At 42.6% G+C, this 127,309-nt stretch overlaps 4 protein-coding genes, 3 long non-coding RNA genes and 3 other non-coding genes across 14 annotated transcripts; 6 read left to right on the forward strand and 4 right to left on the reverse strand.

The window, feature by feature from the left end:
- The first annotated feature begins 393 nt into the window (after nucleotides 1-393).
- Nucleotides 394-13,333, forward strand: ndufb10 (NADH:ubiquinone oxidoreductase subunit B10). The gene is made up of 4 exons (XM_073060727.1): nucleotides 394-595; nucleotides 2,870-3,008; nucleotides 4,044-4,183; nucleotides 13,071-13,333. Exons 1-4 carry the CDS (start codon nucleotides 448-450, stop codon nucleotides 13,166-13,168), a joined length of 525 nt encoding a protein of 174 aa, XP_072916828.1. The 5' UTR covers nucleotides 394-447; the 3' UTR covers nucleotides 13,169-13,333.
- A 12,565-nt stretch (nucleotides 13,334-25,898) lies between these two features.
- Nucleotides 25,899-34,567, reverse strand: rps2 (ribosomal protein S2). Its single transcript, XM_073060728.1, has 8 exons — nucleotides 34,456-34,567; nucleotides 33,210-33,347; nucleotides 33,019-33,108; nucleotides 32,818-32,925; nucleotides 32,547-32,720; nucleotides 26,708-26,867; nucleotides 26,239-26,330; nucleotides 25,899-26,023 (listed from the first exon to the last, which is right to left on the reverse strand). Exons 2-8 carry the CDS (start codon nucleotides 33,342-33,344, stop codon nucleotides 25,943-25,945), a joined length of 840 nt encoding a protein of 279 aa, XP_072916829.1. The 5' UTR covers nucleotides 33,345-33,347; nucleotides 34,456-34,567; the 3' UTR covers nucleotides 25,899-25,942.
- Nucleotides 34,568-34,628: 61 nt separating this feature from the next.
- LOC140735542 (uncharacterized) lies at nucleotides 34,629-38,729 on the forward strand. Its single transcript, XR_012100770.1, has 2 exons — nucleotides 34,629-34,718; nucleotides 37,725-38,729. It is a non-coding gene; the product is annotated as an uncharacterized lncRNA (long non-coding RNA).
- On the forward strand, nucleotides 35,505-35,634 carry LOC140736418 (small nucleolar RNA ACA64). The gene has a single exon (XR_012100951.1). It is a non-coding gene; the product is annotated as a small nucleolar RNA ACA64 (small nucleolar RNA).
- A 1,598-nt stretch (nucleotides 38,730-40,327) lies between the features above and the next one.
- LOC140735548 (uncharacterized) lies at nucleotides 40,328-113,191 on the reverse strand. 5 transcript variants are annotated; one of them, XR_012100774.1, is made up of 6 exons: nucleotides 113,082-113,191; nucleotides 103,680-103,806; nucleotides 93,778-93,889; nucleotides 92,929-93,097; nucleotides 89,213-92,544; nucleotides 40,328-40,452 (listed from the first exon to the last, which is right to left on the reverse strand). It is a non-coding gene; the product is annotated as an uncharacterized lncRNA (long non-coding RNA). The 5 variants fall into 5 exon arrangements; XR_012100775.1 differs by lacking the exon at nucleotides 92,929-93,097 and having other exon boundaries at nucleotides 93,792-93,889; XR_012100773.1 differs by lacking the exon at nucleotides 92,929-93,097.
- On the reverse strand, nucleotides 61,519-65,508 carry LOC140736318 (uncharacterized). Its single transcript, XM_073062324.1, has 6 exons — nucleotides 65,300-65,508; nucleotides 63,013-63,130; nucleotides 62,799-62,888; nucleotides 62,596-62,703; nucleotides 62,325-62,498; nucleotides 61,519-61,758 (listed from the first exon to the last, which is right to left on the reverse strand). Exons 1-6 carry the CDS (start codon nucleotides 65,506-65,508, stop codon nucleotides 61,534-61,536), a joined length of 924 nt encoding a protein of 307 aa, XP_072918425.1. The 3' UTR covers nucleotides 61,519-61,533.
- On the forward strand, nucleotides 70,779-73,865 carry LOC140735544 (uncharacterized). Its single transcript, XR_012100772.1, has 2 exons — nucleotides 70,779-70,913; nucleotides 73,245-73,865. It is a non-coding gene; the product is annotated as an uncharacterized lncRNA (long non-coding RNA).
- On the forward strand, nucleotides 71,464-71,593 carry LOC140736419 (small nucleolar RNA ACA64). Its single transcript, XR_012100952.1, has one exon. It is a non-coding gene; the product is annotated as a small nucleolar RNA ACA64 (small nucleolar RNA).
- LOC140735543 (endogenous retrovirus group 3 member 1 Env polyprotein-like) lies at nucleotides 79,216-87,368 on the reverse strand. Its single transcript, XM_073060729.1, has 2 exons — nucleotides 86,621-87,368; nucleotides 79,216-81,735 (listed from the first exon to the last, which is right to left on the reverse strand). Exon 2 carries the CDS (start codon nucleotides 80,684-80,686, stop codon nucleotides 79,772-79,774), a length of 915 nt encoding a protein of 304 aa, XP_072916830.1. The 5' UTR covers nucleotides 80,687-81,735; nucleotides 86,621-87,368; the 3' UTR covers nucleotides 79,216-79,771.
- A 1,002-nt stretch (nucleotides 113,192-114,193) lies between the features above and the next one.
- On the forward strand, nucleotides 114,194-114,323 carry LOC140736416 (small nucleolar RNA ACA64). The gene has a single exon (XR_012100949.1). It is a non-coding gene; the product is annotated as a small nucleolar RNA ACA64 (small nucleolar RNA).
- The last annotated feature ends 12,986 nt before the right edge of the window (nucleotides 114,324-127,309 follow it).

The raw sequence follows: 127,309 nt of genomic DNA on the forward strand, positions 1-127,309 counted from the left end.
CAGATTAAGATTTTTTAATATGGGGCTATAATTATTTCAGGAAATCTGATGATGGCTTCAATGTTGGCCTGTGTATTAAAACAGAAGGAATCGAGTTATATTTACTAGAGATGTAATGAAGATATAAATTGTGGAAACACTCAACAATTCAGACTACATCTGTGAAGAAAGATACATAAAATCCTTTAAAAGGGCGTAACATATACAGTAATCATCGCGTGGAATATGCACAGAAAAGTTGGCTTTACCTTCACCTTGTGCGTGTCTTTGGGCACAAGTGGCGCCATGTTGTGTGTGTCTTTGGGGTACAAGTGGCGCCATGTTGTGTGTGTCTCCGGGGCGTGAACGGCATTACGTAGTGCGTCATTTCGCATGAGCGGCGCTCCTTACGCGTGTGTAAGTGCGCCTGCGCGGTCTGGTCCTGGTTCCTTTACCAAGGTAGCAGCAATGCCTGAAGATTGGGACAAGGACGTTTACGAACAGCCTCCCAGCCGGACTCCGGTGGTGGACAAGCAGACCGCCCTGCCCAATCCTGCATTTATTGCTAGCAAGCTTTTTTACTATACGGTGGATTTACCGGTTACAACCTTCAGGGGTGAGTGAGGGTTGAATGTGGATGAGGCCGACTTCTCCTGCCCTGGGCCGGGGATGCCCTTCACTGAGCAGAAGTGTTTGCAATGGCACAACGAGTGTTAGCACCTGAAGCACACGCACCTTCAGTTCTAAAGCAGATGCTGGATGTCTCTTCAAGCAGAAAACGTTGGAAAGACTCAAACAGCGTCTGGGAGAGAGGAAGAAAAAACAGTTAACTTTTCAGTTTTACGGTTGTTCATTAGAATTCCAGCAATTTAATTTATAATGAAAGGGGGTTAATCCGTACTTTCTTGTCACATTGTAAATACCTTGTGCAACAGATGCTGGTGATTTCAGTTTCTATTGTAAATTTCAAAAATTTAATGTAAGCTTATTTTGTCCCGTGAGAATCAGAACAATGTTACATTTTTAAAAAGTCAACATCTGATTCCTTTCAGGTTTGACACTTGGGCTTTCTGGATGTGGACTGCAGTTTACTTTCTATTCACTTGTCAGTTTGTGTTCCGCCCCCTACCTTTTTATTATGTCTTCTGCCCTCTTTTTTTAAACCAGTGTTGAGGAGACATCCGCTCTTCATTTTCCACCATATATGCTGTCTGATCTGCTCTGTTCTTCCAGTATTTTGTATGTGTCGGTTGTGTTTTTTTTTATATGTCTCATTTCCACCTCCACCCCCCCCCCCCCCAGGTCTGATGATGGGCGCAACGGAGGGGGCCCCAGAACCAAGGAAATGTGTTGAACTGTTTTCCAAGAATGCTTCTTTGGAATGCTGCCATTGCCTGATGCTAATTACCTGTGAAAAGGTGGTGATGAGTTATCTTCTCAAACCACTTGGTAGGGCTAGGCTAGGCTTACCCTAACCCTAATGCAAGTAGTTGTGCAGTGATTTGAGCAATTAGACCTATTGACAGTAATTCCAAGTCTGGGAGGAATGGTGTGCAACTTATGGTGGGATGCTGCTCTTTTCCTTTGCAGTAGAAGTTTGGATTGGGAGAGATTTGGAAGTGTCGTGGTGAGTGACTGCAGTGCATTTTGAAATTGGTTCACAATGAACTGTCGGAGGGGTAAAGTGCACAATCATGGTAGTGGTCCTGATAATATGGGGCATCTTGACATTTTGGAACTGTATTCATCCAGGCACATGAAGAGCATCCCATTAAGCTTCTGACGTGTGCATTGAAGATGGTGAAAAGGCTGAGGGTGGTTGAGGAAATGATGGAAGCAAGCTCCAACTAAAGTTTTAACTTGCTTTTGTAGTTACAGTATTTGTGGAACTGGCCCAGTGGAGCTTCTGGGCAAGAGTGACCTCCATGATGTTGCTAATAGTGGAGTTAACAATAGTAATCCCTTAGATTGTAAAGGTTATGTGAATATAAGAATATAGATGCTGGAGAGGACTCTTCATCCCCTTGTTCCTGCTGTGCCACTTAAGATCATAAGTGACCTTTTAACTGCAGTGTCACTTTACCTTGTTGGAAATAGTTCTGGTCTGGCACTTCTGGGCTTTTGCTACTTCTCAGTCCATGCCTACAACTTTTGTCTTAAGTTTTGCTGCATGCAGGGAGACTGCAAGTTTGTCTATAATCCATAAAATAGATAGTCTTTTGGTTTATTATTTTGCTGCATTTCTGATGACCTTTGAGCCACTTAGAACTGAGAAAACAAACTCCTTTAATTGGTGGTTTTGACTATTTGATTTAAATATTGAATGAGGTAGAATTGATTGATAAAGCAGTCTCAGGAGCCATATCACTTGCTCCTGTAATTCTTTATGCCATTTCTCTCAACTGTGTGCTTAGGAAATATTATTATCCATCCCACTTTGATAATGGACTGAACAACTGTATCTCACCTGGCTTGAATCAAATACATTCCTTGTTTGTATCAAATATTCCAGCATTTGAAATCCTTTCTACAAAGGAGGCGGTTGCTGTCCTTCCATTATTAATGGTAAGCATTGTGTAGTTGCAGGTTGAACATTTCTGCATTCAGGTTATATCTTTCTTTTCAACATGAGCAGTACTGCTTAGAGTTTGTGACACCAAACTTGACTCATCTAAACAGCTTGTCTGACACTTCATAGTAATGGTTGAAGTTCAACCAAAGATTCATATGGAAACAGTCACCTAAACTGTTAACTGTTTTGTCCCCATGTATTCTGGTAAATACCAAAATCAACTGCAAATCCATTGATTAAGAAAAAAAATGTTTCCTTGAGAAATTTTGAATATGGACTTGCTTTAAAAAACTGAATGTGGTGTTTTTATTTTTGCAGAATGGGTGGAACGGCAACAACAAAAGAATAAATTTTACTACTACCATCAGAATTTCAGACGAGTGCCGGATTTGACAGACTGTCAGCTGGGTGATTACCTGTGCTATTATGAGGCAGAGATGCAGTGGAGAAGGGATTAGTACGTTCCTACTTTTTAATTTTAATTTTTAGTTTTGAAAGTACTGTTTTGCTGGTGAGACAAACATGGTTGTTCTTGTAGAAAGGAGACAAATGATGATTTCAGTAAAGTTATTCAGGTTGGTTTCCTACTCGCATATCAAAGTACACCAGGAACTAGAAAGTGTTTCCCTGAACTATTTCCTTCATTCTTCTGGCATGGGGTAGCCAATCTTTTGAAGCCCAGCAGAGAGGAAAGGAAACTGGACACTAGCAAAATTACAAGCATTTTATCTAGGTAGATACTCATAATCTCTGTAATTAATGTAGTGCCAGTAATTTTCAAGAAAGCCACTTCAAAAGGAATATTAGTGACTTTTTTTTCCCAACAGTTTACATGAGATCTGATTCTCCTGTGCATTCCTCCCTTGGTTTTGTCTTTGTTTCATTTTATTAATAACTTGTACCCTCTGTCTTTCTTGACTTGGTTAAGGTACCGATTGGAGCAAAGTAGTAAAATGACACCAGGATACAGTTACACAAATCCTGAAAATGAGCAGTACTGTTTAATGTAGAAAAAGGAGAGTTGAAAAATAGAAAAAGCTTATTAAATTTGTATTAAACTTCAACAGTTTTGTTGTGTTTTTTTTTAGTCCTTTTCTCAGCCCTCATTATTTTGGACCAAATCTGTGCTCTCCCTGAGCAGCATCTATTCAGCTAGAGGATTTGGGTTTCAGAGAATATACATGTTCTCCAACAAAGGGGGAAATCTATCATGCCTTATAAAGGTCAGGCCTATTGCTGGTTTCAGTTCTTCTTCATTGCTGTCTTTTATAGGTTGGGTTATGTGTGATTTTTGTTCTATATTTAATGTACTTAGTTCATTGAAAGTCAAAGCAAACAAGTAACTGAGTCTAGGGTTAAGCCATGGATCGACTTCTTGGAAATCAAATATTGAGTGATGGCTAAACCATGTAGAACATACCAAACCAGTAAATCTTCTAAAATCAAGTAAAACTGTTCCTTGTTTTAAATAAACCTGCACCTTTTACTTCAGCAAAGTCGATCAAGAAATTATTAAAATTCTCCAGGAGCGTCTGAGGGCCTGCCAGCAACGGGAAGGTAACAGCTACGTACAGAACTGCGCCAAAGAACTGGAGCAGTTCAAGGAAGCAGCTAAAGGCTACGAGTCAAGATGTAAGTAACTCTTACAGCGTAGTTATTTGAATGAAAATTCCAGTTTCATCTTTGGCTCAGCTCATTTGCTGAAATTTCCATTTCAGCCCTTTCTTCCAAAATAATGTTTGTCAGATGCATAATATTTATGCACAAGTGCAATGAAAATCCTACTTGCAGTGGCATCAGGTAGCATGAGGTACAGAACATCCTCAAGACACAAATTATTCACCTGTCCTCCCATATTCCAGTCAAGGTTCATAAACTTGCTCATTGAAGCCTAATGTCCAACTCCTTACCCATGCAGTTCTGTTCAGCTGTTAGGGTTGGCTATCAAGATTGTCTCTGAAAATATTTTTAAAAATTAAATAAGAAAAGAAAATACTGGGAAAACTGAGCAAGCCAGGCAGTATCTGTGAAATGAAGAAAAAGGCGATGTTTCAACTTTGTCACGCTTCATCTGAATGTTTGCTCTGATCTGGCAAGAAGACTATAAGACATAGCAACAGAGTTAAGGCATTTGTCCCATTAAGTCTCTTCTGCTGTTCCATCATGGCTGACTTATTATCCCTCTCAACCCCATTCTCCTACTTCTCCCTGTAATCTTTGACACCCTTACTAATGAACCTATTAGTCCACTTTAAATATACCCTGTCACTTGGCCTCCACATCTGTCTGTGCCAATGAATTCTACAGATTCACCACCCTCTGGCTAAAGAAATTCCTCCTCATATTAGTTCTAAAAGGATGACTTTCTATTCAGAGGCTGTGCCCTCTGGTTGTAGACTTCCCACTATGGGAAACATCCTCTCCATGTCCCCTCTTACTAGGTCTTTCAATATTTGATTGGTTTCAGTTAGATTCTCCCCCCCCCCCCCCCCCATTCTTCTAAACTGCAGTGAGTTCAGGTTTAGAGCCATAAAACACTCCTCATACAATAACCATTTAATTCCTGGGATCTTTCTCGTGACCCTCCTCTGGACGCTCTCCAATGCCGACATATCATTCCTTAGGTAAGGAACCCAAAATTGCTTATCAAGTTCAATCTGACCAATGCCTTTGTATAATAATTCTTGGTGTAAGAATTCTCTTTCCATATATAAATTATGATGAAATGTCCTCAACTAATCTTGGAAGTAATTTGAGAGTATTTCTGGTAGAATAAATTAACTCAAAGCTGAGAATGTTGTATTCATATTTTCAAAAGACTTTTGATAGAGTACCACTTAGTCTGATTAATGCATTGAATTGGGGCATGGATTATAAACCGGTTACTAGACAGAAGCAAAGATTGGGAATAAACAGGTTTTTCCAGAATGGCAAGTAGTTGAGATACTGCAGAATTAGTGCTTGTAACAGTGATTTGCAGGAGAGACTCGTGTGTCATATGCCCAATTTCCTGATGGTAACAAATTTGGCGGGATTGTTAACAATGAGGAGAATGTAAAAAGGCTTAAAGAGGAGGAAGACGAGCTGAGTGAATGAGAACATAATGTGGAAAAATATGAAGATTCATTTTTGGTGCAGAGAACAAAGCATAATATTTTAAAATCGCAGTATGCTACGAATTGTTCATTTTCAAAGGGATGTCCTTGTAAATAATTGAAAGCTAACTTACAGGTGCAACAATTAGTTAAGAGGGTCAACAGTATGTTAGCTTTTATTGCAAGAGATTTTGAGTAGGAATAAAAAGGAATTCTATAATTATATAGGCCATTGGTGAGAATGTACCTGGAGTATTGTGTATAGATTTGGTCTCTTTACATTTAAAAAAAAGATATATCTGCTTTAGAGTGATTACAGCAAAGAGCCTGGGAACCAGTTTAGCATCTAAAGGGTTTGCTGCATGAGGAGTCAGTGTGTATAGAGCCTGTATTCTCTAATTTAGACTGGGAGAAGAGCTTTTTGAAGCTTACAAAAATCAGACAGGGTTTGGCATGGCTGATGCAGAGAGGATGTTTCTCTTGGTATGAGGAGTTTAGAATTGGGTTGTAGTGATGTGCTACACACAGCGCTGAAATAACGACACGCAGTCGGTAAGTCGTTTCGAGACTAGTTTATTCAAGCTTGGCGGCGCTGGCATTTAATCCCTAGCGCCCGCCCCCTCCGGGCGGAAATGATGTCGGAGGTGCATCAGCAAAGTCTCTCCCTGCGCGCTGGCTATTTGTGAGCCGGTTCGCCTGTGCAGGAAGTGGGTCGCCACATAACCCCCCCCAGAACCGGTGATACACCCCCCAATGTCCACAGTCTGGATCAGCCTCTGTTTGGGAGGTCTGCCTCTGCACCGCGGTGCCTAAACCGCGACCGGCTGCACCAAGTCCACATGGGCTGGTTTGAGTTGGTCCACCGTGAAAACCTCCTCTTTCCCCCCAATGTCCAGAACGTACGTGGACCCATTGTTGTTGATCACCTTGAACGGCCCCTCGTATGGCCGCTGTAGTGTACAGTGTGCCGTACACCAACTTGGCCAATGAGGCGTGCAGATCCTCTTTGGGCGCTGTGCGAATTCCAAGCTGGACCCAGGGAAGCTCCCCAGTTAGGTCCTCTCAGGTGGGCCATGAGAGCCGACTTCAAGTGACGGTGGAAGCGTTCCACTAGTCCATTTGACTGTGGGTGGTAGGCAGTTGTATGATGTAGCTGCGTTCCCAGCAGGCTGGCCACAGCTGACCACAGGCTGGAGGTGAACTGGGCGCCTCTGTCGGAGATAATGTGGGCCAGTACCCCGAAGCGTGCTACCCAGGTTGCAATCAGTGCTCGGGCGCAGGAATCGGCAGATGTGTTGGTGAGCGGGACCGGCTCTGGCCACCTGGTGAACTGGTTTACGATAGTTAGGAGGTACCGTGCTCCTTGGGACGCTGGTAGGGGGCCCACGATATCCACATGAATGTGGTCGAACCTCCGGTGGGTGGGTTCGAACTGCTGCGGCGGGGCTTTAGTGTGCCGCTGCACCTTGGCTGTTTGGCACTGCGCGCACATTTTGGCCCATTCACTGACCTGTTTGCAAAGTCCGTGCCACGCAAACTTGCTGGAGACCACCCGAACGGTTTCCCTGATAGATGGGTGCGCCAAACCGTGCATGGAGTCGAAAACTCGCTGCCTCCAGACTGCCGGGACGATGGGGCGAGGTTGACCGGTAGCCACGTCACACAAGAGGGTCCTCTCACCTGGGCCTACAAGAAAGTCTTGCAGCTGCAAACCCGAGATTGCGGTCCTGTAGCTGGGCATCTCGTCGTCTGCCTGCTGCGCCTCTGCTAGTGCTGCATAGTCCACAAGGCCTGGACAGCTGGTCTGGAGAGTGCATCCACCATGATGTTGTCCTTTCCCGAGACATGCTGGATGTCCGTCGTGTACTCGGAGATGTAGGACAGATGTCACTGCTGGCGAGCCGACCAGGGATCGGACACCTTCGTGAACGCGAAGGTCAACCGTTTGTGGTCCGTGAACGTGGTGAACGGCCTGCCTTCTAAGAAGTACCTGAAATGCCGGATTGCCAGATACAGTGCCAACAGCTCCCGGTCGAAAGCACTGTACTTGAGTTTGGGTGGTCGTAGGTGCTTGCTGAAGAATGCCAGGGGTTGCCAGCGCCCCTCGATGAACTGCTCCAGCACCACATCGACTGCTGTGTCAGATGCGTCCACCATGAGGGCGGTCGGAACGTCCGTTCTGGGGTGCACCAGCATTGCGGCATCTGCCAAGGCTTCCTTGGCTTTAACGAAAGCAGCCGTGGCCTCCTCATCCCAAGTAATGTCCTTGCCTTTACCCGACATCAGGGTGTACAAAGGGCGCATGATATGGGCTGCTGAGGGGAGGAAACGGTGGTAGAAGTTCACCATACCAACGAACTCCTGCAGGCCTTTGACTGTGTTGGGCCGGGCAAAGTGGCGGATCGCATCTACCTTGCAGAGGTGTTGGCCCGTCTTTAGTAATCCTGTGGCCCAGGAAGTCGATGGCATCGAGACCGAACTGGCATTTGGCTGGGTTGATCGTGAGGACGAAATCACTCAGGCGGGAGTAGAGCTGGCGGAGGTGGGACAGATGCTCCTGACAACTACTGCTGGCTATAAGGATGTCGTCCAAATAGATGAACGCAAAGTCCAGGTTGCGTCCCACCGCATCCATTAGCCACTGGAACGTCTGTGTGGCATTCTTCAGGCTGAACGAGGTGATGAATGCTGTTTTGGGGATGTCTTCAGGGTGCACCAGAATTTGATGGTATCCCCGGACGAGGTCTACTTTGGAAAAGATTCTTGCCCCGTGCAGGTTTGCTGCAAAGTCCTGTATGTGCAGCACGGGATAGCAGTCTGGAGTTGTAGCCTAGTTCAGTCTGCGGTAGTTGCCGCATGGTCTCCAAACCCCGGCTGCTTTGGGCACCATGTGCAGGGAGGAGGCCCATGGGCTATCGGACCTCCGTACGATCCCCAATTCCTCCATCCTCTTGAACTCCTCCTTCGCCAGGCGGAGCTTTTCCGGGGGGAGTCTTTGTGCGCGGGTGTGGAGGGGTGGTCCCTGGGTCGGGGTGTGGTGCTGCACCCCGTCTCTGGGCATGGCTGCCGTGAACTGCGGTGCCAGAATCGATGGAAAGTCCGCCAGGATTCTGGTGAATTTGTTGTCCGACAGCGTGATGGAGTCCAGGTGTAGGGCCGGCAACTTGGCTTCACCCAGGGAGAACGTCTGGAAAGTCTTGGCATGTACCAGTCTTTTCCCTTGCAAGTCGACCAGCAGGCTGTGAGCTCACAAGAAGTCCACCCCCAGGAGTGGTTGGGCCACCGCAGCCAGTGTGAAGTCCCACGTGAACCGGCTAGCGCCGAACTGCAGCTGCACTGTGCGGGTGCCGTAGGTCCGTATCGTGCTGCCGTTTGCGGCCTCAGGGTGGGTCCTGGTTTCCCGTTGCGGGTGTCGTACCCCCTCGGGCAGGATGCTGATATCCACTCCGGTGTCAACCAAGAAGCAGCGTCCCGACTGTTTGTCCCAGACGTACAAGAGGCTGTCCTGGTGGCCAGCCACCATAGTCATTAGTGGCAGCTGGCCCTGGCCCTTGCAGGGCGTGCGACAACGGCGGGCTTCTGTGCCCCACCGCTGGTGGTAGAAACACCACTGTTCACTGGCCTCCTCACTCCTGCCTCTGTGTTGTGTGCGCCCCCCTGCCAGGCCTGGTCTGGTCTGCTGCTGGGAGCGTGGCCTGGTAATCTGACCGACGGACGCCACACTCTCCCTCTTGGCTTGCCACAGCATGTCTGCCCGGGCCGCCACCTTCTGGGGGTCGCTGAAATCTGCGTCAGCCAGCAGCAGATGTATGTCCTCGGGCAGTTGCTCTAGGAACACTTGCTCGAACATGAGGCAGGGCTTGTGTCCATCAGCCAGGGCCAGCATCTCGTTCATCAATGCTGACAGCAGCCTGTCTCCCAAACCGTCCAGGTGAAGCAGGCGGGCACCCCGCTCACACCATGAGAGGCCAAAGGTCTCAATGAGCAGCACTTTGAATGCTTCATATTTGCCTTCTTCCGGGGGTGACTGTATGAAATCTGCAACCTGGGCAGCCGTCTCCTGGTCAAGGGCACTCACCACGTGGTAGTAACACGTGGAATCAGATGATATCTGCCGAATCTGGAACTGGGCTTCTGCTTGGCTAAACCACACGCGTGGTCACAGCGTCCAGAAAGTCGGCAGTTTTAGTGAAACTGTGTGAACAGATGAAGAGTCGGTCATCTTTGGTCCAAATCCCGTCTGGACCGTCGGGGTCACCAATGTAGCGATGTGCTACACACAGCACTGAAATAACGACGCGCAGTCGATAAGTCGTTTCGAGACTAGTTTATTCAAACTTCACGGCGCTGGCTTTTAATCCCTAGCGCCTGCCCTCTCCGGGCGGAAATGACGTCAGAGGTGCATTACCAAAGTCTCCCCCCGCGCGCTGGCTATTTGTGAGCCGGTTCGCCTGCGCAGAAAGTGGGTCGCCACAGGGTCATGGTTTCAGACCAGTTTGAGCAGTGTAAATGGAGATGAGAAATACCTTCAACCAAAGGATAATGAATCTGTGGAATTCCCTATGGTGGTGGGGGGGGGGGGGTGGGTGTGGTGTTGCAGAGACTTTATCATTGTGTTTATAGATTTCTGAATATTATGGGAGTCGAGGTGTATAGCGATAGTGCAGGAGAGTGGTATTGAGGTAGAGGATTGGTCATTATGTCGATGGAGGTAAAGAAATTCAAAGGACCAAATTACTTATTTCTTCCCCTAACTCTGATATCCTTATTTGAAGTTTGATTTCTCACTTTCTTTCCATTGATGCTGCTCAACCTGCTTTGTAGTATTTTAATTTTTTTAACTGTTACTCTTGTGACTTCGCTTCACATTTTTCTAGCCTCCTTTGTCTGAATTAGTTTAGTCCTTGACACTTGATACATCGAACATCTCTGTAAAGTAATTGTTTGAGATTTGGCTTTGCTAATTCTGACCTCCTGCTTGCTCCTCTGATTTTCTTTAAAAATCCTTCCTATGTTGATGATTATGACTTTAATTGCATACTCCTGGTGTGGTGTCACCACTGGCCTGTACAATTACAGTATGTTAATTCCCCTTCTCAAATTTTCTTAAAAGCTAGTGTACTATTTGCTATTCTAGCTGATTATCATTGCACCTGGATATTGGCTTGCAACACAAATTCTTTCCATTAGCTCTAGGTCATTTATCTTAATGCCCTTTTATAGATCTATATTAATATTTTTGAGAAAGCTCCAATTAAACATCATATCTTTTGTTGGAACTGAGAGTGTTAGACCAGTTGTATAAAATAGTATTGAATCTTGTGTAGCAAAGTCTTTCTGAGCATCCAAATTGGTATACCCTGCTGAAATATGTACTTGAACTTGCTCACATGGAGTAATTTTTTTCAATATATTGTAACTAGGTTTGCAGTGGTGTAGTGGACAGTACAGGAGGTTTCAATATTACAAAAGGATTTAAATGAACTAGAGAAATAGGGTAAGGAATAACAGATGGAGTTTAACTTGGACAAATTGAAATGTTGCATTTTGGAAGTCCCACTAGAGTGGGACTTGCACAGTAAATGCTAGTCCCCCAGAGAGTGTTGTAGAATAGGTAGACCTAGGGTATAGATACATAGTTTCCTGAAAGTGGTGCCACAAGAAGATTAGTGAAGAAGGCAAACACACAAAATGCTGGAGGAACTCAATAGGTCAGGGTCATCTATGAAAATGATTAAATAGTCAATGCTTCTGGCCAAGACCCATCATAAGGACTGGAAAGGAAGTGAAAAAAGGCCTTTATTGGTCATTATATTGAGCACAGGATTGCAATGACTAGACATTTTTCTTTGGAGCAATAAAATCAGAGAGATAAATACCTTAGAGATAAGTAAAATCTTGAGAGGCACAGTAGGGGCATCTAAAACTAGAAGAGAGAAGGAAAACATTTAAAATGGATGTGAAGGACAACTTTTTGTGCACATTGGGTGGTGGGTGTATGGAATGAGCTACCGGAGGAAGCTGTAGACAAGTATGATTAGAGCTATTTAGAGATTTGGACAGGTGCATGGATTTTAGAAATAAAGGTTTAGAGCAGGGGTTCCTAACCTGGGATCTATGGACCCCTCAGTCAATGGTAGGAGTCCATGGCATAAAATTGATTGGAGTGCCCTGGTCTAGAGGGATATATAGACTAAATTCAGGCAAATAGGACTAGCTTAGATTGACATCCTGCATGGTATGGATGAGTTAGGCTTGGAGGGTCTGTTTCCATGGTGTATGACACTATATAGCAGCCTTTTCTAGTTTGAAATCATACATACACTTTACTAAAAGATATCGAAGTTGAAAATGAAAAGTATACCGTAGATTTCGCACTACGGAGCGCACCTGATTAAAAGCCGCTGGCTCTAATTTTAGAAAGAAAATCAATTTTGTACTTGTACAAGCCGCACCGGATTTTAGGCCGCACCGGATTTTCGGCCGCAGGTGTCCCACGTTGTAATATGAGATATTTACACAGAAAGATATTACACGTGAGGATTTTTTAACTTTTAATTAAATCCATATGGTAACATAAACAAATACATATTGCAAATGCTTTTTTTCGAACCGTGCCAGTAACGCGGCTACTTTTAAATATACATACGTATCGGTAACACACAAATTACGTTGCGTATACTTTTTTACTGAACAACATTCCAATATCCTAACGACTGGTAAAAAATATATATACTGCAGCCTACCGGGAAAAATTATTGATCGCCTTTAACTTAAAAGCAGCGTTTTCGCTCGGGTAATGTGCTCCCCCCCACCTTCCCGTTTATCGCAAACCGGTATTTCCCACAAGACGCGGCGAAACCGGATGTGATGTCATAGTATCCCGGGATGTACAGAAAACAAATAGATAGATAGATACTTTATTCAACTAGAAAATACTAACAAATGAATTACTAAGCGAAAATATTATAAACTAAATAACTGCCATAAAGGCAGCACAATGCTTTTCTTTGAGTGTTTTCCATGTTGATGAGGGTGAGTACAAATGACTGATTTACAATAATTTAATTGTGAAAGTGCGCTTGATTTATCGTACAATTTCATTGGACCTCTGTGAACTACTCATCAATTTTATTGGTCTACTTTTACGAGGCAAAATGTTTTTGGCGGCATGAAAAAAAACCATGCATTAGCCGCACCGTAGTAAAGGCCGCAGTGTTCAAAGCTGTTCAAAATGTGGGAAAAAAGTAGCGGCTTATAATCCGACATCTACGGTAATTTATTGGAAGAATTTCTTGCAGTAGATAACTAGATGTGCCATGTTTCTTTTCCACTTTTTCCCCTTGAGGTGCATATAAATAGTTGAGTAGATGGAATTTTTTAAATTACATTTCTTTGCTGATGGGTTTCCCTTCTTCTTTTAGATGGTGATCTTGGGGCTTATGCTAGTTCCAAAAAATGTCTAATGAAGCAGAAACATCGAATGATCGAGGAAAGAAAACAGGCAAAAGCTGATGCATAAGAGCACTTGCCAAGCATGTCTGTAGTCATTTTTAAATGAAATTTGTGTTAACCATCACTTATGTATAGTCTGAATATGTTCAAATTGTGCAGAATGATTAAATTCCACATGAATGTGATTAAGATACATGGACCTTCTAGATAATAAATGATGTCTAAACTGTAACCTATGTTTGTCAATACTTTGGATGTTTTGGTCCTAATGACCCTCAGAAAATGCAGGTATTACGAGGGGTGATTGATAAGTTCATGGCCTAAGGTAGAAGGAGTCAATTTTAGAACACCAAGCACATTTCTTTTTCAACATATTTTTCATCTTCTATATTTACACACAGTCCAGCGGTCGTGGAGCATATGGATCTTGGACCTCCAGAAAGTGTCCACTGCAGGGGTGATTGATAAGTTTGTGGCCTAAGGTAGAAGGAGATGAGTTTTCCAGCTCTCGTTACATGCAGGTGCAGTTCAACTCTGATTATGCAGAAAGTTTGAAGTTAATAACTCATCAGGGGGTGAGTTCATGGCCTAAGGTGGAATGAGATAAGTAATTGGTTTAGAGTAACCTGATCAGCAAAGTAAATTATTACAATGTTAACTATTGGTAGAAAGCTGCTATATTCTATATTTAGAGTTTGGGTGGCCATATGCTATTTTTCTTGAGGTTTTTATCTTTATTCTATAAAAACTCGTCAGATGTTGAAACTTAAATTTCTTCAGCTACTGTCCACCTTGCATATTACTTTGTCCAGCTTCCTTCTAGATACCAATGAGCGTGATTTTAAATTTGGTTTTGGAGAGAAAGGTATGGCTCTACAACTGGTATTTTAAACTTTAGATGAACAATTATTGGGCTGGAATCCATAATTAACTGAAGTAAACAAGAAGTTGGCATCCATCATTAAGGATCCACATGCCATCCTGAAAACAAACACTCATTGTTTTAGAAACTGTTACTTCCCCTCTACCATTTCTGAAAAGTCCATGAATTGATGAACACTACCTCTCCTTTCTGCACTACTTTAATACTTTTGTAATTTAATAGTATTTTAATGTACTGCACTGCTGCTGCAAAGCAACAGATTTTACAATGTATTCCAATGATAATAAATCTGATTCTGAGACGGATTAGCAAATTGTGAGAACACAGCAAACAGCCAGCAAAGAAGTGTGTAGGGAAAATTAGGTCATCAACATTGGTAGAAAAATTAAAAAGGAGCAAATTATTAAAACAAGGATTATCCCTTTCTACAGCTTTCAGTGGTAGAAAGGGATGAAACAACAAAGATTGGCATGAAGTTATTGAAGTAAATAGGATGTCGAGGGATGTTAGCATGTCTTGCAAAGGGAAGTTTTTATACAATTCTAAACAATGCTGGTGAGACCACAGCTCAAGTCCGTTTTTGTTATCTTTAATGAAGGATAAATTTGCATTGGAGGTAATGGAGAGAAGGTTCACTTGACTAATTCCTGGGCTGAAGGGGTTGAGAATTGGGGGTTCAACATATTGGATTCATTAGAGTTCAGAAAAATTATGAGTGATTTTATTGAAACATTCAAGATCTTGGTTATGGACAGAACAGAGGCCCTAGTCAAGCTATCTAGAATTTGTGGCCTAGCTTCAGAACTAGGCATCACACAATTCAGATGAAGGGGAGGCATTTCTCAAAAAATCATAACTATGGGTTTCTCTACCTCAGAGGCTGGTCTGCCATTCCATCATGGCTGAATCTAGATCCCACTGCAAGACTATAAAACATAGGAACAGAATTAGGCTAGGTAGACTAACATTCAAGGTAGACTGACGTTTATTCTGTATGGAAATCAAGGGCCAAGGGGATAGAGTAGAAAACTGATAGTAGTTGGATGCATCCTTTTCACATACCACCTTCCAAACACTGCAGTAACATTTCCAGATGCCATTTTAAAAATTGTTAAAATCCTACCATTTCTTCTGGACTTGCATTCCAGTTGCCAGCATCCTACACATTCACAATATTCTTTGGCACCTGCCTCACAGCTACCTTCCAACCCTGCTCTGTAGTTTCTCAGGTTTGATCAATTGCATCCCCCATACAAGTCACTATTTGACTGACCTGCCAAGCTTTACCTCAGTATACTAATATACTTATTGCCAACTCAAGATTCTGCAGATACTAAAAATCCAGAGCAACACTCACACAAAATACTGGAGCAATTCAGCAGGTCAGCTAGCATCTATGGAAATGTTGACTGTTTATTCATTTCCATAGGTGCTGCCTGACCTGAGTTCCTCCAGCATTTTGTAGGTGATAGTTTTAATTATTTTGTAAATTAAAATCATCACATAAAGGGACCAATGGACCTCTTGTTAACAAAATCAGATTTTCATGTATTTTATACCCAAATCATGGGATCAAACATCATGCAGCAGAGATGAAAGAAAATATTTTCTTTTAAAATTTCCCTAGTCTTAGAATAGATTTTCAAAGTTATGATACTCTCCTGGAGATGTTATCTCAACTTAAATGATCCAGATTTAATGTGGCCTGTATGGAGTGTGCAAATCATAAGCATTGGAGATTCTGCAGATGCTGAAAATTGTATGTGGCATGTATTTCCACCTCTACAACTCAAATGTGAATGGATAGGGTAATTGGCCACTGTAAATTGCCTCAAATGTATAGTCCATTATGGAATTTGGGGAGAATTTAGAGCAATTAAAGAATGTAAGAGGAGGAAGTAATGTAGGACTAATGTAAACTGAATGGTCAACAGAGTCTCAAAGGGCCCCTTTATATCCTGTATCCACTCCATGACATTTATAAAGTCCTTGAATGAAATCCATAAGAGCTGAAGATTAATAAGTCTACATCTCAACAAAGTCATTTTTTTGGTAGTTGTAATTTTCCTCAGTCACACCCTCCCACTATCAATTCCAAATTTATGCAGCCATTCTTGGATTTTAATTGTATCCTCTATATTGAAAGGCTTAACTATCTGCTTAATTCATCTGCCTGCTCCTTTGTTTCCATCATTAATTCCCAGCCTTATTTTGTTTAGTATGTGCTTTTTTTTAAAAATATATAAACTTTTTCTGATACAACTGATATCTCTTTAGTTTTTCCTCCTTTATACCCTTGTAGTCATTTGGTGCTTTTCTAAATTTCTGCCCAATCATATGACCTGCTATCCATCATTGTATAATCACATAATCATATTAGGTCACTCCCTCAGTCTTGTTCACTGCAAGAAGCCCAGCCTATCCGCTTTCTTCTTTCTTAAAATTCTCTAATCCAGACATATAAATCAATATTCCCCTGCACCATCTCCAACACAATCACATCTGTCCCTAATTGATCCACTCATTAAATTTCTGCTACTCCATCACAACTAACTGTTTCTTTAACTGAATGCGCTGGTTTACTTAAGTTAATGTTTTCTGGCCTAATAATTGTTCATTTAGTTTAAAGTGCTGTTCGTAGACCCATACCTTTCTCCCCCGAACCAAATTTAAAATCATGCTCATTGGCTGTCTAGGAGGCTGGACAAATATGTAAGGTGGACAGTAGCTGGGGAAAGTTTCAACAACTGACTTCATGTTTATTCAGTAAAGATAAAACCTCAAAAAATGGCACTTAGCCATCCAATCTACCTCTATACAATTTTCCAGCCTTCTACCATACCTATGCCATCTTCAACTTTAAGGGAGGTTAAATAAACAAAAGGAAACTGCAGGGTTGTGATTCACCAGTAAATGTTGTAACAGAAATGAACACACAATGCACCACCTGCAATAAATGAGTAATGTAATAAGTGAGAGGCGACATGGTAGTTAGCACAACAGTTTATAGTGCAGGCAACCCGGGTTAAATTCCCCTTGACCATGTGGGTTTCTTCCATAGTCCAAAGATGTTCTGGTTGGTGGGTTGATTGGTCATTGTAAATTGTCCTGTGACTAGGTTATGATTGGGGGGGGGGGGGGGGGGGAGAGAGAAGAAAGAGTAGTGGACAGTTTGGTTTGAAGGGCCTATTGCACATTGTATGTCAATAAATAATTAAATGGAGCTTCAGCAGGTTTGCAGATCAATAGAATACATTGAATTCTACATTGCACAATAAAGATGAACATACATAAACCAAGGAACTTGTATGGATCATAAGGATGCTGATGCAGGGCACCTAGTCACGGATCTATTACAAAATACAATCTATAAAATAATTGTTTTTTATTGAAGTGTTTGCAAATTCAATAACTGCCATTCAACTAAAATAATCACATGAAAATTCAGAGCCAAAAACCATGGAGCAATGCAGATAGGCATTTTCTGGAGCAAACGAAGGCAGGGTCTAAGCGACAGCCATTAGTTAGACTCAGGAAAGGGAGAACAGATTTGTGGACTGGAAATAGTTTATTTAGCAGGTCCTTAAAGCCATGCCACCCGATTAACCCTAGCCTATTAACAGGACAATTTACAATGACCAATTAACCTACCCAGTACGTCTTTGGACTGAAGGAGGAAACTGGAGCACCCAGAATAAACCCATACATTCCACAAGGTGGACACAAACTCCATACAGAGGATGCCAGGATTGAACGCTGAGCTGTAATAGTGCTGCCCAAAAAGGAGTAAAGAAACATAACAAGAGAGAGTAGACCCCTATGCTATGTATTGTTACGTATTCAGGCAACAATAATTATAGATGAGTTAGACGAAGGGTTTTTATAACAAATAACACGTTTATTAAACACTGATAACAAACCCCCTTCAAATGTAAACAAACCCAAACAATGGTCCGAGCTCAGCTGCTGGCAGCTGGTCAGACAGTTCTTAATAGCTTTGCAGTCTCAAACAGTCTTTAAAGTAGTATTAAAAAAAACAGTTCTCCAAAGCGAATTGCCGAATGAAAACAGTTCAAAGAACGATATGCCGACAGTTCAAAAGCTCACGGTACTTTTAAAAGGAGAGACTTTTTAAAGCGATGTAAATTCTCTTCCACGTCGATGTCCTTCGATTCCCAGCATCGAACTCCCACGTCGAATTTTATTAAATATAACAACTTAAAATGACTGACCTTCCTTCCACAATATTCTCAATCTCCCGCTTTTTCCAGCGGAGACTATCGTGAGAATAGTAAACGAAATCCTTCCGAATGAGGATCACACAAGGTCGAAGTCAATCCATCGAAAATCGATTCTTCTCTTCACTCTCCATTAGCAAAGAAACCGTTGGCTCTGACCTTTTAAACTTTAGGCATTATATAAAACTTCATTTTTAACTAAACTGCGTCATCACATTAAATCACACAGTAACATGAAGTCATCTTGGCAAATCCAGCCACGAACTGCCCCACCTGACAGGGTGGGTCTTCCTTTTATACCCTGTAGAAAAAACCTGTCACATGACCTCTACTGGCGGGAAAATGACATCACTCCACCATTACCTCATGTCCAGTACAACTTCAACCCCAGTCACGTGACAAGGGTACCACTGTCACGTGTCACGGGTACGTAACACCTCCCTCCAAAAAAAAACATTTTTGGTCTGTCAAGAACAAAAATTTTAACAATTACTTACAAGAAAAAAAACAAATGTATAAATCATATAACATACACAATATACAATACAGTAGGAGTGTTACAATAAAAAAAAACCACTCCTAAAAAAAACATTGTACATTCAACATCGAGATAGACAATCAGCAACCACATTATCTTTACCTTTAATATGAGTTATCACAATATTGTACTCTTGTAACATCAAACTCCAATTTAACAATCTTCTGTTTTTGTTTTTCATCTTACTCAGAAAAACTAACGGATTATGATCAGTGTAAACAATAAGTGGTTTTTGAGTTGTACCAACATATACCTCAAAATATTCCAAAGCCAAAACAAGAGATAACAATTCTTTCTCTATTGTTGAATAGTTTCTTTGATGCTTATTAAATTTCTTAGAAAAGTAAGCTACTGGATGATCAACCTCATCACCCTCATTCCTTTGCATCAATACTGCTCCCGCAGCTTCATCACTAGCATCTACAGCTAATGAAAAAGGTTTTTCAAAGTCAGGTGCCTTAAGCACAGGTTGTTCACATATCATTGTTTTCAATTTTTCAAATGCTTCCTGACAAAACATCGTCCATACAAACTTTACATTCTTCTGCAGAAGATTAGTTAATGGAAGGGCAACATTAGCAAAATTCTTACAAAATTTTTGATAATATCCTACCATTCCCAAAAACCTTCTGAGAGTTTTTTTCCCCGTTGGAGTGGGAATTTCTAAAATTGCCTGAACTTTTGCCTGAACAGGAGCTACCTTACCTTGACCTACAACATAACCAAGGTAAGTCACAGTAGCATGTCCAAATTCACTCTTGGCTAAATTAATAGTCAAGTTAGCTTTTGAAAGCTTTTCAAACAATTTCTCCACCGCAATAATGTGTGCTTCCCAAGTATCATTTCCTGTCACTAAATCATCAATATAAGCATCAGTATCTTTCAAACCCTGAATCACAGAATTAATCATCCTCTGAAAAGTACCTGGGGCATTCTTCATCCCAAATGGAAGAACATTATACTCATATAACCCAGATGGAGTTACAAATGCAGAAATCTCTCTACCTTTGTCCGTTAATGGAACACACCAATACCCTTTCAATAAATCAATCTTTGTAAGGAACTTTGCTTTCCCAACTTTATCTACACAATCATCTACTCTAGGAATTGGATATGCATCTGTTTTCGTTACAGCATTCACCTTCCTATAGTCCGTACAAAACCTAATACTACCATCAGGTTTTGGCACCATAACACATGGCGAACTCCAATTCGAGTTAGAATGTCTAATAATATCATTCTCTAACATGTATTCAATTTCTTTCTCAGCAAGTTCACATTTTTCCATGTTCATCCTATATGGATGTTGTTTAATAGGTTTGGCATCTCCAACATCTACATCATGTGAAGCTATAGTAGTCCTTCTCGGAACATCTGGAAACAAATCCTTATACTTAAAAATCAATTCCTTCATCTGTTGTTTCTGCTCTAGCTGTAAATGTGCTAATTTCTCATCCATATTTTCCAAAATAGTCGAATTAGGTAACCTAACAGAAACAATGTTAGATTTAGAATGAAAGTCAGATGAATCATCTATCATGTTCCCAGTTAAATCCAACTCATTCTCACTAACCACAACAGTCACAGTATCAGATTGTTTCTCAAAATATGGTTTAATCATATTTATGTGGCAAAGTTGTGTTGACCTTCTACGATCTGGAGTTTTTATTACATAATCCACATCATTAACTCTAGACACAATTTCATAAGGTCCATGAAATCTAGCTTGTAAAGGATTTGTCTGCACTGGGAAAAAAACCAACACCTTATCTCCAGGCTTAAACATCCTCATCCTAGCTTCCTTATCATACCAAGTCTTCATTTTCTCCTGAGCCAACTTTAAATTTTCCTTGGCTAAGCTACAAGCTTTATGTAACCTGTCCTTAAATTTCAAAACATAGTCCAACAAATTAGTATGCACTTCCTTACTAATCCATTGTTCCTTCAATAAAGCTAAAGGTCCTCTAACTCTATGCCCAAACACAAGTTCAAATGGACTAAAACCTAAAGATTCCTGTACCGATTCCCTTACTGCAAATAAAAGTAAGTTTATACTCTCATCCCAGTCACTTTCATTCTCCACACAATATGTCCTAATCATATTCTTGAGAGTAGAATGAAACCTCTCCAAGGCACCTTGCGATTCTGGATGGTATGCAGACGAAATGATTTGCTTAGCTCCCAATTTATAAACTATCTGTTGAAACAATCCAGACATAAAATTACTACCTTGATCAGTTTGTATTTCCTTAGGCAATCCAAAATAAGTAAAGAATTTTATAAGAGCCTTCGTCACAGTTTTAGCTTTTATATTCCTAAGTGGTACTGCCTCTGGAAACCTAGACGAAGTACACATGATAGTCAACAAATACTGATAACCAGTTTTTGTCTTTGGTAATGGACCAACACAATCTACAATAACCTTAGAAAACGGTTCACCGAATGCTGGAATAGGTTGTAATGGAGCTACTGGTGTAACCTGATTTGGTTTACCCACAATTTGACAAGTATGGCACGTCTTACAAAACATCGCCACATCTTTTCTTAAACCAGGCCAGTAAAAATGTTTTAAAATCTTGTCCACAGTTTCCCTTACCCCTTGATGTCCACCTAAAGGCACACTATGAGCTAAAGTCAAAATCTCATTCCGATAAACTTTAGGAACAACTACCTGGTAAACAACATTCCATTCCTCACTTGCAGGAATTGTAGGCGACCTCCACTTCCTCATCAACACTCTTTTTTCCAAGTAATATCCTACTGACACCTTCTCCATTTCACTACCTAGTAAAGCTTGTTCCCTTAATTTTACAATCTCAGGATCTCTATTCTGCTCTGCTATCATCTCCTTCCGAGACAGAGATAAATCTTCATAGTCAGACTTACTCCCAGAACCTTGTTCAAACAACGAAGGTAAGAAAGTCTCTGACACATCCTCAAAACTCACATCCGGAGTTGAACAGTCATGAGTAACAACCTCATTCTGCACATCAATCTTTTTAGCCATAGCTCTAGTCACAACACAAGAAGAATCTGTGTTAGAATTCACCTCAGGTACCTCTGATTCCATTGTTAAATGCACTTCAGGAAAAACTTGTCCACCTGCCAAGTCATTACCTAACAATAAAGAAATACCCTTCACAGGTAAGCTATGCTGTAATCCTACCTTAACAAATCCTGTAACTAACCCTGACTTTAAATTTACTTCATGTAAACGTACAGGCATAAAATCACTTCCAACACCTCTTATGTAATTTACCTCACCAGTATCACTCTCTTCATTAAACTTCAACACACTATCTAACATCAGTGATTGAGAAGCTCCAGTATCCCTAAGAATTTTTATTGGCACCAGAGTAGATCCTTCTTTCAAGGATACAAACCCTTCAGTTATAAAATGATCATATCCCTTTCTAACTTTGTCAGACTCTAACAAATCCTCATTTGTGTTTACCAAACCCTGTAACTTTACAGGTGCTTCAGTATGTTGCACACAAGCATCCGGAACTGCTTCCTTCTCTTTCTTTTTCAATTTGAAACAGTTAGCTATTACATGGCCAGGCTTCTTACAATAGTTACAAATAAGACCAAACTGTCTTTCCTTCACAGGTTTTCCTTCCTCCTTACCTCTCTCATTAACCTCTGATTTAGTTTCTAATTTACCTGGAGTCTCCATATTATTTTTCCTCTTGAAAATTCTACCCTGAGGAAATTTATTCTTATGGATTAAAACATACTCATCAGCTAATCTAGCACAGTCCTGCAATTTATCAGTATCCCTCTCATTTAAGTAGGTCCTTACTTCAACAGGAATGCTTCTTTTAAATTCCTCCATCAAAATTAGCTCTCTCAATGTCTCATAGTCCTCATTTACATTTTTAGAAGAAACCCATCTCTCAAAACACATAGCTTTATCATAGGCAAATTCCACATAAGTCTTTTCCACAGACTTTTTCAAACTCCTGAATCTTTCCCTGTACGCTTCTGGGACCAATTCATACGATTTGAGAATATTTTCTTTCACAATATCATAATCTAATGCTTGCGCAGCAGTTAAAGCTGTATAAACGTGTCGTGCCTTTCCTTTGATTACACTCTGTAATAACACTGACCATTTATCTTTCGGCCACTCTGACATCCGAGCAATAGTTTCAAAATGTTGAAAATATCTCTCCACTTCTGTTTCACTAAATGGAGGGACCAATTTAATTTCTTGGCTAGCAACAAACGGTTTTTTAGAATCAGCAGACTGTTCTACAGACCTTAATTTCTCCATTGCATATTCAAAATCTCTCTGCTTTTGTTCAGCTTCCAATTTACACCTTTCTAACATCATTTGTTCGATTTGCAACTGCATCTCCAGATTACTTATTGGAAACGATTCTAAAATCGATTCTTCAAAATGACCCGAAGCCACAAAATGTGATGCGATCTTTCTCTGTATTACAGCTTTTGATGTAGTTGGCAAAATCCCTTTAAGATGCAACCGAATAGCAAGTTCAGAGACTTCAGTTTTTTTCGCCTTCGCTAACAAATCCGCGACTGGCGAATCCAGAAACTCATCAATATTCATCGTTGCCGAATACCACTCACAAGCCAATCAAACAAAAAAAAAACGAGCAATCCCCGTTACCAAAACACCGATTCAAAATTCAAAAAACTTTTTAAAATCAAATAATTCAATCCCGGACGAGCCCCCATAATTATCTTACGTATTCAGGCAACAATAATTATAGATGAGTTAGACGAAGGGTTTTTATAACAAATAACACGTTTATTAAACACTGATAACAAACCCCCTTCAAATGTAAACAAACCCAAACAATGGTCCGAGCTCAGCTGCTGGCAGCTGGTCAGACAGTTCTTAATAGCTTTGCAGTCTCAAACAGTCTTTAAAGTAGTATTGAAAAAAAACAGTTCTCCAAAGCGAATTGCCGAATGAAAACAGTTCAAAGAACGATATGCCGACAGTTCAAAAGCTCACGGTACTTTTAAAAGGAGAGACTTTTTAAAGCGATGTAAATTCTCTTCCACGTCGATGTCCTTCGATTCCCAGCATCGAACTCCCACGTCGAATTTTATTAAATATAACAACTTAAAATGACTGACCTTCCTTCCACAATATTCTCAATCTCCCGCTTTTTCCAGCGGAGACTATCGTGAGAATAGTAAACGAAATCCTTCCGAATGAGGATCACACAAGGTCGAAGTCAATCCATCGAAAATCGATTCTTCTCTTCACTCTCCATTAGCAAAGAAACCGTTGGCTCTGACCTTTTAAACTTTAGGCATTATATAAAACTTCATTTTTAACTAAACTGCGTCATCACATTAAATCACACAGTAACATGAAGTCATCTTGGCAAATCCAGCCACGAACTGCCCCACCTGACAGGGTGGGTCTTCCTTTTATACCCTGTAGAAAAAACCTGTCACATGACCTCTACTGGCGGGAAAATGACATCACTCCACCATTACCTCATGTCCAGTACAACTTCAACCCCAGTCACGTGACAAGGGTACCACTGTCACGTGTCACGGGTACGTAACAGTATATACACACACACACACACCAGTATGTTCATAATTATTCTGCAGATGGGTTGTGGTGAAAATACAAGAAAATCCCAGTTTTACACTTCAATTACCGTAACTAGTTTTGATTGATAAACATTTTGAATATACTCAAAATTAATACACAATTACATATGTGAATAAAACATGGTAGATGGTAGCACATCCCAGCTAGCAGAACCCCATCAAAAGACAGACACTCAAAATACACCCTTTTGTTAGTGTTGAGGGAGGCTCCATGAATATGACTAGGTTAAGTAACTAGGAGTCTTTATGGGTAGTTTCATATTCTCAAGGCAGTATACAGTGATATATACATGGATAATAAATTTAACTATGCCTTGGGTAACCAACAGCTTTATCGATGTGCTAGTAGTGGAAACATTCATCTTAGCAACACATACATAATGCTGAAAGAACTCAGCAGGCCAGGTAGCATGTACGGAAAAGGCGTTTTGGGCTGAGACCCTTCATTAGGACTGGAGAAAAAAAAAGATGACAAGTCAGAGTAAGGTGAGGGGAGGACAGCAAGTAGTAAAAGGTACTGTAGTAGGTGATGGGTAAAACCGTAAGGGAAGGGATGAAGCGCTGGGAAGTCAATTGGTGAAAGATAAAAGGGCTGGAGGAGGAATCTGATGGAGTTCAGAAGACCATTGGAAAAAAGTGGAGGAGCATGGACTGTTAATCCATGGCTTCCTCAATTGCTATGAGGCCACACTCAGGCTGGAGGAGCAACACATTCCATCTAGGTAGACTCCAACCTGATTGACATGAACATTAATTTCTCAAACTTGGTAATTCCACCCCCACCCCACCATTCCCCTCTCTCATCTGCCCATCACCTCCCAATGGTGCTCCCCCCTCCACTTCCCTTTCTTCCATGGCCTTCTGTTTTCAAGATTCACCCTTCTTCAGCCCTTTTATCTCCTTTGCCAATCGCCTTCACTCCTCCCCTTCCTCCAGTTTCACCAATCACCTACTTGGCTTTCCAACATCTGCAGATTTTCTCTTCTGATTGGAAAGTCATCTGTTGACTCTCCCTACGAGCTTTCAATAGGACAGAGAACGCCCCACACCCAATTGATTTCACAAGCCACAAAGTATCAGTTGGAAGTTAAATTGTATACAAGTCTTAACTAAAGATTGGATTATCATTTTTAATTCATTACTATTTTTTATTTTAGTGATACAGTGCAATGTAGGCCCTTGGAGCCACATCACCCCAGCAACCCCAAAGAACCCAAAATAACCCTAACTCAATCATGGGACAATTTACACAGACCAATTACCCCGTCCAAAGACAATACATCTTTGGGCTGTGGGAGGAAACCAGAGAAAACCCATGCATTCCACAGGGAGGACAGAGACTCATTTCATAACTCCTGATTGATATCCAACAGGGCCAAAGGGTATTTTATATCAAATTTGATATAAAATGCAACTACATTTGATATTAACTATACACCCATGCCATATAAAAATAATTTGGCAAGTAATTTATAACTTCCCACATGACTTTATTCATAATCTATTTCTCATCATAACAGAACACACTAACACAAGATCATGAAAAAATGATTTGATTTTATTTCATTCTTTCATAAATGCTTATGTTGCTGGAGCAACAGCAGACTGGGACCTCTGAACAGACACACGGGTGTGAGTTTTGGCCAGGTGATCAGTGAATTCCTAAAAAGGAAAAACAAACAAATGAAAATTGGCAATGCTGACTAATGAAACAGATACAGCACTAAATACAAACTAAAGTGTATTACCTAAAAGTTAATTAATTTATTATACATTTCAATTTAGTACTGGCATTGAAAAGTTAAAATGACTGAAATTAAAATAATTTGCAAATCATTTTATTTTTATAATCATGATCCACTAAATTGACTAGTTACCTGGTAAGGAGCCTTGGTAAATACAGTCTCTTTCCAAAGATCTGGAGTCAGATAGCTGTAAGTCTTAGAGATGGCATCAAAGGTTGCTTTAGCTGTAAATAAGCAAAACAAATTATGACAGTTCAGTTAGTTTCAAAAATGAAACTTAATTCAGTGTACACCTTAAAAAAACACCCATGTTTTGTTTCCCATTTACCTCTCTATTACACACCAGCAGGTTAAAATTATGCAGAACTGTGAGAACACAAAAAATATTTTATACTGAACACAACCAAGATATGAAGTCACATCATTTATAATGGCCTCCAACTATTAACTAACATTGGTGTCAGTAAACAAACAATTTCATATTGTTCTGCCTTCAAAGAAATACACAACTCCAACACCAAGTGATTCACAACTTCTCCCACAAAAGTTACACATAAAACTAACGAGAAAGGCTTCTGCCAAGATTAGGACTCTGACTTACCAAAGTTGCCCAGTGTAGCTGTGCAGCCTCTGGCTGAGGTGTAGCAATCATCAATACCAGCCATCTGGAGTAGTTTCTTGGGTACCGGTGCTGAGACTATACCAGTTCCACGTGGGGCAGGGATCAGGCGGACTAAAACTGAACCACATCTGCCTGTCACCTGTATAGAATACATTTTCAAATGTAAATGGAACACTTTAAAAAAAAATTTAATACTTAATATTACAAGATACTCAATGAAAAATGGAGTTGAATTCTCAATAACAAAAACATCATTATAATGCAAAATGCTTGTTCAAGTTAGTGGGCTCCAGAAAATTTATGCAACATTGTGTAGAATTAAGTCACAAACAAAAATGGGTAATTTGGCTGAACTGCACTGAGCAAGATTGCTCCAACTGACCCTGTTCAGTACTAGCATCTTTGGCTTTGACATCAGTGACGCTGAAGAGTTTGAGCCCTGACACACCTTACAAATAAATGCAAGATCAGAATAGGGTTCATCAAACAATCTGAAGAACTCAGCAGCATTGGTGGGCAAAAAGAATTGTCAATATTTCAGGTCAAAGTTGTACATGAGCAGAGTCAAGTTTATAACCCAAAACATTAAAAATTCCTTCCCAACCCCCATAGATGCTGCTCAACCCACTAAGTTCTTCCAGCAGATAGTTTATTGCCACAGATTCAGAATCTGCAATTCTATGTGTCCTTCAGAAATAGTTTCGTCTGATTAATGATCTAGAGCAGTGGTTCCCAAAACAGGTAATGACACACCTCTGGGGGATGTGGGAGCTTCTAAGGCGGCAATAAAAATAAAGTGTGTGCTTGGTAGCAAGGGCACAGCTAAAGGATTACAGACTTAATTTAAGTGAATGACTATTATATTTGATCTTCAGTGCCTCAATTGATTACAATGATCATGCAATTATCCAATCTCCTGCTAATCCTACCATTCTCTTTAAGACTTTGGTCAAAGCACTTTACAGTTTGAAAAAAGATGTATATGATGAATAAACTCTTATTCAGGGATAAAGATGGCAGAGCTGGTCATCGAAACATTGGTTATAATCAGTATCTGTCTCCAGCTGGAAGCCCAAGAAGAGTTTGTTCACATTATAGTTGATAAGCAATGCGACTCTTCCGTAACTGGCATATCATGAGAAATCTGGACTGAATATATCTTTTTTCCAGGCCTGGCCCATGCTTTTTTGCTGTTCACTACTGTTGTACAGTACAATATTTGAGGTTCCTTAAGGCTGTCATAGCAGTGGGGGGAGATAAAGTACTAAATGTTTCCAGTGGCGTCTTAAATAGCCTTTGATAGCCAGAAACAGTTCCCGGCTTCATGTGAGGCTTAGCTACTAAGCTTGGCAGAATCATTTCCACTGAAGGGGCAAAGGCAGGCTAGTAGTGCCTTAAAAACAGTCGCTCCAGGCAAATAGAGCTCAACAGGCATGGCTGGTAGCTCATCTAGAAGGAAAACACTGATTTCAAACCACTGCGGCCTTATGTTTATATCCACTCATAGTGAAGGTTTTAGGAATACATTCCAAAGAAAATCTGAGGCAGTCCTGCGTTGACTTCAACGCCAACTGGCAACTCCTACATCGCTGCTGGTGCCAAACTGTATGGATCTCGGCACTGCATTGGATTTATCAGCTTGCTCTCCATATCGTGCTGCCCTGGCTTGGGTTATCCAATATAGATAGCTGAGATTTCCACGGTTGACCTTGACAAGCAGAGATGCCAGAACAAATTGATTTGAATTAATGCAATTACTTGTCACTGCTTTGAATTTTCTTTCAGTGTATCAAAAGTAAAAATATTTTCTCATATTTATATAATGTCCAGAGCAAACACCGGGGATGTGGTCTGGGAGCAAGGAGCCATCAACACAAAAAGATTTGGGAACCGCTGATCCAGAAAATGAGGAAGAATCTTGGCTGAACTGTTTTAAATTGCTGGTTTATGAAATATATTGAGGCTCTCAAGAGTGAGGAAAAGGAAGCATAATATGGCAATTTGAGCTTTCATAATTACACTATCTTGTGTCAACAGAACTGGAAGTCCCATTCATTATACTTTTTAACAAGTAGACCAAAGATAGGAGCAGATGAACCCATTCAGCCCATCAATTCTACTTCACCATTCCATAAATAAGTCTGATTTATTATCCCTTGCAACACCAATCTCTGCCTAACCCTGTAACCTTTGATGCCCTGACTAACCAAGAACCTATCAATCACTACTTTAAATAACTCAGTGACTTGGCCTCCACAGCTGTCCATGGCATTGCATTCCCGATTCACCACCCTCTGACTATAGAAATCCTCTTCTGCATCCTTCTATTCTGATGCTCTGCCCACTAGTCCTAAACTCACCCACAATAGGAAGCATGCTGTCCACATCCATTATCTAGGCCTTTCAATATTCACCAGGGTTTAACAATATCCAGTCATTCTAAACTCAAGCAAGTACAGGTCCTGAGCCAAACATTCCTCATATGTTAACCCTTTCATTCACAGAATCATTCTTGTGAACCTCTTCTGCACCCTCTCCAATGCCAATACACCTACAGAGCCCAAAACTGCCCACAGTACTCCAAGTGCTGTCTGATCAATGCCTTATAAAACCTCAGCATCACCTTCCTGCTCTTATATTCTAATCCTCTGAAAGTGGATGTTAACATTGCATTTGCCTTCCTTACCACTGACTCAACCTGCAAGTGAATCCTGTATGAGAACTCTCAAGTCCTTTTGAACCTGATTTTTGAATTCTCTCCCCATTTTATGCCTTTATTCCTTCTGCCAAAGTGCATGACTATACACTCCCCTGCACTATATTCCATCTGCCACTTCTTTGCCCAAACTCCCAATCTGTTCAAGTCTTCCTGCAGACTTCCCACTTCATCAACAATCTATGCAAACTTGGCCACAAAGCCATCAATTCCATCTAAATCATTGAAATATAAGGTAAAAGGTGCTCCCAATATTGACCGCTGTGGAACACCAATCTTCTGCAGCAAACCAGAATAGGCTCTGTTGTTTTAACTCTTTGGCTCCTACCAGCCAATCTTCTATCCATGCTCATATCTTTCCTATAACACCATGTCAAAGGGTTCTGAAAACATTAAGTAAGCAACATCTACCGACTCTCCTTTGTCTACCGTGCCTGTTATTCCCTCAAAGAATTCCAACAGATTTGTCAGACAAGATTTCCCCTCAAGGAAACTATGCTGACTTTGGCATGTTATATGCCTCTGAGTACCCCAAAATCTCATCCTTAACAATGAACATTGCATTTGCCTTCCTTACCACCGACTCAACCTGCAAGTGAATCCTGCATGCAAACTCTCAAGTCCTCTTGAACCTATTTTTTGAATTTTCTTCCCATTTTATGTCTTTATTCCTATACACTACCCTGCATAATATCCCATCTGCCACTTCTTTGCCCAATCTCCCTATCTGCCCAAGTCCTTCTGCAGAGTTCCTGCTTCAACACTAGAAGCCCCTCCATCTATGTATCGACTGCAAACTTGGCCACAAAGCCTTCAATTCCATCTAAGTAACTGAAGTACAAGGTGAAAAGTGACCCCGGTGGAACACTAATCTCATGCAGCAAACCAGAATAGCCCCTTTGTTCTAACTCTTTGGCTCCTGCCAGCCAATCTTCTATCCATGCTCGCATCTTTCCTGTAACACACGTCAAAGGCCTTCTGAAAATCTAAGTAAGCAATGCCACCAACTCTCCTTTGACCTTGCCTGTTATTTCCTCAAAGAATTCCAACAGATTTGTCACACAAGAATTACTCTCAAGGAAGACATGCTGACTTTGGCATGGCATGTAATCATGCCTCAGAGTACCCAAAATCTCATCCTTAATAATTAACTCCAACATCTTCCCAACCACTGAAGTCAAGCTAACTGGCCTCTAATTTCCTTTCTTCTATGGAGAGACACTTTCCAGTCCATTGGAAGCATTCCAGAATCTAGTGCTTCTTGAAAGATCATTAATAATACCTCCAAAATCTCTTTAAGAACCCTGAGGTGTAGTCCTGACAGACCTTTCAAGCTTCCAAATACCTTCTTTTTATTAATAGCAACTACGCTCTACTGCTCTGACACTCAAAATTTCTCATGTACTGCTCGCCTTCCATAGTGAAGACTGACACAAAATACTTAAGTTCATCTGCCGCTTCTTTGTCCCATTGCTACCTCTCCAGCATCATTTTCCAGCAATTCAATATGTTCTCTTGCCTCTGCCCTTTATATTTCTGAAAAAACTTTTGGAATCCTCTTTTAATATTATTGACTAGTTTACCTTTTTCTCTCCTTGTTTGTATTTGGTTGCCTTCTAGTGGGTTTTTTTTTTAAAAAGCTTCCCAATATTCTAAATTCCCACTTATTTTTGCCATATTACATGCTCTGTTACTTTTATGCTGTCTTTGACTTGTCAGCCATGGTGCTCACCCTCCTTTTAGGATATTTCTTCATCTTTGGGATGTATCCTCTGGCTTCCAAATTGCCTCCAGAAACTCCAGCCATCATCCCTTAGTGTCCCCTTCCAAACAAATATAGCAAATTCCCCTTCTCATGCCTCTGCAATTCTCTGTACTCTATTGAAACATTAACTTTAGGGTGAACTGCAAACTGCAAGGTGAATTCTATCAAATAATCACTGATTCCTAAAGGTTCCTTTACTTTCTAATCAAATCTCACTCATTTCACAACACCCAATCTAAAATCACTTTTTCTCTAGTGGACTTGACCATAAACTGCTCTGGTGTCAGCAAATAGAATATTTTAATCCATATAGAAAGTACATTGATTGGAAAGACAGTTATTACTTTGGACGTGAGGACCTACATTTTACAGCAGGCTTGAGATTTTGCCTGTTTTTTGTTTACCACTGCCACCTGGGATAAGCAGATGAATACATTGCTGAGAAACATTGTGACATTGGCATTTATCCTGGAACAGGCAGGAAGTGCACTACAAAAACAGGTTCCGCACAAATTGGACTCAATTTGATGCAATTTGCACCAGGGCCACAGCAAGACGGATACTGTATGAAAAGATGCAACTTCTACAGACTAAAAATCCTTATCAGAAGACAGTGCTTTTTATGTTTAGGACCAATGCAGGTGAACAACCAGAAAGTGACACGCCAGAAATAAAACCACAAAATACTCCTGTCAGGCTGCATACATGGCAAGAGCAAAAAGGTTAACATTTCAGAGAAAAGTTCCTTCATCAGACAGACTGCAGAAGGCAACCACTAAGGAACTGAAAAGGGCAGAAAAAGTCCATTATAAAATGGACTTTTAAAATGCATACACATTAAAATATTGGCAGGGACTGAATCAAAAAAGCTAAACAACCTAAAGAACTAACATTAAACAGTTATGTAAAGTTCTGTTCAGACTACAATGAAAATGGTGAGCAATATACCTATAATATATAGTACAAGAGATCCAATGGCTTTGGGCATAGTGCTGCATAAAAATAATATGAACTGCTTATCGTTACATTAAGAGACGTGCAAAACCTATTAGCATCATTTTTTCATACTAGAATATCATTCCTTTTCTCTGTCATAGAGGGATAAAGTACATGCAACTCTCTTAATGGCAGATCAGTGACTTGGACCCATACTCACCCCTTAATTTACCCCTATACATACACTTATTCATCTCAATAGAGCAAAAACACTAAACAATTGTCTGAATTAATTATTTGTTGTGCCAGGTATTTGCTATATCACTGCCTTCACAGAACCACAAATATAACTGAAACCTTAATACATTAAATGAAGAATGCTTATCAGTACGTAAACTTGCCTTGCAAGGTACAGTATGTGGTTTTCCAATTTTGTTACCCCAATAACCACGTCGTACAGGAATGATCGACAGTTTTGCCAGAATGATAGCCCCTCGAATGGCAGTGGCTACTTCTTTTGAACATTTGACACCCAATCCAACATGGCCATTATAGTCTCCAATAGCAACAAAAGCCTGAAAATTTCAAAAAGGAAATTTAAAATTTACTTTTTAAACAAGTAACATAATTCACTTTGTACAATAGTAGTGATCTAGAAACAAAAACCCTTACCTTGAACCTTGTGCGCTGGCCAGCACGGGTTTGCTTCTGCACAGGCATGATCTTGAGAACTTCATCCTTCAAGGCTGAACCCAGGAAGAAGTCAATGATTTCAGACTCCTATACAAAAAAAAGCTTTAAACTCAGGACAATGTTTCACATGAGGAATTATAAAATTGTCATACTAAGAATATTAAATCGTCAGGATTTTACCTTAATAGGAAGGGAGAAAAGGTAAATTTCTTCCAGAGTCTTGATCTTCATATCTTTCACCAAGCGCCCAAGCTTTGTTACTGGCACCCACTGCGGAAATTGAACACATTTCAGAACTAACGCAACAAGAGTTTGTGCATACACACAAAAAAAGTCAAAAGCTATTTCATTTACTCAATTGTGAATCTTACTTCTTTATCTTCAGCTTTACCACCACGTGCACCCCGGCCTCGACCACGACCCCTACCACGGCCTCGACCACGCCCACGGCCGCCAGAACCGAACCCACCACGAAATCCTCCTCTACCACCGGCGTCGTCCGCCATTTGCTGTAAAGCAAAAATTAAATCACAGGATGTAGTAGAAACACATTCAGATTTCAAAGTAGAGTAATATCTACATTCTAGACAGGTCTGCATCAACAATTGTCCACAGTAATTAACCAATTAATCTGCATCATTACAGAAATAAAACTGTTCCAGTATAGCATTCCCTGATCTTATTATAAATCACACCCTGGTATTCCACTATCAAATCATCATCCACTATTACAAAACTCTGGTTGCTATTTCTTCTTTTTTGTTTCCCACTAAAGAAACAGATTCAAAACTCTGACTCTAAGGGAGTGTCTCTATGGTTGATGGGTACAGTTTAAAAAAAAATACAAGAGGTTAGAATTTTCAGTCACCAATGGATAAGTACTGGCCTATTAATGGACCTCAAAGATTTTAATGAAATCACTTTAAAATTATTTGCCTGTGTCACTATTCTATCAGAAACAGCAAATTTATTTACAGAAAATTCCCACTCATTACGATATTACAACCAAGCGGGCTGCTCCATCAATTATCACGGAGGGCTAAACATCGAGCATAACACCAATTGCACCTACAATCACTATGTACTCGAATGCGCTGTTGTATTTTTAAACATAATATTAACAACTGCAAAAACATAACGTTTCATCTCATCACAGTTCCTGAATATGTTAATAAAGGCGTGGATGTGAAGTTGATTCAAGTGAAAGCAAAGATTATACAGCTGAATTTCCTTTGATGCATCTTTCTACTGAAGCCCAGCCACACGTGAACAGCTCAGACTCTCTTCATAAATCTTAAGTGAAATATAATTCCCTTTAAGGTTAGGGCTGGGAACTGTTTTTCACGCAAGAAAACAGATATAATCCACTACTGTACAGAACTAAAGGCAGCTGCTAGTTCAGTCCGGCTCTTGGCCTAATTGGGGTATAGAAGCCCCAGGACTCGGCCAGTATTAAACTCCTTGCCATCGATTAGATTCGCATCGGGCACAAAAAAGGCCGACAAAATAAGCTTTATTAATTGGAGAAGGGTGCTTCCCGGCCGTGGATTGGAGGCCTTGAGGGCAGATGACCGGGATATGCCACCGATTACCGAGCGACCACGACAGACTACTTACGTGATAATTTTCCACAGAAGGCCGAACTCTGGCGCGCACGTCTATTAAAGCTTCTGAGATCTCGCGAGATTAACCAACCCGAGATTATCTAGGGGGACTTCAAGGCCCGGACCGAGCATGGATCAATTCATCGGCCTTAATCAAACTCGTATTTATGTGTTATTCAGAGTCGGGGCGGGGGAAGCGGTGCGGTGACGACGTGGAGGGGGTATAAATTAGTAGGTCGGTAATACTGCGGCCTTTTGTATTCCAGAGTGAGGAAGGTGAGGTGATTGTAAATGCCTGATAATTCACGGTATAAAACTACAAATTGCAGTCGTTATTCAACACAGCACTTCGTTATCGAAAACGATTGTTTGTAGTATCAGGTGCTGGGCATACAAACATATTTAAGATGTCATACTACAAAATGATATTCACGAGCGGTTCAAAATTTGATGGTGGGGGAAAAAATTTACTAATTTTTTTTAAAGGTTACAATGCAAATGTTTGCACCTGTTGAGCGTTAATTTGTTATCTGTCTCGTATGTCGTGAAAGGTTCATTTTACGGCAAAGGCGTTGTTTAAAGGTATGGAGTATTGTTATCAATAGTGCAGCACAAAACTAAGTCCATGAACTTTGGAAATCTGATAGTGTTGGGGGGGGGGGGATTGTTTCTAATTGTTGAGTGTGGGCCTCTCCCCAATGGTAGAGAGAAGAGGTCAGATGATGAGGGTCCTTAATGATCCATACCACCACCTTGAACAGCAATCTGTTGGAAGAGTGATAAAGGATCTTGACCTGAAAGGTTGTTGACTTTTTTATCCTCCCAGACATTCTGCATGAACTGCTGAGTTCTTCCAGCAAATTGTTGCTCCAGATTTCAGCATTTTGATTTAATCTGGAGTTCTATCATCTGGTACCTCCCACCTGGTGTTGATACGTTTTCACAAGCTAGTGGATATTTTAAATTTTGGATTGATATCAGCAGTGACTAACAGGACAACAAGCAGTGTTTCATGCTGCTGTCATTGTTTATAGTCGGGTGGCTTGCCTGTTCGAGTGTGGCATACTCTGAAAGTTAACAACAGCATTATCTATTGTTGTTGGTAAGATAAGTGTGCCAAAATTAACTGGTATGCTAAGCTTATTGCCCACTGTTCTTATTTGTGGCTGATAAAACCCGCATACCAATAAATGGACATCAAGGAACGGATGTTGAAAAATCAAAAAATGTAAACCCAAGTGATGTTGAGAGGATAATAGCTTTTGACAAAAAAAGTTTTGCATAATTGGCAGTACAGAAGCAGTCTTTTTGATCTATTGCTGATCAAATATCCTTCATTCCATTTAAATTTCTGAGCTTGCTGGACACTGGCCTGGTTGTGGGCCTAATTTTCTCTTGAACATCCAGCCCTGTTCATGCCCCACAGTACTGTTCTTTTGCGTTCAGCCACTTGGTTCCTGGCTTTGACAGCTGACAACTGGCTGTAAGTCGTACAATCTTAGTGTCACCTTCTGAACTGGAGTGTGGGTCAGGATATCTAAACCCTATATGTTTATTTGAATCCAATTCTATATTTTAAAAAACCTGTATTCTTTGAAAACTGCATTATATATTTAAAGCAATAATCCTGAGATCTTGTCATTGTTTATTAGAAACAATGTACTATTTAACCCGACACAAAATACTGGAGGAACTCAGCAGGTCAGGCAGCATCCATGGAAATGAACAGATAATCGACATTTGACTATTCATTTCCATAGATGCTGCCTGACCGGAGCTTCTCCAGTATTTTGTGTGTTGCTTTGGATTTCCAGCAAATGTAGACTTTCTTGTGTTTATGCACCAAACCTCAAGCTCAATATTAACCCCCCTTATATTTCTCAACCATCCCACTTCTTTTGGATATTATAAAGATATCTTCCTGTTCTCTCTTAATTCCTTTGTTTTATCCACACTTTATTTCACTTTTAATGATTTTCATTTCTACTTTACTGTAATTTAAATACAGTCGGCTCTCCTTATCTATGGGGATTCGTTCCGGGACCCCATGCGGATGTTCAAGTTGGTGGACTTTAGGACCCGGCGGAGCTCAGGACCTCCGCCGGGTCCTAAAGTCCACCAGCATGCAGTTTTTCTGTTCCGGAAAATGATCACGATTGAAAATAAAGTGGAAATAATAAAGTGATCAGAAAGTGGCGAAATGCCATCGGTCATTGAAAAAGCATTAGGCTACAGTCGGTCAACAATAGGAACATGTTTAAAGGATAAAGTGAGAATAATGAAGCATGTGAAGGCCCTGCCCTGATGAAAGCTACAATTATTACTAAGGAAAGCAGTGGTTTAGTCATTGAAATACATACGTTTCTTAAGTGTTTTACATGCATAGAAAGGTAAAATATATACGATATACTAAGACAAACATTTGACTAACTGACGCTAAATAATACCGGATATACCTGTTCTGACTTGGAGAACTTCCAGTGTTTTTTTTCAATTCCCCATCTGCGGTAACCTATGCACATCCTCCCATATACTTTAAATCATCTCTAGATTACTTATAATACCTAATACAATGTAAATGGTTGTTATACTGTGGTGTTAAGGGACAAGAAGAAAAGTCTCTACATGCTCAAGCAACAAGGGCTGGAGAGAGAACTTCCGGGATTTCCCAATCTGTGGTTGGTTGAACTCATGCATTCAGAACCCGCGGATAAGGAGTGCTGACTGTATACACTTCTCATCTAGTACCACACTTGAAAAACAATTTACAATCTTGCAACTTGTGCTTTGTTCTTGCTGCCCTTATTCATAGCTTCTGTGCGCTTTCCAACTGCACCCATTAATTTGACTGGGTGGTCTCTTGGAATTTCAAAGACCTGAGCCTTGCACTATTAGAAACAAGTGTCCTTTGTCCTTCCACCCTCTGTAACTTTATTTTCTCTTCCCAGAGTCATGTTACCTTTGTTCTGATTTTCCTTGACCTGTTGAGCACTTCTATTACACTTCTTGTTCAGTAGTTTAAATTGGTTTATTGTCACATTTGCTGTTGGATGCTATCTATACAGGTAAGTCCATGGCATAATTACACTAAATTAGTACAAAGGAAAAGCAATAACGGTGCTGATTAGTGTTGTGATTACAAAGTGCAGTGCAGGTAAATAAGGTGCAAAGTTATAAGGTCATTTGAACTCAGGATTCTATTGTATACAAGGTCTGATTAATTGTTAAATTGTAATTTAATGAGAAGTACTTAACTTATTTTTTTCATTCTTGCCTTTTCAGGTCTGAAGTTTAGTGGATTGAAGTGTGCTCATTGTTTGCACAGGAGCATCACCACACTCAGTGGCTAATTTGTTAGGTACATCTTTTAACGGTCAAGAGGTACAGTTCTGACCAAACGACAGCATGGAGAAGAAATGTGATCTAAGTGACTTTGAACGTGGAATGATTATTGGTGCCAGGCTGAGCGGTCTGAGCATCTCAAAAACTGCTGATCTCCTGGGCTTTTCACGCACAACAGTCTCTAAAGTTTATAAAGAATGGTGCGAAAAACAGAAAACCTCCTTTGAGCGGCAGTTCTGTGGGTGAAAATGCCTTGTTCATGAGGTCTGGAGATTGGCCAGACTAGTTCAAGCAGATGGAAAGGCAACAGTAACTCAAATAGCTGTTCCCACAGTGATGTGCAGAAGGGCATCTCTGAACATGCAACACATTGAATCATGAAGTGGATGGGTTACAGCAGCAGAAGACTGCACTGGGTTCCACACCTGAGTGGATATTGAAACAATATATTTACCATTCCTGAATTGTATAATGCTCTTAAAACTAAATTAGAGACTTGTACTGAGATTAGATGAAATATGTTAGCTGTTAGAAGTGAAATAAAACAGTAGTGGAAATGTTGAATAGCTTGATGTTTTAATCATTCTTTCAATTGAGCTGTATCTTTTGACCACATTGGAAAACAACCTTGAATTAACACTTGCATTGCTGCTGATTTTCTGACTAATGTGGAAAGGAACGATTACACTTTGTCTTGATCCATTTGTTCCTCTTCTGAAAAACTTTAATATATAAAGAACTGTTCATAGTCTGAGGAAAGGTGTTTCAGATCTAAATTGAGTGTTGCTTGACCATAATGTTTCTGATCATTTTCTGCTTAATTTCAAATATTAGGCACTTGAAGGTTTTTTTTTTGCTTTGTACTAATGCAATGGAATGCTTGACAATCAATGATTTTGCTATAGCTTGGGAATGAAATAAAACCTTGGTTCTTGACAGTTGAAAGCCAGGTGCCTAAATCTGTTGTTATATCATGTCGAGCTGGGGTACATGAAACCAGCTTTAAAATTGTAGTTGGCATCTACATGCTGTTCAGTAATTCAATCACAATTGACACGAGAAAATCTGTAGATCCTGAAAATCCAAGCAACACACACAAAGCTGGAGCAACTCAGCAGGTCAGGCAGCATCTATGCAAAAGTGTACTGTTGACATTTCGGGCTGAGACCCTTTAGTAGGACTGGAGGACAAAGCTGAGGAGTTAAGGGTGGGTGGGTTGTGGAGAAAAACGATGATAGGTGAAAGCTGGGGGGGCGGTGAAGTAAAAAGCTGGGAAGTTGACCTGTGACCATGCCTGCCTGTTCGTTGGCAGCATAGCTGTCCCACAATTTTCCTTTGCTACATTGATGACTGCATTGGTGCTACTTTCAACATCTATGTGGAACTCGTTGACTTCATCCACTTCACCTCCAATTTCCACCCTGCCCTCAAATTTACCTGGTCTATTTCTAACACCTCCCTCCCCTTTCTCAATCTCACTAAATCTGTAGACAGCTTATCTAATGTCTATTGTAAACCCATGGACTCACAGCTACCTGTACTATGTCGCCTCTTACCTTTCACTTGTTTAAAAACACCATCCCCTTCTCTCAATTCCTGTCCCCACTACTGCTCTCAGGATGAGGCTTTTCATTCCAGAATGAAGATGTCCTTCAAAGAAAGGGTCTTCCCTTCCTCCACTATCCACGCTGCCCTCAACCATGTCTTCTATTTCATGGACGTCTGCTCTCTCCCTATTCTCCCACCACCCTACAAGGGATAGGGTTCTTCTTGTCCTCCCCTACTGCCCCACCATCCTCCACGTCCAGCAGATAATTGTCCACAACTGCCATCTCCAATGGGATTCCACCATCTTTCCCTCCACTTTCTGATTTCCACAACTCCCTGGTCCATTCGCCCCTCCACATTGATCTCTGCTCCTGTCTAGAACAAGAGCTACACCACCTCCCTCACTACCATTCAGGGCCCCAAACAGTCCTTCCTGCTGAGCTGACCTGTGAATGCTGGGGTTATATATTGTGTCTGGTGCTAGCAGTATGGCTGGTATGTCAGTGAAAGGCAATCTAGATTGGGAAACTGCCAAGCAGTAATGCTCCATTCGCCAGAAAGAGTGGGATCTCCAAGTGGTCACCCATTTTACTTCCACTTCCCATTTCTCCAGCCCTTTTATCACCTTCACCATCAACTTCACTCCTCCCCTTCTCCCATGAGAAGTTATCAAGCTAAACCATAGATGGTCTTCAGACAATCTTGCATTTCCAACATCTGTAGTATTTTACTTTTGGGTTTTCCCCTTAACCATGTTGGCATTAGTTTGAATTGTTGATCCCAGATGATAGCCCAAACTGCCAAATATTTATAATCAATTATTCAATGAATTCTTCTTCCCAACTTACTGTTATCCATTGGTGGTACTTTTGCCTTTTCCAAATCCGATACAGAATTCCAAGAATACTGACTTTCATTTTCAGCAACAGCAGACTGGGACCTACATACTTATTCATAATCTATTTCTCATCACAACAGAACACACTAACACAAGATCATGAGAAAATGATTTTATTTTATTTCATTCTTCCATAAATGCTTATGTTGCTATAGCAACAGCAGACTGGGACCTCTGAACAGACACACGGGTGTGAGTTTTGGCCAGGTGATCAGTGAACTCCTAAAAAGGAAAAACATATTTGAAAGCTGGCAATGCTGACCAATGAAACAGATACCACCACTAAATACAAACTAAAGTGTATTACCTAGAAGTTAATTAAAAATGTAATTTATTATGCATGGTTCATCCATACATGGTAAATACAGTCTCTTTCCAAAAGTCTGGGGTCAGATCGCTGTAAATCTTAGAGAAGGCATTAAAGGTAGCTTTATCTGTAAATACGCAAAAGAAATCATGCCAGTTCAGTTAGTTTAAAAATGAATCTTGAAATTCAGTGTTCACCTTAAAAAAACACCCATATCTTTTTTTTCCATTTCCCTCTCTCACTATTACAGACCAGCAGGTTAAATTATGCAGAACTGAGACACACAAAAAGTATTTTAAACTAAGCACAACTAAGTTATAAAGTCACAAAATTTATAATGGTCTCCAACCATTAACTAACATTGGTGTCAGTAAACAAATAATTTTTTATTGTTCTACCTTCAAACAATTACAACTCCAACACCAAGAGATTCACAACTTTTTCCACAAAAGTTACACATAAAAATAAGTAGAAATGCTTTTGCCAAGATCAGGACTCTGACTTACCAAAGTTGCCCAGTGTAGCTGTGCAGCCTCTGGCTGAGGTGCAGCAAGCATCAATACCAGCCATCTGGAGTAGCTTCTTGGGTACCGATGCTGAGACTACAGGCAGTCCCCGGGTTACGAACGTCCAACTTACAGACAACTCTTACTTACGAACAGATTGCCATAAAGCCTTTTATATTGAAAATTTGAGTTAAATGCAATGGTTCATAATAACGAACGCACGCACTACTTTGTGACACTCATGAAAACAATGCACGGCTTCAGCGGTTTGTCGGCTCAAGGAAGGAGAACGCCGTCCGTCATTTTAAGTCGGATCACATTGCCGTTAACAGTGTGTTGAGTGTGTAACTTTGTATTTGGCTTAAATTTTTCTCTTATTTACCCTTGTAACCATGCCTCCAAACCGTAAATCCGATGCACGTGCTGGTGATGCATCAAAGAAAAGGAAAACGATCACTACTAGCTGTCGATGGAGTAGCAGCGTTTTTATAGTTGCTGTTACTCTACTTAATTTACTGTTTCCAACTTGTTTTGAAAACTTACTTTTAAACGCAATGTTGTTCTACGATGAGGGGTTCCAAAGCTTACTAAAAAAGAAGAGGACCCTCCTGTAACTTTGGAATCTATTATGCAGACACTTTGGAAGCATAAGAATGAACTGTCGGAGGAGTTCCAGCAGAAATTCCGGCAACTCAGCGCTGAATTTAAATGAATGGATGTAAAATTGCGTTCTATTCAATAAACTTTAAGTGAATACGACAAACAGATAAAAGAGAATGAAGACACTTTGACAATGTTGTATGCAAAGATTGATGACCTGGAAAAGATCTGTGATAAACAGTCAAAGGTTAATGAAAAATTAAGACAGAAGATTATCGACTTAGAAAATAGAAGCAGAAGAAATAATTTACGAATTCTGGGTTTTAAAGAGTTAATGGAAGGCAATCAGCCTTCGGAAGTTTTTGCAAACCTTTTGGCTAACTTATTCTGAATATTTTAAAATCTCCACCTAAAATAGACCGAGCTCATAGATCGGCAGTGCCAAGGCCTCCTCCAGGAGAACGACCCCGCTCAGTGATCATTTATCTTCACGACTTTCAAACAAAGGAACTTTTAATTTGTGAATCTCATCAGAAAGGTATGATCGATTATGAAGGCCAGAAGATCAGAATTGTAGAGGATTTTTCACCCGAGGTGTTGAATGAACGCTTCAAGTTTAAAAAGGTTATGTCGGAATTGTATAATAAAAGTTTTAAACCCTTTTATCGTTACCCCGCTTGTCTTAGAATCATTTTGAAAAATGTCTCTCAGAAATGGTTCCGTTCCACTCAAGAGGTAGAGGATTTTTAAATTTCCGAATCAGTATCAGAAGTTTAACTGTTCAATAATTCCCTACATAAATCTATGTTACGCATGCCTGATGGATCCTTTTTTTTTAGAATCAGCAGTCTAACTGTACATTACTTTCTTTTATGAAAATTGTTTTTTTTTCTTTTGGTATACCTTCATATCTAATTTTTTTGAACTTTTATTTCTTTGGTTAGAAAATTAAGGATTTAACATCAGTAAGTTTTCATTGAGTTCATACTTTCCAAGTTAATATGTTCTGAATTTTCTTAGTTCTGTTTAATATTTTATACTATATTTTTTCATGAGGTTTTTTTAATGTTTAATTTTGCTCTGTTTTATGTTGGGTCTTGTTGGAATGCAGTTAGCCTTGACAATTGTTTGGCGCTCAGCTAGTAGATTGTTTTAGAAGGTGTTACGAATGTGCCACAACTCTGAGGGGCCGAAGGGAACAAAGTCGCCCCCCTCCTTTTTGAGAATCGCAAGATCGCTATTAATTCGGGTCTGGGACCCAGGAAATGAGAGAGAGACACGCAGAATCCACAAGGTTTGGAATGTGTCCTGGCCTCAGCGAAAACAAAGCCACTGATAACGGCCATTGTCTCTTGGAGACGGAATTGTGTATTGAGTACTGTACTATTCATTGAAGCCCCTCAGGGGACGACCAGAGTGGGCTGGTTGAGGGATTGCATCATCCCAACCTGATTGACATCTAAGACCCCGTGAGTAAGGACAAACGAGGGTCTGGGGAACAAACCCTTTAGACGCACCAGGAGAAACGCTAGAAATCCCGTGACAGCGTTTAATAGCGACAGCCGGTGGGGGCTCGTGTGCGTCCTTCCCTTGCCTGGGATTGGCGGGCTCACCACGGAAGAATGGCTTTAGCTAAAGGAGAGGCCACAAGTGAAAGGCCACAACAATGAGACTCCTGACGGGGCAAGATCATAAAGGTTGGAAAACCCGTAGCGATAACTGTTCCCATTCTATTCCCATTTCTCTCTCTCTCCAACAAAGTGCAACACAGCGACAACCAAAAGACGGCAGCTTGTGGAACTGCAGTGAACTGTATATTTCCATCGGACAATTCATTATCCCTTAGACAACGATAGAGCTTATTTTGTATTTGTCAGAAACGAGCCACGCTCCCGAATAATGGCTTCAAGACAAATTCAAGGAAACAAAGTTTATTAACAGTTCTGCAGAGCTGGGTGCCTTCAGAGAAGGGAACCCTGAACCTTACAGGGCAGCAGGTTTTATCCTTCTTCCTTACCCCTCCCCTCCCTGACTCGGGAGGTACACAGTCTTAGATTCAGTGTTTTCCCATTCCATATTTGGAGTTGTTTTTTACACATTTCTGTAAAACAATAGTCCATATCTCAGGACTTCAATGATTACAACCTTCGCATATCTGCTCTGTTTTCCACAAGCAATTAATCTTGTCAGGTGCTTCTGCATTCCTGCTTATCAGACATAATTAAATCACATTTGTTTACTGACTTTAACCCAGACATAATTAAATCACATTTGTTTTCTGCACTGACTTTTAACCTCTTCCAAGCCCACGCACATCTTAATTTACTTCAACTCTCACAATTCCACCCTTTTTCTTTTTAAGATGTGCGTAGCAGCTAGCATTTCTCCTCTTTCCAGGGGGCCCACCGTCCTTCCTCTGCCCCCCGTGGAGGGTCAACTTTCTTCTTTAATAGCATAAGTTTTAGCTTGTTTGTCCCATGTTGGGGTATCGCTACTGCCTGGAGCTGGAATATACTGCGCCTGATCAGTGTTCGTATACAAGGAATCAAACACGGCAAAAGTAAGAGAATCATTAGACCCCCGCCTGCTACTAGGAGAGCGGTGCGCCACCAACTACCTCCCAGTAGCCTGTCTAGCCAACTCATGTTCCCCAGGGATCTCCAGTTTTGTACTGGCACGTGGGCCAGTTTCCAAATTTTGTCGGATATTTTTAACACGGCCTTTCCACTGTCGTCTATCTTAAGGCAACAGTTTGTAAGATTGAACTTCCCACATACCCCGCCTTCAGAGGCCAATAGGTAATCCACAGCCAGCCTGTTCTGGTATATTGCTGTTCGCATCTGACTCTGCTGTTTTGCCAACAGCTCCAATGCCAGTGCCGTGCTGAGGTATTGCTATTGCCTGAAGTTGTGACACACTTCGTCTTATTAGTGCTTGTACACAGGGAATGAGGCAGGGTAAAAGCATCAAACTCATTAATCCACCTCCCACCATCCAGAGTACTGTTCGCCACCAACCGCCTTTATTATAGACCTGATAGTACGGCTTACCATTTTCCCAACACCCTTCTGCTTTTATCATAACAACGGTCATTTACATGCGAGTGGGATACGAAGGATCCAGGGAAGACCCAACTTCTCACCCACACTGTTGTTCGACACTTATCACATCTTCCCTCCATCCTCCCAACACATAATATACACAGTATAATACAAATTGTCCATATTACTGCGCTCTTCATGCGACTCATCTCTGTTGCCTCTTTAGTTTCACCACCAATGGTTTTTCTCCTGGTTCACAGGTCCACTCGTCACCGCTCTCAGGCTTCACAGGCCCCTTTATTCTTGACGCGTGTGTCCACCCTTTTTCTTTTGTCCGAGCTGCAGCTTCAGTTGTGAGCAGGACCTGGAAGGGGCCTTCCCACTGCGGTTGGAGCTTCTCTGGCTTCCAAGTTTTCACCAGAACCCAATCCCCTGGGGTTACTTGGTGTAGAGCGAAGTCAAGAGGCAGCGTCTGGGCGAGCAGACCTTTCTTGCGTAGCTCTGCAAAGGAACGGGACAAGGCCAGTAAATGGTTCTTTACAAATAAATCACCCCCCTGTAGTGTGGGATACCCCTCTTTTTTATTCCAATATGGCAGTCCAAAGAGCATCTCATAAGGAGATACTCCTATTTCCTTTCGGGGCGCTGTACGTATTCTCAGGAGAGCGATCGGCAAACACTTGGTCCATGGTAGCTTGGTTTCCAACATCAACTTGGTTAGCTGTGCCTTCAGGATGCTGTTCATTCGTTCTACTCTTCCCGAACTCTGGGGATGCCACGGGGTATGGTACTTCCATTCGATATCAAGTGCATCGCAAATTAACTGGTGCGTCTTGGAGGTGAAGTGTGTCCCCCGGTCAGAGTCTATGGACCCCACGATTCCATATCTGGGGATTATGTTCTCAAGTAGTATCCGAGCTACTGTGGGCGCATCTGCCTTAGTAGTTGGGTATGCTTCCACCCAGCGTGTAAAGTGATCCACGATTACCAATAAGTATTTCCATCTCTGCACTTGGGGCAGCTCGGTGAAGTCGATTTGGATTCCATGGAAGGGTCTCATGGCCAGGGGTTGGCCGCCTCTTGGGATGGATCGCATCACTTTCTTGTTTATTCGCTGGCACGTTGGACATCCAGTTACCTCTTGTTGGGCCAAAGTGTAGATTCCCTTGCATGCATATTCCCTAAGTACCGTGTCACACATTGCCTGCGCTCCCCAGTGGGTCTGTTGGTGCAGTTGTTGGAGTATGTTGCGGATCACTTCCTTATTTAGCACCTGTCTTCCATTGGAGATTCTCCATTTACCATCAGTGTCTTTCCGGGCTCCTAGTTGGTTCATGTTGTCAATCTCCATTTGAGTAAACACAGGCAGTTTAGTAAGTCCTTCTCTCACTGGTATCAAAGTCAGGAGTTGCACCGGTTCTTCAACTGCTGCCCGTTTGGCCTCCTCGTCCGCCAGACGGTTCCCCACAGCATCAGGTGTCGATCCTTTTTGATGTCCGGGTACATGCACTACCGCAATTTCAGTCGGTAAGGCCAGGGCTTCCAATGTCATACTTATCATTTGTTCATGTGCCAGTCCTTTTCCCCTGGCCGTTATCAGTCCTCTTTCTTTCCATATCTTCCCAAATGTATGTACTATTCCATAGGCGTATTTGGAGTCAGTGTATACAGTTCCGACTCTCTTTTCCAATATTATCAGAGCCCTTTGGAGCGCGTATAACTCACAGGACTGAGCCGACCATGAAGGTTGTGTCGCACCCTTGGGGACCTAATTTCAAGTTTACCAGGGGTTCCTGCCGATGATTTTTCTTCCCCAAGGGTTGGAACCCCCGACCCCCCTAGTACTCTTCTTCCATCATGGCGTACGAGCGCACTTCCCGTCGGTATCTGGGGCACTCGCGCCTGAAGTGTCCCTCTTCGTTGCAGTGAAAACATCTAGGGGCCCTCCTGGGTCCCCTACTTCGATCTTGGCTGCCACTTCGTCCCGGCCATGGGTCTCTTCTTTCTCTTTTGTCTGCGGTCACCTGTTGGACCGTCTGGACCATTATCTTGGCTGCTTTCTTCTGCTTCTCTTCATCCCTTCTTACAAATACTTTCTGTGCCTCCCTAAGTAGTTCACTCAAGGGTTTAGTATTCCAGTCTTCTACTTTTTCCAGTTTTTTTCTTATATCTGGCCATGCCTTCGATACAAATTCAACACGAATCAGCTGTTGGCCAACCTCCGTTTCAGTGTCTATTCCCGCGTATTGTTGCATATTCCTCCAGATTTTATCTAGGAAGTCGGACGGAGTCTCCTTGGGATTTTGGTGGCTCCCAAATGCCTTGGTAAAGTTGTGTCCCTTCGGAACCGCCTGTCTTATTCCCTTTATTAGGAATTTTCGCATATCTCTCATATTTCTTCGGCCCCCCTCCATTTGCTTACCCCATTCGGGGTCCACAAGAGGGAATTTCTGTTGCGGCTCTGCTTGGCCTGGCTGTTCCCTTTCCTACATTACCATGGCCGCCTGTCTTATCATTTGTCTTTCTTGGGTGGAAAACAAGGTTCCCATAATTGAGTGCATTTCATCCCAGGTATATGTGTTGGGTCCTAGGAATTGATCCAACTGTTCAGCCAGGCCCATGGGGTCTTCTAATAAGCCTTTCATTTCCTTTTTAAAATTCCGTACCTCAGCGCTAGTCAGGGGAACATTAACATACCCCGTCCCTCCATTTGCTCCTCCCATAGGTACTTCTCTCAGAGGATATAGTCTGGCGGTCTGTTCGACTTCCTCTTTGTGATTTTTAGCTGTTTGTGACCTGGTTTCCATCCTCCTGGCTCCTATACTCTGCGGTTTTGCACGCTCCGTTTCCTCTTCACCCTGGTCTGCATCTTCTCCAGCTGCAGCTGCCGATTCATTTTCACTTTCGCTTGCCTCAAGGTCATCGATTTGCGGAGTGGTAGGGGGCACATATGGGGGCAGCGGGTGCTCGAGCACCTCCCATGTATTCTTTTTCTGTCCCCCTTCATTTATCGTTTTCAATTTATAACTATTTGTCGTTGGTAACCAGCATAGGGCATATCACTTTCTTCGGGTTTAACGTTAGGTTTTGAATTCACGTACAGATTAAGGGCTTGTTGTACCCAATCCTCGCTAGACCCGAACTTAGGCCACCACACAGCCGACCCTTGGATCGGCTGGCGGGACCAGAATTCACAGTACTGCATCATTTTTTTTCTTTGACTTCCCTTTTCGCCTCCCGTAATCCCAATTTTCTAACATCCGTCCCAACGGACTATCAGGGGGTACCCCGGGGTATTTTTCATCATTGGCGTCTGGATTTCCTTTACCCTTTTCTCTCTTAGACCCCTTATTTCCCATCTCGAGGACTTGCCCGGTTCCTATCCACCCGCAGGCTACCCCGTGGTTCCGCACTCCTTGCGCACCACGTCACTGCAGGAATTTAATTTGAATGTGACCCACCTAGCTCGATCACTCCTGTCCAACTCCGGAACCTTTACTCCCGCGATCGCCCAGCTATCCACACGCAGGCTACCCCGTGGTTCCACAATTCTCGTGCACTACGTCTCTGCAGGATCCACCTGCAGGGTAACCCCGTAGTTCCACAATTCTCGTGTACCACGTCACTGCAGGATCTCTTACCTGGGTCCTGTGCACAGAAATTACTCGATCGCTCACTGTCTCGACTGCCTCGACAACCCCTCTTTGTTTCCTTGAGTCCACCGGATATCACTTGCTCAAGCCGCGCGGGGCGACGAGCAAGGAATCAGGGACTGCTGAACTCGGCAGGGTGCACCTTCTCCGATGTCCTTCCTTGCCCCCTTCACGGCTGGAGTGTGGATCCCGGACGAGCCCCCAAGTTGTCAGAAACGAGCCACGCTCCCAAATAATGGCTTCAAGACAAATTCAAGGAAACAAAGTTTATTAACAGTTCTGCAGAGCTGGGTGCCTTCAGAGAAGGGAACCCTGAACCTTACAGGGCAGCAGGTTTTATCCTTCTTCCTTACCCCTCCCCTCCCTGACTCAGGAGGTACACAGTCTTAGATTCAGTGTTTTCCCATTCCATATTTGGAGTTGTTTTTTACACATTTCTGTAAAACAATAGTCCATATCTCAGGACTTCAATGATTACAACCTTCACATATCTGCTCTGTTTTCCACAAGCAGTTAATCTTGTCAGGCGCTTCTGCATTCCTGCTTATCAGACATAATTAAATCACATTTGTTTTCTGCACTGACTTTTAACCTCTTCCAAGCCCACGCACATCTTAATTTACTTCAACTCTCACAGTATTGATTATTATTATAGATAGATAGATAGATAGATAGATAGATAGATACTTTATTCATCCCCATGGGGAAATACAACTTTTTTTCCAATGTCCCATACACTTGTTGTAGCAAAACTAATTACATACAATACTTAACTCAGTAAAAAAATATGATATGCATCTAAATCACTATCTCAAAAAGCATTAATAATAGCTTTTAAAAAGTTCTTAAGTCCTGGCGGTTGAATTGTAAAGCCTAATGGCATTGGGGAGTATTGACCTCTTCATCCTGTCTGAGGAGCATTCATGTTTACCGATGTTAAACTCTCCAGTACTTTGCCCACGACAGAGCCCACCTTCCTTGCCAGCTTATTAAGACGTTATTATACCCGCACTTTTAGATTTAGTATTGATGACATATATTATTTGTATATTTGCATTGATATTATTTTTGTGTATTTTTACTAATACTGTTAACAATAGTATCATCAGACTTCAATGGACCTCTCTATCTTTGCTGGTAAGTGACCCAGTTACGGGGTTCGTAACAAAGGGTAATGTTGGTAGGTTTAGCTGTTGAATGCCCTTTGGTCAACTTTCTCTCTTTGGGTGGGTTTCTTCTTTTCTATCAGCTGTTTGGTACTCTTAGCTTCATTTGTTGCTTGGTTACTTTATCTTAAAGCTCATTGTTTGTACTTAATATATACTCCAGTGGTTTTTATTCTAACTTCTCTTTTAAGTAATGTTTAAAATGGACCATACTATTAATTTACTTAGTTTTAATGTGAAAAGATTAAACCATCCTGTGAAACATAATAAGATATTTAATTATATTAAGAAATTACATGTCTCAATTTTTTTTTACAAGAAACAAATGTTCGTAAATGTGATAATTTATGTCTTTTCAGCCGTTGGAAGGACATTGTTTCATTCCTCCTTTCAGGCTAAGGCCAGAGGAGTTTCGATTCTTATAGACAATTCAGTTTCTTTCGTTCAACATAATGTAGTGTCTGATACCAATGGGCGTTTTGTTATAGTCTCAGGGAAATAAGATAATAAATTAATGGTTTTTGTTAATTTGTATGCCCCAAATATTAATGATCCAGGTTTTTTTTTAATGCTTTTTTTTCACTTTTACCAGATTTAAGTCTGTATTCTCTGGTTTTAGGAGGAGACTGTTGTCTAGACCCTGTTTTAGATCGCTCATCTTTAAAACGATTAACTCTTAGTAGATCTGCCTCCTTTATCGAATCTTTTCTAATGAGATGTGATATTGTTGATATTTGACACTTTTATCACCCAACAGATAAACAGATAAACATTTTTTTCTCATGTCCATCATACGTATTCCAGGATTGATTTTTTTTTTGTTGATAGTCAATTGATTCCATTGGTACGATCCTGTGAATATAAAGAAATTGCTGTTTCAGATCATGCTCCTGTGTTTTTATCTTTAAATCTTCCAGATGTCTCCCAAATAAACAGATCCTGGCGTTTTAATCCAACTCTGTTATCTGATAAGGATTTTTTAAAATCTTTGGAGAGACAAATTACTCTTTTTTTTAAGAGAATACGCTAGAAAAGACTTCTAGTCTTACTTTATGGATTGCTTTTAAGGCTTACATTAGAGAACAAATTACCGTAGATGTCGGATTATAAGCCGCTACTTTTTTCCCATGCTTTGAACAGCATTGAACATAGCGGCTTATAATAAGGTGCGGCTAATAGAAAGTTTTTTCCCATGCCGCCAAAACATTTTGCCTCGTAACAGTAGACCAATAAAATTGATGAGTAGTTCACAGAGGTCCAATGAAATTGTACGATAAATCAAGCGCACTTCACAAATTATTGTAAATCAGCCATTTGTACTCACCCTCATCAACATGGAAAACACTCGAAGAAAAGCATATGATGCAGCTTTTAAGTTAAAGGCAATCAATCTGGCGGTTGAACAAGGAAATCGAGCTGCTGCGCGTAATCTTGGCATACATGAATCGATGGTGAGACGGTGGAGATTTAATTTGGGACTGCCGCTTCAGGTCAGGAATGGCTCACGTGATATTAGACAGCAGTACAAGGGAGGGAGGGAGCGAAACTGAGGATTCCGCTGCACCGAAACTGCTAGCGATTCAGTAAACAAAAAAACAGTAAAACTCGTGTGTGAATGGTATCGGGCCAATAAGGACACAAGTGTCCGATGTTACCAAATACCGGTAGGTATAACAAAGTTTAGCCTTACCAAATATGTGTAGCGAGGGTTTGGTTTGGGGGAAAAAGGAGTATAAATAAGAGCAGAATGTAAGGGGAAGGCAAAACGCGTTCTGCAATAAAGCCACGCTGCACTGTAATCCGGTGTTGGTTGTCTCTCTTCCAAAACGAACACAGGGCAGAATTTGAAGCCCAACACGTGTAATATCTTTCTGTGTAAATATCTCATATTACAAGCGGCCGAAAATTCGGTGCGCCGAAAATCCGGTCCGCCGGAAATCCAGTGCACCGAAAATCCGGTCCGCCGGAAATCCAGTGCGCCGAAAATCCGTTCCGCCTGAAATTCGGTGCGGCCTAAAATCCGATGCGGCCTGTATAATAAAAAAAATGATTTTATTTCTAAAATTAGAGCCAGCGGCTTTTAATCAGGTGCGCTCTGTAGTCCGGAATCTACGGTATTTCTTTTACCGTAAGTGTTAAGAAAAAAGCTAATAAGGAGAGAATTGAATTAGCCAATCAGTTGAAACAATTAGACCAAAAATATGCTTTGGCTCCAGATCCTGTTTTATATAAAAGACGTGTTGAAATTAAAACTAAATATGATCTGCTTTTAATTTATCCAATTGAAACTCAACTTTTAAAAGATATAAGTCAGTTTTATGCTCATGGAGATAAAATCGGTAAACTATCGGCTAACCAATTAAAGACCTTTATAAATAAACGACAAATTAAAGATATTTGTAAAGCTAACGGTGATAAAACATCTGATCATTTAGAAATAAACACTTTTAGAGAATTCTAAACTTTATAGTTCTGATCCTCCTAAAGATAATACTGTAATGAATAATCTCTTAGATTGACTAAACATTCCTACACTTTCTGATGATAATCAAAAATTGCTGGATCAACCCATTACTTATGAGGAAATTGCCGAGGTTGTTCACTCTTTGCACTCGGGGAAGGCTCTGAGTCCTGATGGATTTTCTGGAGAGTTTTATAAGTCATTTTCCTCTTTACTTATACCTCACTTATGTTCAGTCCTTTCGGGCTCTTTTAAATTAGGTAGGTTGCCACAATCTTTTTATGAAGCCTCTATTTTGCTTATTCTTAAAAAGAATAAGGATCCAGCTGAATGTTCTTCTTATAGATCAATTTTATTACTTAATGTTGATACTAAAATTTTATCTAAAATTTTGGCTCGTAGGACTGAAAATATTTTGCCATCCATTACTTCTGATGAAAGACTGGATTTATCAAAAATCGATACTCCCACTTTAATATTCATCATTTATTGAATGTTATTTATTCTCCTTCTAAAGAGATATTGGAATGTGTGATATCCTTAGATGCTAAGAAAGCCTTTGATCGGGTTGAATGGAATTATTTATTTAAAACTTTAGAAATATTTAACTTTGGGCCCGATTTTATTCAATGGATTAAATTACTTTATCTATCTCCCTCCGCTCAGATACTTACTAACTCTCAGAATTCTAAACCATTTAAACTTCAATGTGGAACTAGATTGACAAGGTTGTCCTTTGCTTTTAGATGTGGTCTTAAAACCTTTAGCTATTGCTTTCCAGGAATCACTGGTATTTTAAGGAGGAGTATTACCCATAAAGTTTTGCTTTATGCTGATGACCTTTTGCTCTACATTTCTAATATGGAGTCTTCTTTACCTTCCGTACTTTCTTTACTCTCCTGCTTTAGTCAGTTTTCAGGATATAAACTTAACTTTCATAAGAGTGAACTTTTTCCTTTGAATAATTTGGTATTTGTTAATACTAACCTTCCTTTTAAAATTGTAAGAAATTAATTTACTTATTTGGGCGTAACAATTATTAGGAGTTATAAATTCCTTTTTAAAGTAAATTTTTTTACACTTCCGAATTATGTTAAGAAGGCACTATCAAATTGGTCACCCCTCTCTGTCACGCGGTGGGGACAAGGGTGCTGGGAGAGGACCTACAAGCAGGACACAAACACATCTTTCTTATGTACAATAAAATAGCGTTTATTACTCGCTACACAGAAGATCGGGAAATCGAGGACAAAGAGGAACACGAACCTCGGACTAGGGGACTAGGGACTTGGATCGCCGTGGGCCTGGGAACTGGGATCACTGCGGCCATGACTTGGACAGCGGGAACATGGACAGCCGCGGACCTTGGACTTGGACCCTGGGGAACATGGACAGCCACGGACCTTGGACTTGGACCCTGGGGAACATGGACAGCCGCAGACCTTGGACTTGGACAGGGGGAACATGGACAGCCGCAGACCTTGGACTTGGACAGAGGGAACATGGACAGCTGCGGACCTTGGACTTGGACGGGGGAACATGGACAGCCGCAGACCTTGGACTTGGACAGGGGGAACATGGACAGCCGCAGATCTTGGACTTGGACAGGAGGAACATGGACAGCCGCAGACCTTGGACTTGGACAGGGGGAACATGGACAGCCGCAGACCTTGGACTTGGACAGGGGGAACATGGACAGCCGCGGACCTTGGACTTGGACAGGGGGAACATGGACAGCCGCAGACCTTGGACTTGGACAGGGGGAACATGGACAGCCGCAGACCTTGGACTTGGACAGGGGGAACATGGACAGCCGCAGACCTTGGACTTGGAAAGGGGGAACATGGACAGCCGCAGACCTTGGACTTGGAAAGGGGGAACATGGACAGCCGCGGACCTTGGACTTGGACAGGGGGAACATGGACAGCCGCAGACCTTGGACTTGGAAAGGGGGAACATGGACAGCCGCAGACCTTGGACTTGGAAAGGGGGAACATGGACAGCCGCAGATCTTGGACTTGGAAAGGGGGAACATGGACAGCTGCGGACCCTGGACTAGGAAACTAGGACCTTGATTCACCGCAGCCAGAAACGTGGACACCAAAACACGGGACAAGGAATCTTGAACCAGGACTCATCCTTCAGATCAGGCATCGTGCCAGGACTCTTCTTCGGGGGGTAGACACAGACACTGGGCATGACATCGAGCCAGAACTCCACCTTCAACTCAGGCACCGAGCCGGGACTCTTCTAGGGGTAGACATGGCCAAGGGGCATGAACGTCGAGTCAGGACTCCGCCTGTTTTGTATGAAACCACACCTGATGTGGTAACCGCAGGAAGGTTAAATATCTCAGTCCCAGGTTGAGCATTTGCAATGTCAGACTCCCCGCCGCCAGAGGAATTCTGTTTCTTTGACTTCACCATTGGGGAAGTATTTTCCAGTTTAGTGAAGAACGCTGGTGAATAGCTTATGTTTCCTGGTGATCTCGAGTCACTCCTTGCAGCAGAATCTGGGGCACAACCTCTTCGCGCAAGCAACGGCATCGGAAGCCATTCATTACTTGGGGGCAGCCTCTGTTCAATAGGCTCTGCTTCCCTTTGCCTTCGCTGAGGAGCCTGGACTACACTCTGGCGCAGGAAGGCGAATTGCTGGTACTCCGATGCGGGCTGGATGACTCTGGCTTGTCGTAGCGGCGGCGACTTGCGAAGGCTTCTCAACACTCTCACCCCGAATGGCTAAAGCCAAGAGCTTATAAGCTGCCGGTTCGGGTCGAGGGTAGATTACCTTGACTGCCGAGCTCAAGGGACGCGTGAAACTGAATTAGAAGGGAACAAGGAATCAATGGTCCGGATCACAACCTAACTAAATTTAAAGGGGAACCGATCCGGACCATGACACTCTCTTTATCGTTCATTGGCTAAATTAATTCTATTAAAATGAATATTTTGCCTAAATGTTTGTATTTATTTCAGGCCGTACCAATTTTTATTCCTAATTCCTTTTTTGATTCTCTGGATTCTATTATATCTTCTTATATATGGAAAAATAAAATTTCTCAATTAAATAAATTTCAAAAAGCTAAAAAGGATAGAGGTTTAGCCTTACCCAATTTTAGGTTTTATTACTGGGCAGTCAATATACAGAATCTTACGTTTTGGTTATATTTTATTAATCAAGAGGACTGTCGGGTCTGGGTTTCTTTAGAAGCTAATTCTGTTCATCAATTTTCTATCATTTCTCTTCTCGGATCCTCAATTCCTGTATCTTTAAGTAATTTAACTGATAATTTTGTAGTTAAACTCACTTTGAGGATTTGGGAACAATTTAGAAAATATTTTGGTTTACTGAGTTTTTCACGTTCATCCTGTTTTTTCTAACTGTTTTTTTAAAACCTTCTATGATATAGTTTTTAAAGAGCAGAATAGATTGAGTATTAAATGTTTTCAGGATTTGTTTGTTGAAGATAGTCTCTCTTCATTTGAACAACTGTCAGTTAAATATAGCCTACCCAAAACCCACTTTTTTCGATATTTACAAATTAGAGACTTTTTGTGTTCTCAAGTACATACATTCCCTGAAAGTCTAGATAAGAATTTACTTGATACAATTCTTAATTTGAAACCCTTCCATAATGGATCTATATCTAATATTTATGGTATGTTGTTGGGAATGAGAAATATTCCTTTAGACAAAATTAAAAATCTCTGGGAACAAGATTTACAAAAGAACATCTGCAGGCATCCTGGCCTCTGCAAGAGACTAGCAGCTGTTGGTGGACTTCGAATGGCAGCTGAAGTTCCCCAACCATATCGCAGCCACCACCCTGCAAACCAGACATTGTCCTTGTGTCTGAGTCTACCAAGCATGTGGTGCTGCTGGAGCTGACAGTCCCATGGGAAAATTGCTTGGAAGAGGCCCTTAAAAGGAAGCTCTCCAAGTATGCAGGACTGGTCAGCAACTGCCAGCAGGCTGGGTGGAGAGCGAGGTGTCTCCCAGAGGAGGCTGGATGTAGGGGATTCACAGCCTGTACCTTAGCCAGAGCCTACAGCAATTTGGGCATCGAGGGACAGAGGAAGAGGAGGCCATCCGCAATACCACCGATGTGGCAGAGAGGGCCTCAAGATGGCTGTGGCTCAAGAGAGGGGAGCCATGGAGTCATGTGTAGCTAGCCATCTGTACACAAGTTGGGGTCTAATCAGCCCAGGCTGGGTCACCTGGAGGAGGGTGTGTGATGTTGAAAGACCCGAAACACCCGATGATTCCAGGAACATCACTGAAGATGTGTCCAGAGGCATCAGTAGATGTATGTACACAGCAACAGATTCCAATTTCTGAGGATACTTGGAATGACATTTTTTAATTGGTTAATACCTCATTGTTATGTGCCTGTCATTCCCTTTTACAATTTAAAGTGGTTCACAGGGCCCACGTAACTAAAGATAAGCTATCTTGTTTTTATTCTGATATATCTCCCTATTGTGATAGATGTAACAATGGAGAAGCTTAACTAATTCATATGTTTTGGACTTTTCAGAGTCTTGAAAAATATTGGAAGGAAGTACTTCAAACTTTCTCGGTGCTTTTTAAAGGTAAATTTTAAACCTAATACTTTGACAGCCTTATTTGGTATTGTTGGAGAAAATAATATTATTTTGGAGACACATGATTTGCACAGTTTGGCTTTTATTTCTCTTATAGCCAGGAGGGCATTGTTGCTTAAGTGGAAGGATGCCACTCTGCCTACTCATTGGTTACATGATGTTATGTCATGTTTAAATTAAGAGAAGATTCGCTGTTCAATTTCTGAACCTAGACAAGAATTTTTAACATTGTGGGGACTTTTTTTTGAATTAATTCAAAATCTTTGATTTGCTATTAAGCACAGATGTTGGCTAATAATATGTTTTACTATACGATAAGGATTTTTTCCTTTTCTTTTTTTTAACCAAACAGCTGTTTTTTTCTAGTAGTGGGTTTAGATTTTTTGTATAATTAAATTATCTCTTTTCAATATTATGTTTAAGTTTAATTTTTTGTTATGGGGTAATGAGACTATAATTGTAATTCCAATATATTGTAATCAATATATATTATATATCCTACTGTACTCTGTATTCTTTTATGTAAGAAATCAATAAAATATTGAAAAAGAAAAGCTCTGCATATAAAGGTAAAATATATACTATATACTAAGACAAACATTTGACTAACTGATGCTAACTAAGAACTGTATGTACCTGTTCCAACTTACCTACAAATTCAACTTAAAGACAGACTTAGAAACAGATCTCGTTCGTAACCCAGGGACTGTCTGTATACCAGCACCACATGGGGCAGGGATCATGATGCACCATCAATAACTCTTGGAGACGGGAGGCGAATGACAGGCTTTTATTAGCAGCAAGAGACCACGACACAACATCCTGGAGACTGAGGGAGGAGCAGTGCCTCCAATCGCCTTTATACAGGGGTCTGTGGGAGGAGCCACAGGAGCAGTCAGCAGAGGGGCGTGTCCAGACAGGTATACGTACTTTACCACATTCACCCCTCCTTTGTTTTAAAAGAGAGTCCCCATGGGGCGAAGTTAATAACAAGTATATTTACAGGTTAAGTCTATCAGGTGGTCGAATCTGTCGCTGCGATCTACATAGCACCAGCTGTGATTGCACCGGTGATGGTGGTTGTGCTGGCTCTGGCCTGACTTGAGGTGCCAGCCCACTAGGCGTCAGTAATCCCTCATGTGTGTGCGAGGCACCCGGTATGGGAGTGTCGTGAGGATTCTGTGTAGGGCTTGGTGTGCGTGGTGTCTGGTGGGTATACACCTCGGTGGGTACGGGGTTCATAGTCACCATGGAGTGTTCTTGGTAGGAGTCTGGTGCTCCTGCGGGCGCCAGGTCGCGGATGGAGACCGTGTCCTCCCGTCCATCAGGTAAGACCACGTAGGCATACTGGGGGTTTGCATGAAGTAGGTGAACCATCTCGACCATCGGGGAGTATTTATTGCTCCTCGCATGTTTCCAGAGCAGCACTGGCCCTGGGGATGTCAGCCAAGCCGGTAGGGTCGTCCCAGTGGCAGATTTCCTGGGAAAAGAAAAGAGTCGCTCATGAGGGGTGGTATTGGTGGACGTGCATAACAGGGAGCAGATGGAGTGGAGCGCCTCTGGGAGGACCTTCTGCCAGCGAGAGACCAGCAATCCCTTTGACCTAAGGGCTAAGAGTGTGGCCTTCCACATAGTGGCATTCTCCCTCTCCACCTGTCCATTTCCCCAGGGATTATAGCTCATGGTCCTACTAGTAGCAATGCCCCTAGCCAGCAGGTATTGGCGCAGCTCGTCACTCATAAAGGAGGACCCTCTATCACTGTGGATATAGCAGGGATATCCAAACAGAGTGAAGAGCTGGCGCAGGGCTTTTATGACGGATGTGGCAGTGGTATCAGGGCAGGGGATGGCAAAGGGGAACCGCGAGTACTCGTCAATTATGTTGAGAAAGTAGACATTGCAGTTGGTGGAGGGAAGGGGGCCCTTAAAGTCGACACTCAGTCACTCAAAGGGGCGGGCGGCCATGATAAGTTGTGCCTTTTCAGGACGGTAGAAGTGCGGTTTGCACTCAGTGCAGACTTGGCAGTCCCTGGTCATCGTCATGATGTCCTCAAGGGAGTAAGGCAGGTTCCGGGCTTTCATGAAATGGTAAAGTCAGGAGACCCCTGGGCGGCAAAGATGTGCATGGAGGGCGTATAGCTGGTCGAGCTGTGTGCTGGCACATGCTTCCCGGGATAGGGCATCAGGGGGCTCATTGAGCCTTCCAGGCCGGTACAGGATATCATAGTTGTAGGTGGAGAGTTCCATTCTCCACCGCAAAATTTTATCATTTTTGATTTTGCCCCGCTGTTGGTTGCTAAACATGAATGCAACTGAGCGCTGGTCAGTCAGCAAGGTGAACCTTTTGCCGGGGAGATAGTGCCTCCAGTGCCTAATAGCTTCCACTATGGCCTGGGCTCCTTTCTCCACCGCGGAGTGCCGAATTTCAGGGCCTTGAAGGGTATGAGAGAAGAATGCTACCGGCCTTCCTGCCTGATTGAGGGTAGCAGCCAGCGCGAAATCGGAGGCGTCATTCTCTACTTGGAAGGGAATGGTCTCGTCCACCGCATGCATCGTTGCTTTGGCAATGTCCCCTTTAATGTGGCTGAAGGCTGCACGGACCTCGGCTGAGAGGGGAAATGTGGTAGACTTGACCAGGGGGCGGGCCTTGTCTGCGTAATGAGGGATCCATTGGGCGTAATAGGAAAGGAAGCCCAGGCACTGTTTGAGGGCTCTGAGGGTGGTGGGAAGAGGGAGTTCCAACAGGGGGTGCATACGGTCGGGGTCAGGGCCAATGACCCCGTTCTCCACGACATACCCAAGGACAGCGAGTCGGGTGGTTCCAAACACACACTTATCCCTGTTATAGGTGAGGTTAAAAGCTTTGGCCCCTTGGAAAAATCGTTGGAGGTTGGTGTTGTGATCCTGCCAGTCGTGACCGCAGATGGTGATGTTATCCAGATATGGGAACGGGACCTTCAGTTGGCACTGGTCCACCATCCGGTCCATTTCCCTCTGGAAGACAGAGACACCATTTGTGACACCAAAGGGGACGCGCAGGAAGTGATAGAGCCTGCCACCTGCCTCGAAGGCGGTGTAGGGGCGGTCCTCCGGGCGGATGGGGAGCTGATGGTAAGCGGATTTCAGGTCTATGGTCGAGTACACCTTGTACTGAGCTATCTGATTGACCATATCCGTGATGCGGGGTAGGGGGTACGTGTCAAGCTGCGTGAACCTATTGATGGTCTGACTATAGTCCACAACCATCCTATTTTTCTGCCCAGTCCGAACAACAACCACCTGGGACTGCCAAGGGCTTGTGCTTGGCTCGATGATCCCCTCCCTGAGCAGCCGCTGCACCTCCGACTTAATGAAGGCCCTGTCCCCCGCGCTGTACCTCCTGCTTTTAGTTACCAGTCGGGGGTCAGGTTGGCGAACAGCGGTGGGGGAGGGATCTTGAGGGTGGAGAGGCCGCAAGTGGTGTCAGTAGCATGGCTGTTGGCATGGTGCTGGGTGGGATGTGTGGGTCGGTGCGTGTGTGTGTGGTCAGTAGCAGGGTATATGACAAGCCCCACAAAACTGAGGATTTCTGACAGTGATTGGTGGGAGGGGTCCACATACTCCATTGTCACACTTTTCAGGTGGCTCTGGAAGTCGAGCCCCAACAGCACAGGGGCACACAGTTGAGGCATGACCAGTAGCGCAAAGTCCCGATATTCTGTGCCCTGCACCACCAATGTCACTATACAACCCCCCCGGATGTCTGTGGAATGCAATCCAGAAGGCATGGTGACCCTCTGGCTTACCGGCTGTGTCACGAGTCCGCAGCGTTGCACCGTGTCCAGGTGAATAAAACTCTCAGTGCTGCCCGTGTCAAACAGGCAGCTAGTCCTGTGCCCCTCCACCAGGATGTCCATCATTGACCTTGCAAGCTGGTGTGGAGTGCTTTGGTCGAGGGTCACGGAGGCCACAGTTGAATCGCCGTCTTGTTGCCCGGTAAGCACCCGTGGGTCGGAGGCTGGGCGAGGTGGCGCTGACAAAGATGGCCACCCCCATGCCTCGCACCAGGCGGGCAGGCAAGATGGCGGCGACCAAGATGCCAAGACCAAGACCAAGACCCCCATGCCTCGCACGCGGCGCTGCTCTACCCCGCTCGTGGTTTAGACTTACAGGCCTTGGCGAAGTGGCCCTTCTTTCCGCAGCTGGAGCAGGTAGCTTCTCGGGCCGGGCAGCGTTTTCGGGGGTGCTTTTCGAGTCCGCAGAAGTAACACTGTGCAGACTTGCGACTGGCAGCAGCCGTGGTCAATTCGCCGGCGGGTGGCGGGGAGTTCGTGGACTCGCGAGTGGCAGTAGCCGAGGTCGATTCGCCGGTGGGTTGCGGGGTCTGCAGCGTCAATGGGACCGGCAGGAGATCGCGCGGCTGGACAGCGTTAGCGTTGTGCAGAGCAGCCTCCAGCATGTCGGCCAGCTCGATCGCCGAGCGTAAGGTAAGATCGGTGTTTTCCAGCAGCCGCTGGCGCACGTACACTGACCTGATCCCCGTAACGAAGGCGTCTCGTACCAGGAGCTCCACATGCTGTTCCACCGTCAGTCCCCTGCAGTTGCAGGCCTGCATGAGTGTCTGTAGGGCTCGGACAAACTCAGCGCTCGACTCTCCAGCCCGCTGCCGCCGTGTCGCCAAGCGATGTCTTGCGTAGACGGTGTTCACCGGCCACAGGTACTGTCTTTTGAGGGCGTCCAGTGCCCCTTGGTAGGTCGGCAGGTCCCTGATCAGGGAGTATACCCACGGACTGACTCTGGAGAGGAGAATTCTGTGCATGATAGCAGGCTCAGTCACGGGAATCTCTTACAGGTACGATTGGAAGCATGCAAGCCAGAGTTCAAAGGCAATGGCTGCTTCTGGAGATTGAGGGTCAATGTCCAATTTGTCTGGTCGTAAAATGCTCTCCATGTTTTACAATTGCTGCTAATAAAATTGATGCACCATCAATCACTCTCGGAGACGGGAGGCGAACGATAGGCTTTTATTACAAGCAAGAGACCACGACACAACATCCTGGAGACTGAGGGAGGAGCAGTGCCTCCAATCGCCTTTATACAGGGGTCTGTGGGGGAGCCACAGGAGCAGTCAGCAGAGGGGCATGTCCAGACAGGTATACGTAGTTTACCACAGATCAGGCGAACCAAAACTGAACCACATTGGCCTGTCATCTGTAGAGAATATATTTAACAAGTAACATTTTAAAATGCACTCTTAAAATGCATACACATTAAAATATTGGCAGGGACTGAATCAAAAAAAGCTAGAATGGTGGCCTTTCTACATAAAGAACTGGCATTAAACCAAGTTATGCAAAGTTTTGTTCAGACTACAATGAAAATGATGAGCAATATGCCTGTAATATAGCGTACAAAAAATACAATGGCTCTGGACAGAGGGCTGCATAAAAATAATATGCAGGTAATGCTGCTTAACATTACACTATGAGACATGTCAGGTTGATAATTATCTTTCCATAACAGATTATCATTCCTTTGCTCTGTCCTAAAGAAGAAAGTATATGCAACTCTCTTAATGGTAGAACAGCCACTTGGATCCATACGTACCCCTTAATTTACCCCTATACATACATTTAACGCAGCCAAAATACCAATTGTCTGAATTAATTATTTATGTTGTGCCAGATATTTGCTAAATCACTGTCTTCACAGAACCACAAATATAACTGAAACCTTACTACGTTAAATGAAGAATGCTTATCAGTACATGAACTTGCCTTGCAAGGTACAGTATGCGGTTTTTCAATTTTGTTACCCCAGTAACCACGTCGTACAGGAATGATTGACAGTTTTGCCAGAATGATAGCCCCTCGAATGGCAGTAGCTACTTCTTTTGAACATTTGACTCCCAATCCAACATGGCCATTATAGTCTCCAATAGCAACAAAAGCCTGAAAATTTCAAAAAGGAAATTTAAAATTTACTTTTCAAACAAGTAACATAATTCACTTTGTACAATAGTAGTGATCTAGAAACAAAAACCCTTACCTTGAACCTTGTGCGCTGGCCAGCACGGGTTTGCTTCTGCACAGGCATGATCTTGAGAACTTCATCCTTCAAGGCTGAACCCAGGAAGAAGTCAATGATTTCAGACTCCTATACAAAAAAAAGCTTTAAACTCAGGACAATGTTTCACATGAGGAATTATAAAAACATATCATAGTAAGAATATTAAATCGTCAGTACTTTACCTTAATAGGAAGGGAGAAAAGGTAAATTTCTTCCAGAGTCTTGATCTTCATATCTTTCACCAAGCACCCAAGCTTTGTTACTGGCACCCACTGTGGAGATTTAAGGAACATATTACAACACTAACGCCACAACAAGAGTTTGCGTATATACACAAAAAAAGTCAAGAATTATTTCATTTACTCAATTGTGAATCTTACTTCTTTTTAGCTTTACCACCACATGCATGCCAGCCTCAACCACGACCCCTACCACGGCCTCGACCACGCCCACGGCCGCCAGTACCAAACCCACCACGAAATCCTCCTCTACCACCGGCGTCTTCCGCCATTTGCTGTAAAGCAAAAATTAAATCACAGGATGTAGTAGAAACACATTCAGATTTCAAAAGCAGAGTAAAATCTACATTCTAGGCAGATCTACATCAATAATTGCCCACAATAATAAACCAATTAATATCCATCATTACATAAATAAAGTTGTTTTAGTACAGCATTCCCTGATCTTATTATAAATCACATCCTGGTATGTCACTATCAAATCATCTTCCATTATTACAAAATTCTAGTTACTATTCCTTCATTTTTATGTTTCTCACTAAAGAAATAGATTCAAAGCTCCAAGTCTCTAAAGGAGTGTCTCTATGGTTGATGTGTACAGTAAAAAAAAGGTTAGAATTTTCAGTCACCAATGGATGAAGTACTGGCCTACTACTAATGGACCTCAAAGATTTTAATGAAATCACTTTAAAAACTATTTGCCTGTGTCACTATTCTATCATTGACAACAGCAGTCAATTTGCTCACTGAAAATTCCCACTCGTTACAATATAAATACACAACCAAGCTGGTTGTTTCATCAATTATTTTTTTAACAAGATATACCGGTACTTTATTCAGAACTAAAATTATTTACAATAAACCATTTGATGACTCTGAATCCTTTACAGACATTTACCATTACATTCTATACATTTCCACACTTTCAGCCACTCAGGTGGCACTCTGTTGGTTCATCTTTACACATCATTGTTGAGGGGTATACTCCCTGCCACCCAACACCTCCCACTCCCGCAAGAGAAGAACCCTAAACTGTGGTCCTTCCCCACCAGGCCCTTGCGGTGGCTGCACCAATTTCCAGTGCGTTCCTCAGTATGTACTCCTGCAGCCGAGAATGTGCCAGTCAGCAGCATTCTCCCACGGTCATCTCCATGTGCTGGTAGACCATCAAGTTTTGGGCCAACCAAAGAGCGTCTTTGACCGAGTTGATGATCTGCCAGCAGCACCGGATGTTGGTCTCCGTGTGCGTCCCCGGGAACAGCCCGTAGATCAGAGAGTCCTCTGTTACGCAGCTGCTGGGGATGAATCTCGACACTGTCCCTTCCATCCTTCCCCACACCTTCTCCATGAATCCACAGTGTGCAGAGGTGGGTCACTGACTCCTCCTCACTGCAGTCCTCCTGTGGGCAGCAGGATGTGGAGACAATGTCCGGGGCATACAGGAGGGATCTGACAGGGAGGGCCCCTCTCACTGCCAGCCAGGCAAGGTCTTGGTGTGTCATGGTCCGGTCCGTGAAATCCACATTCCAGTTCATGGTCCAGTCCAAGTTCCTTATTCCAGGTTTTCTGGTTTTCCCCAGTTTCTGTTGAGGCAGCTGATTCTCGTTTGGGCTGGCTTCATAAATAGCTTCAGGATTCAGCCTCTGGCTACTGGATTGTTCCTGTCCGTATCCCTTCTCTTCACCTTCCTCCTCCTGCTGGAGCCTCGCCTCGCTTCGCCTGGAGACTTGCCTTCACTGTTGTCAAGTTCTACCACCAGAGCAAGATAAGGAACTGTCTTTCGTTGTTTTGAACTGCCTCTGTGTCCATGCCTTTGCTAGGTAGGTCTGGCTGTCTGCTGCTACCTTGTGTTGGGAACTGTCTTGTCATATTCTGCATAATGAGACCCAGCCCTACATCCTGTACCCAAGGAGGGGTCCCGGCTTTGTGTTCTGTGCATGAGTCCCAGCCCTATGTCCTGTTTCCAAGGAGGAGTCCTGGCTCCGTGTTCCATGTTCCTGTCTCTCCCTTGACCAAATCAAGGCTTTGGGGTCTCATCCAGTCCTAGCCACGTCCAAGAACCTTGTCCTGTCCTAGCCACGGCTTTGTGTTCTCGTCTTGTCCTTGCCTAGTTCTGGAGTCCGAGCCCGAGTCAAGATCCAGGTTCTGGGTCCTTGTCCAGTCTCTGGCTTGGACAGACTCCTAGGCCCAGGCTCCTAGTTCCCAGTTCCATGTCCTGGTTCTGCTATCCTAGTCAACTCCTAGCCCAGGCCCGAAATCCTTGTCTTGTCCAGGGCCTGTGTCATGTCCAGTCTCCTTTCTTCCCCACTTTCCTTGCTTCCTTCTCACACCTAGTCCTGTCCTGGTAGTTCAGTGTCTGTGTCTTGCATTTGGGTCCGCTCCCAACGCCCCCCCCCCTTATGACACGGTGCCTGTTGGTGAGGTCTGGTGATGAGGCATTTTGCCAGATGAACTGGACGGTCTGCTCAGAGAACCACCCCACCGTGTCCATCACATCCTTCTCCTGCAGTGCCTGCAGGACATTACGTGCCAACCACTGCCTGATGGTCCTGTGGTCAAAGGCGTTGTTCTTGAAGAACTTCTCCATGAATGACAGGTAGTGCAGCAAGGACCAGCTGACTGGGGTGTTGCGTGGGAATGGAGCCAGACCCATCCTTCGTAGCCTGGGTGACATGTAGAATCTGGGCACATAGTGGTACTCGGTGCCCACATATTTGGGTTCCACACACAACCTGATGCAGCCTCACACGAAGCTGGCAATCAGGACGAGGGCGACATTAGGAATGTTTTTGCCCCCAACATCCAGGGACTTGTGCACAGTGGCCCGTCTGACCCTCTCCATCTTGGATCCCCAGACGAATCTGAAGATGGCTCGGGTGATTTCCGAGCTGGAGGAGTGGGAGACTGGCCACACCTGTGCCAAGTACAGCAGTCCTGAGAGCACCTCACACCTGATGACCAGGTTCTTGCCCGTTATCGATAGGGAGCACCCTCCCCACCATCCCAATTTCTGCTTTACTTTGCCACCTGCTCCAACCAATTCTTATTGCACGCTATGCTCCCCCCGCCCTTCCCCAAACCAGATCCCCAACATCTTCACGTGATCAGACCTGATGGTGAAGGGGACACTGGATCGGTCGGGCCAGTTGCCGAAGAGCATGGCTTCACTCTTCGTGCGGTTGACCCTGGCCCTCGACACCTGTTCGAACTGTTCGCAGATGCCGATCAGCCTGCGAACTGACTTCGGATCAGAGCAGAAGATGGTGATGTCGTCCATGTACAGGGAGGTTTTCACTTGGGTCCCTCCATTGCCGGGCAGCGTCACCCCTCTTATACCCTCATCCCTGCTGATGGCTTTGGCAAAGGGTTCTATGCAGCACACAAACAAGACTGGAGAGAGGGCAGCCCTGCCTGACTGCAGACCTGATGGGGAAGCTCTCTGTTTCCCACCCGTTGACCTGGACTATGCTGCAGATGTCTGTGTAGAACAGTTTGATCCAATTCCTGATTCCCTCCCCAAATCCCATTTTGGAGAGTACATCCGCCATGTACGTGTGCAATATCCTGTCGAAGGCATTCTCCTGGTCCAAGCTGACCAGGCAGGCGTACACCCCCCTGTCCTGCACGTAGGCGATGGCGTCCCTCAGCAGCGCAAGGCTGTCCAAGATCTTCCTGCCCAGTACAGCACAGGTTTGGTCCAGGTGGATCACTTGTCCCAGAGAAGACTTAACCCGGTTGGCGATAGCCTTGGACAGGATATTGTAGTCCACATTCAGGAGTGATATGGGTCTCCAATTCCTGAAGTCCTCCCTTTCCCCCTTCTGCTTGTAGATGAGGGTGATGGTGCCCTTCCGCATGGATTCTGACATGCTGCCTGCCAGGAGCGTAGCGTTGTACACTTCCAGCAGGTCGGGGCCCATCCGGTTCCACAGAGCCGAATACAACTCGACCGGTAAGCCGTCGCTTCCGGGAGTCCTACCCGACTCAAAGGAACGGACGGAGCCAGTCAGCTCGTCCAGGGTCAGTGGCTGCTCCAGACTCTCCCGCTTGCCGTCGTCTAAGACCTGCGTGATAGACGACAGGAAGCTGCGGGAGGCTGTGGAGCCTGTGGCCTTTTCTCCGTACAGACCGGCATAGAAGGACCTGCAGATCCTCAGTATGTCTGTCTGCGAGGACGCGACTGAGCCGTCCTCTTCCTTAAGGTTGTGGATCTCAGAGCTCCCCCGTGCACCTTCTGGAAGAAGAAGCATGAGCAATGTTTGGACCCTTGATCGGAAGATGATCTTGGAGGATTCGGCAGTGAAGTGCTAGGCTTGCCAGCCCTTCACCTCCCGCAGTTCCTCCCTGACATCCACCCCCGACTGCAGAAGGAGGAGTTGCTGCAACTCTGTTTGGAGTTTACGCAGTTCCCTCTGCCCCTGCCTTGCTCTCTGGATGCCCTTGCGGATGAAGAACCTCTTGATGTTCTCTTTGGTGGCTTCCCACCAGAGAACCAGGGAATCAAAGAAGGATTTCAAGGTTCTCCAACCTGTGTATTCCTTCTCTAGTTCCTCGATGTTCTCTGGGGTCAGCAGCTTGACGTTCAGCTTCCACGTCCCCCTGCCTGCCTTCCGGTCCTTCCATAAGTGACAGGTGGCTCACAGAAAGCAGTGGTCAGTGAAGAACACCGGCATGACGTCGGTGGATCTGACCGTGAGGAAGTCGATCTGGGAGCGGGCCCAGCCGTCCGGTCATGTCCAGGTGGCTTGCGGCTGCACTCCACCTGTGTGGGTGCCAAAGGCGATGTGTAGCTTTCCTGTCTTAACCATTTCCATCAGGAGTCTGGAGGTACTGTCCAGCCTGCCGTCAGATCGTCCAGCCGCATCAATGGTGCAGTTGAAGTTTCCGGATGGAACGTCACCAGCAGTGGTGGGAGTTGCTCGAGGACGGCCAGCCGCTTGCTCCGCACGGGGGAGGCGTACACGTTGATCAGCCAGAGCGGAGTGCCCCAATATTTGACGTCTGCTACCAGGAGGCGCCCCGCAACCACCTCTTTGAATTGGGTGACTGAGAAGTTGCCTCCCCGCAGCAGAACCCCCAGGTCAGAAGCGCGACAATCGTTGCCCCCCGACCACAACGACAAACCCCGGGTCCACCAACGTGACCACCTCTGGTAGTTGCGGAGGTGTGGCAGTCCGCACTCCTGAAGGAAGGTCATGTTGGCCTTTACAGTGTCCCGGTACTGGAGCGTGCTGACGCATCGCCCAGTACTCTTCAAACTGCGCACAGTCAAGCATGCCAGTTCAAGGTCCACCATCATTTAAAGTTCTTTATTTCGGCTGCTCGCCATCCTTACCTTTGCAGTCCTGAGTCTTCATGCCCACCACCCTTGTGAAGTCTTTAACCTTCTGTGGGCTCAGGTACTGTGGGTAATCCTCCCCCAGATGTGGCAGTTCTGGTTCTGAGCCTGGGAGCTTGTTGTCTCCTGGGGCTGCTTCCCCTTCTGGTTGCGGGGCACCAGACGTGGCTCTGCTCCTGGATTCCTGGAGCTGGGGGTCTCTGCTGCTCTTCGCCTCCTGTACTTGTACTTGGGGGGGATGGCCAGCAGACTTTCTCTGTTACCGGAGGCTCTGTGGTCCCCTGCCCTTTTCTTTGGGTTCTCCTGTTGCCCCCCCCTGTCGTTTGGCCAGAGCCTTTGGGTGCTTTTTGCATTTGCCCACGATGCTCCAGCCTTCTTACCCCTCCTCCTTGTCCTGTGGTGGGTTCTGGAGGGTCTGCGAGGGGGTGGGGGCTCTCGGGGTGGCTGCGCCTTCTTCCCTGGTGGTGTCTTCCATTGTGTCAGGTGCCACCTCTGCAGGGGTGGCGGGTACATCCAAACCTGCCGGGGCCCTTTCAGTGCCAGCACCTCCCCTGGTCGCCTGTGCGTAGGTGCCAGCACGTCCCGGACAGGCCCTGTACAGGTGGCCAGCCTGTCTGGAGAGATTGAAGGACTTGGCCTGTGTACAGTCCTTAGTAAGGTGACCCTCTGTTTTACAGTTCTTGCACATCACAACCCTGCACTGGGCTGCGATGTGCCCCGTTGCAGCACACCCTGGGTTGCCTGGCATACACCATGAAGCCTCAGTTCCCCCCATGAAGACCAAGGGGGGTGGATGACGCAGCTGTGAGAGTTCACCCTCAGCTTCACCTTGACCTGCCACTTGCTGGTCCAGATCCTCAGGCTGTCCATCACGTCCAGACTACTTCCTACGCTCTCCACATACCGAGCGAGGAATGTAAGGACGTCCACCACTGGCACGTATGGATTAAACGTCTGAACCGTTCCCGCTGGGTAATGGCGGCAAAGAGGGACTGTGCTCTCAGCAGCAACAACGGCGCTTTGCTCCCCTTCTCCCGAAAATGCCGGTATAACTCCTGCCACCCTGCGGCATGCCGGAAGGTGACATCCAAGAAGCCGGTGAAGTCCTGCACTCAGTCTATGTCCTCGGCCGAAAATCTGCAGCACCCTATTAAGACCTTCTCTCTGGTGAAGCCGATGCCCTTGTTGTGGTCCCACACTGTCAGCCTGGCAGTGTTTCCGAATCCCAGACCTCGAACCGATGTGCTGATCTCTGCTGCCATCCTCTTCACCGCTGTCTTCGCTGGACGGGGGTGTTAGACTGGGAACCACTCAGCATTAGGATCGACCCCTGCATCAGCATGAAATCTTCCCCTCCACCTTCCGATCGCCGTGAGTTCCCGAACAGATACTACACTTTTGATCTTGGCCAAAAGGTCAATTGTCCCCCAACAACCTACTTACGTGATAATTTTCCACAGCGGCCAAACTTCTTCTTCTTGTGTTGTTTTATGGTGGTTGGCAAACCAGCTTTAAGGTGCATTACCGCCACCTACTAGACTGGAGTGTGGACCATTTGCTAAACAGGAGGAATGAAAAGGATTGCATTCCCTAAATTCTAAATAATAAACCAGTGTCTTTCAGATACTTCATGATATAGGTATGTATTTCTCTTGAAATCCCACTTAAAATGTCTTCTATACCCACAGCAGTTTTTTTTTTTGTTTATCTTATCATCTTCACTCTTTCTCTTTGGTACCGCTTACATTTTATCAATACATGTTCAACTGCTTCTGGTTGATTACAATATTCACACAACCCAGTTGGATGTTACCCTATTTTGTGTGATGTGTAACCAATTCTTAAACTACTCATGATCACTTCTATCTTTCTATGCCCGCCTGATACTCTTTGGTATCTGATTTGCCTTTGTATTTCGTACAGTTGTCTCCCTGTTTCACTCTCATCCTAGTGCTTCTGCCATGTCCCCTCAATATGTCTTTTTATAATGCTTTTGACCTACGCTTTGATTAGAGGGATCTGGACCTCTGTTATAGACAATTTGAGTGATTGTTTAGCTATGATATCCACTTTTTCATTACCCTCCACACCACAATGAGCAGGAACCCAAAGGAAGCATACTTCTACCCCATTTATGGTCAGTGTATATAACTTGCATAGAATCTCCAGTAAAATATCCTGTCTACTTTCCGATTTTCTTGATTTGATAGAGGTTGATGCAGACAAACTGTCTGAACAGATTACAGCCTTTTTGACATTATTTTCTTCTATCCAAGATAATGCACTCAATATTGACATTAATTCTGTTGTATACACTGATAAAATGGTTTGATGTTCTTTTCCTGATACTAGTTCTGCAATGAAGAACGTAGACTGCAATACCTGTGTGGCCAGAACTAGGGCCTTTTGATCCATCCGTAAATATTACAAGTTCGTTTCTAAAATGCTGGTCTATATATTCTTAAACTAACAGTTCAATTCCACAGTCAAACCGAACTGCCTATGGAAATTTACGCGATCTCGCGAGATTAACAAACCGAGATTAACCGGCCCAGATGGGACGTGAAGGCCCGGACCGAGCATGAAGCAATTGATCGGCCTTAAACAAGCTGGTATTTGTGGGTTATTCAGTGTCGGGGGCGGGGGAAGAGACGACATTGAGGCGGTATAAATCGGTAGCGCAGCGGTACTGCGGCCTTTTGTGTCCCAGAGTGAGGAAGGTGAGTGTCTGATAATTCACAGTATAAAGCTACACATTGTAGTGGTTATTTAGCAATGCACTCTGTTATCGAAAACGCTTGTTTGCAGTATCAGGTGCTGCGCAAAAAACATTAAACACGTTAAACTACAAAATAGATAATGCTGAATGATCATCACCAACGGTTCAAAATTTGATCGTGGGGGAGAATTTTTTTTTACTAAATCGTTTTTAAGGCCACAATGTAAGTGTTTGCACCTGTTGAGCTTTAATTAAAGAAATCTATTCTGTTTGTTAGCTATCTCCTATGTCGTGAAGGGTTCATTTTACGGCAAAGGCGTTGTTTAAAGGTACGGAGTATTGTTATCAATAGTGCAGCACAAAACGAAGTAGTGGCCATGAACTTTGGAAATCTGATAGTGTGGTGGTGGTGGTGGGGGGGGGGGACTGTTTATAATTGTTGAGTGTGGGCATCTCCCCAATGGTAGAGAGAAGAGGGCACATCCCTGATGATGAGGGTTATTGCTGCAGTCATTGTTTATAGTCGGGTGGCTTGCCAGTTCGAGTGTGGCATACTCTGAAAGTTAACAACAGCATTATCTATTGTTGTTGGTAAGATAAGTGTGCCAAAATTAACTGGTATGCTAAGCTTATTGCCCACTGTTCTTATTTGTGGCTGATAAAACCCGCATACCAATAAATGGACATCAAGGAACGGATGTTGAAAAATCAAAATGTTAAAACCCAAGTAATGTGTTGATAGGGAAATTGCTTAATATATTGGATTAACAACTTCTATCAGAATTGACAAAAATGTTTTGCATAATTGGCAGCACAGAAAAAGTCCTTTTGATCTATTGCTGATCAAATATCCTTCACTCCATCTGAATTTCTGAACACTATCCTGGTTGTGGGCCTAATTTTCTCTTGGACATCCAGCCCTATTCATGCCCCACAGTACTGTTCTTTTGCATACAGCCACTTGGTTCCTGGCTTTGACAGTTAACAACTGGCTTTAAGTCATACAATCTTAGTCTGAACTGGAGTGTGGGTCAGGATATCTGAATCCTATATGTTTATTTGAATCAAATTCTATATTTTAAAAAACCTGTATTCTTTAAAAACTGTACTATAATCTTGAGATCCTTTCTGCAAAATACTGTTAGTGTTCTATTCTATAGTAACTTTAAAATCAAGCATCCTCGTGATTATATTGCAAACTATCAGTACATACTCAACTGTTGATTACAGTACCTGCACTTGTCATTGATGTTTATTGGAAACAACATACTAATTAACCCAACACAAAATACTGGAGGAACTCAGCAGGTCAGGCAGCATCCATGGAAATGAACAGATAATCGACATTTGACTATTCATTTCCATAGATGCTGCCTGACCGGAGTTCTTCCAGTATTTTGTGTGTTGCTTTGGATTTCCAGCAAATACAGACTTTCTTGTGTTTTTTTTATGCACCCAAACCTCAAACTCAATATTAACCCTCTCCCATATTTCTCAACCATCCCACTTCTTTCTGGATATTATAAATATGTCTTCCTGTTCTCTCTTAATTCCTTTGTTTTATCAACACTTTTTTATTTCACTTTTAATGATTTTCAATTCTCCTTTGCTAATTTATCTGCTTGCTTCGTTTTCTCCATGCCCTGTAGGTTTACCCAGTATGTTAATGCAAGCTGTGTTCTCTGTACCAGAGGTGTGGCTCTTCACTCCACCTGTATTACTGCCACTAGTGTTGACCTTATTGCACTGTCCCACACCAGGTTAGATTATCTGCTCACCTTTAAAGTGCAATTGTTAATTCCACACTTGAAAAAAATTCACAATTTTGCAGCTTGTGCTTTGTTCTTGCTGCCCTTATTCATAGCTTCTGTGCTCTTTCCAACTGCACCCATTAATTTGACTGGGTGGTCTCTTGGAATTTCAAAGACCTGAGCCTTGCACTATTAGAAACAAGTGTCCTTTGTCCTTCCACCCTCTGTAACTTTATTTTCTCTTCCCAGAGTCATGTTACCTTTGTTCTGATTTTCCTTGAGCTGTTGAGCACTTGTATTACACTTCTTGTTCAGTAGTTTAAATTGGTTTATTGTCACATTTGCTGTTGGATGCGATCTATACAGGTAAGTCCATGGCATAATTACACTAAATTAGTACAAAGGAAAAGCAATAACGGTGCTGATTAGTGTTGTGATTACAAAGTGCAGTGCAGGTAAATAAGGTGCAAAGTTATACAGGTCATCTGAACTCTGGATTCCATTGTACACAAGGTCTGATTAATTGTTAAATTGTAATTTGAAGAGAAGTACTTAACTTATTTTTTTCATTCTTGTTACAGGTCTGAAGTTTAGTGGATTGACGTGTGCTCATTGTTTGCACAGGAGCATCACCACACTCAGTGGCTAATTTGTTAGGTACATCTTCTAATGGTCAAGAGGTACAGTTCTGACCAAACGGCAGCATGGAGAAGAAATGTGATCTAAGTGACTTTGAACGTGGAATGATTATTGGTGCCAGGCTGAGCGGTCTGAGCATCTCAAAAACTGCTGATCTCCTGGGCTTTTCACGCACAACAGTCTCTAAAGTTTATAAAGAATGGTGCGAAAAACAGAAAACCTCCTTTGAGCGGCAGTTCTGTGGGTGAAAATGCCTTGTTCATGAGGTCTGGAGATTGGCCAGACTAGTTCAAGCAGATGGAAAGGCAACAGTAACTCAAATAGCTGTTCCCACAGTGATGTGCAGAAGGGTATCTCTGAACATGCAACATGAATCTTGAAGTGGATGGATTACAGCAGCAGAAGACTGCACTGGGTTCCACACCTGAGTGGATATTGAAACAATATATTTACCATTCCTGAAATGTATAATGCTCTTAAAACTAAATTAGAGACTCGTACTGAGATTAGATGAAATATGTTAGCTGTTAGAAGTGAAATAAAACAATAGTGGAAATGTTGAATAGCTTGATGTTTTAGCCATTATTCTTTCAATTGAGCTCTATCTTTTGACCACATTGGAAAACAACCTTGAATTAACACTTTCATTGCTGCTGATTTTCTGACTAATGTGGAAAGGAACGATTACACTTTGTCTTGATGATCCATTTGTCCCTCTGTTCTGAAAAACTTTAATATATAAAGAACTGTTCATAGTCTGAGGAAAGGTGTTTCAGATCTAAATTGAGTGTTGCTTGACCATAATGTTTCTGATCATTTTGTGCTTAATTTCAAATATTAGGCACTTAAAGGTTTTTTTTTGCTTTGTACTAATGCAATGGAATGCTTGACAATCACAATGATTTTGCTATAGCTTGAGAATGAAATAAAACCTTGGTTCTTGACAGTTGAAAGCCAAGTGCCTAAATCTGTTATTAGATCTTGTAGAGCTGGGGTGATGGAATAAATGGACTTCAACCTCTGAAGTGCCTGTTGGATCCCTTTCCAAGCAGTCTAAACTTGCCAAGCCACGTTTTATCAGCAATATCTTAAGTATCAACTCTCAAGCAAAAATGTAGGGATATAGATGTTCAGAAGTAGTGCTGGAACACTAGAGTATTTTAGAGCTCATCATTATAGTACATGAAACCTGGTTTAAACATGTAGTTGGCATCTACATGCTGTTCAGAAGTAATTCATTCACAATAGACAAGAAAATCTGTAGATGCTGAAAATCCAAGCAACAGACACAAATCTGGAGCAACTCAGCAGGTCAGGCAGCATCTATGGAAGAGTACTGTTGACATTTTGGGCTGAGGCCCTTTAGTAGGACTGGAGGACAAAGCTGAGGAGTTGTTAAAGGATTGGAGGCGGTGAAGTAAAAAGCTGGGAAGTTGATTGGTGACCATCCTGCCTGTTCATTGGCAGCAGGGCTGTCCCACAATTTTCCTTTGCTACATCGATGACTGCGTTGGTGCTACTTTCAACATCTATGTGGAACTCATTGACTTCATCCACTTAGCCTCCAATTTCCACCCTGTTCTCAAATTTACCTGGTCCATTTCTAACACCCCTCTCCCCTTTCTCAATCTGACTATCTGGAGACAGCTTATCTATTGATGTCTATTGTAAACCCATGGACTCACAGCTACCTGGACTATACCTCCTCCCACCTTTCAGTTGTTTAAAAACACTGTCTGCTTCTCTCAATTCCTCTTCCCCCACAACTGCTCTCAGGATGAGGCTTTTCATTCCAAAATGAGATGTCCTTCAAAGAAAGGGTCTTCCCTTCCTCCACTATCAAAACTGCTCTCAACCATGTCTCTCCCATTTCACGCACATCTACTCTCTCCCCATCCTCCCACCACCCTACAAGGGATAGGGTTCTTGTCCTCCCCTACCACCCCGCCATCCTCTACGTCCAGCAGATAAATGTCCACAACTGCCATCTCCAATGGGATTCCACCATCTTTCCCTCTCCCACCCCTACACTTTCTGATTTCCACAACTCACTGGTCCATTCGTCCCTCTGCTCCTGGCAAGAACAAGAGCTACAAAACCTCCCTCCCTACTATTCAGTACTCCAAATGGGTCCTGGTAAGCTGACCTGTGAGAGTTCGGTTTATGTACTGTGTCTGGTGCTAGCTGTGTGGCTGGTACATCAGTGAGAGGCAATGCAGATTGGGAGACTACTTTGCCAAGCACCAATGCTCCATCCACCAGAAAAAGTGGGATCTCCAAGTGGCCCACCCATTTTACTTCAGCTTCCCATTTCAATATGTCCATCCATGGCCTCCTCCATTGTACTGATAAGGACACACTCCAGTAGTAGGAGCAACTCCTTGTATTCTGTCTGGGTAGCTTCCAACCTGATGGCATGAGCATTGATTTCAGCTTCTGGAAATGCCCTGCCCTCCTCCTTACCACTGCCCATCCCCTTTTTCCTTTATCTCCTTGCCTGCCCAATTGCTTCCCTCTGGTGCTCCTCCCCTTTCTTTCATGGCCTTCTGTCCTTCGATTCCCCCTTCTCCAACCCTGTATCTCTTTCATTGATCAACTTCCCAGCTGTTTACTTCACCCCTCCCCATCCCAGTTTCCCCTATCATCTTGTTTCTCACCACTTTTTAACTTCTCATTTTTTCTCCAGTTCTGAAGGGTCTTGATCTGAAATGTGAATTGTGCTCTCCCACAAATGTTGCCTGGCCTGCTGAGTCTCATATTTACATCTTCTGCATATGAAGATTTTCTAAGTAACTTTCATCAAACCCTTTCAGCCAGCAGTGCTGCTACTTGTGGCATTCACATTCCTGGTCTTCACTCCTTCACTGAACTTCTGTTCTCTCTACCCTTCCTCATATGAACTGGAAACGTTAGAAGTTTTGAAATTGCAGAAGATCAGCAGTTACCAAGCTAAAGCTTGGATCATCTTCAGACAACCTGTTGCATTTCCAGCATCTGTAGTGTTTTGCTTTTGGGGTTTCCCCTTAACCATTTAAATTGTTGATACCAGATGATAGCTCGAACTGCCAAACCTTTATATTCAATTAATCGATGAATTCTTCCCAACTCTCCGTCATCCATTGGTGATATTTTTGCCTTTTCCAAAGCTGATACAGAGCTTTTACATTTTCATGGTATTCCAAAACATTAAGTATGTTCCTGTTGCCTTTTTATTGGCCTTCTGTGGGGTTGCCTGATATATTTGGAAGAAATTAATCTGGTGAGCTTGTCAGTACTATAAAGGATTCCCGAAGTATGTTCCAACTTCTGTCAGGGATATCTAGAGATCATACTTCTTGTTGTGCATTTAATACTTAAGTAAAATTTGAGTAATTTTGTAAATATATTTGATTAACCATTTTGTTGTCTTGCATAATTCATTACAGGTTACATGTAAAATGTCATGCACATGTCATTACATCACCACATAACAGCGCACCTCACTAAAGTAAAAACTAAATGTAGACGAGTTATCCCTGGCTCATGTTTTTCTTTCAATTAGTTTTATATTTTGGAATTACAAAACATAACACACCTGTGCTCAAAGACAGTGCATTCTATAGAGTGAATAGTAACTTCACTAAAGTTGATGTCTTTGCATTAAAACAAACTTCAATCACGTTACTAATTTTGATCTTTGGTCTGCTTCTATCTCAGTGACTAACTCGTCTGTCTATCGATCTAAACTGTCCTGTGATTAGGCTATGATTAAGCAGGGGGGAGGGGAGGATTTAGTGGGCGGTCTGGCTCGAAGGGCCTGTTCCACATTGTATGTCAATAAATAATTAAATGGAGCTTCAGCAGGTTTGCAGATCAATAGAATACATTGAATTCTACATTGCACAATAAAGATGAACATACATAAACCAAGGAACTTGTATGGATCATAAGGATGCTGATTCAGGTCACCTAGTCATTGATCCATTACAAAATACAGTCCATAAAATAATAATTCCTTGGTTTACTAATTTGCAAATTTAATAACTGCCATTCAACTAAAGTGAATATAATCACATGAAAATTCAGAGCACAAAAACCGTGGAGCAATGTAGATAATAGGCATTTTCTGGAGCAAACAAAGACAGGGTTTGAGGGGTAGCCAATAGTTAGACTCAGGAAAGGGAGAACAGACTTGAGGACTGGAAATAGTTTATTTAGCAGGTCCTTAAAGCCATGCCACCCAATTTACCCTAGTCTATTTACAGGACAATTTACAATGACCAATTAACCTACACGGTATGTCTTTGGACTGTGGGAGGAAACTGGAGCACCTGGGATAAACCCATACATTCCACATGGTAGACACACAAACTCCTTACAGAGGATGCCAGGGTTGAACGCTGAGCTGTAATAGTGCTGCCCAAAAAGGAGTAAAGAAACATAATACAAGAATGAATAGACCCCAATGCCACTGCACTTTACAGTATGTTAATTTCTTGTCACAATGTACCCGCCATACATATATATATAGTATGTTCATAATTATTCTGCAGACAGGTTGTTGTGACTGACTACAACTGAGCCACAAAGAAGCTGTAACTGGGAAATGAAAGTCTTTATATCATGCAGCAAACCTTCCATTTCCAAGATGGCGGTGCGACGCAGCTTGCAGTGGCCACTCCGGAGCTGATTATCTGTTATTTGTGAAGTGGGGTGCCGTGCGCAATCATAATCGATTGAAAACGGACGTGGGAGCACGGAGGAACATCGGGAAATCTCTAGGAAGACCTTCGTTGCTGCTGTGAGGTGCGGGACTCTGCTGGGAAGAACAGGCCCCCAGTCCTCGGGGTCGCATTGCCGATGGCTGTTGGCGGGTCCGTCTTAATACGCTCAGCAGAGGATGGTGTTCGGAGAAGCTGTGCCAGAGGGGTTAGTCGGAGGTTCGATGGACTCAGAAACCGCTGCGGTCAGGTCGCTTTCGGTGTGTGCTGTGTCTGCGAGGCTGAGTCGGGCAGCGCCGTGGAATTCCATAGCGGGAGTATTCCCTTCTGCCGCCAGCGTGGAATGGCGAGTCTGTCAGGACCCTGGGGACTTGTGGAAACTGTGTGGTGATTTCTTTTCAACTTATAGTCCTTTAACATCTTTGGACTATTTTTACTGTGCCCATGGTCTTTTTTTTTAATCAATTATGCTATTGTTTGCACTGTTGTAACTATATGTTGTAACTATGTGGTTTTGTGCAGGTCTTGTAGCTTTAGTTTGTGGTCTTGTTTGGTGGATTTGGAGCACCTTTCCGGGGAACGCGCTAAGACAGTAGCGCGATATTAATATGCAGCAGCCTCTCTGGACTCTGGATTGGGGATTGCCAAACATTATGTGGATTTCTGGTGTAGTCTGTTTTGTCATATGCTTTTGTGACATCATTCTAGAGGAACGTTGTCTCATTTTTTAACTGCATTGCATTTGTGGTTTCTAAATGACAATAAACTGAATCTGAAACCTCAAGAAGAGCAAAACATCAGAAGAATCCAAGAAAACCCCTGCCTCAATGTTTTACACTTCAATTAACTAGTTTGAATTGTTACAATCACCTAAATATTTCAAATGTACTCAAACAAATTTACATAAATACATATTTACAATGGTAGTACATCTCATCTGGCAGAACCCCTTCAAAGGACAAACACCCAAAATACACCCTTTTGTTAGTGTTGCAGGAGGTCCATGAATATACAGCTAGGTTAAGTAACTTAAGAGGATTTGTGTAGTTTCACATTGATTCTATTGTATCTGTTCTACTGTGAATGCCTGCACGAAAATGAAACTCACACTAGTATACAGTGACATATACATACTTGGATAACAAATTTAACTATGCCTTGGGTAACAAACAGCTTTAACAATGTCAGAAATAACTCACACCATGAGTCTCAGCAAACTGCAAAGCGGCAAAGCTTTATTTTTCACGAGTCTGCAGAGTCGGACCCAAAACTGCTCCAGCAGTATTGAGCCCAGAGCATTACATTTCATTTCCTTTTATACAGTTTCAAGTAGGTTATCACGTGTCCCTCAGTTGCTGTATCATTCCTACAATTATTCATAGTCAGCTCCACTCTCCCCCTCCCCACAGGCTTGTACATTTCGGGGGTCACATACACATTTTCTCATATCCTCTGTCCTTGGAGTTAGCCATCCGCAGAGCCATGTCTGCCAAGTTTTCAAACACTCATCGGCCTTGGAGTTAGCCACAAGAGTACAGCTTATCTCCATCTGTTTCATCCACCTCCGCTCTCAGCTCCTAGCTTAATGACTCCCTTTTAGTTCTTCATGATTACCACAAGGTACAGATTGTACCTATACAGTTTTGCAAGAATCTTATATCCTTATTTAGCAATGTGTCAGCATATGTTTTGTAAGCTTAGATCTTAGCACAGTCTAACCTTAACCCTTTCACTTCTTACAATTCCACCCTTTTTCTTTTTAGAGTGTGCTAAGGATTTGTCCAGGGATTCCACTCTTCCAGTTCTCTGCCTCGTTGCAACAGCATTTTAGCCGGGTCAGCTGGGTTCCCTGGCTGCATTACCTGTACTACTACTCGCGTTATTAATGCTCTCAAGCAGGGTATTAAGCATGGTAATATGATTATCATTATGAGTATTCCGCCAAATATTAACAGGGCTATTCGCCACCAGCTTCCTCCCAGCAGACTATCCAGCCAACTCAGGTTCCCTAAGGATCTCCAAGTTTGTACTGGCACATGGGCCAACTTCCGAATTTTGTCGGATATTTTCAACACTGCCTTTCCATTATCATTTATCTTTAGGCAACAGTTTGTCAGATTGAACTTTCCACAGACCCCTCCCTCGGAGGCCAATAGGTAATCCAATGCTAATCGATTTTGGTATATGGCTGTTCTCATCTGGCTTTGCTGCTCAGCCAGCAATTCCAGAGCCAATGCGGTTTGGTTGGTGATCACCCCTACTACAGCTTGTAGGCGTATTATTCGATTTAACATATATACCGGGGTTCGGTAACCCCATGACCCATCCTGGGCCCAAGTTGCTGGTCCGTAATATTCAATGATGCGTGCTGGAGGCCACTCGTCGCCCCATTCTCCCACCTTTATCTCCCGCTTCTCCCTTCTCAGTGAGTCAAATAACTTGATTCCCAATTCCCTATCTTCATCCTGGGGTAGGAGGAAGAACTCTGGCCTTATAAGGCCTAAGAAACAAACTCCTCCCCATCCTTTCGGCAATTTGGTGTATGCCTGATTCCCACAAATCCAGAACAGACCTTCTGGGACAAATCCTCCTTTCCTTGCTTTCCGCCAGGCTTTCCAAACACTGGGAATTCCTTCGTACGGGTTATGCCCACTGCAATTCCAGATTCCCGAATTGTTTCCCATAGCCGTACAATTGTCCTTTGCCCCTTTAGTTATGTACCAAGTCGGCTCCTCGGGCCACCAAGTGGCATTATTTTTTTGTTTTAGCCAACTTTATACTCTGACATGGGCTTTCTCCTACTTTCACCTTCCCTTTTCTTTCTACACATACTTGTCCTTCCGGATAGTTTGTTAACTTCCATTCTTGCGTCCTCCCAGTCCTTTTCTTATCCCAATCATGAGCCAATAGCTCCCACACACTCAAACTCTCACCTATCCATGGCCATTGCTCGCTCATGTGGGGTCCCCCACAAACCCAACAGTCACTTACATTTAAACTTGTAGCTATTCGAGTTGCTAAGTCTATAAACAGGTTTTCCTTCATTTCCGGTCTTGTTTTTCCATAGGTTCCCCATTCTTCTCTGACTCCACCAAACTCTGCCCTTCCTTTTTCTTTCCTTTCACATATCCATTCTGTCTCAGGGCATGTACTTTCTCGTACACTCCAACTTCTCCCTTCTCCTTTTTCTTCTCTCACTGATCCACCGGGGTATCCCCTGTTCTTTCTCAGGGTATATTTTATTCCTCCCTCTTCACATTCCTCTTTTTCTTTTCCATAACATTGGTCATTTACATGTGAATGTGACACAAGGGCCCCGGGTCGTTCTTTTCCTTTCTCCAAAACTCGGTTCCTACACTTGTCACATTTCCCTTCTATTTTTCCCACATACAGAATTAAATATATTACAGTCAATAATGTAACAGTCCACATTGAGTTCATTTTTGTTGCCTTTTCAGTTTCACCACCAACGGTTCTTCACTGGGAACACAGGTCCACTCCGTGTGTCCCTCAGGCTTAACTGGTCCCTTTATTCTGGATGCGTGGGTCCACCCTTTCTCTTTTGTTCGTACGGCCGCCTCGGTGGTTAACAGGACCTGGAAAGGGCCTTCCCACTGTGGTTGTAACTTCTCCGGCTTCCAGGTCCGTACCAGAACCCAATCTCCAGGCACGATCTGATGTAAAGCAAAGTCGAGCGGCGGAGTCTGGGCCAAGAGACCCTTCTTCCGCAGTTCTGCAAAGGAACGAGATAGTGCCAGTAAATAGTTCCTTATAAAAATATCACCCCCTTGTAGCGTGGGGTACCCTTCTACCTTATTCCAATACGGGAGTCCAAACAGCATTTCATAGGGGGAGATTCCTATATCCTTCCTGGGTGCTGTTCGGATTCTTAACAGGGCGATGGGGAGACACTTAGTCCAGGGTAACTTGGTTTCTAGCATTAATTTGGTCAATTGCGCCTTTAAGGTACTGTTCATCCTTTCCACCCGTCCCGAACTCTGGGGATGCCACGGGGTATGGTATTTCCATTGGATACTCAATGCATCACAAATCAACTGGTGCGTCTTGGAGGCAAAGTGTGTCCCTCTGTCCGAGTCTATGGACCCCATGATCCCATATCTGGGGATTATGTTTTCTAGTAGTATTCGGGCTACTGTAGGCGCATCGGCCTTTGTGGTCGGGTATGCTTCCACCCAGTGGGTAAAATGATCCACTATTACTAACAGGTACTTCCATCTCTGCACTGAGGGTAGTTCGGTAAAGTCGATCTGGACTCTATGGAACGGTCTCATGGCCAGTGGCTGGCCACCTCTTGGAGTGGATCGCATCACTTTCTTGTTTATCCGCTGGCACGTCGGACATCCAGTTATCTCTTGCTGGGCCAGTGTGTATATTCCTTTGCATACATAGTCCCTCAGAATTGTGTCGCACATGGCCTGTACTCCCCAGTGGGTTTGATGGTGCAACTGTTGGAGGATGTTGCGGGTTACTTCCTTATTTAGTACCTGTCTCCCATCCGGGACCGTCCATTTACCATCAGTGTCTTTTCGGGCTCCTAGTTGGTTCATGCTATCAATCTCTATTTGGGTAAACATAGGTTGTTTAGTAAGTCCTTCCTTCACTGGTATCAAGGTCAGGAGTTGGATCGGGTCTTCAACGGCTGCTCGTTTGGCCTCCCCATCGGCTAGACGGTTCCCTACTGCTTCAGGTGTTGATCCTTTTTGGTGTCCGGGTACATGTACTACCGCAATCTCAGTTGGTAGGGCCAGGGCTTCCAATGTCATACTTATCATTTGCTCGTGTGCCAGTCCCTTTCCTCTGGCCGTTATCAGTCCTCTTTCTTTCCATATCTTCCCAAAGGTATGTACTATCCCATAGGCGTACTTAGAGTCAGTGTATATTGTTCCGATCCTCTTCTCCAATATCCTCAGAGCCCTCTGGAGTGCGTATAATTCGCATGACTGGGCCGACCAGTTTCCCGGTAATCTCCCGGACTCCACTATTCTTTCAGTCTCTCCGTCAATGATGGCATATCCGCTGTGCCGTACTCCATCAATACATCGTGAGGATCCATCTATATACAATTCCTGTCCTTCTCCCAGGGGAACTTCCTGTAAGTCCTCCCGGCTCTTTGTTTGCAAGTCCAGCAATTCAATACAGTCGTGTTCTGACTCCTTTTCTTCTAGTCCTCCATAGAGGAACTGGGCTGGGTTGCAACTGGAATCCTTTGCGAAGTTTAGGTCTTCTCCGGTCATCAGTATAGTTTCGTACTTTAGAATGCGGGAGTCAGTGAGCCACCGATGTGCCTTCTGGGCTAGTAGGGTGCTGACCGAGTGGGGAGAATGTACTGTGATCTTCCCCCCAAAGGTTAGTTTCCGGGCTTCCTCTACCAATACCGCTGTCGCTGCCACTGCTTGGATACAGGTGGGCCATCCACGCGATACCGGGTCTAACATTTTTGACAGGAAAGCCACGGGTTGCCGCTTTCCTCCTCTTAGTTGGGTGAGTACCCCTTGGGCCATTCCTTCGGCATTGTTGACGTACAGCTGGAATGGTTTTTCCAGGGCTGGCAAGACTAACACCGGAGCACGGATCAATTGCCCCTTGATATAGTTGAATTTTTGCTCCTCTTCCTTTGTCCATTTTACTGTTTGCTCATCTTGCCCGAGTTTATCATACAGAAATTTCACCAGGGGAGTATAATTCTCAATCCAGATTCGACAATACCCCACTAACCCCAGGAACTGTCGTATCTCCTTCTTGGTACGAGGTAGCGACATCCCTGTTATTCCAGCTATCCTTTCTGGGGTAATGCTTCGCTGTCCCTTACTGACCCGGTGTCCCAGATACCTTACTTCCTTTTCCACGAATTGTAACTTTTTCTTGGAGACCCGTAGCCCCTTTTTCCCTAGGAAGTTCAGTAATCTGATGGTATCTTCCTGCACCCCTTTCTGTGTTGGCCCGGATAGTAATAAATCATCCACATACTGTAGCAGTTGGTTCTCTGGAGCACATTGGAATTCCGCTAGTACTTGCTCCAAGACCTGCCCGAATAGGTTAGGTGACTCAGTGAATCCTTGCGGCAGGACCGTCCATCTGAGTTGTCTTTTCCGCCCTGTTGTAGGATTTTCCCATTCAAACGCAAACATGTCCCGACTGCTTTCTTCTAGCGGGCAACTCCAGAAAGCATCTTTTAGATCTATTACACTGAACCATTCATGGTCAGGGGAGATTTTACTCATCAGGGTGTACGGGTTGGGTACTACCGGGTATCGGGTCTGGACTACTGCATTTAGACCCCGCAGGTCTTGTACCATCCGATAAGTCCCGTCCGGCTTTCGCACCGGGAGGATTGGGGGTATTATATGGCGACATACATTCTTCCAGCAGTCCATCTGCGATCAGCCCTTCAATTACCGGCTGCAGCCCTTTTCTTCCTTCCATCGCAATGGGATACTGCTTCCTCCTTACTGGGCGACCGTCCGGTAGCAAGGTGATCTGTAGAGGGCTGATGTTCAATCCTCCCCTATTTCCCTCTCTATACCACACCTCGGGCTCTATTTTCTGGTCGTCCTCTTCTTTTAATGCGAATAATTTTACTATTATTTCTCCATTGTTCGGCACTGTTCCAATGCCCAGTTGCACTTGCAGGTCCCTTCCTAATAGGTTGAATCCTGCCGAGGGCAGCAGGAGAAGGTCTTGCCTTGTTGCCCTATCTTCATATCCGACTTCCACATTGTCCACAATGGACACTTGTATCGTTTTTCCTCCGATACCGGATACCTTCATTACTCTTGTTCCTGTTCGGGCGCCGGGAGGTATCTGGATTACACTGGATCTTTCAGCACCCGAATCTACCATAAAGGTTGTATCTGACCCTTGGGGACCTAATTTCAGATTTACCAGGGGTTCCTGTCGATAGTTTCTTCTCCCCAAGGGTAGGAACCCCCGACCCCCCTAGTCTTCGTCCTCCATCATGGCATATGACCTGACCTCTCGCCGATACTTAGGACATTCCCGTTTAAAATGTCCTTCCTCGTTACAGTGGAAGCATCTTAGAGTCCTTCGCGTTTTCCTTCCTGGTTCTTGGCCATTGCCTCGGTCTGACCACGTTCCCCTCTTTTCCCTGTTTTCTGTGGTTACTTGCCGTACTGTCTGAACCATTATCCTAGCGGTATTTTTCTGTTTCTCCTCGTCTCTTCTTACAAACACCTTCTGCGCTTCTCGCAGTAATTCACTCAAGGGTTTTGAATTCCAGTCCTCTATCTTCTCTAGTTTCTTCCGAATGTCTGGCCAGGCTTTCGATACAAATTCTACCCTAATTAGCTGTTGTCCCACCTCTGTCTCCGGGTCTACCCCCGCATATTGTTGCATATTTTTCCGAATTCTATCCAGGAAGTCAGTTGGGGTCTCATCGGGGTTTTGATGACTTCCAAATGCCTTATTGAAATTATGACCCTTGGGGACCGCTTGTCTTATTCCCTTTATCAGGAATTCCCTCATGTCTCTCATGTTTCCTCGTCCTTCAGGAGTCTGTTTGTTCCAGTTTGGCTCCGTGAGGGGAAACTTAGGTGCCCCTTCGGTAGTCTTTTCTTTCTCCCACATAACTATAGCCGCTTGTCTTATCATTTGTCTCTCTTGGGTTGAGAATAACGTCCCCATGATGGAATACATTTCATCCCAGGTGTATATATTAGGCCCGAGGAACTGATCCAACTGTTCAGCCAGTCCCATCGGATCTTCCAGGAGGTTCTTCATTTCTTTTTTAAAGGTTCTTACCTCAGTGCTGGTCAGGGGAACATTCACATACCCCGTTCCCCCATCAGGTCCACTCATCGGGACCTCCCTTAAGGGGCATAACTTGGGCTCCTCTTCCTTTTTCACCCGTTGTCGTGTCCGGGAGCGCGTCATAATAAAGGGGGGTCCTGATTGTGGTGGATTCCCTTCCTCCCACTTCTTCCTTTCTTTTTCTAACCACTCATCGTATTCCTCTTTTCGTTTTTCTTCTTCTTCCGCCCATTCTTCCCGTTCTTTTTCCTTTTCAGCCTCCGCCTCCCGTGCCGGATCGTCCGGTTGGAGGGGGGCAGAGGGAGCCGCCTCCGGTTGTTCAGGCCGGGGCACGTAAGGCGGAGGTAAATGATTCAATACTTCCCAAGGAGGTTTCTCCTTGTTCTTTGTTTCCAATTTGTAACTTCTGGCTGAGTCTCCTGGCCCCGAAACCCAGCAAGAGGCGTATTCACTTTCTTCTTCTTTTACATTTGGCTTAGAGTTTACATATATGTTTAAGGCCTGTCTAACCCAATCCTCATCTGACCCAAATGGTGGCCACCATACCGAGGACCCTTTTATTGGCTGTTTGGACCATGATTTGCAATATTCTACCATTCTCTTTTTCTGCTTTCCCTTTGTTCGTCCATATCCCCATCCTGCAAACATTCTACCGAGGGGGCTATCAGGAGGTACCTTCGGGAACAAACCCGAACTCTCCGGCTCCTCTTCCTTTGAGCTTCCCCCTCCCATTATTCCCTTCCCGGCCCGGTTCTTTTTACTCTAGGTGTCGTCACACCTAGTTTACCCGGTCACACCCACCTAGATCTCAGTTAGCTAGTCTCACTTACCCGGTGTGCCGTAGAACCGTCTCCTTTCCTCCCTGCTTTGCCGCCTTGCGCTGTCCGGATCTCACTCGCTCAAGCCGTTTCAGACGACGAGCAAGGAATCAGGGACTGCCGAACTCGGCAGGGTGCACCTTCTCCGATGTCCTTCCTCTCGCCCTCCACGACCGGAGTGGGGATCCCGGACGAGACCCCCAGCTGTCAGAAATAACTCACACCATGAGTCTCAGCAAACTGCAAAGCGGCAAAGCTTTATTTTTCACGAGTCTGCAGAGTCGGACCCAAAACTGCTCCAGCAGTATTGAGCCCAGAGCATTACATTTCATTTCCTTTTATACAGTTTCAAGTAGGTTATCACGTGTCCCTCAGTTGCTGTATCATTCCTACAATTATTCATAGTCAGCTCCACTCTCCCCCTCCCCACAGGCTTGTACATTTCGGGGGTCACATACACATTTTCTCATATCCTCTGTCCTTGGAGTTAGCCATCCGCAGAGCCATGTCTGCCAAGTTTTCAAACACTCATCGGCCTTGGAGTTAGCCACAAGAGTACAGCTTATCTCCATCTGTTTCATCCACCTCCGCTCTCAGCTCCTAGCTTAATGACTCCCTTTTAGTTCTTCATGATTACCACAAGGTACAGATTGTACCTATACAGTTTTGCAAGAATCTTATATCCTTATTTAGCAATGTGTCAGCATATGTTTTGTAAGCTTAGATCTTAGCACAGTCTAACCTTAACCCTTTCACTTCTTACAAACAATGTGCTAGTAGTGGAAACATACATCTTAGCAACACATACATAATGCTGAAGGAATTCAGCAGGCCAGATAGCATTTATGGAAAAGGCATTTTGGGCTGAAACCCTTCATTAGGACAGGAGAGAAAGATGACAAGTGAGAGTAAGGAGAGGGATGATCAAGTAGTACAAGGTAGTAGGTGATTGGTGAAACCAGAAGGGGAGGGATGAAGGGCTGGGAAGTCAATTGGTGGAAGATAAAAGGGCCGGAGGAGGAATCTGATGGAGTTCAGAAGGCCATTGAAGTAAGTGGCTGTGGTGAACTACATATACCTGTCTGGCCTGCTCCTGTGGCTCCTCCCACAGACCCCTGCTGACTGCTCCTGTGGCTCCTCCCACAGACCCCTGTATAAAGGCGATTGAGGCCTGAGCCCGGCCTCATTCTCCAGGATATAGTGTTGTTCATTCTTCCAGTCAATAAAAGCCGATATCTCGCTTCTTACATCTCAGAGTGAGTTATTGATGGTGCATCAGTGGCGGAACATGGACTGTTAGCCCATGGCTTCCTCTATTGCTATGATGAGGCCACACTCAGGTTGGAGGAGCAACACATTCCATCTAGGCATGAACATCAATTTCTCAAGCTTCTGGTGATTGCACCCCCCACCACCATTCCCCTCTCTCATCTCATCATCTGCCTCTGGTTCTCTCCCCCCGCCCCCACCCCCCGACTTCCCTTTCTTCCATGGCCTTCTATTTATCAATGGATTTCCCCCTTCTCCAGCCCTTTAATCTCCTTCACCAATCAACTTCACTCTTCCCCTTCTCCCAGTTTCACCAATTGCCAACTTGGCTTTCCAACATCTGCAGATTTTTTTGTGATTGGAAACAGTCATCTGTTGTTATTCGCCATGTGTTTTCAATGGGACAGAGAACATCCCACACTCAATTGATTTCACAAGCCACAAAGTATCAGTTGGAAGTTAAATTGTGTATAAGTCTTATTTCCTAAAGATTGGTTATCATTTTTAATTCATAATTAGTATTTTTTATTTTAGTGATAGTGTAAAGTAGGCCCTTGGAGCCACACCATCCCAACGAACCCCGAGAAACCCAAATAACCCTAACCTAATCATGGGACAATTTACACAGACCAATTACCCCGTCCAAAGGCATGTCTTTGGGCTGTGGGAGGAAACCAGAGAAAACCCATGCATTCCACAGGGAGGACAGAGACTCATTTCATAACTCCTGATCGATACCCAACAGGGCCAAAGGGTATTTTATATCAAATTTGATATAAAATGCAACTACATTTGATATTACCTATACACCCATGCCATATAAAAATAATTTGACAAGTAATTTATAACTTCCCACATGACTTTATTCATAATCTATTTCTCATCATAACAGAACACACTAACACAAGATCATGAGAAAATGATTTTATTTTAATTCATTCTTTCATAAATGCTTATGTTGCTGGAGCAACAGCAGACTGGGACCTCTGAACAGACACACGGGTGTGAGTTTTGGCCAGGTGATCAGTGAGCTCCTAAGAAGGAAAAACATATTTGAAAGCTGGCAATACTGGCCAACGAAACAGATACCACCACTAAATACAAATACAGTGTATTACCTAGAAGTTAATTTAAAAATGTATTTTATTCTGCACGGTTCAATTTAGTACTGGCATTGAAAGGTTAAATGACTGAATTTTTTAAAATTTGCAAATCATTTTACTTTTATAATCATGTTCCACTAAATTCAGTTTAAGTCAATAATACTAAAACAGACTTATGACTCTACACACATAGCAGAACCTCTCTAGTGTCTTTATAGATGACTTTGGTTACCTGGTAAGGAGCCTTGGTAAATAGTCTCTTTCCAAAGATCTGGGATCAGATAGCTGTAAGTCTTAGAGATGGCATCAAAGGTAGCTTTAGCTGTTGTTATGAACCCCAGTTTCAACACCTGGGATGGTACATGATGGACTGGGAATCTGTGTGTTATGTAGCTCAGTATCAATTCTTGGAACAGTACGTGATGTACTGGAAATCTGTGACTTTGTTTCTTGTAGTGTCACGCCATGATGTACCCCAACAGTATAAAAGCAGTCGCGTAGATTGCTCCAGAGACACACTTTGGGAGAGACCCACTTTGGTGGAGAGTCATTGTGTTTGGACAGCAGAGTCATTAGTGAGAGTGAAGAGGGCAAGCTTCGATCGAGCCCAAAAGGGAGTGGGTAGTCGATAACGCTGTGCATTTTGGAGGTGACTGACATTTCGTAATCCAAACGTGGATTTTTGGCACCCACTTTGGTGCCCCCTGTAAAGTCTTGGGTGTGTGGTGACCAGTCCAAGAAAAGGGACTTCTCATGTCAGTTACATGGTAGAATTCTCACTTTTTGTGGAATCTTTGTAGACTCTTCGAAACAGACCACATTGTGAACTCGCTTCCACTGTAAAGGTACGGTGGCAGCTTTGTGAAATCAGCATCCAAGAGGTACTGTATGTTTGCCGATTCGCCTTCAGAAAGTTTCAGTGGCCATTTCAGCGTATCTCTGCGAGACTCACTTCTTCGCTGTATTTTGAATCTCTGTCTTCAAGATCGTCACTTCACTACACTTCGAAACTAAAAGTCTCTCAATTCCGCCATGAATTTCTTGAAACTTTCTGAACTGACATTCTGAGACTGTACTCCAGCAAGACTCTGGACATTGTTAAAAGATGAATTGCTTCTGTAAGGATAGTTAAACTGGACCAGAGGTAAATCGTCATACTCAAAGACGCTACAACCCCAGGCGCCCAAAGGTCAATGGTTGGAGCTGGCCACCACATCCCTATCAGTTATTATTTGGATAGCCTACTTGTACTTCCTATCGTTGTAGTTGGTATACTTATCCCTGTTCTTCCACTGAGTTGGGTACCTGCTGGTTTGGTGTTGCTTTTGCTTGGCACTTAGTTTTTCACGTGATTGCAGCCACCATCGACCCAGCTGATGATGGCATTCAGGCTAAGGGATAAAATCACCCCCGGCATTCAACTGCAAAACACAAAACTTTTACCTGGAATCATTACTGCCTGCTTTGTGAAGTTGACGTGGGTAAAAAATGCAACAAGTGTGTATTTAATTTTGATCAACATTGTAAGTGGCTCAAAAATTGTGTCGGAAGCAGAAATTACCAGTACTTCCTGGGCTGTGTTATCTCTGCTCTCCTTAATAGTGTGATAATCATCACCATTTCATGCACTGTGTTTGTTGGATTCTTTATAAATCCAAAACTGCTTCGAAGCAACCTAAAATTTGGATCGGTAAATGATGCAAATACCTGGCTTGTATTTCAGCCATATTTTTCCATTCGTACAAACGTAGCTACTATTCTTGTTCTCACTGTGGTCACTACTGGACTAAGTCTGACTGCACTGATACTTTTGTGTCAGCTTCTGTTCTTCCACTTCTACCTCATGTGGAAACGACTAAGCACTCCTGAAGCACTTTTCCGCCCGTGAATGGCGAGTGTCGAAAGTCTCACCACAAAATGATGATATAAAAGCTTTACGATTGAAATCTAATCAGAATACAGAAAACATGGCATCTCATCAAAACGGTAATCCTCACGTTCACTTTGAAAGCACCTCAACAAATATGATCAATATCAGAGTATCATCAGGATGGTTTCAGGATAGAGGATTAAATTTTGCCAACAGTTCCTTCTAATCGTAATCAAGCCAGGATAAAGAAGATTTCACAGTTGAAGAAAAAAAAAACGAAGACTTAAAATGTCTGCAGGTAGAATTAAACACGAGGCTGCAATCAGCACCACTAAAGGACCAGTCCCACCTTCTCAACCACCACCAGCTCTTGCTGCTGCTTTTCAGAATTCAGTGCTCTCTCCCCAAGCCTTCCCAGCGATGGATTATCTGACTCCTTTATCAATGGGCACTGTCCACTCCGTGCGGGCTGCAGGACCTCCAGCTGAGTATCATTCAGATTCTGCAGAGTCCATGAATGAAATCCCGGTGGTCCAGACAATAATAGGCAGTGCAGCAGTGGCCATGCAGACCAGCACAACCTACCACAGCACAGAGGACTCCTTTAGAAATTCCCTTCAGACTGCGATTTCCAAAGAGCGCCATAACAAAAGACCAGATCAGACAACTACAAGCAAAAAAATCGAAAGGCTTGGATCCAAGCATTGAACAGTTTTACAGAGATCTGCCTGTGAATGACAGACACAAGAGTGATGAAATGCCTCTTCCTGAATAAAGATAGGGCCTAAACCTGGATCTGTGAACTGAAGACCATCCAGATTCTTTCCCCATGTCAAGGATAACTTGGCTGAAAAAGCAAATACAGCATCTGAATGAGTTTCATGTTCAATGGATTTCAAGGTACGCATGTTAAAGCTGGGTCCCAGTGTTGGTTAATGATGGTGCAACTACAGGAAGTGGTTTGTAATACTACATATCCATTGTGGAATAAAGTTGGTCACGACTTCGGAATTTAAATAATTAGCATATTTTTTATATTCATATATAAATGAGTTGATACTTTCTATGAAAATATCACTCCAAAAGAGATTCTAATATGTTTCATTCTAGTATTTTTGTATGAATGCTATTTATCACTTAGCATGTATCTATATACATAAGGCCATTTCTTAAATGGAACTGCTTCTCGGGGACAGGTTCAGTGTGATGATTTTTAAGTATCACATCAGTGGTCGACGGTGCTTCTCCTTATAGATGCTGCCTGGCCTGCTGTTTTCCACCAGCATTTTGTGTGAGTTGTATTTTAACATTCTGTTTACCATCCAATTAACAAATTGTTCATTGTGACAATCTGACGGGGAAAAAAACCATCATTTAACAGCTTCTTTTCAACACTTCCCTAAAACCATAGCATTTACTTTGTGTGGCCTTGGCAATCTTTTAATTGCAATGTGACATTGCTCTTGTTTTATTGAAATTTTATTTGTATGATATTTTTTTTTAAAAGACTCTGTTGAGAATTGTTCCCAAGTTTAACCGTTTGGGAGCTATAGATGCGTAGTGCTGTTAACATCATATTAAGTTAGTCGCTTGTGTAATTTTCCATATTTCTGCTTGAGTGTCAATAAACTTAGTTGTTTTGCAATAACTCCTTGACTCCATTCCACATCCATTACTGCTGGTTCCACACAATACTGTAAATAAGCAAAACAAATTATCCCAGTTCAGTTAGTTTCAAAAATGAAAATTAAAATTCAGTGTTCACCTTAAAAAAAAACACCCACATCTGTAATCTCCCCCATTTCCCTCTCTCATTATTACAGACCAGCAGGTTAATTATGCAGAACTGAGACACACAAAAAATATTTTAAACTGAGCACAACTAAGTTATAAAATCACATAATTTATAATGGTCTCCAACCATTAACTAACATTGGTGTCAGTAAACAAATAATTTCATATTGTTCTACCTTCAAACAATTACAACTCCAACACCAAGTGATTCACAACTTTTTCCACAAAAGTTACACGTAAAAATAAGCAGAAATGCTTTAGCCAGGATCAGGACTCTGACTTACCAAAGTTGCCCAGTGTAGCTGTGCAGCCTCTGGCTGAGGTGCAGCAAGCATCAACACCAGCCATCTGGAGTAGTTTCTTGGGTACCGGTGCTGAGACTACAGGCAGTCCCCGGATTACGAACGTCCGACTTATGGACAACTCGTATTTACAAATGGATTACCATAAAGCCTTTTATATTGAAAATTTGAGTTAAATACAATGGTTCATAATAATGAACGCATGCACTACGTTGTGACACTCATAAAAACATTGTGTGGCTTCAGCAGTTCGTCGGCTTGAGGAAGGAGAACGCCATCCGCCATTTTAAGTCAAATCACATTGCCGTTAACATTGTGTTGAGTGTGTAACTTTGTACTTGGCTTAAATTTTTCTCTTATTTACCCTTGTAACCATGCCTCCAAAGTGTAAATCCGATGCACGTGCTGGTGATGCATCAAAGAAAAGGAAAATGATCACAATTGAAAATAAAATGGAAATAATAAACCAATTGGAAAGAGGTAAAACGCCATCGGTCACTGGAAAAGCATTAGTCTACAGTTGGTCAACAAAAAAGGATAAAGTGATGATAGCATTTAAAGGAAGAAGAGTGGGACCCAAAAACTCCAGAACCAAAAAAGTTTTTGACGAAAGAGTTAGCTGAAGCCTTTTGTCTCATTGAAGCAGGGATGGTAAAGTTAGAGGAGCAAGATCCTAATACAGAGAGGTTCACCAAAGTTTACTGTACAGTTACTAAGGGCCTCAGCTGCTACAAGGCCACTTATGACAAGAAAAAGAAAAGCTCTGCATAGAAAGATAAAATATATACTAAGACATTTAACTAACTGACGCTAAATAAGAAGCGTACGTACCTGTTCCGACTTACCTACAAATTCAACTTAAAGACAGACTTAGGAACTATCTTGTTCATAACCCGGGGTCTGTCTGTAAACCAGCACCACATAGGGCAGGGATCAGGCGAACCTAAATTGAATCACATCAGCCTGTCACCTGTATAGAATACATTTAACAAGTAACATTTTATTTTCAAAGTGTAAATGGAACACTAAGTTTCTGCTTTTAATAACTCTAACACTTCATTTTACAAGATACTCAATGAAAAATTGACAGTTCACATTTTAGTCAATTCTCAATGACAAAAACAGAAAACATTTTTATAGTGCAAAATGCTTGCTCAAGTTAGTGGGCTCCAGAAAATTTATGCAGCATTGTGTAAAACTAAGTTTAATATCACAACAAAAATGGGTAATTTGACTGAACTGCACTGAGCAAGATTGCTCCAACTGACCCTGCTCAGTACTAGCATCTTTGGCTTTGACATCAGTGACGCTGAAGAGTTTGAGTCCTTACACACTTTACAAATAAGTGCAAGATCAGAATAGGGTTCATCAAACAATCTGAAGAACTCAGCAGCATTGGTGGGCAAAAAGCATTATCAATATTTCAGGTCAAAGTTGTACATGAGCAGAGTCAAGTTTATAACCCAAAACATTAAAAATTCCTTCCCAACCCCCATAGATGCTGCTCAACCCACTAAGTTCTTCCAGCAGACAGTTTATTGCCACAGATTCAGCATCTGCAGTCCCTTGTGTTCTTCAGAAACAGTTTCGTCTGATTAATGATCTAGAGCAGTGGTTCCCAAAACAGCTGTTGACACATCCCAGGTGGGAGCTTTCAAGAAGGCAATAAAAGTAAAGGGGGTGGTGAGTGTGCAATTGGTAGCAAGGGCACAGCTAGAGGATTACAGACTTAATTTAAGAAGTGAATGACTTATAATGTATTTTATTTTGATTACAATGATCATGCAATCACCCGATCTCCTGCTAACCCACCATTCTCTTAAGACTTTGGTCAAAGCACTTTACAGTTAAAAAAGGCGTATATGACAAATAAACTCTTATTCAGGGATGATGATGGCAGAGCTTTACATTGAAACATTGGTTATAATCAATACCTGTCTCCAGCTGGAAGCATAAGAGTTTATTCACATTATAGTTGAAAAGCAATGCGACTCTTCGGTATTTGGCATATCACGAGAAATCCAGACTGAAGAGATCTGTCTTTTTCCAGGCCTGGCCCATGCTTTCTGGCTGTTCACTACTGTAGTACAGAACAATATTTGAGGCTCCTTAGGGCTGTCATAGCAGTGGGGGAGGTAAACTATTAAATGTTTCCAATGACATGTCTTAAATAGTCTCTGATAACTAAGTCCAGTTCCCGGCCTTCACGTGAGGCTTAGCTACTAAGCTTGGCGGAACTGTTCCTACTGAAAGGGCAAAGGCAGGCTACTAGTGCCTTAAAAACAGTCGTTCTGGGCAGATAGAGCTCGTCAGCCATGGTTAGTAGCTCATCATCTAGAAGGAAAACACTAATCTCAAACCACTACTGTCTTGCAATTATATCCACTTACGGTGAAGGTTTTGGGAATATATTCCAAAGAAAACCCGAGGCAGTCCTGCGTTGAGTTCAACGCCAGTTGGCAACTCCTACATCACTGCTGGTGCCAAACTGTATGGATCTCTGCATTCCATTGGATTCATTAGCTTGCTTGCCATATCGTACTGCCCTGGCTTGGGTTATCCAATATAGATGATAGATAGATAGATAGATAGATAGATACTTTATTCATCCCCATGGGGAAATTCAACTTTTTTCCAATGTCCCATACACTTGTTGTAGCAAAACTAATTACATACAATACTTAACTCAGTAAAAAATATGATATGCATCTAAATCACTATCTCAAAAAGCATTAATAATAGCTTTTAAAAAGTTCTTAAGTCCTGGCGGTTGAATTGTAAAGCCTAATGGCATTGGGGAGTATTGACCTCTTCATCCTGTCTGAGGAGCATTGCATCTATAGTAACCTGTCGCTGAAACTGCTTCTCTGTCTCTGGATGGTGCTATGTAGAGGATGTTCAGAGTTTTCCATAATTGACTGTAGCCTACTCAGCGCCCTTCGCTCAGCTACCGATGTTAAACTCTCCAGTACTTTGCCCACGACAGAGCCCGCCTTCCTTACCAGCTTATTAAGACGTGAGGCGTCCCTCTTCTTAATGCTTCCTCCCCAACACGCCACCACAAAGAAGAGGGCGCTCTCCACAACTGACCTATAGAACATCTTCAGCATCTCACTACAGACATTGAATGACGCCAACCTTCTAAGGAAGTACAGTCGACTCTGTGCCTTCCTGCACAAGGCATCTGTGTTGGCAGTCCAGTCTAGCTTCTCGTCTAACTGTACTCCCAGATACTTGTAGGTCTTAACCTGCTCCACACATTCTCCATTAATGATCACTGGCTCCATATGAGGCCTAGATCTCCTAAAGTCCACCACCATCTCCTTGGTCTTGGTGATATAGCTAGGATTTCCATGGTTGACCTCGACTAGCAGAGGTGCAAAACAAATTGATCTGATTATTTGTCACTACTTTGAATTTTCTTTCAGTGCATCATAATTAAAAATATTTTATAGTATTTACGTAATGTCAAGTCAAGTCACTTTTTATTGTCATTTCAACAATAACGGCCGGTACAGTACACAGTAAAAACGAGACTTTTTCAGGACCATGGTGCTACATGAAACAATACAAAAATTACACTGAACTACGTAAAACAACAAAAAAAACTACCCTAGACTACAGACCTACCCAGGACTGCATAAAGTGCACAAAACAGTGCAGGCATTACAATAAATAATAAACAAAACAATTGGCACAGTAGAGGGCAGTAATTTGGTGTCAGTCCAGACTCTGGGTATTGAGTCTTATGGCTTGGGGGAAGAAACTGTTACATAGTCTGGTCGTGAGACCCTGAATACTTCGGTGCCTTTTGCCAGATGACAGGAGGGAGAAGAGTTTGTATGAGGGGTGCGTGGGGTCTTTGTGGATGCAGCGTGTAGTATAAATGTCTGTAATGGCAGGAAGAGAGACCCCGATGATCTTCTCAGCTGACCTCACTATCCGCTGCAGGGTCTTGCAATCCGAGATGGTGCAATTTCCGAACCAGTCAGTGATGTAGCTGCTCAGGATGCTCTCAATACAACCTCTGTAGAATGTGATGAGGATGGGGGGTGGGAGATGGACTTTCCTCAGCCTTCGCAGAAAGTAGAGATGCTGCTGGGCTTTCTTTGCTGTGGAGCTGGCATTGAAGGGCCAGGTGAGATTCTCCGCCAGGTGAACACCAAGAAATTTGGTGCTCTTAACGATCTCTACTGAGGAGCCGTCGATGCTCAGTGGAGAGTGGTGGCTCCGTGCCCTCCTGAAGTCAACAGCCATCTCTTTTGTTTTGTTCACATTCATTGACAGGTTGTTGGCTCTGCACCAGTCCGTTAGCCGCTGCATCTCCTCTCTCTAAGCTGACTCATCGTTCTTGCTGATGAGACCCACCACGGTCACGTCATTGGCGAATTTGATGTGGTTCAAACTGAATGTTGCAGCACAATTGTGGGTCAGCAGAGTGAACAACAGTGGACTGAGCACACAGCCGGGGGGGGGGGGGGCCCATGCTCTGTGTGATGGTGTTGGAGATGCTGCTTCCAATCTGGACTGACTGAGGTCTCCCAGTCAGGAAGTTATCCAGTTGCAGAGGGATGTGTTCAGACCCAGTAGGCTCAGCTTTCCAATCAGTTTCTGAGGAGTGATTGTGTTGAATGCTGAAGTCTATGAACAGCATTTGAACGTACGCATCTTTTTTGTCCAGGTGGGTTAGGACCAGGTGGAGGGTGATGACAATGGCGTCGTCTATTGAGTGGTTGGGACGGTACACGAACTGCAGAGGGGTCCAGTTGGAGGGGGGGGGGGCAGCAGGGTCTTGATGTGCCTCATAATGAGCCTCTCAAAACACTTTATGATGATGGATTGAGTCAACGGGACAGTAGTCATTGAGGCAGGACACTGAAGACTTCTTCGGCACGGAGACGATGGTGGTGGCCTTGAAGCACATTGGAACGACGGTGCTGCTCAGGAGATGTTGAAGATTTCAGTGAGAACATCTGCTAGCTGATCTGCACATCCTCTAAGCACTTTGCCAGGAATATTGTCTGGTCCAGATCCTTCTGTGGGTTGACCCTGCACAGGGTTCTCTTTACATCGGCCACGGTGAGACACAGCACCTGGTCACCTGGAGAAGGGGTGGACTTCCTCACTGCCACATCATTTTCCGTCTCAAAATGAGCATAGAAGTTGTTCAGCACATCTGGGAGGGAGGCATCACCCGCACAGTCAGGTGATGTGGTCCTGTAGTTGGTGATGTCCTGAATGCCCTTCCACATACGCCGCGTGTCGCCGCTGTCCTGCAAGTGGCTGTGGATTCGCTGGGTGTGTGCACGCTTTGCCTCTGATGGCCTGGGACAGTTTGGCCGCCATGGTTGTTAGGGTTGCCTTGTCACCTGCCCTGAAGGCAGAGTCACGAGTCATGAGCAGCGCACGCACCTCTGCTGTCATCCATGGCTTCTGGCTAGCGCGTATAGTGATGGTCTTGGACACAGTGACGTCATCTTTGCACTTGATGTAGCTAGTCACTGATGCCGTGTACTCCTCTAAGTTGGTGGAGTAGCCATCGGTTGCAGCCTCCCTGAACATGTGCCAGTCAGTGTGCTCAAAGCAGTCCTGAAGAGCAGAGATGGCTCCTGCTGGCCAGGTTTTCACCTGCTTCAAAACTGGTCCGGAGCATCTGACAAGCAGTCTGTCTGCTGTGATTAGCATAACAGAGATGTGGTCTGAGTAACTGAGGTGGGGGCAGGGCTCCTCCAAGTACACGTCAGGAATGTTTGTGTAAACAAGGTCCAATGCGTTCGCACCCTCGTTGCAAAGTCCACATGCTGATGGAATTTGGGGAACACTGACTTGAGGTTTGCGTGGTTGAAATCTCCGGTGACAAAAAACAGTCCATCAGGGTGTGTGTTCTGCAGTTCGCTAATAGCCCCGTACAGTCCACAAAAACAGTCCATCAGGGTGTGTGTTCTGCAGTTCGCTAATAGCCCCGTACAGTTCACAAAGAGTGCCTCCTTAGCAGCACAGAGTTTTGCACCATTCCATATTGATATAAACACACAAGCCACCACCGCGAGTCTTATCGGAAAGAGCTGCACCCCTGTCCGCTTGAAACAAGGCGAGCCTGTCCAGCTGAATGGCGGTGTCCAGGATTCCATCAGTGAGCCACGTCTCTGTGAAAACATACGCACAGCAGACCCTATACTCCCACCGAGTGTTTCGTTGGAGTCGGATGTAGTCCAATTTATTGTCCAGGGAGTGGACATTGGAGAGCAGAATAGACGGGAGAGCCAGCCATCTAGGGTTTGCTTTTTGCCTGGCACGGGCCCCTGTCCGCTTGCCTCGCTTCCTCGCACACTGCTTACGATGTACGCACCTACAGCACCAGCATCAGGTTACTCCGAGGACTGTAGGCCCGATCCCCTCAGCAAGCTGAGGTCACATAATTTAACCAAATCTTCATGAAGGTTTGTTTTTGGGTGATCTTTGTATTGTAGCAAGTATCTGGTGATGGTAGAATGTCCAGAAAGGGAGAAGAAAGTGCTGAGGACGTGCTCTGGGAGCAAGGAGCCGGCAACCCAAAAAGATTTGGGAACCACTTATAAAGAATCTTGGCTGAATTGTTTTAAATTGCCTGTATTAAATATATTAAGGCTCTCAAGAGTGAGGAAAAGGAAACATGATATGCCAATTTGAGAAGCTTTTATAATTACACTATCTTTTGTCAACAAAACTAAAAGTCCCATTCATTGTACCTTTTTACAATTAGACCAAAGACAAGAGGAGCAGAATGAAGCCATTCAGCCCATCAATTCTACTTCAACATTCCATCATGGCCAATTTACTATCCCTTTCAAAGCCATTCTCTGCTTATCCCCGTAACCTTTGACGCTCTGACCAACCAAAAACCTGTCAATCACTACTTTAAATATACTCAATGACTTGGCCTCTACAGCTGTCCAGGCATTGCATTCCAGATTCACCACCCTCTGGCTACAGAAATCCTCTTCTGCATCCTTCTATTCTGATGCTCTGCCCACTAGTCCTAAACTCACCCACAATAGGAAGCATGCTGTCCACATCCATTATCTAGGCCTTTCAATATTCACCAGGGTTTAGCAATATCCAGTCTTTCTAAACTCAAGCAAGTACAGGTCCTGAGCCAAACATTCCTCATATATTAACCCTTTCATTCACAGAATCATTCTTGTGAACCTCTTCTGCACCCTCTCCAATGCCAATACACCTAGAGCCCAAAACTGCCCACAGTACTCCAAGTGCTGTCTGATCAATGCCTTATAAAACCTCAGCATCACCTCCCTGCTCTTATATTCTAGTCCTCTGAAAGTGGATGTTAACATTGCATTTGCCTTCCTTACCACTGACTCAACCTGCAAGTGAATCCTGTATGAGAACTCTCTAGTCCTTTTGAACCTGATTTTTGAATTCTCTCCCCATTTTATGCCTTTATTCCTTCTGCCAAAGTGCATGACTATACACACCCCTGCACTACATTCCAACTGCCATTTCTTTGCCTAATCCCCCAATCTGTTTAAGTCCTTCTGCAGGCTTCCTGAACAATCTATGTATCATCTGCAAACTTGGCCACAAAGCCATCAATTCCATCTAAATCACTGAAATACAAGGTAAAAGGTGCTCCCAATATTGACCGCTGTGGAACACTAATCTTCTGCAGCAAACCAGAATAGGCTCTGTTGTTTTAACTCTTTGGCTCCTGCCAGTCAGCATTCTTCTATCCATGCTCATATCTTTCCTATAACACCATATCAAAGGCCTTCTGAAAACCTAAGCAAGCAACACCACCAACTCTCCTTTGTCAACCTTGCCTGTTATTTCCTCAAAGAATTCCAACAGATTTGTCAGACAAGATTTCCCCTCAAGGAAACTATGCTGACTTTGGCATGTTATATGCCTCCGAGTACCCCAAAATCTCATCCTTAACAATGAACTCCAACATTTTCCCAACCACTGAAGTCAGGCTAACTGGCCTCTAATTTCCTTTCTTCTGCCTTCTTAGAGTGGAGTGACATTTACAACTTTCCAGTCCTTTGGAAACATTCCAGAATCTAGTGCATCTTGAAAGATCACTCCAAAACCTCTTCAAGAACCCTGTGATGTAGTCCATATGGTCCAGGTAACTTACCTACTTACAGACCTTTCAAGCTTTCCAAATACCTTCTCCCTTAGTAATAGCAACTACACTGTTGTGCCCTGACACTCGAATTTCTCATGTACTGCTTTTGTCTTCCATAGCGTAGACCAGGGGAAGGCAACCTGGTATTTTGACTGGCCTGCGAGCAAAAATTGGGATGCTATGCTTATCTAGCACACGAGCGATTTTTCCTTATTTTGAGTGTTTCACGTGACCACACTGATGGACATGCATAGCGTCTTGTTACACTGGCCCCAGGTTCTGTTTTGTTCCAAACTAAACACAGGTACATATGAATGACGGGAAGGCAGATTACCTTATTAATATATATTAGATACTCTCCATGCACGCGCCGGTTTTCAGATGGGATCGTTCAAATTTGTAAACAAAAACAGCATCACTGTGTTTTAACAAGAAATCCATGCTAAATATCCAGATGTTTCCATGTGCTACGATACTTGTTGAATAACTCATGCTTCGAAATAAAATCGAAGAAAATAATTCCAATGGCAATGAATGCAAAACGCAGGAAGGTAGACACTGAGTGCCAAAATTTCCAAGACACCTGGACACTAGATTATTTCTTCATTGAGCAAGCTGGGAAACCAGTTTGTCTCATTTGCCTAGAAAATGTTGCTGTGAAGAAGGTGGCAAATATCGGGCGACATTAGGAGACCCGCCATAGTTGAAATTTCAACAAGTTTACTGGGCAAGCAAGGAAAGATGAAGTTGAGCGAATGAATATTGTTTGTCCTGAAAATAAATTATTTATTTGCATCTATCAGCCTGTCAGCAAGAATGATCACACAGCAAGTTGATCATCTGTCCCCTTCCAAACAAATTTGGTGAACTCCGCTCTCATGCCTCCGCAATTCTCTTTATTCCATTGAAACATTAACTGTAGCTTCTCTCTTTCAAACTGCAGGGTGAATTATATTATATTATAATCACTGATTCCTAAAGGTTCCTTTACTTTAAGCTTCCTAATCAAATCTAATTCATTACACAACACCCAATCTAGAATCACTTTTTCCCCTAGTGGACTGGACCATAAACTGCTCTGGTGTCAGCAAATAGATTATTTCAAGCCATATAGAAAGTACATTTGATTAGAAAGATGCAGTTATAACTTTGGACGCAAGGACCTACATTTTACAGCAGGCTTGAGATTTTGCCTGCATTTTGTTTACCACTGCCACATGGTAACTAGCATTTGGCATAAGCAGATGAATAAATGGCTAAGAAACATTGTGACACTGGCATTCATCCTGGCACAGGCAGAAAGTGGACTACAAAAACAGGGTTCACACAAAGTGGACTCAATTTGATGCAATTTGCACCAGGGTCACAGCAAGACAGATACTGTATGAAAAGATGCAACTTCTACAGACTAAAAATCCTTATCAGAAGTCAGCGCTTTTTATGTTTAGGACCAATGCAGGTGAACAACCAGAAAGTGACACACCAGAAATAAAACCACAAAATACTCCTGTCAGGTTGCATATGTGGCAAGAGCAAAAAGGTTAACATTTCAGAGAAAAGTTCCTTCATCAGACAGACTGCAGAAGGGAACCAGTAAGGAACTGAAAAGGGCAGAAAAGACCATTTAAAAATGGACTTTTAAAATGCATACACATTAAAATATTGGCAGGGACTGAATCAAAAAAAGCTAGAATGGTGGCCTTTCTACACAAAGAACTGGCATTAAACCAAGATATGCAAAGTTTTGTTCAGACTACAATGAAAATGATGAGCAATATGCCTGTAATATAGCGTACAAAAGATACAATGGCTTTGGACAGAGGGCTGCATAAAAATAATATGCAGGTAATGCTGCTTAACATTACATTATGAGACATGTCAGGTCGATTATTATCTTTCCATAATAGAGTATCATTCCTTTGCTCTGTTTTAAAGGGAGAAAGTATATGCAACTCTCTTAATGGTAGAACAGCCACTTGGATCCATACGTACCCCTTGATTTACCCCTATACATACATTTAATGCAGCCAAAATACCAAACAATTGTCTGAATTAATTATTTATGTTGTGCCAGGTATTTGCTATATCACTGCCTTCACAGAACCACAAATATAACTGAAATCTTACTACGTTAAATGAAGAATGCTTATCAGTACGTGAACTTGCCTTGCAATGTACAGTATGTAGTTTTCCAATTTTGTTACCCCAATAACCATGTCGTACAGGAATGATTGATAGTTTTGCCAGAATGATAGCCCCTCGAATGGCAGTGGCTACTTCTTTTGAACATTTGACACCCAATCCAACATGGCCATTATAGTCTCCAATACCAACAAAAGTCCGAAAATTTCAAAAAGGAAATTTAAAATTTACTTTTCAAAGAAGTAACATGTCAAAGTAAGAATATTAAATCATCAGGACTTTACTTTAATAGGAAGGGAGAAAAGGTAAATTTCTTCCAGAGTCTTGATATTCATATCTTTTACCAAGCGCCCAAGATGTTACTGGTACCCACTGCGGAGATTTAAGGAACACATTTCAAAACTAATGCCACAAGAGTTTGTGCATATACACACAAAAAAAAGCCAAGAACTATTTCATTTACTCAATTGTGAATCTTATTTATCTTCAGTTCTACCACCACGTGCACCCTGGCCTCGACCACGCCCACGGTCGCCAAAACCGAACCCACCACGAAATCCTCCTCTACCAGCGGCGTCGTCCGCCATTTGCTGTAAAGCAAAAAATAAATCACAGGATGTAGTAGCAACACATTCAGATTTCAAAAGCAGAGTAAAATCTACATTCTAGACAGGTCTACATCAATAATTGCCCACAGTAATAAAACAATTAATATGCAGCATTACATAAATAAAATTGTTCTAGTATAGCATTCCCTGATCTTAAAATTACATCCTGGTACCGCACTATGAAAATCATCATCCATTATTACAAAACTCTGGGTACTATTCCTTTTATTTTACTTTTCTCACTAAAGAAACAGATTCAAAACTCCCTGACTCTAAGGGAGTGTCTCTATGGTTGATGTGTACAGTAAAAAAAATACAAGGGGTTAGAATTTTCAGTCACCAATGGATGAAATACTGGCCTACTATTAATGGACCTGAAAGATTTTAAATGAAATCACTATAAGTTATTTGGCTTTGTCACTATTCTATCATAGACAACAGCAGCAAATTCACTTACTGAAAATTCCCACTCATTACAATATTACAACCAAGCTGGTTGCTCCATCAATTATCATCGATCATGACACCAATACCAATTCCACCTGCAATCACTATGTACTCATATGCACTGTTGTATTTTTAAACAAAATGCTAACAACTGCAAAAACATAAAGCTTCATCTCATCACAGTTCCTGAATATGTTAATAAAAGCGTGGATGTGGTTGTGAAGTTGATTCAAGTGAAAGCAAAGATTATACAGCTGAATTTCCTTTGATGCATCTTTCTACTGAAGCCCAGCCACACATGAATAGCTCAGACTCTCTTCATAAATCTTAAGTGAAATATAATTCCCTTTAAGGTTAGGACTGGGAACTGTTTTTCATGCAAGAAAACAGATATAATCCACTACTGTACAGAAATAAAGGCAGTTGCTAGTTCAGTCTGGCTCGGCCTAATTGGGGTAGAGAAGCCCCAGGACTCAGCCAGTATTAAACTCCTTGCCATCGATTAGATTCGCATCGGGCACAAAAAAGGCCAGCAAAATAAGCTTTATTAATTGAAGAAAGGTGCTTCCCGGCCTTGGATAGGAGGCCTGGAGGGCAGATGGCCCAATTACCAAGGATCCCCAACAAACTACTTGCATGATAATTTTCCACAGAAGGCCGAACTCTGGCGCGCACTCTATTAAAGCTTCTTCTATTTCCGGCAGTTTAGATGAACCTGGGCATATTACTGCCCTCCGCAGGATGTATAATTATAGAATTTCAAGAAACTCAAATATAAACTAATCGCACATAGAAACTGAATAATAAACTCTTCAATCAGATGGTGGTTCTTTTGGTCGCCAAAGATTTAATAGAAAAACAAAATACATTTAAGTCAGACAGCCTCTTGAACAATATGCTTCTTTCAATTTTATATCGATTACAACTCAGTAAAACTTGCTGAACTGTCTCTGGACTACCAGTCACATAATCCAGTAGGATGTTTTCCTATTATTTTTAAATAATAGTTTAGCCCACAATGCCCCAACCCAAGTCTTGTTAATTTCACCATACCTCTATAATTTAGAGACCTTTTTAACTAGTGGGTGACCAGAAAAGAAATGCCTTCCCTTTAATTCATTTTTCCAAATCTCCTGCCACTTCTTCTCTATACCTTTTTTTTAAAATCCTACTTCTCAATTCTGCTCTGCCTAGGGGTACTCTAATTCCTACTTGCCCACTCTGTAAGGAAGACTTTGCAATGCCATCCACAATTTCATTTCCCTCCACCCCAGCATGCCCAGGTATCCATGTAAATCTGACTTCACAACCCATCTTCCCTACTGTAAACAAAACTAAGAGAATCTCAATAACTATGACAGGACAAGCTTTTGATTTATTTCCTTTTATAGCCTCTAAGGCAGCAGCAGAATCCAAACAGATGATAACCCTGCATGGTCGAGAGTCTTCTATCCACTATAAGGACCAGAGGATTGCTAATAATTCTGTTGCAAAGACAGAAACACCATCTGAAACCCAGTGACCAATCTCAACTCCAAGTTGAGACACGTACATCCCAAATCCTGCCTTACTGCTCTCTGGGTCCACTGAGTCATCAGTAAAAATCTTCAGATAAGATCCCCATTTATTATTTAAATATTCATTTATGGTCGATGCTGTTGAAATTACTCTGCTTCCTTGAAGTTGAAAAAGGATGAATAGGTCTACTTCTGGTTCTGGCAAAAGCCAAAAAGGAATGGGTGGCAAGCAAATTTGGTCAGCTATGTCTTCCTCAATCAGTTTCAATTTCACAGCCCAGTTATTAACCAAATCTAAAAAAGGATATCTTTTAACTTTACTTTGACGCTCCGACATCTCCTGCAAAAGACACTTTAATGGACGGCTGTGATTGAAGCCATTTAGTTTTGCCCAATACTGCAGGCCTAACTTAACTTGTCTTAAATATAGAGGCATTTCTCCCATTTCCACACATAATACAAGGACTGATGTTGTTCTAAATGCTCCACAACAGAGTCTAAGTGCTTTAGACTGCACAGTGTCTAATTTTTCAAGCACTGCTGTAGCAGCAGAACCATAAGTAATAAATGATCTAATCATAGCTACATATATTAAGTACAGTTTCCCGCCCTGCTCTCCAGTCACATCCAGCAATACTTCTCATAACATTTAAACTTTCTCACACTTTCCAGTTGTTTTATCTATTATGAACCCTCCAAGTAAATCTTTATCAAACCAGACACCTAAAAACTTGAATACCTTGACTTTTTCTAATGGAGAATCATATAGACACAATTCACAAGCAGGAATCTTTCCTCTAAAGTCAAAACTCATATATTTGGATATAGAAGCAGAAATCCTGAAACCCCATTTATTTGCCCAGTTTTCAACTGACCTTAAAGCCTTTTGTACCTGCTTTAATATATATTTGACATTTCTTCCTCTTTTCCAGATTGCACCATTGTCTGCAAACAACTATTTGCCAAATCCTGTCCCAACGGGCCAATGAAAAATTATACCTAGCAGCCCTCTCCTCAACTTCTACAATCAAATTTCTACTACATCTACATATAATAGGATAGTGATCACTTCCTAGTGTGTATCTGTCCATAACATCCCATTCTCCATCCCTGGTTAAGTTTGAGGAAGTGATTGATAAGTCTAAATGACTACAAGTATTCTTTACAATATTAAATCTTGTAGACCTTCTGTCATTTAGAAGTACCATGTTATATTTATCTAGAAACTCCTCTAATATCACTCCATTACTATCTTTACTTTCACTACCCCATATAGGATTATGGGCATTGAAATCTCCAACCCAGATTACTGGAGATCTTACCTTATTCATAATTTCATCAAAATCTGATATCATCATATTACATGGATTATAAAAGTTAATGAAAGTTGTTTGACCATGAGAGCTCCAAACCTCCACAGCCACAATTTCAAGGTTAGATTTAAAATCAAGTCTTCTAAACTGAAGTCCTGTTTTTATGAAAGTTGCACACCCTCCACTAGATTTACCCATTCTGTCATCTCTCAAACTATCATATCCAGGCACGAGGAAATCTGCAGATGCTGGAAATTCAAGCAACACACACAAAATGCTGGTGGAACGCAGCAGACCAGGCAGCATCTATAGGCTGCCTATAGGAAGAAGTACAGTCAACGTTTTGGGCCAAGACCCTTCGTCAACCTGAAACGTCAACTGTATTTCTTCCTATAGATGCTGCCTGGCCTGCTGCGTTCCACCAGCATTTTGTGTGTGTTGCTATCATATCCAGGGATCACAAAATCTAAATGAGGCTTTAACCATGTCTCCTGTATACAGATCAAATCAGGCTGATCTTTAAAAATTCCAACAAATCTTTTTAATTCTTGACCATTTCCAATTAAACTTGTTGCATTCCATTGTAATATTAAAAACATCCAAATATTAATTATTGGCCTCTTTATCCACATAAAGCTCCTCCATTTTCTCTGACCCTAACAACTGGGAAGCTGTTCCAGTGATTATTTGTCTGTCATATACTCATGTAATTTTTCCTGTAAAACCTGTTTCATATTAAGGAATCTCTCTGCAGCTCCAACAACTACTTTTATCATATCCAACCTCTTGATTGTAGTTTTAGCTTCGACCAGTATATCAACAACAAAACGCCAAAAAAGACTTTAGTCTTCAACAACATATCTGATGGAACTATAGTTGGAAAACACGGAATGTGCTGACTCCCCAATCATTCCAATCTTTTCCTTACTTATCCTTTGCTCTCTATCAACTTTCTTTACTGCCTCAGCATGATATTTTTTGTTGGTTACTAACAACCTGAATCTGCTTTGCCTTGATAAAATACTCATATCCTTTGAACGCCACTGCATGGTCCCCTCCAGTTACTGCATTTAGGTGCCACTGCCTTACATGCTCTAATATCACGATCCTCTCCACATTTCACACATCTTCTTTTACCTCAACACGAACCAGCAACTTGTCCAAATCTCTGGCAATTATAACAGCGCAAGGGAGGTCGAATATATTATAACCATATAACAATTACAGTACGGAAACAGGCCATCTTGGCCCTTCTAGTCCATGCCGAACGCTTACTCTCACCTAGTCCCACTGACCCGCACTCAGCCCATAACCCTCCATTCGTTTCCTGTCCATATACCTATCCAATTTTACTTTAAATGACAATACCACACCTGCCTCTACCACTTCTACTGGAAGCTCATTCCACACAGCTACCACTCTGAGTAAAGAGATTCCCCCTCGTGTTACCCCTAAACTTTTGCCCCCTAACTCTCAACTCATGTCCTCTTGTTTGAATCTCCCCCTACTCTCAATGGAAAAAGCCTATCCACGTCAACTCTATCTACCCCCCTCATAATTTTAAATACCTCTATCAAGTCCCCCCTCAACCTTCTATGCTCCAAAGAATAAAGACCTAACTTGTTCAACCTTTTTCTGTCACTTAGGTGCTGAAACCCAGGTAACATTCTAGTAAATCTTCTCTGTACTCTCTCTATTTTGTTGACATCTTTCCTATAATTTGGTGACCAGAACTGCACACAATACTCCAAATTCGGCCTTACCAATGCCTTGTACAATTTTAACATTACATCCCAACTCCTATACTCAATGCTCTGATTTATAAAGGTCAACATACCAAAAGCTTTCTTCACTACCCTATCCACATGAGATTCCACCTTCAGGGAACTATGTACCATTATTCCTAGATCACTCCATTCTACTGCATTCTTCAATGCCCTACCATTTACCATATATGTCCTATTTGGATTATTCCTACCAAAATGTAACACCTCACACTTATTAGCATTAAACTCCATCTGCCATCTTTCAGCCCACTCTTCTAACTGGCCTAAATCTCTCTGCAAGCTTTGAAAACCTACTTCATTATTCACAACGTCACCCACCTTAGTATCATCTGCATATTTACTAATCCAATTTACCACCCCATCATCCAGATTATTAATGTATATGACAAACAACACTGGACCCAGTACAGATCCCTGAGGCACACCACTAGACATCGGCCTCCAACCTAACAGTTATCCACCACTACTCTCTGGCATCTCCCATCCAGCCACTGTTGAATCCATTTTACTACTTCAATATTAATACCTAACGATTGAACCTTCCTAACTAACCTTCGTGTGGAAACTTGTCAAAGGCCTTACTGAAGTCCATATAGACAACATCCACTGCTTTACTCTCGCCAACTTTCCTCGTAACCTCTTCAAAAAATTCAATAAGATTTGTCAAGCATGACCTTCCGCGCACAAATCCATGTTGACTGTTCCTAATCAGACCCTGTCTATCCAGATAATTATATATACCATCTCTAAGAATACCTTCCATTAATTTACCCATCACTGACGTTAAACTGACAGGCTTATAATTGCTAGGTTTACTCTTAGAACCCTTTTTAAACAATGGAACCACATGAGCAATACGCCAATCCTCCAGCTCCACCCCCGTTTCTAATGACATTTGAAATATTTCTGTCAGAGCCCTTGCTATTTCTACACTAACTTCCCTCAAGGTCCTAGGGAAATCCTGTCAGGACGCAGAGATTTATCCACTTTTATATACCTTAAAAGCTCCAGTACTTCCTCCTCTTTAATTGTCATAGTTTCCATAACTTCCTTACCTTACACAATTCAATATCCTTCTCCTTAGTGAATACCGAAGAAAGGAAATTGTTCAAAATCTCCCCCATCTCTTTCAGCTCCACACATAGCTGTCCACTCTAATTCTAAGGGACCAATTTTATCCTTCACTATCCTTTTGCTATTAATATAACTGTAGAAACCCTTTGGATTTATTTTCACCTTACTTGCCAAAGCAACCTCGTATCTTCTTTTAGCTTTTCTAATTTCTTTAAGATTCTTCTTACAATTTTTATATTCCTTGAGCACCTCATTTACTCCATGCTGCCTATACTTATTGTAGATCTCTCTCTTTTTCCTAACCAAGTTTCCAATATCCCTTGAAAACCATGGCTCTCTCAAACTTTTAACCTTCCCTTTCAACCTAACAGGAACATAAAGATTCTGTACCCTCAAAATTTCACCTTTAAATGACCTCCATTTCTCTATTACATCCTTCCCATAAAACAAACTGTCCCAATCCACTCCTTCTAAAACCTTTCGCATCTCCTCAAAGTTAGCCTTTCTCCAATCAAAAATCTCAACCCTGGGTCCAATCCTATCCTTCTCCATAATAATATTGAAACTAATGGCATTGTGATCACTGGACCCGAACTGCTCCCCAACACATACCTCTGTCACCTGACCTATTTCATTCCCTAACAGAAGATCCAACACTGCCCCTTCTCTAGTTGGTACCTCTATGTATTGCTGCAAAAAACTATCCTGCACACATTTTACAAACTCCAACCCATCCATCCCTTTTACAGTATGGGCTTCCCAATCTATGTGTGGAAAATTAAAATCTCCCACAATCACAACACTGAGTTTATTACAAATCCTTGTAAATTTGCTCCTCCAATTCTCGCTCCCCATTAGGTGGTCTATAATACACCCCTTTAAGTGTTACTACACCTTTCCCATTCCTCAATTCCAATCAAATAGCCTCCCTAGATGAGCCCTGTAATCTATCCTGCCACAGCACTGCTGTAATATTTTCTCTGACAAGCAACGCAACACCTCCTCTTGTCCCTCCGATTCTATCACACCTGAAGCTACGAAATCCAGGAATATTTAATTGCCAATCACACCCCTCCTGCATCCATATTCCACTAATAGCTACAACATCATATTTCCAGGTATCAATCCATGCTCTAAGCTCGTCCACCTTTCTTACAATGCTCCTGGCATTAAAATAAATGCATTTAAGAAATTCTCCACCTCTTCCTCTGTTTATCTCTAACAGTACAAAGAACTTCACTGTCTTCTTTTTCTTCCTTCTCCCATACATCTGTTCCTACACTCTGGTTCCCCTCCCCTCTCATATCTAGTTTAAATCCACTGGAGCCTCTTTAGCAAACCTATCCGCAAGAATATTTGTCCCCCTCCAGTTCAGATGTAAACCGTCCCACTGGAACAGGTGCCACCTTCCCTGGAAAACTGCCCAATTATCTATAAATCTGGTGCCCTTCCTCCTGCACCATGTTTTCAGCCATGTGTTGATCTGCACTATTTTACTATTTCTAAACCCACCTGCACGTGGCACTGGTAGCAATCCTGAGATTGCTATCCTGGAGGTCCTGTCCTTTAACTTGGCACCTAGCTCCCTAAACTCACCTTTCAGGACCTCCTCATTCTTCCTACCCACGTCATTGGTCCCTACATGGACCACAACATCAGGCTGCTCACCCTCCTTCTTGAGAATACTGAGAACTCGATCCGAGATATCACGGACCCTGGCACCAGGGAGGCAACAGACCATCCGGGATTCTCGATCTCTTCCACAGAACCTAACTCAGGAGTCACCAACCTTTTTTGCACTGTGGACCGGTTTAATATTGACAATATTCTTGCAGACCAGCCGACAGAGGGTAGTGGGGGGGGGGGGGGGTGTTAAACACGGCCGGTATACAGCGATACTCAAACGGGGTTCCTTATGTCCAGTCTATTCCATAATTTAATTTCCATGGCTCTCAGCACTTAGCTTCCGTCTCGCTTGCTCATGTTTTTTCCACTCAGAAAACTCAATGGGTTTGTCTTTAAGTGCAGGATGCTTGGACTCAAGGTGCTGAAGCAGCTTTGAGGGCCTCATTACCTCATTAGACAGCCTCTGGGCCCGAACTCCAGCTTCCCGCCTGTCAGACGCCTTGGCCAGTCGCGGCTGATCATGGGTGGGTGGAGCGGACAAGGTAAGGGTTGGAGGTCCCTGTGCCGGGGCCACAGCGGTCGCAGTCCGGAGAAAGCAACCGATCAAGTGAGGAGTGCAACAGGGCGCGTGTAGGTAGGTAGGATCTATCAGCCAACAAAAGTTTGGCTCGAGGGATGACTTTCAGTAGATCGCAGCGAGGTAGCTGCTCTGCTACTTACGAAACCCTGAGCCCCAATGAGGTCGTCTACAAATATTTTAGCACCGGGTTCCCCAAGAACATTCGGTGTGCTAAACAGGTTTAGAGGCGGCGCCCACCTATCTGAGCTCCGGGCCAGTACTTCCCGCCGGCCGCGCAAAGCCAACCAGTGATCCCTGGTTGGGATCACCAATCACCCTCCTTCTCTCGATTTTAATCGCTTAGCTTCAATCACTCGACCCCCTTTAACATTGTCCAAAATTTCCTTTTCAGTCATGCCAGACCAAATACCATACACTACCCCCCATCTCCCTTCCTATCTTTCAGAGTAATACACTCCACTGTCACAACCAATTTTCCCACCGTTTTAGCACTGCTATATTGGTCAACATCTTTGCAACAAATCTTCAGCAATCCATTATACAAAATCTTGGCCTAGAATACTTTACCCATTTGGTTCTCTAATGCTGCTACCGCTTTTGAAGGATTAAGGACTCTAAATCCTCCTTCCCCTTCCTTCAGACTTTCAATTTTAGACAGAACTATAAATTTCTCCAAGTCACCCATTTTCCTCAATTTGTTGTCCCCTATCACATCGGGTCTTTCACTTGATGCACCTCTTGTTTTTTTAGCTACCCTTACTTCTGGAGTATTCCACAGTCTCCCTACACTCCCCCCAGAGGCGACTAACCCTGTCAAACTACTAGGCTGAATAAAAGGAAAGAAAATAAATTAATAAAATACGTAAAATTAAACAAACTGGCCAACCAAAGCTTAAGGGAAACTACCGCTGACCTAACATCAAAACATTACTTCCACCCAGCCGGCCCAACCCGCTCGGCGTCGCTCCTACTAACGTTTCCGAGATCTCGCGAGATTATCTGGGCCAGATGGGACGGGATCGGACCGAGCATGGAGGAATTCAACGGCCTTAAACAAGCTGGTATTTATGTGTTATTCAGTGTCGGGGGCGGGGGAAGAGGTGTGGGGACGGGACGACGTAGTGGCGGTTTAAATCGGTAGCTCGGCGGCGCTGCGGCCCTTTGTGTTCCAGAGTGAGGAAGGTGAGGTGATTGTAAATGCCTGACAATTCACGGTATGAAACTACAAATTGCAGTCGTTATTCAGCACAGCATTCTATTTTCAAAAATGCTTATTTGCAGTATCAGGTGCTGATATATTAAATACAAACATATTTAACACGTTAAACGACACAATGGTATAGAATGATATTCACCAGCGGTTCCAAATTTGATGATGAGCAGAATTTTTTTACTAATTTTTTTTAAGGTTACAATGTAAGTGTTTGCACCTGTTGAGCTTTAATTAAAGAATTTTTTCTGTTTGTTATCAATCACCTATGACGTGAAAGGTTCATTTTACGGCAATAACGTAGTTTAAAGGTATGGAGTATTGTTATCAATAGTGCAACACAAAACCAAGTAGTGACCATGAACTTTGGAAATCTGATAGTGTGGTGGTGGGAATGACAGTTTATAATTGTTGAGTCTGGGCCTGTCCCCAGCGGTAGAGAGAAGAGGGCACATCCCTGATGATGAGGGTCCTTAATAATCCATACCACCGCCTTGAGCAGCAATCTGTTGGAAGAGTGATAAAGGATCTTGACCTGAAAGGTTGTTGATATTTTTCCTCCCAGACATTCTGCATGAACCGCTGAATTCTTCCAGCAAATTGTTGCTCCAGGTTTCAGGATTTTGATTTAATAGGAAGTACGATAATTGCATTTCTATCATCTGGTACCTCCCACCTGGTGTTGATAGGTTTTCACGAGCTAGTGGATACTTCAAATTTTGGATTGATATCAGCAGTAACTGAAAGGACAACAAGCAGTGTTTCATGCTGCTGTCATTGTTTATAGTTGGGTGGCTTGCCAGTTTGAGAGTGGCATACTCTGAAAGTTAACAACAGCATTATCTATTGTTGTTGGTAAGATAAGGGTGCCAAAATTAACTGGTATGCTAAGCTTATTGCCCACTGTTCTTATTTGTGGCTGATAAAACCCGCATACCAATAAATGGACATCAAGGAACGGATGTTGAAAAATCAAAATGTTAAAACCCAAGTGATGTCTTGATAGGGAAATTGCTTTAATATATTGGATTAACAACTTCTATCAGAACTGACAAAAAATGTTTTGCATAATTGGCAGCACAGAAACTGTCCTGGTTGTGGGCCTAATTTTCTCTTGAACATCCAGCCCTGTTCATGCCCCACAGTACTGTTCTTTTGCGTACAGCTGCTTGGTTCCTGGCTTTGACAGCTGACAACTGGCTGTAAGTCATACAATCTTAGTGCCACCTTCTGAACTGGAGTGTGGGTCAGAATATCTAAACCCTATACAGGTTTCCCCCGCTATCCGAAGTTAGAGCGTTCCTATGAAATGGCTCATAAGCCGGAATGTCTTAAAGTGAATAAGCAATTACCATTTACTTATATGGGGAAAAATTTGTGAGCATTCCCAGACCCAAAAAATAACCTACAAAATCATGCCAAATAACAAATAAAACCTAAAGTAACAGTAACATATAGTAAAAGCAGGAATGATATGATAAATACACAGCCTATATAAAGTAGAAATAATGTATGTACAGTAGTTTCAGTTACTGGAATCGGGAAGCCAGCGAGCACATTGATGATGGTGTGTTAGGCTGAGTCATCGGAGGTTGGGGTGGTGGGAGGTACAGGAGACTGGGGGTGTCAACTCATTGTCGTCTGTTGCCGTCAGGGCAGGCAGGTCACTAACATCTTCTATGTCTGCCTGCCTCGATGTCAAAGGTTGAGGTTCATCGGCTGATGTAGAAGGCTTGAAAAACGACAGTATGCTTGACTGCTTAGCCTCGTGCATTTTTCTATCAAACAGTTCTTTGTAAGCACTCAAACCATCCTGCAAATATGCCCTAAACCTATGTACCCTTTCAAAATTAAAGTCATACTTTTCTGCAATCATTACAGCGTTGTCAATTGCGGCAAAAATCTCACACAATCGCTTCATGTTCAGTTCCTGGATGACTTCACTTTCGGGCCATTCGCTACTGCGTTTCCTTTCCTCTTGCAATTGCATCAGCTCTTCATCTGTCAGTTTCTTCTATCGAAATAAATGTCTTGCTTGGCAATTTTCTCCAATAAATTGCAGTTTCGTCACAGTTAAACACTTGCTTATACAAATAACCACTTTCTGTAATTATTTTCTTCTGTTCTGCTGGAAACTTCTCAGCAGCTTCAGTATCAGCTGAAGTACTCTCTCCAGTAAATGTTAAACTATGATGCTGCCCTCGCCTCAGAAACCAATCAAACCACCCATGACTACCTTTAAATTCCACTTTCGCAACACTTTCATCACCATCGTCCAGTGATTTGTTTCAGCTTATTAAAAAGGCTGACTGATTTCTCCTTAAGTATATGATAACTTAACGGAACACCATGCTTTGTACATCCATCAATCCACTCGAGCAAAAGACTCTCCATTCTATCCATTATTGGATGCCGACTAAAAGAGACCACTTTGCTACGAGCAGAACGAACCATTGGCAGCTTTCAAGATTCATTCTCTTTGCACTTAAACGATGGACACAGGCAAGTTCAACACGCGGACAGTGTTCTTACTTCGTTCACCATGATCGAAACACTTACCGGTAATTATTTCTTGTTTTACGCTAAGTGTAAAACCCTTATGAGCTCTTTTAGGCTTTTCAGATACCGTAGAACTTATCTTGCTAACAAATGCACAAAGTAAATCGAGATAAATCACAGATGCTCACAGGCACATGTTTAAGCTATGGCGGCTAGAATGCAGTTCCGAAGAGGAGCCTTTTATCACGCGCTGTCTTTTTTAGTAAAAGTGAAACACTCTTCTGTTAGCAAACACAGGTAACTAATGTAGGTCTTTCGTAACAGCAAGATGTCATAAAGCAAACGTTCAAAAAAATGGGGGCCACCTGTATGTTTATTTGAATCAAATTTAAAAAACCCTGTATATTTTTAAAACTGCACTGTATATTTAAAGGAATAATCCTGAGATCCTTTTTGCAAAATACTGTTAGTGTTCTATTCCATAATAACTTTAAAATCAAGCATCCTCTTGATAATATTGGATACTATCAGTACATACTCAACTGTTGATTACAGTACTTGCACCTGCCATTGTTTGTTTATTGGAAACAATGTACTATTTAACCCAACACAAAATACTGGAGGAACTCAGCAGGTCAGGCAGCATCCATGGAAATGAACAGATAATCGACATTTGACTATTCATTTCCATAGATGCTGCCCGACCGGAGTTCCTCCAGTATTTTGTGTGTTGCTTTGGATTTCCAGCAAATGCAGACTTTCTTGTGTTTCTTTATGCATCCAAACTTCCAACTCAATATTAACTCTCCTGCCATATTTCTCAACCATCACACTTCTTTCTGGATATTATAAATATGTCTTCCTGTTCTCTCTTAATTCCTTTGTTTTATCCACACCTTTTTATTTCACTTTTAATGATTTTTATTTCTCCTTTTGGTAATTTATCTGCTTGCTTCGTTTTCTCCATGCCCTGTAGGTTTACCCAGTATGCTAATGCAAGCTGTGTTCTCTGTACCAGAGGTGTGATTCTTCACTCCACCTGCATTACTGCCACTAGTGTTGACCTTATTGCACTGTCCCACACCAGGTTAGATTATCTGTTCACCTTTAAAGTGCAATTGTTAATTCCACACTTGAAAAAATTCACAATTTTGCAACTTGTGCTTTGTTCTCACTGCCCTTATTCATAGCTTCTGTGCTCTTTCCAACTGCACCCATTAATTTGACTGGGTGATCTCTTGGAATTTCAAAGACCTGAGCCTTGCACTATTAGAAACAAGTGTCCTTTGTCCTTCCACCCTCTGTAACTTTATTTTCTCTTCCCAGAGTCATGTTACCTTTGTTCTGATTTTCCTTGACCTGTTGAGCACTTCTATTACACTTCTTGTTCAGTAGTTTAAATTGGTTTATTGTCACATTTGCTGTTGGATGCTATCTATACAGGTAAGTCCATGGCATAATTACATTAAATTAGTACAAGGGAAAAGCAATAATGGTGCTGATTAGTGTTGTGATTACAAAGTGCAGTGCAGGTAAATAAGGTGCAAAGTTATAAGGTCATTTGAACTCTGGATTCCATTGTACACAAGGTCTGATTAATTGTTAAATTGTAATTTGAAAAGAAGTACTTACCTAATATTTTTTTCATTTTTGTTACAGGTCTGAAGTTTAGTGGATTGAAGTGTGCTCATTGTTTTCACAGGAGCATCATCACACTCACAGACCACTTTGTTAGGTACAGTGGCATGCAAAGGTTTGGGCACCCCAAGAGATTTGAGCTTTCAGATAACTTTTACCAAGGTCTCAGACCTTTATTAGCTTGTTAGGGCTATGGCTAGTTCACAGCCATCATTAGGAAAGGCCAGGTGATGCAAATTTCAAAGCTTTATAAATACCCTGACTCCTCAAACCTTGTCCCAAGAATCAGCAGCCATGGGCTCCTCTGAGCAGCTGCCTAGCACTCTGAAAATTAAAATAATTGATGCCCACAAAGCAGGAGCAGGCTATAAGAAGATAGCAAAGCGTTTTCAGGTAGCTGTTTCCTCAGTTCGTAATGTAATTAAGAAATGGCAGTTAACAGGAACGGTGGAGGTCAAGTTGAGGTCTGGAAGACCAAGAAAACTTTCCGAGAGAACTGTTCGTATAATTGCTAGAAAGGCAACTGAAAACCCCCGTTTGACTGCAAAGGACCTTCAGGAAGATTTAGCAGACTCTGGAGTGGTGGTGCACTGTTCTACTGTGCAGCGACACCTGCACAAATATGGCTCATGGAAGAATCATCAGAAGAAAATCTTTCCTGCATCCACGCCACAAAATTCAGCGTCAGAAGTTTGCAAAGAAACATCTAAACAAGACTGATGCATTTTGGAAAACAAGTCCTGATTTGACTTGGGGTGCCCAAACATTCGCATGCTACTGTACGTCTTTTAATGGTCAAGAGGTACAGTTCTGACCAAACGGCAGCATGGAGAAGAAGTATGATCTAAGTGACTTTGAACGTGGAATGATTATTGGTGCCAGGCTGAGCGGTCTGAGCATCTCAAAAACTGCTGATCTCTGGGCTTTTCACACACAACAGTCTCTAAAGTTTATAGAGAATGGTGCGAAAAACAGAAAACCTCCTTTGAGCGGCAGTTCTGTGGGTGAAAATGCCTTGTTCATGAGGTCTGGAGATTGGCCAGACTAGTTCAAGCGGATGGAAAGGCAACAGTAACTCAAATAGCTGTTCCCACAGTGATGTGCAGAAGGGTATCTCTGAACATGCAACATGAATCTTGAAGTGGATGGGTTACAGCAGCAGAAGACTACACTGGGTTCCACACCTGAGTGGATATTGAAACAATATATTTACCATTCCTGAATTGTATAATGCTCTTAAAACTAAATTACTTGTACTGAGGTTAGATGAAATATGTTAGCTGTTAGAAGTGAAATAAAACAGTAGTGGAAATGTTGAATAGCTTGATGTTTTAGTCATTATACTTTCAATTGAGCTCTGTCTTTTGACCACATTGGAAAACAACCTTGAATTAATACTTCCATTGTTGCTTCTTTTGCTGGTTTTCTGACTAATGTGGGAAGAAATGATTACACTTTGTCTTGATGATCCCTTTGTCCCTCTGTTCTAAAAAACTTTTTTAATATATAAAGAACTGTTCATAGTCTGAGGAAAGGTGTTTGTAGATATGTCAGATGTTTCAGATCTAAATTGAGTGTTGCTTGACCAGTGTTTCTGATCATTTTCTGCTTAATTTCAAATACTGGGCACTTGAATGTTTTTCTGCTTTGCACTAATGCAATGGAATGCTTGACAATCACAATGATTTTGCTATAGCTTGGGAATGAAATAAAAATTTGGTTCTTGACAGTTGAAAGCCAGGTGCCTAAATCTATTAGATCATGTAGAGCTGGGATGATGGAATAAATGGACTTCAACCTCTGAAGTGCCTGTTGGATCCCTTTCCAAGCATTCCAAACTTGCCAAACCACACTTTATCGGCAATATCTTAAGTATTGACTCTCAAGCAAAATTGTAGGGATACAGATGTTTAGAAGTAGTGCTATAACACTTTAGAACACCAGAGTCTTTTAGAGCTAATCATTATGGTACATGAAACCAGCTTTAAAAATGTAGTTGGCATCTACATACTGTTCAGAAGTAACTCAATCACAATGGACACGAGAGAATCCTTGGATGCTGAAAATCCAAGCAACACACACAAAGCTGAGGAATTCAGCAGGTCAGGCAGCATCTATGGAAGAGTACTGTTGAAATTTCGGGCTGAGACCCTTTAGTAGGATTAGAGGAGTTGTTAAAGGGTGGGGGTAGGGTTGCAGAGAAAAACAAAATGATAGTTGAAAGCTAAGGGGGGGGGGTGAAGTGAAAAGCTGGGAAGGTGATTGGTGACCATGCCTGCCTGTTTGTTGGCAACATGGCTGTCCCACATTGATGACTGCATTGGTGCTACTTATAGCATCTATGTGGAGCTCGTTGACTTCATCCACTTCGCTTCCAACTTCCACCCTGCCCTCAAATTTACCTGGTCCATTTCTAACATCTCCTTCCCCTTTCTCAATCTGTTTATCTCTGGAGACGGCTGATCTACTGATGTCTATTGTAAACCCATGGACTCACAGCTACCTGGACTATACCTCCTCCCACCTTTCACTTGTTTAAAAACACAATCCCCTTCTCTCAATTCCTCTGTCCCCACAACTGCTTTCAGGATGAGGCTTTTCATTCCAGAATGAAGATGTCCTTCAAAGAAAGGGTCTTCCCTTCCTCCACTACCACGCTGCCCTCAACCATGCCTCTTACATTTCACACACGTCTGCTCTCCCCCCATCTTCCCACCACCCTACAAGAGATAGGGTTCCTCTTGTCCTCCCCTACCACCCCACCATCCAAGCACATAATTGTTTACAACTGCCATCTCCAATGGGATCCCACCATCAAGCACATCTTTCCCTCTCTCCCACACCTCCACTTTCTAATTTCCACAACTCTGGTCCATTCATCCCTCCACATTGATCTCTGCTCCTGGCAAGAACAAGAGTTACACAACCTCACTACCATTCAGGGCCCCAAACAGTCCTTCCTGCTGAGCTGACCTGTGAGTGCTGGGGTTATATACTGTGCCTGGTGCTAGTGGTGTGGCTTGAACATCAGTGGAAGCCAATGTAGATTGGTAGACTGCTTCACCAAGCACCAATGCTCCATCCGCCAGAAAAAGTGGGATCTCCAAATGGTCACCCATTTTACTTCCACTTCCCATTTTGAAATGTCTATCCGTGGCCTCCTCCACTGTCGTGATAAGGACACACTCTGGTTGTAGGAACAACACCTTGTATTCTGTCTGGGTAGCTTCCAACCTGATGCAATTAGCATCAATTTCCAGTTTCTGGTAATGCCCCGCCCTCCCCCTTACCACTCCCATCCCCTTTTTCCTTTCTTCATCTCCTTGCCTGCCTAATTGCTTCCCTCTGGTGCTCCTCCCCTTTTCTTTCTTTCATGGCCTTCTGTCCTTTGATTCCCCCTTCTCCAACCCTGTATCTCTTTCATTAATCATCTTCCCAGCTGTTTACTTCACCCCTCCCCATCCCAATTTTGCCTATCACCTTGTTTCTCACCACCTTTTAACTCTACTCATCTTTTTCTCCAGTTCAAAAGGGTCTTGGCCTGAAATGCCAACTGCATTCTCTTCCATAGATGTTGCCTGGCCTGCTGAGTTACTCCAGTATCTTGTGTGTTCCCGTGAAGTAACTCCCTGGTAGCTGAAAAAGTAAATTGACTTGATTATTGAATATTTTAATAGCTAATTCAATTCGCAAAGACCAAAGTACAAATTTAATCTTATTGCATCTACTCATGTCTTGTGATTGGTGTTTATTTGGGTTGAAATATGATTGAAAAAATGTTCAGGACACTTGTGAAATATTTCATTGCAGAAAAGAATTATAAATTTAGTATAATAACATGCCTGTACAAACAGTGAAGGCTCCTAATTGAAAAGGATGGCAGAAGCAGGATGAGATCAGAGCAGTACTAGGACCATGTAAACCAGTGGTTCCCAACATGGGGTGTACGCCCCACAGGGGGGTAATTTGATTTTTAAGGGGGGCAATTCGAGAATGAGTTATTAACAGTGAATTTTTTCTAGTAAGTGTGTGAGTATGAGTGTGTGTGCGAGTTAATACATATGTGTATATACAGTATGCATACATAAAAATACTTGTGTGTATGTACATGTGTAATTGCGTATGTACTGTATATATAGTGTATCACCATCATTACAACCATCAAATGGCTTTCATAATTAAATTAATGAATTGACTGATGTAGGAAGGAACGAATTGACAAGTCCAAACGCGTAAGAAACTCGTACGAGGTCGCGCCAATGCTGCTTTTTGCAGTAGCTTTCGGTTCTTGGTGGTGTGAAGGTGTGTACATTGCGTCATCTCTTTTAAACGGTGTATCTGTCTTTGTATGCTGTAGAAACGAATCGGCATTGTTTTATTTATTTATTATTATTATTTTAATATCACTTAATGTTCTTTTTTTTTACAATTTCTTAGTAATTTCTTCCTCAGAACTTTAACAGTCCTTTGGTTCTTTTATTTTTCTCTTTCATGAATGCCATGTTCTTTGGAAGCTTGTTTAAACCAAGTTAATGGTCTTTTAGGCTTCCTCCAGGTGAATAGGAGATCACTTTTTGAATAATAAGAATTATATATCACCACAGGGGGCATCAGGATTTTAGAGGTGATTAGGTGGGGCATGGCCAAAAAAAGGTTGGGAACCACTGATGTAGACTGTAGCTAGACCACAAAGGTTACTTTTGTTGAATAATGAAACAAATCAAATTCAAACAAGCGGGGAAAAATTGCCTGGTCACAAGACTAACCTATTTGCTTTACTTTTAGGTTTAGCTTGCTTTAATAAAAATGAATTAGTTTGCAAATTATAGCCAGATTTGGAAAGATTGATCCTGACACAATAAAAATGCATCAGATTAAAGTTTTTCTACATGTCCTATGCTGTATCTAATGTGTCATTTAGTCTCTTGGGAAAAGTTTAAACGCAACCAATTACATTCAAAATAAACTTGGGTAATAGCATATACTGAAAAGTTTCAAATCATGCAGTCTGAATAACAATTCAAAGTAATTAACTCATTAAAGCTGTTTTCAAATGGTAGTTCTTTTCCTTCTTTCTGATGACCATCAGCATAGCTGGATTTCGTGTTGTCTTCGGAAAATTACAAAGTTTGATTTGCTTCGTCTTTTAAAAAGATAGAGTGGAATTTTAAGCTCTTGCTTCATGACAAAATCTAGGTGGATAGGAAAAACGGGGACGAAAGTGCATTCAATTTGCGAAGCATTTAGATATTCACTTTGGTACAAACAAAAACTGAAAAAGACAAGGTTATCTCTAAATATCAGTTGCAAATTTAATTTTTTAATTGGTCCAGTCTATCAAAAATTTGGCTTTTTCTTTCACCAACATTTCAGCATCGTAAAGTCCAGTTTATAATGATAAATAAGATTGAAAGATCTGCTTTCCACAAACTGCAGTATCACCTGCCACTCTACAAGCTTCCCCATCCAGCACTTAATTCTCTAACTTCTGACATCTCCAACAAAATCCCACCATCAAGCACATCTTTCCCCTCCTCCTTCTCCTTACTTTTTGCTTTCCACAGGGATTGTTCCCTACATGACTCCCTTGTCTATTCATCCCTCAGTACTGCTGTCCTTCCTGGGCCTTGTCCTTACAAGTGGAACAAGTGCTAGACCTCCCTTACCACCATTCAGGGCCCCAAACAGTCCTTCCAAGACAGGTAACACAACCTGAAATCTGTTGGGGGTCACCTGTATCAGGTTCTCCTAGTGTGATCTGTATATCGGTGAGACCCAATGTAGATTGGGAAACCACTTCACTGAGCACCACCAGAAAAAGTGAGATCTCCAATGTCCACCCATTTTAATTCCATTTCCCATTCCAACATGTCAGTCCATGGCCTCCTCGGTTACCATGATGAGGCCACACTCAGGTTGGAGGAGCAATACCTTATATGCTGTCTGGGTAGCCTCCAACCTGATGGCATGAACATCGATTTCTCAAACTTCTGGTAATACCTACCCCCCACCTTTCACCATTACCATTTCACTCTCTTATCTCATCTCCTTACCTGCCCATCATCTCCCTCTTGTGGATCCTCCCACAGAACCATAGAACATTACAGCACAGAAACAGGCCTTTTGGCCCTTCTTGGCTGTGCTGAACCATTTTGTGAGTTTTGTTTCTTTTGTGTGTGTGGGAGGGGATGTTGAAGTACGGCCTTTCTGTATTTCATGGCCGTCTGGATAAGACAAATATCAGAGTTGTAGTGTACGGGCATACTTTGACAATAAAATAAACCTTTAAATCTTACCCCTCTCACCATGAAGATTCAATGAGAACTGGAAGGGCAACATATTGATCTTATTGATTAGAGTTTACACACCTCCCCTTTTTCTTTCTTCTATGACTTTCTGTCCTCTTATCAGATTCCCCCTTCTCCAGCCCTTTTATGTCTTTCTCCAATCAACTTCCCAGTTCTTTTACTTCACCCTTCCTGGTTTTACCTACCACCTTGTGTTTCTTCCTCCCCCCCCCCCCCCCCCACCTTCATACTGATTTGTCTTTATTTCTGCAGTCCTGATGAAGGGTCTTGGCCCAAAACATCAACTGTACTCTTTTCTATGGATGCCTGGCCTGCTGAGTTCCTCCAGCATTTTGTGTGCGTTGCTTAGATTTCCAGCATCTGCAGATTTTGTCTTGTTCATTAATGTGTTTGCGTTTTAAATGCTGGTTAAGTGGTCATTATAGATCACAAGTACTGAGATTCTGCTAATAATCTTCCCTGAGGACTGGGATGATGGGCAACTTCCTCGCCTGAGACAATGTTCCCAGTTTTTAACAGTACTGTTCAAAGGTCACAGGCGCTTATGTATAGCTAGGTGGTTAACACTTGCACAGAACAGTATTTGTGAATGTGAAGCGGAGAGCAAGTTTGTAAATCTGGCAGGAGCAAAAGATGTTGGGAATGGTGAGGGTGGAGCACCACGGGAGGGCTGTAGGACAAGTGGCAGAGAAGTCACTTGTTTTATTCTATATATTAGAATATACCAAATTGTCCTTGGAAGAGTTTGAATAATTTATAATTTCTCATGCTATTAATTGACTTTAATTAACAAAATTTTAATGGATAACTATATCTTTAAAAATGTATTTAAGTAGTATAATAGTTTATAATTGTAGCTTTGCCTCCCATATGATCCCTTAATAAAATTCACAATATATCAAAAAAAACTATCACCCCTTCTTTAAATTGAATTGGGATTCAAAACTGCATCTTGGTCATCAAACTGATAGAAGCAGATGTGAACATTAAATTCATATTTAAATCTGGGACAAAAATAGAACACATTCACATATCCAATGAGAAGAATATGCATGTCTTTGACAGAAAATAGCCTTTGGCACAATTGACCCACAATTTACATTTGAATATGAATGTGGCATTATATAATTTAGTAATCATCTTATCCATTTGAAGGTTCCCTAGTAGATTTTCCATTGCACAAGAGGAACTTTTAAACATTAGAGCAATTTGAAATCTCAAAGTTTATAGGCCTGCTGATAGAGAAATTCAGTTTCAGACAAAAACACCTTTACTTCAAATTCATTAAACCTAACAAAAATTATATTCAAAAGAGAAATGGTGATCAATTACCAGATCCCATTTGTTTTGATTCTGATAATCAATCTGCTCAATCTTTCATATGTGTTGAAAAGAAGAACAATACTTGAATAGATCTCTTCTGTTATTTGTAATGAATCTACTTTTAATATCTCCTGCATATGTAGTTTTTCTTACTAACTTTTATCAAACCCTTTCAGCCAGCAGAGCTGCTACTAGTGGCATTCATTCGCTTTACTCCTTCACAGAACTTTTGTTCTCTCTACCCTTCCTCGTATGAACCGGAAATGTTAGATGTTTTGAAATTGCAGAAGATGAGAAGTTATCAAGCTAAACCATAGATTATCTTCAGACAATCTGTTGCATTTCCAGCATCTGTAGTATTTTGCTTTTGGGTTTTCCCCTTAACAATGTTGGCATTAGTTTGAATTGTTGATCCCAGATGATAGCCTGAACTGACAATCTTTTATATTCAATTATTCAATGAATTCTTTTCCCCAACTCACTGTCATCCATTGGTGGTAGTTTTGCCTTCTCCAAAGCTGATACAGAACTCCTGGAATACTGACTTTCATTTTCACAGTATTCCAAAGCATTAAGTATGTTCCTGTTGCCTTGTTCTTGGCCTTCTGTGAGCTTGCCTGATATATTAGGAAGAAATTAATCTGGTGAGCTTGTCAGTACTATAAAGGATTCCCAAAGTATGTTCCAACATCTGATAGGGATACCTAGAGATCATAGTTCTTGTTGTGTATTTAATACTTAAGTAAAATTTGAGTACAGTAATTTTGTAAATATATTTGATTAAGCATTGTTGTCTTGCATAATTCATTACAGGTTACATGTAGAAGTACGAGAATGGCACGTGTCATTACACCACATCATAACAGCGCATCTCACTAATGTAAAATCTAAATGTACATGAGTTACCCCTAGCTATTTTTCTTTCAATTAGTTGTATATTTTGGAGTTACAAAACATAACATACCTGTGCTCAAAGACAATGCATTCCCTTGAAGTGAATAGTAACCTCACTAAACTTGATCTCTTCTACTATTTTATTCAGGTACAATTTGCATTAAAACAAACTTCAATCACGTTACTAATTTTGATCTTTGGTCTACTTCCATCTCAGTGTCTAACTTGTCTGTCTATCGATCTAAACTGTCCTGTGATTAGGCTATGATTAAGCAGGGGGGAGGGGAGGATTTAGTGGGCGGTATGGCTCGAAGGGCCTGTTCCACATTGTATGTCAATAAATAATTAAATGGAGCTTCAGCAGGTTTGCAGATCAATAGAATACATTGAATTCTACATTGCACAATAAAGATGAACATACATAAACCAAGGAACTTGTATGGATCATAAGGATGCTGATGCAGGGCACCTAGTCATGGATCTATTACAAAATACAATCCATAAAATAATTCCTTGTTCTATTAAAGTTTTCAAATTCAATAACTGCCATTCAACTAAAAGAAATTTAAACACATGAAAATTCAGAGCACAAAAACCATGGAGTAATGTAAATAATAGTCATTTTCTGGAGAAAACAAAGGCAGGGACTAAGGGACAGCCAATAGTTAGACTAGTCAGTAAAGGGAGAACAGATCTGTGGACTGGAAATAGTTTATTTAGCAGGCCCTTAAAGCCATGCCACCCAATTTACCCTAGTCTATTTACAGGACAATTTACAATGACCAATTAACCTACACGGTATGTCTTTGGACTGTGGGAGGAAACTGGAGCACCTGGGATAAACCCATACATTCCACAGGGTAGACATACAAACTCCTTACAGAGGATGCCAGGGTTGAACACTGAGCTGTAATAGTGCTGCCCAAAAAGTAGTAAAGAAACATAATACAAGAATGAATAGACCCCTATGCCACTGCACTTTAATGTATGTTAACTTCTTGTCACCATGTACCCGCCATACATATATATATATATATCTATATATATATATTAGTATGTTCATAATTATTCTGCAGACGGGTTGTTATGACTGACTACAACTGAGCCACAAAGAAGCTGTAACTGGGAAATGAAAGTCTTTATATCATGCAGCAAACCTCAAGAAGAGCAAGAGATCAGAAGAATCCAAGAAAACCCCTGCCTCAATGTTTTGCACTTCAATTAACTAGTTTTGATTGCTACAATCACCTAAACATTTTGAATGTACTC

Source organism: Hemitrygon akajei, chromosome 11 (genome assembly GCF_048418815.1).
Source record: "Hemitrygon akajei chromosome 11, sHemAka1.3, whole genome shotgun sequence".
Lineage (NCBI taxonomy): Eukaryota > Metazoa > Chordata > Chondrichthyes > Myliobatiformes > Dasyatidae > Hemitrygon > Hemitrygon akajei.

Coding starts and splice junctions, on each gene's coding strand:
- ndufb10 (XM_073060727.1), top strand. CDS start 448: ATGCCTGAAGATTGGGACAAGGACGTTTACGAACAGCCTCCCAGCCGG. Junction 3,009..4,043: donor ATGCAGTGGAGAAGGGATTA/GTACGTTCCTAC, acceptor CTTTTACTTCAG/CAAAGTCGATCAAGAAATTA. Junction 4,184..13,070: donor TAAAGGCTACGAGTCAAGAT/GTAAGTAACTCT, acceptor TTCTTCTTTTAG/ATGGTGATCTTGGGGCTTAT.
- rps2 (XM_073060728.1), bottom strand. CDS start 33,344: ATGGCGGACGACGCCGGTGGTAGAGGAGGATTTCGTGGTGGGTTCGGT. Junction 26,868..32,546: donor CACATACTGTACCTTGCAAG/GCAAGTTTACGT, acceptor TATTCTATACAG/GTGACAGGCAGATGTGGTTC. Junction 26,024..26,238: donor TTACCAAGGCTCCTTACCAG/GTAACTAGTCAA, acceptor TTTCCTTTTTAG/GAATTCACTGATCACCTGGC.
- LOC140736318 (XM_073062324.1), bottom strand. CDS start 65,508: ATGGGTCTGGCTCCATTCCCACGCAACACCCCAGTCAGCTGGTCCTTG. Junction 62,889..63,012: donor AGGCTGGCATGCATGTGGTG/GTAAAGCTAAAA, acceptor AAATCTCCACAG/TGGGTGCCAGTAACAAAGCT. Junction 62,704..62,798: donor TTTTCTCCCTTCCTATTAAG/GTAAAGTACTGA, acceptor TTTTTTGTATAG/GAGTCTGAAATCATTGACTT.
- LOC140735543 (XM_073060729.1), bottom strand. CDS start 80,686: ATGGGAAACAATTCGGGAATCTGGAATTGCAGTGGGCATAACCCGTAC.